The sequence below is a fragment of the Parasteatoda tepidariorum genome, chromosome 3 (genome assembly GCF_043381705.1).
Source record: "Parasteatoda tepidariorum isolate YZ-2023 chromosome 3, CAS_Ptep_4.0, whole genome shotgun sequence".
Lineage (NCBI taxonomy): Eukaryota > Metazoa > Arthropoda > Arachnida > Araneae > Theridiidae > Parasteatoda > Parasteatoda tepidariorum.
Window position 1 is genome coordinate 49,875,021 of NC_092206.1, and position 127,930 is coordinate 50,002,950.

The following is a 127,930-nucleotide window of genomic DNA, read 5'->3' on the forward strand; positions in this document are numbered from 1 at the left end:
ACTTCATCAATTGTGGTCCCGCAGTGGACTGATCGTTTAGACACGGTTCCCAGCAGATCCCCGAAGTCAAGTATCACTGACTGCGGTCAGTGTGCGGGTGGGTGACCACTTGGATCAGCCTGCGTAGGGACCGAGGGTGAGCGGTATTGGCCCTCGTTAAACTGTGCTACCGTAAAGTGCTCGACTTCGCGCGCAGGTCGTCGGGCTACCGAAGCAGGGGTGTCATCCCCTCTGCAGAGGATCAAAATTGTGATGGCATGTCTTCGGATCATCCTCAAGGATGTTTCCCAGACCGTCGCCAATAGCCCATTTGTGCAGCTCTAGTGCGACTTAAATGAACTACAACAACATCAATTGTGAAAAGAGTTATTGAAACCTTGAACACGATTGGATCAATTGGGAACGCTAAATACACCGGCCATCCAGTACACGCGTGTTTCAATATGTGTATACAACAGCATGTGGTTTCAACAAGTGCGACACGCCATATAGCCCATGAATCAATCCAGTTACTGTATGAGACATTTGCTGATCGTGTATTCTCTTGTTTTGGTGATCAGAAATGGCCCTCTAGATCATGTAATTTAACCCCTTTGAATATCTTTCTACTAGTTTATTTGGAGTAAAAGGCCCATGCAAACAATTCCACGACCATCCATGCATTGAAGGACGATATTCAGCACTCCATCAACGGAATTTAGTCGCATTTATGCAAAATGGTAACCGAAAATTTCGATAAAAGAGCAAAGCCATGCAGCTCATTTGCCCAATGTTCTATTACATAACCCTCTTCAATGTACTTTAGATTTCAATTTAAAAAATCTCTAATTGGAAAAAAAATAGTGTTATTCATTTAATTCAAATCTTGCGTAAATTTCGGGACAACTTTTATTTTTAAATCCTTCCAAAACGGCACCAAAAAGTATGTCCAATAGGAATTGCAAATTAATATACAAGCAGGACAAAAAGAACAATGGAATTAAATATATCAAAACCTGTTTGATCACGTAAGGAAACAAAAGGGTTGGAAGACGAAATAGGAACAATTTCAAGTTCCAACTGGATTATGATGCTTCTGTACCAGCCGTTATAACAAGTGGTTTGTCATATTTCGATTGCATTTTGATTCTTTTACGCATAATTGTTAGTTTTCGTCCTCCAATGGTTTTTTTTTTTTTTTTTTTTTTTTTTTTTGACGAGAATTTTAAAAATAATTATTAAAGACAGTAATTAGGGGCCGTTCAAAAAGTACGTACACAAAAATGGAGAAATTTCAAACCCCTCCCCCCCCTTCGTACATTACCGTACATAAGGTCTTACTCCCCCCCCTTTAGAGTACGTACATTTTATTAGTCTACCCCCCTTTTTCATAAAAATTAAAATAATTATGTTTTAAATAAAATTAAATATTTACTTAAGGAGTGTGTAGGATAAAGTCAAATTTAAATTTGGTGTATGTTTATAAAGTACGTACTTTGTATAATACCTCCCCCCCTCCCCATCGTACAAAACCGTACATAATAGCAAATCCCCCCCCCCCCCCCTTCGGGATGTACGTACTTTTTGAACGGCCCCTTACGGAAGATCTGATGTATAGATAAACAGCAATTAGTTAATATATTTCTTTGAAGAATTTAAATTTAATAAAAATAAAAAGTTAAGAAACATTAAATATACTTCTTTTTATTAACTGGTATATAAGTTCAAAATTTTCAAAGTTTTTTTAATTAGTGAAAACAAATTTTAAAAAAAATCTAATCCATCACATGATTTTCAGTTTTATGGCTGACGATTTTTTTTAATGCATTAACAACCACATAACGGTTTAACACGAACTATTACCATTTACTTGAAATTTCTTTGCCTGATCATAGACATTTCGGCACAAATGAAAAAGGTGATGACCCTGTGATCTATTTATGACATAATTATGATTATATTTATGGCAATTTCATATAATAAAAAATTAACACAATGTCACGTTAAAGGGATAACATTTCATCTATATGTTGAGCAATCAAGGATTAAATCGTTTGATTCTATCACTATTGCGAAGCAAAATAGATTTTTTTTAAAATTTCTTATTTTTAAACAGTTGATGTTGCTAAAGTATATACAGGGTTATTCATAATTCCCTCCTGGGTTTCGAAGCGTTATAGTAAAAAAATGGCAAAAAAGAACATATGAAATTATTCTGAAAGTATTCAAGTTTTAATTTAAGCTTTCAACCCGCTTGACAAACAAATATTTAATTTTAAATGAAGCACCTCCACAATGCAATTTTTGCAGAGTCTCTTACAGTAAAACATTTTCTGACCCAGTGTATGAAATTTAAATCTAAAAGACGACAGTACTTTAACTGTGACTTTCCAACTTTATCATTTTTACTTGGAGACACACCTCATCCAAATTTAATACTGTACATCAAACATATCGGATTTTACAATTTGATTTAGTTCTAGATATAACCTAGTTGACAAATTTTAAATTAGTTGTTTTAATTTTGAACAAGTTGCTCATTTCAGCCTAATTGTTCTGATTTTAACAAAGTTACAGTAATTTTTACCTAGGTTTGAGCGCGGTATAGCCAAACCATGGCTCTTGCGCCAAAAATTTACATCAATCAATCATTTAATTTAAGCAGTTGCCGGTAGATGGCAGTAACATGTACCACTGAAGCCAGTTGTAGTAAAGAAAAAAGGCGTTTACAGGCGGAGGGAATTATGAATAACCCTGTATAATCATAACGTAAATTTAGAGTTGAGATGGATCTTTTAGTAAATAGTATATATGTGCATACATACTTTTTCTTTAACTATATAAGTCCAGGAAAAACGTTTTATGTGTATAAAACTGTTCGTACTATTTGAAAGAACAGGATTTAAGTTTTTAGATATGGGTGACATTTTTACTCATACAAAATTTCATTCTTCCAAAATTAGAGAGGGAAAGCTCGTACATTTTTGGAAAACACAATAATTTTTAAACCATTTTTTCGATAAATATCCCTATCATTTAATTGTTCGTTAATAATAGGGTAAATTAAGTCTATGCTATAGCGAGTGTGCGTACATAAAATATAAAATAAGTTGTTAATCGTGATATAAATGAAGTTCTACGTTTAGTTAAAATTTAAAATAAAATCAGCAAATAAATTTTATTTGGATGCATCATAGAATTAATAGTTTTGGGCAAGGGAGGGAAATGTCATTCTTAGGAAAAAAAACTTTTTTTTTAATAATAAGATTCATTTACCAAAATTCCAACATTTAATAGCTTAATTTAAAAATAAAAATAGCATAATTTTTTTTCTCCAGAGATACTTAAAACTTAGTTTTAGGGGATAAGGGTGTAGGTATAACGCCACCTCCTGAGAAATGTAACTTTTTTCTTCATTACTAGGATCTATATAGGTTACATTTAATTGCTTAAAAATAAAAATATTATTTTTAAAGAGTTTAACACTTATGAGTTCAGAGGCGAGATGAGGTTATGTACTGAGGTTACTCAAGTAATATTAAATATTTGTTTCATCCCTAGGATTTAGAAAAATTATATTTTAGCGGGAACGGGTGAGAAACGCTCTCTCAGGAAGTGAGTGGGGAGTTTTCCATTGCTAGACCACTCACGAGTCAAGTTTCAAAACTTTATAATTTTTTTTCTCCATTATTTATCAAATTTGAGTGGACTGAAAAACCGTTCCTTTATATGATAAAATATCACCCTCAAATTATTATATAAAAAAAAAAGACGTGGAAAAGTTTATTATCATTTTTCTATGTTAATAATAAAATCACATTAAAAGGACATTTCATTCACTACAGTTGATTCGGAAAAGCTCATTGTTGGCAACGTTCTGTGGATCGACAGCATTAAAATGTGCCAATCCATTTACGTTACTCAGCAAATGAGCTCTGTTAGAGTTGGGTTTGCTTGTTACTATTTTGCATAGGTGTCGAAGTGATGCAGTCAACTGCAATGCCCAACTTTTTTTAAAAAATGCAAATCAAATGCTACCTAAAACATTTAATTTGATTTTTTTAAAAAAATAAAAATTCTAAATAATTAAATCTATATAAATTTTAAATAATTGTGAATGATCATCCACAAGAAGAGAAGAGCTAACATTCTGCCTCAAAACCATCTTCAATGTTAGAAGGAAAAAAAAGGATGGGCAAAATATTTTGACGTTATCCTTAGGAAGTTCATCGGGAAAGCTAAAGCATTGAGTGAAATTTTTAAAGGTAAAGCGTTTCTAAAGGTAAATAAGCATGGCAAAAGGCTATTGGATCACAATTGATCAAACATGGCAAAAAGCTCCTGTATACATTCACGATCATACCCGAGCTTCACCTACAAGATCTCCCAACTTTTACTGGACAAACTCAGGACTAGCTAAAACTAACTTTTAAGAATTATCAAAAAAAGTGGTTTATCTGTAATGTGGATATAAGGAAGGAAGGGCTAGTGGGAACATTTTTTTACAAATACGTCAAAAAACTCTTTTTTAATATTATTTTTAACTCATGTAGTAACTTTTAAGAATAGTTTGGACACATACCCGCATTCTGGTTTATATCTGAAATTACAATGTTGTTTAGTTTTTCCACAATATTTTTTTCAAAAAAGTTTTTTTTTCACACTACATGGGGATAATATGGACTAATTTGATAACTTATTAAGTAATCATTTATTATACTCAGAAAGGTATATCTAAAGCTAAAAAGAAATTAATTTCAATCTCATCCTTATCGGATAAATAAATATTGAAATATCTGATTAAAATACTAATATCTGATTAAAATACTAATTTCTAATTATCATCCTGCTACATTTTGAACGTAAACCAGTACATATGAAAACCGTTTTTTGAATTATGTGAAAGCACAGAACCAAATTTATGTTGAATCAATTTTAATAACAATAGTTTTTATTTCAATAACAATTTTCCAAAATAGGCAACACTGGAACAATGTTTACAAGTCTCAAAAAAGAATATGGGTGGTGCAATGTTCTATTTGAGTTGTTCTATTAATGTACGGCAAAAAAAAAAAATATATATATATATATACATATATAAAAATTTGTTTTCTTCTTTTAACAAATGTGATAAAACATGTTTAAGTCTCACAAACTTTTAAAAATTGGTTAATATAAAGATTTCAAGCTAGTTTTCTTACTTGAGTTTGAAATAACTATTTGGAAAGGTATATCACTCTACAAAATCATTCTTATTTAGAAAATTAATAACATCAGATTTGTTTCATTTGTAACTAATTCATATTTCTTATAATGGAAGTTTTACGGGACATTGTAGACATGTCCACGCTAGCCCTACCTAGTGTCTACACTAGTCACACTTAAACTTATGTAATGTCTAATCCTGGTTAATTAAAACTATACAGAGCAAAATTTAATATCAAAATAGGTTTAAAAAAAACTATATAATTTATAACATATCTCTTTGTTGTTTTATTCTCTTCCATGAAGTTTGAGTACAAGTTAATCCAATCAGTATATCAAAAGTTATCCAGGGTGATTCAGTTTGGAGTTAAGGTATTTTAATTTTTATATTTGTGAAATTCATTATAACTAAATTATTACGAGTTTTTGAAATATCTTAAAATTGAGATATTTCAAAAAGTGGAAGTTAAACAATTTGTGCTGCAAAGGGTTTATATAAAGGTTATTTGCTTTTAAAGATAACTCTTGAAGATTTTGGTATTATTTATTCTTGGACAGTAATATAGCTTTTCCTCAGTGCTGAATCTCAAAAGCTGATTTTTTTAAAAACAAGATAAACATTCTTTATTGATTCATAACATTAAGCATAGAGATTTTAAACTTTTCGTGGCAGGGAGCTACTTACTACTTTGTTAGATAATTTACTGTAGTCACAAAAATTTATAAGCAGGAAGGAGACAACAGTTAATTTGAGTGTAGGTTGTTAAGTTGTGATTGAATTTGTTACATGTTGATATTTTGTTTAAAATTTAAATAAAATTAGGGTTAAATCAATTAAGTTTATCCATTTCTGTTATTTTCCGAAACAAAATATGATTATATTGAGAAGCATATTTACAATTTCCAAAGGGAAAAAATATACATTTCACTCTTAATGTGAAACTCTACATTGTTTTTACTTAACTACAAGCAACAAAGTTTTCTAAGTATCATCCATTTCAGTAAAAATTTAAAAATCTTAATTATACTTATGTAGTTCAGCAACTGGATGATACATATGTTCATTTGATATCCATATTTAGTTTTTTCTCAGAATTGAAAAAAAAAAAAAAAACTCATTTTGAAATTGCATTATTCTACATTTAGTACAAAAATATTTGCTAAGCATCTACTGTTACAAAATCTAATTTTAAGTAAAATATTACATTTGAAATCAGAGTTGCAATTTCTACTGGAAGAAAGTAGAAGAACTGGAAGAAACGCAAGAAATTGAACAAAATGGAAGAAACTAAAAATGACCAACTAGAATAGTTTCACCATAAACATTAAATGAAAATTTAATGTAGTGCAAAAAAATGATTTTTATTTATTATTTTTTATGTTTAATTACTTTCAAAAATAACTATTTTCATATTTATTGCAGTTCAATATAGAATTTTAATATCTCTATAACTTATTAAAGTTAACTAATTTAAATTTGGATATGCACTATTCTAATTTTTCTTAATTAAATATTTGTATGTTTACATCTAGATAAATTATGCGCACTTTTATACTATTTTCAGTCTACGGAATATTCTGTTAAAAGATAGAATTATCGAAAACAAATAAATGTTACATATTAAAATATTAATTAAAAAAATTTTAGTTTAAAAATTATTACTTAGTGAAATTTTGTCCAGTTGATCTAACTTTAAATTGCAAGTTTAATTAGTAATTATCAACTTTAAAAATTAAAAAATTTGATTTTGAAAGAATATACAAACATTAAAGTAAGAAGAAAATATGCATTATAGAAAAGTATTTAATACAGTAATAATAATATACAATTTCTGATGACAAATTCAGAAAACAAAACAATAAGATCCATAAGTTGTAATATAATTTTATGCAGGTGCATAGGCTTTTACAAGACGGTCAAATTCCTGTTCCTAAAATAAAAATTATTATATGAAAAATGCATTACATAATATATTTCAAATATAACTTCAAAATATCAAACACAAAACAATTAATTCACACACACACACAAATTGATATGCCTTACACCCCATTGCTATACTGTCAATTTGCGATAGCTCGATATAGAATAATCCGCATATTCCTATAACTTGAATTTTTCATCAGCCCCCACCCTTTTATACGCAATTCCATGTTGATTTTTTTTAAAATAACCATAGATTTTTTTCTGATAACTCGATTTTTTTTATCAAGATGAAGTTAAAAATTTATACTCTTCCTTTTTAAATTCTTTCACAATAGACTCACAGAATGTTTTAAACAACATCTGCCGAGTTATTGAATACAAAAAGGTAACTTGCTTTCTTTTCTGTGTAATTATTAATTGAAAATTTTAATTACAAGTTATTTTTTAAGTTATACTTCCATTTTTAAGCTTTTTTGTTACTGAGGTTCATAAATCGGAATACTTATTAGTTGTTCAAAAGTACAATTAAATAGTTAAAAAAATGGATATAATTGATCAAAAAATGGAAAACAAAATTTGCACTGAATAACTTTTGATATAATAATCGGTTTTTAGTTGGAACAAAAATCTTTGTAGCATTTTTCTATCAAAAATTAAAAACGGGTCCTTTTCACTTTTATTGAGTATCCAGTTTTTACTTCCTTAAAGTCTATTAAAGTCTTACTTTGGGTTTTGTGAAAACAAATTTTGACTTAAGTTTGTCTCTAAAGTCATAGAGACATCTATTAGTTATTGCAGTTTGATATTCTACACAGATCTTCAAATTGATTCAGTTTCCAAAGTTTAGTTATTAATTCTGAAAAAAAGATATATTCATAGTTTCACTTATTGCAAGCATTAATTTAAGTTTTATCCTCATTTATATTATTACGCAAAAAAAAAAATTTTTTTTTTTACAAAAAAGGAAAAAATCTGATTTTTGTACGAAAATTTTTTGTTTTCAATGATGAGAGTTACTGTAAAACTTTAAAAAAATCTGGTTAGCAAAGAACTTGAATAAAGAAATAATAATGATGAAAGCAAAACAACTTAGAATTAGAAATAAAAAAAGGGGTATTTTCATTTTTCCTTTTCTATGAAAGAAATTTTTTTGCTTTTGTAATTATACAAAATTCTAAAAGATTCTTTGATAAGTTTCCCCAAAAATATAAATGGAAAAAATAGAAATTCAAAAAAATATATTTGAAAAGCACAATTCTAACATACAAATTAAGAGAAGAGAAATTAACAAACACAAATATAATTAGAAGTAGAATAAAAATAGTATTTTATTAAAACTTTTAAACTAACCTTAGTTTTATAATCCTTAATATATGGATGAAGAGCATGAGAATCCTTCAGTTGATTTAAATATCGAACACTAACCTATAAAAAAAAGTATATTGAAGTATATAAATAGTGAGGACAAACAATTTATTTTCTTCACAAAGATAACATACATATTGAAATTAAGCAATGAAAAGTCAGGGGTCTGTCTAGGTTTTTCTGAGAGGTACCTATTTTGTGAAAATTTAGACATAATTTGTGAAAAATGAAAAATTATATTTAAAAAACCATATGGATTTATCATTTCTTAAGGAATACAAAAATAAAATTTTAAGAAAAAGTATTTTGTGAAACTACCGTTTTTCCTAAAATTAAATTTGTGAAACTACCTTTTTTCCTAAAGTTGAATTTGTGAAGGTACCGCTAAACGGTAGTAAATTCGGTCTGGACAGACCCCTGAAAGTGATAATTAGATAATCAATATTGATGTCATTATCAGTTACATTCTCTCTTAAAAGTAAAATGCATTTTTATGGCATTAAGTCTAAACTAACATTTCTGTCAACCTTAAGATATTTTTGCACATGAAAAGCAAAAAGAATACTCTCACATAATACAAAACACTTTCATATAAAATTTAAAAAAATTATAATTAACCCCTTGACGATCGGTTAATTTTCAAGTAAACGGTAATATCACGGGAACGAGAAATAGAGGGCGAAACCTCACCTCGTCATTTTTACGGGAGCCAGAAGGAAGAGGTTAAGAAAAGAAAAATTACTAGGTTAATTATATTTCCAATGGAGGATTTCAGCCAACCATTTTGATTACGTATTAAAATGAAACTGCAAACCAAAATATCTGATAAAAAAACAACAACATATATTTGGATTAGATGCTTTACTCATCCAAAGAATAGTCATTCTTAAATCCAAAACCTTCAAATAAAATTAAACAAACTACAATTAAAACAAGAAACTGCTATTAGATTCTTATCAGGAGGGTTTAAAAAAGTCTATCGAATTTCAGGCTAAAATATAACTGCAAATCAAAGCAACTGTTTCAAATAAAATTGGGATTCAAAATACTTTTGAGTGCTTCATTCAAGTTTGGATCTTCATGTGCCATCCTCATCAATTGGCAGAGCTTTTCAGTAAATGAATTAATAAGTCAGAGCTAACAGTTGATAAAGTGTTATAAAACCAGCATTGAAATTCAGTGCATAAATGTACTTTTTTTAATGGACTGCTTCAAAACCTTTTAGAACCAAATTTAATTTTGTTAGCCTTCATTTTAGTGATAGAAAATGTTTCGCATAGCAATTTTTTTGCTTCAAACTTTTTGCACAGTCTCTAGAGTTCTGTACAAAAATAATGTTAAAGCTTTTGGGTAATTAGATTTATTGTTGGATTAATTGTAGTCTTTCATATAACTGCCCTCAAACTATTACAGTAAAAATTGCTCCTATGATGATCCTTCAAAGAAAAACAAAACAGAAATCCTCTCTCAACTGTATTTATTTTTGATAAGTCATTCAAACCTGTGAAAAGATTTGGACACCTTTGCAGGTCATACTTTTGCCTTGGACCTTTGGCAGGAGAATCTATTTCACTGCATATTGAAAGAAAAGATAGAAAGGAGCATTTTTTCTGGAACAGAAGCGATTCTTTTGCTCTTTAGAGTCCTTATAATAGTGATTGTAATACACTCTATAACAGAAAATCGACGCAGTAAGAAGCAATCATCCGATTACAGTGCCGAGCCAGATTACAGTGGTCCATGGCTCGATCAGGTTGGAATGATGCCGGTTGGAGACGTGTAGTCTTTAGCAACTAATCCCGCTTCCAACTGTGTCCTGACGATCATCGAAGACGAGTTTGGAGACGCACAGGTTAGAGGGGGGATCCTGCCTTCACTATTGCACACCACACCGGCCCTCAACAAGGCATTATGATCTGGGGTGCCATTTCCTTTGACAGTCGGACCCCTTTGGTCGTCATTAGAGGTACACTTACTGCACAGTGGTACGTCGACGACATCCTAAGACCTGCTTTGCTATCGTGCCTTTTGCAGCGCCCTGGGCTGGTTTTTCAGCAGGACAATGCCAGACCACATATGGCACATGTTGCTATGAACTGTCTGCAAGCTTGTCAAACTCTTCCTTGGCCTGCGAGATCACCAAATATCTCTCCCATCGAGCATGTCTGGGATATGATGGGAAGGCGATTGCATCTGGCACGGAATGTTGATGACCTCGTTCGACAATTGGATCGAATTTGGCAGGAAATACCGCAAGAGACCATCCGGGAGCTTTATCGGTCTATGCCACGCCGTGTGGCAGCTTGTATCCAGGCTAGAGGCGGGTCAACACCTTATTGAACTTGTTACTGTAACTCTGCAATAAATTATTCAATTGTTCTGAAATTTTAATCATTTACTATTCTGTACATTGTCTTCCTATCCACCAATTTTCGTTTCAATCGGACAACTCCTTCTTGGGGTGTCGATTTTTTTGTTATAGAGTGTATTTTGAGTCAATGCTATCATTATGTTCTTATTATGGCAATCAAAATTGTAAGTTCATTATAAGTTATTATTTAAAGCTGACAATGTTGCAGTACTTAAAAAGGAAAAAAGCTTAATGAAGCAATAAAAAAATACGGGCCATAAATTTAAAAAATGACAAAGAATGAAGCTAGTGAACAATATTTGATTTAACGAAAAGGTGTAACAGCAACAGTCTTTGGTAAAGTAAATATTTGATCCTGAAGTTAAGCAATTTTTTTTTTTCGAGAGTGTATATGTAATTCAAACTTTGGATAGTTTGAATTTTTTCTCTGGCCCATTTGGAAGCTGTTAACTGGATTAAAAATTTTTGTTTATGCACTTAATTTTGAAAATATGACTAAAAGCATTGAACTTAACTTTCTTATATTGAACGAACAACAATAACAGATACCAAATTTTGGAAGAAACTAATGATAAAATCATTTAAAACACGCATTAGATACTAAACAAGAGCAGTAGCAGTTTCTGAATTCAATGATAAAAATGTACAGAGTTCAATTATTTTAAAGTGAGATAATATAAAATAATGTGATTTTAATATTTCTAGAGCAACAACAAATGAAGAAGTTGTGAATAAATCTAAACAGAGTTTAAGATGCAAAAATAAGCTTTTATAAATTGAACAAAAATTTTAAAATTATAAACTAACCTCTGTATTTTTCCCAATATGCTGAGTTAAAACAATCATGTTGATCAAAGTCTCAGGACAATTTGAATCCTAAAATGAAATGGAAGATAAGAAATGAAAAACAGAAAATTAGAACAAAAATTTTTAGAAGTATAGTGATGTTTTTTTAAACCTTATCTAAAGCTTCTTGCAGTAGGGGCTCAGCTTCATCATATTTTCCTAAAGCTATCAAAGCAGCTGCTTGGCCATTTAATAGCATAGGACTTGAAGAATATTTGTCACTTAATTCTTGGAAAATGTAGTAGGCATCTTGAACTTTTTCTCCATTCTTTAACACACAATAAATAAAAAAAATTATAATTAAAAATAAAATGAAATTATAGATTAATAAATAATAGTAAAATAGATTAATATTAAAATTTTAAGAATATTTATACCATCATATTTAGCTTTTTAACATAAGAGACTGGATCACCTTCATTAGCAGACAAAGTTTTAAAAGAAAATATTTAAAGAAAATTAAATCATTTAGTGTAATTCTTTACTGATCTGATTATAGTTTTACTTTTATAAAACACATAAAAAGTATCTTGAAAAAAAATATGTACATAATTTCTGAAGTTTTTTCAATTTGAGTTTGAAAATAATTTATAAGCATGCTACTAGAAAAATTCTTACTATTTTAAGACAAAGAAATCAAACAAAAGTTCAATTTTTTATTTATTTTAAATCGACAATTATAATTTAAAAAAAAAAAACAGCCACCAGAAAATATGGCTTCCAAATTTTCCCCCCAGAGATTTCATAAGTAGAATGTAAACAGATCAGGTGTAATAAGTAATCAATCATATGTGGACTATTTAAAAATTTAAAACAATATTTATTACAACAAAATATTGATTTATAATTACATATAATTGCTATTTTTTTATATAAATTGTAAATTAAATAAAACATACTTTTGTTAAATACACCCAAGCTTGACAGAGTTGAGTTAGAGTGCAATCTTCATCAATTTCTTTCATGGAGTTAAGTTCTTTTCTGTTTTTATAAAAATAGCATATTAAAATATTTTTAAAAAAAATGCTAAAGCAAACTTGAAAATGAGATGTAGGTTACATAAAATTTTTATATAAAAAAAAAAAACATTTTTTTCATATTTTTTCTCTTTATGATTTGTAATACTTACATAGCTAAGTCGACCCTGTTTATCTTCAAATAAGTTTGTATAGCCAATGCACAACTGCAAAAAGACAAACAAAAAAACATATTGTTACAAATTTATACTAAAACAGGCATAGATTACAATATAATTGTATTTACAAAGTGATAAAAACAACTTTAGTAATTTTAAACATTACCAAACATTAATAAAAAAATATACTTAATTACTTAATTTGCTAGTCTTAGTCATAAAAATAAATAAACTATCAACTCATAAAAGCATATAAAACGTTGTACATAATTTATTTATTTTTTGTTGCTGTAGGTAAAAGTGAAACTTACACAAAGGTTAAATAATATTCTTTTAAAGGCATAAAAAATTAAAACAGAAAATAATTTTTTGAAAAATAATAAAACATGATAAAGCAAACTATAAACTAAACTTTACAGTTTGTGCTAAATAATCCAGCCAAATGCAATTAGAATCTTTCAAGTTAATTGGATGCTTAAAACCAATGAAAAAGTTTAACAATACAACTTAAAATAATTATAAATTTTTAGCTTTTTATAAAGCTATGTAAGTCAAAGAAGAATATTTTAGTATATTATATTGTAGCAATCCAAATGTATTCTTATAAAACACAGAATTCGCACATTAAAAATAAAGTGCAAATCTTAAAAAGAAAAATCTATAAAGTGTAAATCTTAAAAAGATCGAAAATAATTTTGACACATTCATAATTGAAAGAGTAACAACATTGGTAACAACATCACTAAAGGTAAAGATTAAAAAATTATAAACTTTGTTATTTCATTTATTAACAGTTATCATATAGATGGTAAAATAATGTTCAGTATGTTAATTTGTGAAAAACCAACAAATTAAGAAATTTTTCTTTCTCTTCTTTTTTTTTTAAATTTATCTTACATTTCAGATAAAAAAAATTTAATTTGAAATTAAAATGTCTCAGATAAATGCAAGCACATAAAGAATATTAATAATTAATTAAAGCAATCCTTTTAAAATCGTGAAAAAATCCTTCAATACTAAATTTTTCATACAAAATTGCCAAAATTTCAATGAATACATAAATTACTATGATTTTATTTAGGTGGTTTATGTAAAAAAAATCCATTAATAAATATCAAAAGAACTATTTCAAAAAACACAAACAATATATGTAAAGAAATTAATAACTTAAATACAATTTAAATTTAAAAAAATGTACGTAAATCTACCAGCAAATTTAGCAGGATTGAAAAAGAAATAAATGACATGTTTGATTACACATACATCATATGAAATTTAGTTATATTTCTGTGTAATAGCATACTGCTATTCTTGAAAACACTATTTTCCCTGTGGCAGAATTTTTTTTAGGCTTTCTGCAACATATCTCTCTAATACTAGTATTTTTCTGCAAGATACTTCAAAATAACTAATTTAAGATAACAGAATCATTAAATTAAATAAAATAAAGGATCAAATCAAATAATTTTTTCAATTGAATATTCAATATTTTTTTTACTTTTAATATTATGGACGATATTCTTACATTTCGTAGGAAGATAACACACTAATTATTTCCTTTTTTGGCATTTCGTAAATACATCTAAAAACTAAACTAAACTCAGCGGCGCGACGGCCCATAGAGGGCCAAGGCCTACTGTGCCCATCTCAGTTTTCTTGACCTTGGGTTCTGGGGTGCAGGAGCAGATGTTCCGGTCAGGTGGTCAGCCGAACACGGAACCCCCAGTGTTTAGTTCCCAAGCATGCTTGGTACTCATTTATCGACCCACGGAAGGGATGAAAGGCTGAGTGAAAATTGCCCGGCCCGAGGATCGAACCAGGGACCTGTGGCACGACAGAGCGAAGCGCTACCGCTCAGCCACCGGGCGTCTTCGAAATTCATCATCACATTCAAAAATGGTGAAATCTGAAGTAATAACTACCGGAAAAAGAGATCGATGCCAAGCTCACATGAATCGGCCTCTTCAAAAAGGGGTTACTAAATTAGTGTTTTCATTTTGAGATTCAGTTGCTGTAATAAATAATATTGTATTAAAAATATCAGATTTTAAAAGCTACGTGGAAATCAGTAGTAATAAGTGGATGAAAATACAGAACGAAAATTTCTACAGAAAGAAACCTAATTTTTTGCCTTCATTATTCTCAAATTAGAATAGAAAAATCACAAGGATATTTTTTTTTTTACTCTAATGCGAGAGAAATACATCTTTTGAATATAATTCTGAAGCCCCGTGGCAGAAACACGGCGACACAGCGACATTGTCGCAGAAAGCGACTGAGTTCTTGCAGAAAGATTTTTTTTATTTGGGAAATAAAAATTTTTNATTTTAGTAAAAAAAGTACAGTTATTATTTCCCAAAGGAAAAGTCTTTCTGCAACAATGTTGCCACCGGGACTATAAAACATTATTCATACCAGATATAGTTATGCATCATAGCATAGTATTAATACAACAGAGAAAATTCTTGACTGAAGAAAATAGGGTACAAAAAATATCAATAGATGCATAAATCAAGATGCCATTTACTGCACCAGCAAAAATACAAAATAACTTTCAACTTAAAAAAAGGCAATTTTCTTTTATATGTATACACTACCAAAGTACAGTTTATTATAAAGAAAAACACCTTCTCATTACAGGCTTCTTTTATTATTTCACACAAGGTCTATTTTATCTTCATCCCACAAAAATTCCTTAGCATAAAACAGTTATGTTATTAGCCAAAATTTAATTCATTTCAATATATCATCTGTTTTTAAGAATGAATTTTACCTAAATACTTTTTAAAGTATAAATTCGACTTTACAAAAGTTTATATATACAGAAGAACTCCAATTATCCGAACTCCAACTATTCGAATCGCCGATTATCCGAATCGCTTTCAGAATTCCTATGGAACTATTGTAAAAAGATAAGTTTCTCTTTCTTTTTTAATATGAATAAAATAAAATGTTAGTAAAGCCAAGGAAAGATTTATGCAGAGAAAGTTTACAGGATAGGACAAAAATAAATAAAAGGAATAACAAAGGAGGAGGAATCCAGTGACAAAAGAGCACATGGGAGACCGTATGAATAAGGATGTTAGTTGTGGAATGTAATCTTAGGAATGTTGTTTGTAGATAAAGAAATGTGAACGCTGGACCCCCTGGTCAGCTTGCTTGTGCCAATTGGCGCTTGTCAGTTCACCCAGTGGATTGGGGGGGGGGAGAAATCAAGGAAGCAATTAAAATGAGACTTTTTGCAGGTGTGAGAGGGCGATTGTTGGGAAAGTCAAAATTCCTGAGGGGTTGAAGGAAAAATCGATGTTGAACGCAAAACACGCGGATAGTCGGCTTTTTATTGGATGTGGTCCTTCACCAGGTGGGCGGTACAGCCTATTCAACACTGTTTGTTTTGAGTCAGTTTGGTCTGTTATTGCGACTGTGTTGGTATACTCGCACGTTATATGTTGCTTTATTTTTAAGTTCACTGCGGCATTTAGTATGGCTTCTAAACGAAAACGTGTTGTGTTATCCTTAGCGGATAAGCTAAAAATCATGTCAGATAAAGGAGTTACGAGCAAACAGTTGGCTGAGATATATGGTGCTGGACAAGCTACAATCTGTGAAATTGAAAAGAGCAAATCTACTCTAATAAATTTTGTGTCAGTTCTTGAAAATGAGGATGGATGTTCTTCGAGAAAATCAATGAAGGCCGCCACAAACAAAGATTTGGAAAGTGCCGTTTTTATGTGGTTTTTACAGCAACGTTCTTTAGGGAACCCAATTTCAGGTCCCATTCTTTGTGGAAAAGCTAAGATCTTAGCTGAAAAGCTGGGTTATTTATCTTTCAAAGCAAGTAATGGCTGGCTAAGGAATTTTAAGTCTAGGCACTGTATTCATGAACTAGATTTAAGTGGTGAAAAGTTATCTGCAGACTCCAAAGCTGCTCAAGAGTTTATAGAAAAATTTAAATTTATAGCAGCCTCTTACGATTCCGACTTCTTATACAACACCGATGAGACTGGTCTAATATGGAAAGCTTAACCACCACTTTAGCCTCTAAAAGAGAGTGCCGTGCGCCAGGGCATAAAGCTAGTAAAGACCGCGTTACTGTGCTTAACTGCGCGAACTCTACTGGGAGCCATAAAATACCCCTTCTGTTAATAGGGAAGTCAAAACGCCCAAGAGCATTTAAAAATGTCAAAAAACTTCCCCTATTTTATAAAAACCAATGCAAAGCTTGGATGACTGCAGCACTGTTTACAGAGTGGCATGATGAAATTTTCATTCTAGAAGTGAAAAAACGCCAAAAATCTCTTGGAAAAGAAGGAAGTCCTGTGCTTTTGATCGTTGATAATGCACCAACTCAACCCACAGAAGAATTGTTGGAAAGAGGAAATGGCCAATTTAAAACAATCTTTTTGCCACCAAGCGTAACAAGCTTGTTGCAACCAATGGACCAATCTGTTATTGAACCAATGAAGCATCTTTACCGAAGACAACTTTTAAGGAAGCTTTTAGTAGAGGGAAAAGATGAAGAAGGTGTGTTGGATAACCACAAAAAGATAAATTTGAAAGATTGCATGTACATGGTTGCGGAAGCTTGGAATTTGGTTAAAGATGTCTCATTAAGATGTGCATGGAACAAGTTAAAAGGCGTATCAACTAAAGAAGAGAAGGAAAAGGAGAAGGGGAAAAGAAGTTAATGAAGAAAAAAAAGGGAAGAGACAGAAGATGTGGATGCCGTATCTCTTGAGGAATTCAGAAACATATTTTTGAAGATTCCTGTATATTCAGATGTCAGAGCTGAAGATATAGGAGAGTGGATGACGCATGATTAATCAGACTGTGGATTTCAAATTTTGAATGATGATGAACTTATTGAAAGTGTGATGGAGGAAAGTGTCAGTGAAGAAGATGACCCTAATGCTGAAATTGAGGAAGACACAGGGCCGTCAGCTAGTAAAGCATTTGCTGGCCTTGAAACTGCATTGAAGTGGATGGAGCACCAACCCAAGTGTGACCATATGCAACTTCTCACTGTCAAACGGATGCGCGACTTAGCTGCCCGAAAACAGATGAAGACAGTTAAACAGCTTACTTTAACTGAGATGTTTAGCATGTAATAACTTTCATTTACTGCAAGGTATGTACACATTATTCATAAAAAGATCTCTTTCCTTAAAAACAGTTCTTTTCCCTCATTTCCACTATACATACAGTAATTATCTAAAATAAGCATTTTTTTTTTTTTTTAAATCTAATTATCCGAATGGGGTCCGGTCCCAATTGATTCCGATAATTGGAGTTTTACTGTGTGTATATGTATATATATATTCAAGAAATATAGAACCAATTGCTTTGTTTTCTTACCATTCAAGATTATCACTTTTGTGAAGCAAACGAAGAACAGCATCATAATTCTGAAAAAAGGGAAGAAACATAAAAACCAATTACAATATTAAAGAAATATAAACACAGAACAGAGAAAACATTTTTCTCCCAAGAAGATAAAATTGAAATTTTATGTACAACTTATTGATTATCTATCCAATTTCTCAAAATATCAAATCTAAAAAAGGTTTGTTCAATCCTACAGAAAAACCTGACACCAGCTATTGTTCTTATTTATATATATATATATATTAACATATAAATTCTGGATTTTCTTTGTTACTAGCACAGTGTTCATATCCCTTTTGTATATTACTATGACGCAGCTTAAATTATTCTGCAAACAAATGTCTCCCCTTCCTAAAAATATACAATTTATTCATTATTATTAAAAAAAAAAGTTTCATTAAATAATTGGTTTATATTCTTTTTTCCTATAACTTCATAGATAAAAAGAGCCTAAACTTAATGAATAATATAAATAAAGTATTTAAAATTAAAAATTATGCCAGTAAATTAGAAATAAGTTTATTCACATAAAATCATTCCTCCTCAATAAGTTTTTGATTTGATTCAATCTTGAAAATATAAGAGCTTATAAATCTTGTTTTTTAAATTATTTACAGTAATGAAAAAAAAATTATGTTTAATTAAGGGTGCCATATTTGAAGGAATAGTGAATTCATGTCATAATATTCTATCCATGAGATGAAACTTTAAACATCTGTTCTTATAATGGACGAGTTGATGAAATAAAGATACTAGCAAGTTAATGAGAGTTACATTAAAAGATTTTAAAAATAATAATGTTAAACAAAATATTACCTCTTCTAAGTAATAAACTAGTCCACCAACAAGAGGTAAAAATTTATCTTCTGGGTTGATACTTTGAAGTTTTTTTTCCAACTTGTCAACAACACTTTTTCTAGATAGTTGTTTAAAAAAAATTTATAACATTTTAAAATACTAAATGAAAACTATATTTAAAAAATATACATAAAAGGAAAAAAAATTGCTTTTTTTTAATCAGTTCACTTCCAAAAATTTATTACTAAACCATCTAAGCACTTAAATGAAATTTCTTGACATTTAACCTAGTTGCTTTCCCTAATTGTTAAATTTTGCAGATTTTTCATTTTAAATATAAAACTTTGTATTTTTGAATAACTTAAAACGCAACCAAAAAATAAAATCCTGGATAAGGCATCAGGAAAAACTAGTTGTTGTGAGAAATGTTTTCAGCGAAAGTTGCCAATATTTGTGATGACAGGAGAAGAACGGTTAGTCTGATATTAAGAGAACTGTAATCAGGCTGGTTTGGAATTATTGAGCAACACTCATGAAAGAAACAAAGTTTTGGATAAAATGCAGCTTAAATTAAAGATAATTACATTCATATATGCTTTGCTTCAATACTGGCGTGAATCAGCTTGTATGGAAAATATAGTATAATTTGTCAGCACTGGGCAATTAGGATTGAAAACTGGGTGCTAAAATTTATCCAGGTCTGGCAAGTGAAAATTTGTACAAGTAGTTGCTAAACTAAGAAGGTCAATTTTTAAATTTTTTTTTCTTGACCAACAAATTAGAATTTATAACAAATAGAATATTTGAAGTTTCCCAACATTTTTTAACAAAAAAAGAAATATATATAAATATAGGATCACATGGTTTACTTTTTATCTGCATCTCCACTCATGTAAGAAGCCAACAGTTGAATACATTGCAATTCTTGCTGACTGGAAGGCATTATGTCATTTATCACTACTCCATATTTATGTTGTGCAATATAGGCTCTGTACATAAAGATATCTTTTTCAAGCTGATGAGCTGGGTTGTTAAACTAAAAGATATCAGAATTTGTTGAATGGTATTTTTAAAAATAAAATTTTTCGCAAATTATTTGATAAGAAAAATATAATAAAATTTCAAAATAATTGAAAATTAAAAATAAAAAATATTTTTTTGATCAGTAAAGGGTTGTGTCCCCTGTTTACTTTGCAGACCAGGTACTATGAAAGTTCCATCCAAGAAATTCTCAAAAAAACATAAAATAATTCTTACATTAAAAAGGCAACAAAATTTCATGTAACCATGTTAAAAAGAAACATTTTTGATTCTTAAAATGCAATGATAATCAGTAATCACAAATGAACATTATTCTATTTCATTAATGAAAACATTATCTTACAATTATATCGGATAGCTCTTAGGAAAAATTTAATAATTTTTAAAAAGCAAAAGAATTAACCTCTCAGAATTAAATTTCAAAATTTTCACCTCTGGTTCTTTCCCGAAAAAGAAAGTCTGGTTATGCATTTTTTTTTTTTTTTTTACATAAAATTCTCTGTTTTAACAACAAAATTTCACAACCTATCTCTACTGTTCTGATTATCAAGTTTTAAAATATTTTGATGAAATAATCTATACCTCTGGAAAGCAAAACATAGTTTTAATGTTATTTCCTTAAACGGAACTAGGACCAGTGTTGGTTCATTACCTATAAATTAAATGGTCTGTTCTAATTTTATTCATGAAATTAGCTATGACAATTTGACTAAGAACATAAAAAGCAAAATTGCCATTACACTGACCATCCTCTTTTGTACAATACATTCAAAATTGTAGCTACATGTTTTAATTTTGTTAAAAAACATATACCCTGTTCAACGAGAACTGATAGCATAGTAAAGTAAACTAAACATAATACAGAAAAAATTGTAGACTCAGACAAAAAGTTGCAGAAGTAGGCAATGTGGATAGGCATATTTTCGTTTCCACACCTGTTCATGCAAACTACTTTCCCCAAGTGCCAAAATTTTTTAACTGGCAAAATTTAATATATATATGTGTGTGTGTATTGTGGCTTGCTCATGGGTGACTACAAGTTATACCTTACCAGTTGGTCCCCTTCTACTAATTTTTTTTAATAATTACTTTTGTATGTCATGGCCCGGTTGTATTTAATCCTTTATTTTTGTTAGCACTGACATAGAAATTTTTCCTCGACGATAAACAGCAAACCTCTATCATGTTTATTTTTGCTATCAATCTAATATCAAATATGTATAAAAAATAAATTTCTTTTTAAAGTTACATATCAGCAACAGTAACTAAAGGGTCACTAATTAGTTACATAACTGGAGTATTAATTATAAGTTAACCATAATTAACACAACAGTACAATAACCATCACTAACCTTTGTTTTTTGAGCTTCGTTAATGCAATTTTGATAATTTCCAATAAAGAAGGAATTTTTAATTTCAAAGAGAGCATCAGGTGTTGTTTGATTAGACATTTTGGCAATCAAAATCAACAGAACAAATAGTTAAATAAATTACTTGCTGCAAGCAAATTAAATTATCTTATTAGCGGTACTCTAAACAAATATCAAAACTGTTTTTGGTTTTGTATTTACGGATGAGTGTTGCCAGGTTTTTAATAACACGTTGCATTAGTACTGTGAAATCAATGCCATTTCATTTAGATAAACTCTTACAAAATTCTAAAATAATGATTTTTTATGATTATTTACTGAAAAATGAATGAAAATGTTAAATTAGGTTGCTGAACTTGTTTTAAATTGGTCCATTCTTATTTTTAGTTGTGACAGAAATAAAATGTTGCGCAATGAAGTTTTTAAAAAATAAATGGCAACTTCATGAAAATTCGTCAGCTCTCATGCTTAGATAATTTTTTATTTGTAAATAATAAGTTTTGTTTCATGATTAATCGTACAATTTACGGACCATTCACTCGCTTGCATCTATATTATCACCCAGTTTTAAAAACAAAAAAATCACACTCATCTGAAGTGTTAACATGTTACATAAGACAAAAAAAATATCCACAATGGACATCATATTTTGTAAAGTATCGAAATGTAATCAACGATCATTTTAGCCTTTCGCATTTTAATTGGGATGTGGATGGTATAAATTATCATATACTTAGAACAGGGTGTTATCCGTATATTAAATACCACTGTACTAAAAGGCCTTATCACAATTTAGAATTGGAAAACAAGTTTTTTTTGTTATTAAAAGTGTTAAATTTAGGTGGGTATTCATTTTTCTTTTGAACTGTAAACGTATGTATGACATAGACAAAATGTTAAGGGCGTTGACAATAATGTGGATGGGCAAGGATTTGTTCTCCCACTATTCTTTTTATATCCCGTGTTTTGAAAATATATATATATATATATATATATATATGCTCCAAATTTACCGAGAAAAAATAACTGTAATATTTCCGTAACGTGATCTTCGGCAAAATTATCGGAGAGATTTACGTATCATGATCTGTGGCAGAATCAAGTCTTGGAAACTTCCGGGCAGTGACCCGCAAGAAACAAAAATAAAACATCACAGAAAGGGAACAATTCGAAAGGTATAACTCGTAGCCATCCCCGGGCAAACATCTACATGTTGTTGTTTTTTTTTAAAATTCGTAAGTTTAAAATCTATTTGTCACCTTGGCGATTGTAGTTGGCACGACAGATCACGATACGGAAATATCCCCTTATCAAATCATGGCAAAGGGGATATTTCCATATCAGAATCTGTCGTGCCAATTACAATCGAATCTCTGAAATCTCACCAGCCGAATAGATTTTTAACTTGCAATTTTTTATTTATTTAGGATGCTTACGTTTACCCAGGAGTGGCTACAAGTTATATCATTCGAGTTGGTCCCTTTCTATGACATTTTTATTAAAAATCTCTCCCGGGGGGTGGACTTCCCGGAAGTATTCTTCCTTGCATCACGATCAAAACTCCCCTTGGCAAATTGCAAGCAGTGCCCTACAAGAAACTAATAATATAAAACATTACAAAAGGGGTCCAACTCAAAGGGACATAACTTGTAACCTCAGACAAACCTCTACATATTATTTTTTTTAAAAAGTTTGCAATCTTAAACAACAGATAGCGATACGGAAATCTCTCCACAAACTCTATTAATTGATATTTTAAAATATTTTTAATTTAGTTAAATCCCTTTAAGATTTACCCAGTAAAAACCTCTTCCACAGATCCTTTTGCTTTGAGTATATATATATATTTACTAATTGTTATACTGCTGTTTATGTATACTAGTTACATAAATGTCCACGAAATAATGTGAGATGTTATACTAGAGTACCGAATTGAGATAACATCCTTTTGCTGCTAAAGTTAGAAAAGCTTGTTTCATATATGGGCAGTGAAGTGAGAATCAGGTAATCACAGTCCTCAAAGAGTATAACATTTTCATAGGTATTTCTGAACTTAAATGCTCCAGAGATAAACTGAGAGCTAACACTTGAGAATAATAATTTTAGAATAATAAATTATAGACTGGCTGCTGTTGAATCTTGATCCATTGTTCCTGCATTTTTCTTCTCCCGAATATATCAAAATGTTTTAACAGTTCTGTAACAAATGCTATTCTTATCTCAGTAATAGTACTTATTAGATCCCATTTTTAAACTTGCAAATTCCTGTGTCTTGCATTCAAAAATTATACTGATTATAAATATTTAAGTTATTTTGTTTTGGGACATAATACAGTAACCATAGGTTCTACTCTTCAGTCTTGAAAAAGTCAGTTGACTAAATTCCATCAATCTCTCTCTCCCGATTGTTTTTTAAATTAAATTTCCTTAAAAATGGGAGAAATATTTTCTTTTAAAAATAAAATAATAAATTTAAATGAATGGATTTTTTTTTTTTTATATTTATTGCAAAATAATAAAGTCACTCCACATTGAAAGAATAGGATTGATTGAACTTCAACATTTGCTTGTGAGAACAAGATTTATTACAGTTTGGGACATTGTCTCAAAGTATGCGTTTGATGTTTATTCATCGATTCAGGAAAATGTTAAAACTAGTTGTGTTGTAAGTTCCTGAAACCTTTGCTGAAACTCAAAAAGTGATACTGATGAAAACGGTGAAACCACAACCATAGGCAACATTTTCAGAAGGCTTCAAAACAATTAACTTTCTGTGTACTTACAAAAAATTGGAGTAACAATAGTTCAAGGTTTCACTATGGATGAAATTACTGTAAAGAAAAATTGGATTTGTAAAACTGATATTCTAAAATTATTTGAGAATTTTTAATGTGTAATATTTATCGCTACATTACTATTATTATTTAAGCTCAAAAATGAATAGTTTTAAATGGTGTTCTTTAATGCATTTCTTTTTTATGTTGTTTTTTAGTGTATTTTATCAGAATTGAATTTTAATATCTTTTATGTGAAATCTTTTGGCAAAAGTTTTTTTCTCCTATTTTACTCAATTTAATTAAATCAGTTTTCGATCATTAAATCAGTATCAAATAACTTGGCGATTTGAGTATCCTCTATTGTTGCTCCAATTGTAATAAGTTTGTCCTTATGATTTTAAGTCCGAAACTAGTTTTATTACTAAAACTCAATCCAACTTATCCCTGTTTCATTCTTGCAAATGGTTTGGGCCTGTCGGTGAGCTTATTATTTACTCGATTGGATATTTCTTGTATATTGAAAGCTTTTGGACTATTTCATTTCACTTTAATAATCACTATGTTTTCATGTATGGATAAAATGTAACTTTTTTAATACCTTAGTTATAAAATACTTATTTTTGAGGACATTGGCAGCCTGCTTGCATTTTAAAAAACTGCTGCTTCATAGTTGCATAATTTATTGGATCTGATATATATAACATTTTTCTGGTATTTTAAGGTGAAACATAATTTCTATACAATAAAAGACATTTAATTTTCCTCCATTTCTATTAATTTTTACAGCTGTGTTTGATCTATGTAAAATATTTCTTTATCTCATTCTAGGTTTGCCCACATTAGCTTATGGAATAGGAGCATCCATGTTGATTAAACATGAAGAAATAGTTTCTACTTCTTTAGGTGATGTAAAAATATTTTTTTTAATTGAAGAAAAAGCATCCATGTATTGATATATTATATTAATAAACAATTATTATATTCTTTATAACACAATATACAACAATCATAAACTTTTCTAAGTAGACTGCACAAATGTTTTTGCTCTGTCCAAGTGTGAAAAATTAAAAGTTAAATTAAAACTCGATAATTTTTTGTTTAATTTTGATCACATTTCTGTTTTTCTATATGTGTGCTTTTGTTTTTCTTATGTTACAAAATGTCCTTATTTCAGTAACTTAACAAATAGGGGTAACTATTTTTAAATGGTTTTATAACACTAAAAATTTTGAAAACTAGAATTAGAACTTAATGTAATTATAATAAATAATTTTTCTTCCAAGTTATTGTCACAATAAACTTTTTTTCATATTGAAACAATAACTTTATTTCATATTGAAACAATAACTTTATTTCATAAATTAATTTTGCTTTAATGTTTATATTTAATTTTGTGTAATATTTTTGGAAGGTGAACCAGAAATTTTAGAAAGCTTTATCTTTTCTTCAGAATATTTAAAAGAAGCATTGGAGTGAGTAGTTAAATTTATTTAAAAAATTAACGTATTTAAGAAAACAATGGATCTTTAAATATTTTTTTAATTATTCAAAAAGAAAGTTCTTTTTAATATTTTTATTGTATATATCATGGCGGGTAGCGTTTTTAAGAAATGCTTAAAGGTGCTTATTTTCGATTTCTAAAAGTCCTTAAATGTGCTTTTTTCATGGGGTGTTTTTAAAAAGTGCCTAATCTTCCCTTTTTTTTTCTTTCCCATGTTGATTTTTGCCATGAATTATGCAAAAATGTGCTTTTTAAATTGCTCTATTCAACGTTTTCACAATTCATTCAATCACAATCCATTCCAGCGTACTGTTGGTCAACAGCATATGAAAGCACTAATCATTTTACATGTTTGATGACTTCCGAGTCCGCATGTGCACCTACTGAGCTGAGTTTGGTGAGATTCTAGCACTGTCGTGTGCAAATCTGCTGCATTTTGCAAGATATTCTCTATTTCAGGTTTCATTTTCCACCCTCTGAAATCAAACCAAAAAATCTCTATCTCTTTATAGTGGCTAATATAATCAAGAAGAGTTCTTTGTCAGAAACTACAACTGGAGCTAGTTATTTTATCATGTAAAATCTTTGAAAATTATTTTGCATTTTGTTAATGTATATAGTGCTTAAAAAGTACTTAAAAGGTGCTTATTTTTTGTTGAAAGAATTTGCTACGCACCCTGTATAAAGATGCCTTAAACAGTTTATAAAAAGATATTGAAAAATTTATTAAGACATTAACACAAGTATTCAATTAGTAAATGCCACATAATTAAAAAATATTTCTTGCATAACAATTATTTTATATAATTTTAACATTTATTATTTTTTAAGTCAAAAAAAGGTTTAGAACAATTGTTACATAAAATGATAGGAAATTACTTTCTAAAGATCAAAATTACCTAAAAAATAATTTTGAAATCATTTTGTAACATTAAACATTTATGTAAAAAACTTAGATGAATAGATTGTTGCTATACTTTACAAACTTGTTTATTTTAAAGTTAAGGCTTCTTTATAATTTAAAAAAGAGAGAGAGAGACTGGATTCTTATCAGTTTTCAAGAAATTTAATGACTTTCTAAGCAAAACACAATTATTACTAGTTCTGTAATGAAACTATTTAAAACACATTTCGGTCTAACTTTAATTTATTTATCAAAAAGTTAACCAAATATTTCTTAACTCATTGAACTTCACAAACATAACAAACATAGAAGATAACAATAGTTTCTGAATTATGATGATGAGGAGACTTGTACAAAATAGTGCAATTAAATAAGTAGAGGTATCACTCGAGTCCATTTTCTTGAATGCTACAAAGGAAGGGGGAAAAAATCAATAAACCAAGAAAAATGTATTTAGTTTACTAAAAACATTTTAAACAATAAATAAACAAAATAATCTATTATAATTGCACAAGACAGATAAGAATCACTAGTCATTCATTATAAGAAGACAGAATAAATACTTAGGTAGGTCTTATAAACAGAGATATGAAGAGATTTGCCCCTCCCCCCACATATTACTACTTGCATAATTATGACACTTAAGGGTTAGGTTGGGTTGACTATATTACTGTTTCAAAACAAAACCTTCCATAATAAATGCATATACATGAAAATGTTTTTTCCCCCTGAGGACTGTCATATTTTAAAAAAATATGTTTATAAAAAAAATATTAAATACATATTTAATAAAGGAAGAAAACATCACCTCTCCAACTATTACTGATTTTCCATATGCAGAAAATATTTTTCCTAGTGGTTTCCCAAAGGCAATGTCTTTATATTTTAATTAGTGGAATTAAAAGAATTTTGTTCAGTACACAAGTAATTTAAACATATATATATATACTGATCCTGTGCCAAGCATTCGGCGAAACAAATTGTATTTTGACGAAAGTATTAACAAACAATTTTTTCTACCACGAAGAAAATACACATTCCCCTTGATCATGAAAATTACGTCAAAATAAATTTTTATGAACAAATCCTGTATTTATTTTTTATTCAGTTAGAGTAATTTCTGTTAGATACGTTTCATAACCAATTAGAATTATATTAAGTTCAAGCAGTGAAAAATGTAAATTTTAATTAAAGTATCATTCTCTTTATTTTTGAATTAATTATAATAACTAAACAGATTTAATTTTCTGCAAATATGCTACAAAGTTTATTGATTAAAAAAAATGCTTAGAAGACTAATCTTTCCATAAAAACTACCATATTTGCAGCCAACATAAAATATGGGCACCTTTATGGTATGGTATATATAATACTGGTGTGCTCAAATTTTACGTAGATAAATCTACAATGCAAAGAACAAGTTCTTTCAAAATGCATCATTTCAAGTCTCAGCATTTATATTTATAACATTCAATTCTAAATGGAAATCAACCACTTTAGAAAATTAAATCTATTGTAATATAAGACACAAACCTCCTTTCTATCAATGATTGTGCTCTCTGTAACTGATTCAAAGCACCAGTTACTGTAATGGTTCGCTTTTTCGATCCTTCTGGACCCTCTTCAATCTTAATTATTGCTGCTGAATCTTTTCTTATTCTTCGTATTCGTTGTCCACCTTTTCCAATTACAGCTCCTGCAACCTTTTTTAAAAATGTGTAAAATTTTTTTTTTGACAAACACAAACTTTCTGATCATATTAAAAAATAAATTACTGAAACTGAACTTACTTCATTAGATACTGTCATTGTTACTGAATATGTTCCATCACTGTTAGGTATGGGAACATTAAACATTTCTCCAGTATTCTAAGTATAAAATGCAGTAAGTATTGTGATTCTCATTAAGATATTATAACAAATACCAAAACTTTAAAGACACTCAAAATATTTTGAATATTTAAACTTAAGGGGAAAACTTTTGCGACCTAATATGGGGAAAAAATTCGTGTGGCGGATCTTTTAGTAAATAAAGTTCATTTATATTCCTATCAGTTGAATCCCAAGTTTTCATTGTAACCATACTTAACTCTAATAAAAGTATGAAAAGAATCTGAAAATATCATTGACTAAAAAAATATCAATTTAACAGGTAAAAAATTGATTTTTTAATGAGAAATGCTTGACTCAACAAGTTAAGACACTTAGAGAATAAAATAGAAATTTTAAATTGGGTGTTTATTTCCTTAAATATCAATGGAAACTAACATTACATTAATAGAAAAAAGAATGAAAGTTAACTTTTGTAGTTGAGCAAGATATGAAAACGAGACATTACAGTTTCTAAGATTAATTGTAGTCATGAAAATAAGGTTATAGGAGGACCCGAAGGAAAGTAAAGGTTTGACTAGTTTTTAAGTTTTTTCCCTCCAGAATTATGTTGAATTTATCTCACATCTCAAGTTTTCTTTTTTCTACTTCTTAACATACAACACAATTATTGTATAACAGTTCATTAATTTAAATATTCACAATTTGAGTGTCCTTAAAATCTTTACACACTTATTTTCTAAAATACAGTGACCCCATTGTTTTACTTCCTATTTTTAACTCAACCACAGTATTAAGTTCAAAAGTTAATATTTCTTAGGCATCTTTCATCCATAATTAACCTGCTAACTGCATATTAATTTTCACGACAACTGGATAGAGAAACAATAAAAAATTTATGCAGTTAAAATCAAAGAAAAAGCTTAAAATATTTCTAAAAATCACTTATAGAAATATTCCAGATATGTAAATTTTTAAAGATCAGTACTTATTAACTACCATTTTGCCTTAATATATTAAAGAAGTAGCAGATATATTTTAAAAACTTACTTTTAATTCTTAGGTATTTTCTTAGTATGCACATTTGAGTAAAGAATGTTATTCTCTATAAGTGTATGAATAGTTTTTATTAAGTTGTCACTACAAATTTCTTAAAATAGTGTTTTTAATGCTTGAATAATAAAAGCAAAACATTCAGACTTCATAGAGTTAACATGAATATTACTATGTAAAAGAATATTACACTGCAAATTGCAACATTATCTATTTGTGATTGACAACAAAAAAAATCACTCAAAAAATTTATTACGTTAAATTATCAAACCTATACTTGTAGACAATTTCACACAGTTAATCTAACACCAGAAATTTTGAATAAAGGAGAAACTAACAAAATCCAGTATAAGTGGCAGCTATATCTATATTATTTTAATATTCAATTTAGTTACAAGTTTAAAAGAATATATATAGTGAGTTAAACAAAGTTTTCATAACTTTGATTGCTGAGCTATTTGGAAAGCCAAGTATTTGAATTTGTGTTGTACAGTACAGAACCCGTTATCCGGAAATCTGAAAACCAAAAAACCGGAACGAAACATAGAAGATAACAATAGTTTCTGAATTATGATGATGAGGATTCCTGAAACCTTTGCTGAAACNTTTCAGGATTTTTCTTTCTTTTTTGAAAGATGTTAACTTACCATCATTATGGAAATCATCATTAGTGTATTAATTCATTGTTTTATCTTCTTTTTAAGATTATTTCCAAATATTATTGTTTGTTTTTTTTTAGTTGAGTTTGACAATAAAAAAACGGCTTTTTGTAGCGATTCAGAAAACCGGAAAAATCAGTTATCCGGAATAGCGACGGTCCCGATCGTTCCGGATAATCGGTTCCCTACTGTATTTAAAAAGCCAAGGCTAAATATAATGCTGCACAAAAAGAAATTCAAAATTGGGATTTTTATAAATTTCGCACATTTTTTTTTATCAGTTTAAATTTTATTTTAGCATTGATAGTATTAGAAAAGAAAATAATCGTTAAGACATTTTCCCAAAAATCTTTCTTGAAGCACTTACATTATTTTTTCAATTGCATGGCAATATAAGAGCTGAAATGGACCCATCAGATGCGATCAAGTAATTGAAGTATATTATGAATGTAGTTATCCCTACAATTTAGTTATATGAATAATATTCGTTTAATTGGTCACTTTTCCTTTTTTTTTAAAATCAATTTTGTAAAATCTTTTATGACAGTCAGAATTTTTCTTTCTTAATTAAAATGCAAAGTTCTAAATAAGGTCATTTGTTTTCCAAATAATATATGGGAAGATAGTTATTAAGTATGCTTCTTAGATTTCTGCTAAGTCAAATTTTACAGCATGTTAATGAATTAAAATAATTTACAATATTTATAGCTAAAAATTTTGTAATAAAGGGTAAAAAAAAAATTTACATTCTTTAACATAACTTCAATTTATTTTTTTATTTATTATAAATATGAAGACAAGAATTATAATAAACAATTAAAAGGTGAATTTTTGAACATTGATTACTAACATAGATTGTGCATAGATATTTGTCTCATTATCAACTTAATGATAAATCAAGAGAGACTGTCAGGTTTGTACTGCCTTATGTCTTAGTTTTTAATTTGAAAACATTGCAAAATGAAAACAAGTATCAGTCTCACCACTACACCCTAATAAAGTACATAGGTATAATACTATATTTAGTAGGCTAGTAATTGAGTGTTCCCCCACCCAAAAATAAAATTTTAAAACTCTTTACAATAAATTATAAGCATTTTAAACAAGCATATGATGAATGTTTCGTAAATGATGAAATGAATTTTATTCTTGTATTTCCTTGATATTGATTTGATGCCAGCACAAAATTTGGAAGGAAAAAAAAAGACTTTTGTGCTTAGTTGAAAAATTTTTACCATCCAGTAGAAAACAAGCCCTTTTGTCCCTTTTTTTTTTTTAATTTTAAACAAAGGATAATGCACAAAAAAATTTTTATCACAAAATTTAACGTTGTTCAGAGGGAGAACTACACTTAAATTTAAACATGTCCTGCACATATTAAACACAAAAATATAATTTTTGAGAATAAATCTTATCAGTACAGTTCCTTAGAATTAATATATCTGAAAATTTTATCACCTACAACTCATTACCCTTTCCCTATAAAGAAAGATTAATTTCATTTGTATTGAAATTAGTTGAATTCTATAAGTTATTTCTATATATATAAATAAATACAGAGGTCTACAAATAATATTAAAGGCGCTTTAAATAAAATTTGGTAGTGTTTGGTCTATTCTCCATTTCACAGCACACTAACTCCTAGAAATTTATCAGACCCCTGTTAGTAAATATATATATATAGGATTTTATTGATTTTATTTTAGCAAGCATATTTATAGTATACTAAATCCTTAGTAAGTATTTTTTAACAAACAAAAATTTATATATATATATACCTATATTTATTAAATCAACTCTTCCCTGTCAACCTCTATTTCTTTGCACTTCTAAAAGTTTGAGATAAGGCAATATTTCAAGGAGAGAAATGTTAATGTAAATCTTCACAACACTATATTTTCAAGTCACACTTGAAACTAATTAAATTTAAGGAACCGAATTATACAATTTTTTTGTTTTGTTTCTTTAAATATATTTGCTGTTTGAAGACAGATTGCAACTGCTTGCGTGAAGATTCTTATCCCATAGCCAAAAAGTTTATGATACTTTAAGTACATTAGGTTTGTTACTAATTTAACATTTATTCTAGTCTACATTTTATCGAGAGAAAAAATTAACCATGAAATGCAAGCTTACTTACAGGGTTGCCACTCAAATCTGGAAAAAAAATCCCTGTGATTTCCCTGTACATATTATACACAATATACTAAGGGGAAACAACAATTACTGTGCTCTTGTGTGAGCTATATTAGGCTAACTATATTTATTAGTTTAATTGCTGGAAAAACAGCTGAACATACTTAAATAATGCTATAGTAAATAAAATAGTTTAGTTTTAGCTAAAATATCATGGTTAAATATCCCATAGATTACGTTGTGAGTGGTCGCGATTTTTTAAAAAACAAAAATAAGAAACAAATTCCCTGTAATTTCCCAGTTTGTAAAGAAAAAATCAAAATTCCCTGCATTTTGCCTGTTATTTTAGGCGATTTTTAAATTCCCTGTATTTTCCAGATTCTCCCTGTGGAGTGGCAACCCTGACTTAATATATTTTATTATGACAAAATTGCTCAATTAAAAAAAAAAAATTGTTTTTGTAGTGACAAATAAAATTGTAATAAATATGGAATAAAAATGTTGAACTTATAATTTATTTCAAAACCAAATGTACATGAAATATGGTACCCATGGAGTCATAAGAAAGAAACAATATAAATTCATTTGAACTAAATCACAAGACTAAAAATTTAGCGTGATGTTAACAATCATGTCTTCTATACGAATGAAGACTGATATACAAAGTGAAGATGTTTCAATCCAATCGCCACAATATAAGATTCATTATAATACAAGTTTAGAGGGCTGACGTCAAAGAAATTGTCTTAAAATATGATATTATACACTGTAAAACACACAGTCGACATCATTGTAGACTAAATCTTTTCAAAGGAGATTAGATATTTGACATCTCATATAATTCTACCATCTACTTCTGGAATCTGGGGTTGGGGTTGCGGTTCCACTGCAAAGAAATTAACAAGATAAAATCAAATACAAGGGAATCCTGATTAACCGGATTGAAAATAGCAAAAAACTGAAAACTCAAATTTAATGATCTATGACTGCTAAAATAATAAACAAAATTAAAAGCGAAAAAACAAAATCTTTTAAATTTATAGTTTCTTATATCTCCTAAAGACGACTGTGCACAGAGAAAAGTTTAAGAAATATTTATAAAATTAAACTGATCAAAACTTGTGATTTTCATGGGTCTTTAACTCGTATGAAACTGTACGAGAAAGACAGTGGAATAAACAAGTTTTAAATTCTAAAATTTATAATTTGTTTCGGATACAAAATTCGTTTAAGATATTAAATTACAGATCATAAATTTTACAGAAACAATTTTTAATGTTATTTTAAAAAACTTCCAAATTAACTAAAATGATAAAGCTCAAGATATTAAATTTTAAAAAAAAAAACCCTAAAAGATTTAAACTAAAACTTCATTTAATGAAAATTCAATAGTAAAACAAATTATAAAATACCACCAATGTATACTAACATTGTACTTGCTCTAAACGCATTTTAGTAATTTGTTTACTTCCTGTTCAGACTGAATGGGTCCATATAAGCAATAAAAACAGAAACATAATGAAAGAGAATTAACAACCAATAAAAATTAAAAGAAATTAAGAACCTAACTAACTGCAAATGGAATTTTAAAAAAAACTCATTTCCATAAAATGAATGGGAAAAACATTAAGATCATCATTTAATGGATATTTTAAGTGAGAAACCATTAGAAGATTCAGCTCTTTACCATACAATCAACACTTCATTGGGGGAAAAATATAACATAACTAAATTAAAATCTGAGGAAGACGTCCTGTATGGCATTTTCTTCAAAATTATGATACTAATTATTTTCTTCGTTTGCTAAATAAGATGATGATAGGTAGAGATTCATAATATTGACTTTTTATAGCTATCCACCAATTGCTTTAAGCAACATTATATTTATTGTTAAAAAAATGAATATTTGCAAAATAATTTTTAAAGATAAACTAGAAACAGTAAATTTTAATTATAATTTTTCCCTTAAATTTTAAATAGAATTTTTCATTTAGATGAAACTTGGCACAAAACTTAATTGACCTGTGTTGCTCCTGATCAGTATTGAAATGCGATTGAATGAACTTAATATATGTACGTAAAATTTATTCATTGAAATAAATTATTTCTGTAATCTATTTATTACCATTTAACTCAAACTTTTATTTTAATCTGACGCAAAAGTTGAGAAAATAAATACTATTTGTGACTTTTTTAAATCATCTAATTTTATTCATTAGGTATACATTTATAAATAAATAATTTGATACAATATTCCGTTAAACACCGATCCTGATTACACAAATTTTTTCACTAATCAACTAATTCACACACACACACAAAAAAAAAAAATTAACAAACACTCTTAATTGTAGCTTTAACAAAAAAGTTCTGTGTAGTAATTTCAAACAAAAAAGATTTCCTGCGCGTTTCAAGTAGTTAAAAAATACTACAAAAAATCATACACCACATAACATAAGTAAAGCTATACATTTTTATGAGGTTATGTGCAAATGAAGCTAACACAACTGAAGCAAAGACTTAACTCTGGTCAATCTAACAGTAACAAATTAACACTTTTAAATAAGCATAACGAAAACTAACTAAGATTAAGTAAATCAAAGAAATTTAAATATTTAAATCACATAACTAAAACAATAAGTGTCACCTTTTTACAAATAAAAGACTAAAAAGTTATTAAAAGTTATATTACAAATATTCCATAAAAAAAATTTCGTTCCATAAAACAAAGTCAATTAATTCATAATTTATCAATTAATAAATATAATTTATCAATTAATAAATGATCTATCTCTATCAGTGTTCTCCCTAAGCGTCTATAGAAGAGCGGCCTGCGACGCCACGCCTGCTCTTTTATCCCTATAAATGCGACGTTTTTGTAAAAATAAGCTGCCATCCCTTAAAAACAGATTTTTTATTCATATTCCATTTTTTTTAAAAAGTCATTAACTGTTTAAATAATTATTATATACTGGTAAAAATGTTAATAGTTCATAAAAATGTTTGTATTATAAATGTTCATAGGTTCTGATAAGTATTACAAATATTTACTTTGTTAGGATTATTTTCAACTGGTTAAATTTTTATAAGTTAATCTTTGGGGGGGGGGCAGAGGAAGATATATTAAATGCATATTTAAAAGCATATATTTTCCTAATTATCAGTTTAAATTAAAGAAAAACCTCTCATTGATTTCTNTTTTTTTTTTTTTTTTTTTTTTTGTGCAGAGAAACTGAAAAAAAATAAAGGCAGAGCAAGCCTTTATTTTTTTGCATACAAATTTCTCTCCTATTTAATAATGAGTAAGAACTACTCTTTCAAATATACACATAAAATAGTATAAGAGGGTAATTTAAAAAATTATGAGGCTCAAATTAAATTGCATAATATTACACATTTTTATCAATATTTATGGTGTTAAGTGAGAGCCTTTTCAAAACTCAAAATGCTCTTTTCTGTGCGGAAGCACCCTGCCCTTTTTTTAATCCTAAGAAGAACGCTATTTGATAAACAATTTGTGTGTCTATAGAATAGGTTTTCAAACAAAGATTAGCAAGTTGGCAATATAAGAAGTGAAAATTAGCAATGAAAGATTTTCAATTGCTGAGTTACTATAAGCATCTTTTTAGGTTAAAATGAAAACTACTAGGGGTAACTACAATTATAAAAAAATTATCTCATGTTCCATGAATAAATACCCTACTTGTATGAAATTGATAATTAAAACAATTTTTAAAACAAATTCATTACTAAGTATTGCAATATGCTTTCATATATTTTCAATTAATAATAATAATAACAACTTAATTTTTTAATTGATTTTGAAAATAAATTGAAATTTTTTGATATACTGTTTAATTTTCCCCAGGAGATTTTATCAACACATAAAAATAATGATAATTGCATAATGACAACTAAGTTGAAAAATAAAGCTAATTGGACCAATTATAAATAAGGTAGGAAAAATAGAGCTAACTGGACAAACCACGAATATGGTAGAAGCTAACTCAAGAGCAGGGGTTTCCAATTTACATGAGGCCGGGGGCCGCAATTAAAAACACCAGTCAAATGGCAGGCCGCAACTTTATCAAAATTTTATATAGGACTCTTTTATGTTTAAAGGAACATTAAATACAACAGCCAGATTTTTATCAAGTTGTACAAAACAAAAGTATTGAATTACAAATAATAATAAATATTTTTTTTAATGCAAAACCTGCAAAATAAATTTCTTTGCACGGTTGGTATGTTAAATTTCACAGAAACGAAGAAATTAGGGGGGTTTTTTAACGAAAGAAAAGTATTTTAAAACCCATAGATTTCCGCACGAAAATTGCCCGCAAAAAAAAAAAACGTCTAGGGCCGCCAGTTAGAAATCACTGCTTTAGAGGGTATAAAAAATTCTTAGGATTATTTTCTGTTGTAAATAGGATGCCGGACAGAAACACGTTGACGTAGATGTAAATGAATAGTGTAAGTAATTTCCTGCATCTTAAAGCCTGATTTTCATTTTTCTTTTTAGATATTGTTAACAACTTCAAACACTGTATCTAGAAAGGTCACTTTAACTCAGCTATAACCAAAATCTATAGCTATGAATTTAATTTCTTAAAAATTGCATGGCTTGAGATTGATTTATGATGAATTCAGTGGAAAAAATTGTAGCAAGTGTAAAAAAAAGTTAAAAGTTTAAAAGTATACGAGATTCAAAAAAAAAAAAAAAAAAAAAAAAAAAAAAAAAAAAAAAANAACAAATGTTATAAAAAAGATCTATTGTTCAGAAAAAAAAAACAATTTAAACATGTTAAAAACAAGTATTTTAAACTAAATATTTTAAAATAAAAAAAAACCTGGTCACCTTACTTTCAAAATAAAAAGCTTTCAACAATAACTATTAGTAACAAAACTGAGAGGGTCACTGCATCTTAAATAACAATAACTTACTTTAATTAACAATAACTTACTTTAATTAACAATAACTTACTTGGGAAGCTGTGTTGTATCCGCCCTGTTGCTTAGGCTGTCCCCGTGCAGGACCTCCCATATACCTATTAGCAGCTCCTGCAGCTCCAGGACCACCATTTCCTTGATATCCTCCCATGCCACTATTCATCATTGGATTTCGAGGACCACCCATCCCAGGTCCCATAGATTTTTCAGCTGATCCTTGAGCCATGTAACCAGACTGCCCATTAGCAGATCCCATCATACGACCACTGAAACAGCACAGAATTCATTTATGAGGAGCCAAAAATAAATCCTATCAAAATTAATATCAAGAAAAAAATTACCACTTAAATACCTTTTATGAAAACAAAGTTGAACTTTATATAAGTATTTTTCTTTTCTTTTTTAATGTCATTGCCAACTGTTTAGAATTTCAACCATTTCAAGAATGAAATAGAACTAGAGCAAAAACCATATAGAGGACATGCTTACTACCGCAGGTACGCAGCCCCTCTTACACATAACCTTTCTTGACCCACAAAATGCTCTATAGTGAATGCAGGCACTCATTGCAATAAACTTTTTTTTTTAATATTTTGTAAGACAAAAAAATCTTTCCAATCAACTAGTGATTACTGGATATTGGGGATTTTTAAAAACCATGAACTGAAATTAAATAAATACTTTTTTGGGCTATTACTTTCCAAAATAAAACTTAATTTTTAAGGATTTCTAAGGACTATGGATATAAAAAAAAGTCAAAATTATATAAAAATTAAAAAATAAATAAATAAAATTTTGAAAATTTCTGCTAATTACATGTTAAAAATAGGATTTAATCAAAAAATTTCCTGTTAGTTGCAGATTTAATAAAATTTTTCAACTAAATTATTATATATTTACAAGGACAAATATTGACATCTTCAGCAAATTTTCTGTGCTTAAATTTGCAGCATTATTTCTTTTAATGTACCCTATTTTTTAAAAAAATATGGAATGCTCAACAGTCAATCAAAATAAATAGGTTAGAAGCATTTAACTTATAATATTGCTTTTTTCTTAAAAATAATTAAGATAGATCTCATTACTTTAATTTATAATTTATTTTATAACTGAAAAAACTTACTCACCTACTACCATAGCTACTGCCACTGTCAGTAACCCAGCCACCTAAATTTCCACCGGTATTAGATCCTTGATTCCAACGGTTTCCTCCACCCTGGCTTTGATTCATCATACCACGTCCTCCCCCTCGGCCAGAATAACTGTTTCCTCCACCAAATCCACCACGGCTACGGTTGGATCCACTGTCAGGACCCCCAAAACTAAAATTATCTACTACTTCATCACGCCAGGCTGGAGGTGGTGGTCTATTAAAATTTGAACTCCTAAAAATAAAAAATATTTTAGCACATGACAGCAACAGAATACAAAATGTTAGTCTAAATTTTTTGTCCAATTTTGAGACTAATAACGCAACAGAGTACTTTAAGGTCTGTAGATGGCAACAGAAACGAAAAAAATTTGAAGAAAAAAAATCATATATAATATATATTTTACAGTGATTTTTAGGCAAAAGTCACCAATAACATTTCAAAAAACAAATCTAAAGTTAAATTTTCAAAGAGTTTCTTGAATATATTGGTATTCAAAGGTTGAAAGTTTGACAAAGACAGATAAATAATTTTGACATCCCTACTTGTGAAGTAAAGGTACTAATACAAACCTTCCTCCTCTGAAAGAACCACGCCCTCCACGTCCTTTTGAACCAGAATCTTCATAACCACCATAATCATTACAAAACATGGGATTGAAATGATGAGGATCATATTGCTTGTTAGGTCCCTTGATAGGAGCCTAAGAGAAGGAAAATCTTGTTGTACAATCAACATGAAAAGTTCAAGAGGAAAGGAAGAATAGCAAAAAATACTTACCGAGCTGATTATATGGCATATTTCTTTTACACAATTGACAACCACATTTGGATACCCTGAGATCTGCACTATTCTTTCAGTTGAATTTGGACAACAATTAGTAAAAATTTTTATCTGAGAACCAGTTTTCTACAACCAAAATAGATAAAATTAACACTATAACTACTAACTTTACATACACCTTTATTTTAGTTTTAACTACTAAAAGTTTAACATGTAGCGAGTTACATAATTTTAAACATTTTATTATACAGAAGAGCACATAAATTTTTTTACCACAGAGATAAAGTTAAGGTACATTATGTTGATTTTTTTCATTCATAATTATATTTTTTTAAGATATCCTGGAATATTAATTTGACATCAAAGAGAAATTTTGTTTAAATTTAGATAGAACTAAGAACCCCTAAGACATTTCGGCATTTTTATAGAGCTAGTTATAGATACTATTCTTTGCTAAGCAAGGTTTCAGTAATAAAAAAAAATTTTAGTCAGAATTTGCTACATCAGAACAAGTGGTGTTAGAGGTGTCATCAGGAACAAGGATGAGACACAATCCACAATTACCTATTAGGAAATTTTCAAAAAAAAATATGTACCTTTTATGCGACACCTATGCTCATTGGATTTATCACTGTTCAACTTTTTTGTAAGGGTTTGTTAAAGACTCAGCTTTACTCTCTTTGTAGCAGTAGAGCCACAGGAAAAGATCACAAACACTGTCAAAATTTTTGATAGTACAGTACAGAACCCGTTATCCGGAAATCAGAAAACCGGAATACCAAAAAACCGGAACGAAATCCGATGAATTTTCCCACCATTTTTTTAAAAAAAAAAATTTTTCCTCATAAGATTTTACAATTTTTTTTTCTTTTTTGAAAGATGTTTACCATACCATCATTTTAGAAATAATCATTACTGTATTATTTCATCGTTTTTTCTTCTTTTTAAGATTATTTCCTAATATTTTTTTTTAGTTGGGTTTATAACAATAAAAAAAAAACGGCTTTTTGTAGTGATTCAGAAAACAGGAAAAATCTGTTATCCGGAATAGCGATGGTCCCGATCGTTCCGGATAATCGGTTCCCTACTGTACTATGAAGATTTGTCTGGCAGATAATGGAGTTTTGTTTATGTAAGGATTTATATAGTATACTTTATAAGGGCTGTAAAAAAAAACATTTTTTTGTATTTAGGGCAACGTTCTTATATTGCTGTTTTATCTTTGCTAGTTACTAGCTTTGCTATTTAAGCCAGGCGATATGAAACATCTTTGTCTCTTTAGATTTCATAAAAATAGAAAGTTGAAGAAAAATGATCTAAAAAAGAAATTTGGCAGTGCATCTCTCAAATCTTCAACTTTCATATGCGGTTGTTGCAGCTTCAGAAACAATAGCGAAACCACCTTACTCCTAGCGAATGTTAGCATATTGTTTACTTTGTACATATTGTTTTCTTTTATTTGTACTATTTTTTTGCTGTAATTTTAGTTTAATCTGAGCACATTGGAAATAAATAAAAAAATCAATATAAACAAGCATGCCTTTGAAACTAAGAAATAAGATTACTTCAAGCCCATATACTTAAAGCTTTACTAAAAATTAATTGGAACAGAAAAATAATACACACAAAACATTGTTTCAAAAATGTACCTCTCTTAATTCTTTAATTCTAGATCCACCTTTGCCAATCAAGCACCCAGCATGACTTTGATGCAACAACATACGCAACTCACAATCGAATTCCATAGAACGGTTATGAGCATACTGGAAAAATTAATTTTCATTTAAAACAAAGTTTTCAAAAAATATAACGTATTAAAAATAAGTTCATGAGATAAAAAATACTCACATCTTCCAGTTTAGGCAATACATCAAGTAAAATGTCTCCTAATGTTTCAATATCAGCAACAATAGCCAATATCCTAGATTAAAACAAAAAATAGAAATTTTATGTTTGTCACAAACGTAACGAAATAACTAATATTCCAATTACTATTTTCAACAGACCTATGTTATACCTGCCAACTTTTGCCTTTCTAACAATATTTTTCCAAGAGTTATCCAATTAAGATTTGAAAAATAGATTGTTAACAGAAATATTTTTATATTTTGCCAGAACCTTCATATGATAGACACCTATGTTGCCATTCATTTATGAATCGATTCAATTTATTCAATAATAATGTTGGTTAAAGACATTCTGAATAAAATTTAAAAATTTAGGAAACAAAAGAAAAATATCACTTAAAATAAAGACAGTTTCCTGGAAAATTGACAGCTATGTTACAACTTTACAGTACAACTAAGTTTATTTACTGTTTATAATTTCTTTTGTTTTAAATTTTTTTCAGGTTAGGTGATTTCTTTAGGAAAAAACTAAAAAGAAAATGTTTAAAATTCCTAAAAGCTCTAATAATTCAAGAGAAATATCTGAAAAATACTAAATATTGAATCTTATTTTGTACTATAATGGATTACACCTTTTCCTAAATTTATTTTCCAATTTTTTTAAAAAAATATTATAAATTTGTGAATGTTTTTAAAGACATAAGTTTTTTTCCTTCTCTTTTGGGAAATCGACATCTTTTTTCCCTTGCTTTCTCTATATTTTTAACATATATATTTATATATTTTAATAAATTAAACTACAAAAAAAAAATTTATTTTTAAATAAATGTAAATAATTAAAAGTAATTAATTTTCTACAAATATGTTATTAAATTTACTGATATAAAATTTTAGTGCTTAAAACAATGTTTACATAAAAAAATAATTATATTTGCAGCTAACATGACTAAATATGGGTGCAGTCCTTCGCTAATCTACCTGCTGTGCAAGTGGCCCTTCACTGAAATAGGTTGTGCACCCCTATTTCATTCCATGTCTTTTCTAAGTAATATCAGTCACATTCTATATTTTTATTCTAAATAAAACATTTAGAAATTGCATCAATCACCGCAGAATTAGCCCATATACATCAGAGTGATTTATTATCCAAAACCCATATGGACCAGGGATGTTGGAAACAATCATCAATATGAAATTAGAAATTGGCAGTCATTATAAAGGGAAGTAGTGCAGTTATTTTGTATATCACATCTATCGTGCCACCACAAATGAACAAGAAAGTTTGCCTTTTTAATGCTACATCATTAAGTGGTCCGACATTTGATGACATCTATTATGTCAGCAAATGTCTGTTATAGTAGTTTTATATTTCATGAATTCCATAAAAAAAATATTATGTACGTGATTTTCAATTATGGCACATAGTAATAATAGCACAATAATTATGAATAAAACTAAGCTATTCATACCTATGCTAGTTACAAATTATACAGCACAATTGTATTCACTCTTCTTACAGATGAATCATTACCAATCAACAATCACTTTTAATGTTCAAAAAAATTTACATAAACACCCTTCTTGAATATACTTTGTTCTAAATCAAAGTGCCAAATAACTGAATGTTTTAAAAAATTTGAAGTCTGAACAAATGTCATAACATGCTATTTCACATGTCAAAGCTCATTTAGTCCACATTTAAAATACCACATCAATAAAGATAAAGACAAGATATTGCTTACTTGTTAAAATTAATTGTTAGAAGTATTGTTTAATTTTTCAGTTATAAATTAAAGAAATCAATATTAGAAGGGTTTTCTTTTTTAATTTGATTTTTAATGAAAGTTACTAACTTAAGATTTTTATATTCAAAACATTGTATCGACCCAATTACCAGATTCACATAAGCGTAAAAAGCAACAGTTATGAACATTTATGCCTGATAAAATTTATTTCAGTTTTACTTTCATAGTATATATATATATATCTAATATTTCATAATGTAAAATCTACTCATTAAATTTTTTTTACTCTGTTCTTAACTTTTTATATTACTTATTTTTTTTCTTCTTTAATACATTTTAAAATCAATTATAAACAAAATCTATTTCTCTACAATACTTATTAGTTTTTAGAAAAAATCTAAAATTTTCAAAAATGTTCAATAATAAATAACTTATCTTTTAAAAGTGCCTCAAATATTTATTTTTTATTTTAGTGAGCTACAAAACTTGAAGAATACTTTATAATTTGGAATTTAAATACATATGACCTGTTCAATTTGCTTTCTAATGTCAAATCATTTGATTAGTCAAAAATGTAAGAATTTATGTATCTTACATTTCAAAAAATGTTTCAATGAAAGTAATAAAAATAATTTTAGAATGTAAGAAAAAATGTTTAAATGTTAATTTTATCATGGGTTGCCTCAGGTTTTATTATCTTAGACCCATTAATGTGAAAAGTAGAAATTTTTGTGAAAATTTCTTAAAGCATCCAGTTTTAGCAATTACTACATTTTATGTTTAATATCAATATTTCAAAAAAAAAGGGGGGATAAGCAGTAATTTGATAAAGTAAAAGGTTTACATTTCTTACAATGCCTTTGTCTTTATAAATGGTTATTAGTTGGAGTAATTAGTTGCTTACAAGATAGCACATACTTACATCAAAATTTTTTTGACAAAAGTAAAGTGAACATTGTAGGAAAAAGCTCTTCTGCTAACTCTTAACCTTTCACTCGTTCTATTATTTTGTTTGATGAATTGAAATCAAAAACTATAACTATCCTAACATAAGCTTTAACATGTCATGGAATAGAAATCAAAAACTACAACTATCCTAACACAAGCTTTAACATGTCATGGAATAGAAATCAAACTGCAAAGATCCACACAAATACAAAATCTGTTCGTTAAAAATCGAGTGAGCATGATTTGCGACACTTAACTTTTTAATTTGCTTTTTTTCTGATGTTTAACCACAGGTTCAGTTCAAGCCGAAATTTATTAAGTTCCAAGAATCCACCAAGTGTGATCAATTTTATAAAGCGAAACCTTGCGAAGAAGCAGTCTTTATGAAAAGGGAGTGTTTTTACAAATTCAAATTTTGTGAAGGGGGCATTTTTTAAAATTTGAACTTTGTTAAGGGGTCACAAAATGGCCTGAATTTAAGCTGGGGTTGATTTTTTTTTTATTTTTCAACTTTTTTTCTCCTTAATTTCTTTAATTTTCAATGATTTTGGTGAGATGAAAAAAAGGAGTAAAACCAAGGATAAGATATTCTATGTTGTAACCATTCTCTTGTTAGGACCCCATGTTTTCCTGATTATAATTATTCCCCATACAGGGTTGCCAGAAAAAAAATGAACAAAATAGTTGCTTTTAGTAGCCAAAATGCATGAAAATAGTTGCCTAAATACGAACAAAAATATGACTAAAATTTCATTAAATGACTTGTCATATACCATGATTCATTTAGTCAAGTTGGTGGCCAATATAATTTTTATATAAACGTTAGTGATCTAGCACAAAATTTTTGTATCAAAAAAATTTGTATATTTGCAGAAAATTATATACTTTTAATTACTAGAACTTATTGAAAAAACACTTTCATTAAAAAAAGAACATACTTTTTTCTAAAACAAATTTCCCTTTTGTCAATAATTGACTTAGCAAATATATATATATATATAAACTGTGAAATGGTGATTACTCAAATTCGAAATTCACCCATCGTAATAAATTTGTTTTTTGTTTAGTTTTTTAAAGCTAGCAGAATTTTGTAGCAATAACTGTTGAAAAGATGATTGAGAAACAAAATAGACTTGTAATGGAATCTGTGCAAATTGAGCAAATTAAGAAAGTGATGACTGAAATTTGCAATTCAAAATTTTTATTTTTTAAACAAAAAAAAAAAAAAAAAAATGAATGTTTAGAATCTCCTGTGGGCCACAGGTTTTCAACCAAATTTATGCTAGAAAAACATTGCCGGTAGTACAGAAAAGTCTCCCAATACTCTCTTTGCCAGAAAATAGTTCTTTGGCTTTTTCTTTTTTAGCCTTCTCAGGCAGGAAAAAAAAAATTTGCCATAGTCACCTCATGCTGAAAATAGTTGCATTTTAGTCGCCTGTGGCAACCCTGCCCACATTAATAAGGACAAAAATAGGAATTCGTAAAAAAGAGAATTCCACTTAAGAAAATGAATTTAAGATTTCATAATTTCTAAAATTACTTGTATTAATTAGTACATTTGAGGCCTAACCATTGAATGACAATGATTGCATATAAGAACATGAAAATCTGATAAGTTACTCATGTATTCTGGTTTTTCTGCACACCTTTCATTGATTCCCTATAATTACAAAAAGTTATATACAAAGCAAAAATATTTTTTAATTTTTATTATCTCACACATTCTTTTCACTTTATCAACATTAGACATTTCAAATTAATGTAGCATAATAAAATAGCTTTTTTTTCAAACAAATTTTATTCCAACAAAAAAAAAAATCGATATTATGAAAAAATACCTTGAATGACAATTGAACCATAGCTTTAAGAAAACATTAGCGATATTAAAGTATATCGAAAAAATCAGATGTGTTAAAAGTAAATGTGGAAACCTGAAAATTAATCTCATAATAATGAATATATTGCTTTAAGAAATGATAAACTAAAGGAGTATGTAAAAAGATGTTTTTAACTCCAGCTTCAAATAAGGTTGCACCTTGTTTATGTTAATGCATATTTTAAAATAAATGCATTTAAATATGTATTTCATTATAAAAAAGTAAAGGCGTACAAAACAGGCCAGGTGGAACAAAAATACAATAATTTGCCTTATAATTCTTTGTTGCTTCATTTTCTTTAGAGAAATTTTTTAGCTCATAACAGTTATTTCAAATAAAAAATTAAGACATATCTTAGTTAAATTTCTCCACTGTATTTAAACTTTTAATTACCGAAAAAAATAATTATTTTAATTCAAGACAAATTATTTCTAAACTTGTTTGTATAACCTATAATTGCAAAAATGTCTTGTATTACGACTTAAACAAAAAAAAAATCTTTTTATTCTTTTAAAAGCAAGACCTTGTGCAAAGAAATTTTTTTTTTTTACAAAGCAAAGCATGAAATAACTGTCGCTAAATATCAGATTTTGAAAATCATAAAAGTATAGAAAAGTAAAAATGTAAAAGGGGCAAAGTCACAAGAGCATACCGTTCTGGGCCAGGGCAGTCGGGAACTGTAACACTTGCTGAGAACTTCAGGGGTGAGGGACCCATTTCCGCAAGGGCATTCAAAATTGTGGAGAATACAGAACATGATTAGTCATGTTCGAAATGCAGATATCCATATAAGATCAGAATTCCATATTTTTAGGTGGCAATAAATTTTCAAGTAAGATAAAATGTCATCAGCACAGGCAGGGCAAAGGGTGAACCATGTTGAGGACAGGGCATATAAGGGAAAGAAAGGTTAATTCATTAGCCCAAATAATTCACAGGAAAAACATATCTAGAATTAATCTATACAGCATAATGAGTGACAAATATTGAGGTAATTAGCAATATTTTTTATTACTAAATTTCCTAAAGAAATAAGCCCACATGGACAAACTTATGTTTTCAAATCTGTAAACTAAGCAAATATATTATATTAGTCCATCAAAAAGCTGTACAGATTTATAAAAAATATTTAATGCCCCCAAACAAAAGTTATAAAAAATTGATAAGTGAAAATCTAACAATTTGTTCATATTATACTCAACAGTTGACAATTATGGTATTATGCTAATTTTTTATAAAATTTACAAACGATTTGTACTATCTTACTTTAAAATTTCAAATATTGAGCAATAATTCAAAGTAGCTCCCAAACGGTTCAAAATAAAATAAGATCTTGAACTACCTTATCATTTATAACTGAACTTTAAAAGATATAGAAATAGTACGTACTTTTAACAAATATATATATATATATATTCTATGTATATATATATATTCTATTCTATNTAACTATTTATCATATATATATATATATATATATATATATGAATTATGCATAGAATAATTTTCTCAAAATGCTCATTTTATTTTATTTATTCAAAAATCCCTCTATCAAATTATTTAGAATTAGTAATTTTGAAGTGCCTTTTCAACTACAACTTTTTGTTAAGAACTATCGTTGGTTTAAAATAAAATATTCTATGACTATAATGCCAAAAAAAAAAATTTTTTTTTGATGGAATTTAACCAAAAGTTAGTATCCTTTATTCTTTGAAACATAGCTTCCATCATTATAAAATTTAAGTACCATTTAAATTTGGGCTATAAAAAAAAAGTATATAAACTTATGCCTCTTAAAAATTACAGATATACATTAAAACAATTATTAAAAGAAATCTGTTATTTATATCATTATTCAGTTTTATTTCCAAATTTCTACACCAAAGGCCTTTGAGTTTACATAAACTATTAAATTTTTTTAAAAAATATGAACAATAAAATTAATAAAACTTTTTACTTAAATTATTTTAAAAAAATAGTGTTTTTTCTTTAACTCTCTTGTAATAATAAATGTATATTTAAGATTTTGTTTTAAAATAACTCTTCCAAGTAATGTAAATTTTATAGTATCTACTTTTTAAAAACAAAAAAAAAATTATGGGTGTTACAAGCCACCATTGAAGTTTACAGGCCTATTATAACCATGTGATAAGTGTTTCCAGTAATATAAGATCTCAGAATGGCCCGACAAGGTAAAATTCATATAATTCACTGTGCCTGAATTTTTAAACTTTTTGAATCATAAGTCACTTCTGACAGGTACTTAATTTTTAATGTATTATTCTAACTACATTTTAATGTGAAATAGATTCCAATATTAAAGAAATAATCTGAAAAATAATAAAGTATTTAAACAGGGATTTTTCAGATAAACAAATCTTAACTATCAACTATTATGATACATTAACCAATCTAATTTTACTCACATCAGTCCTTAACCTATTTATGTTTGAACCACTTTTTCCAATAATTGCACCAGCATTCTAAAATAAAAATAAACGCTTGTTTCAATTAATAGAATTGAAAACAGTTTCTTCACATTAAGCAGAACACTAATTAAAGCAAAAATGAAAGAACATTCATTCAGGCATTTCAAATCCATTAAGAATTGAACAGTTTAGTGCAACTTGGCACACACTAAAATATTACAATGATGGCTATCTAAATTACATGTGGAGCTTTTTCATAACAAAAAGCGGGAATTTAAGAAAACTTGATATAGTAACAGTTGCACAATGGGTGAAAGAATCATGTATAAGCTTATATACATATATTTTTTGAAATTGTAACTAGTTTTTTTTCTTTCTTAATGTTACATCGGGTGTAAAGACCAACTATTCCGATAACAGGAATTGGCGAATTTTACAGAGAACCTAATCTTGATAAAGGATTTCAATTTTTCTCATTTATGTATTGTCAACCTAGTCATCAACTTAAATTCAGGTAAGCTAGAAGAAAAAATAGTATTCCTTTCAAATTGTCATTTCAATGTGTTTCTTTTTTTTTTTTTAATTTTTATATTTAAACTTTAAACATTTCATTTTCAACTACTACGAACTCCCAATAATCCGGTAGCAGATCATCAGAACTTTTTTTTTAATGAACAGCATAACATTTAAAATTCGAAATAAATAAATTCATACACATAGAACTACTTTAAGAGTTTAGAGAACAAATGCTAGTTAAAATTTATTTTCATAGTCCAGGCATTCACAATTGATCAAATTATGATTCAATATTTAAACATTGCAGCTTAAAGTGCAATGCCCAGGTAAAAGTCACCCTGTCAGATATTAAGCACTATTGGTAGAAAAGTTCATAGCCTATTGGAGAATATTAACGCTCTATGATACAAATAACTTAAAAATTTTGAATATAAATAACTAAACTAGAGGAATTAACAATTGAAGCAAGTAATAGTGTAGAAAATAAGTATTAATAAATAAATGAACAAGGAAATCTTTTGGAAAACTTTTTAAGAAAACTTTCAAATTAGGTAAATTTTAATGAAAGTTGGAAAAAAATTTTACCTTCTGAAATTATACAAGCTTTACAGTATTCAAAATAGTATAAACAATATAACTATCTGACAATTGATTAAAAACAAGAACTACGAATACACTTACTTTACTTTGTACTAAAAATCGAACGTCAACTGCACGACCACCGCTCCTAGGACGTTTAGGTGGACCTTCACTATCACCCATGTCTTGAGATGCTTCACGCTTAATTGATGTTTTGTAAGGACCTACTAAGACAAAGAATCAATTAAGAAAAGAACCAAATACTATAAAACACACTTTAAAGAAAAATTCAGTTACTCACCAATATCAGTCATCCTAATAAAAATAAAATTCTAATGGAATGGGAAAGGTAAAAAAAAAGTGACACAGTAAATCTTCACCTGAAAAAAATAATTCAAATATTAATATGTTTGGAGAATATAAAATCTATGTTAAAAGAACATTAAATCCAATCTTTAAACATTTTAATAATGATAATTAAAATGTGAAGGCATGCAAAAAAAGTGATTTATAAAGCTGACTATATATTCAGTAAATGAGATTTTTAAAAAAAATTTTAAACAGTAATCAAAATTGTTTATAAATAAGATTAATTCGACATATAAATTTAAAAGAGACATTTTTAGGTAGGTACTTCGAGGAAAGAATCTAAGATATGCTTATATTTCATTTTGTGTACCAAAAGCTTTTTTTACAAAACTAAACCTGCAAACTAAGATTGTTACGTACGAGGTAAATTAAAAAAGTGGTCTTAAGAGAAACTATAATCAAGAACTCAAATCGCCATTTTCAAAATGTCGGCACAGCTGGAAGCTACAAAATGTTCATTAATTAATTATACTGTTTATATTTTAAAGTATCTACTCATACTTACTAAAAAATATATTCAAACATTAAATAACATTAGAAAATTAAAGCATTCGGAACAGTTTGTAGTTCACTTAGGAAATCGTGAAAAAGAACACCGATAATATGCTACATCAAGAAAACATAAAAATACTTCTCATAAAAGCAAGATATTTACAAGTAGGTACTTACTTAAATCTTATCAAATAAGATATACTCAGTTTTATTTCTACTTTACAACTAAAGCCTAAAAAATTCAACAGTAAATTTTCCGGCGTTTATCTTTATAATTGTCTGTGAAATGCAAAGAATAATAAAAAAATAATTTATGATTAGATTGAACTTCGATTACGATTCCCATATCACAAAAAAAGAAAGGTCCTATTCTCACTGCATACAAAAACTTTGAAAAAAGAATTCAGTCATGTAATTCGGAACCTGATTGGTTTGACACGAAATTTAATCACGAAAAATTGGAATTAGTAAATTTCTTATATACAGTGCGAATAGCTCCTAAAATTTGGCAGTAATTTTATTGCTTCTGCGTCATCTGGCGGGGAAATAAAAAAGCTTTAAAAGAGATCTTAAAGCTTGATTCAGAGTAAGCAGATTATGTTCTTAAATATTTTTAAATACCTAGGCACCGAAAGTAAAAGTTTATTCTTTTTTAAATTTGCTCATGCACACTTCTCTAAATTATAAAATACTTTACATTTATTTTCACTTTCACTCACAACATCATTATCAATTTTATTTTAAAAATTGTTTTATTCTTTATAAAATCTTTTTCTCAAGAAAAATATTTAGCAAGTAATTCACTTCTTTCTCTTTGAACACTTTACCTTAAACTCGGTCCTTTACATCATAATATTTCCAGCTTTTTTGGGAGGAAAAAAAGGTATTTTTAGTCCTATTTAAATCTTTTAAAATTTATCATGATGCATTTCTGCATCCATGCATTTAAGTTACTAAAATTAATTATCATTAATAGTTATTGGTTATTATAAAAAATTAATTATTAATTTTAATTAGTTAAATAAACTGAATTCCAAAACCATTCATTGGTCACGTTTTTTAAACTTGTTTTAATAAAATTAACTAAGTTGTAAAATTTTTAAGCATTTGAATAAAAATAAAGTAAATAAGTCACTTTCAAGTTAAATAAATCATCTTTTAATATACATATAAAAGAGAGAGAGAGAGAGAGAAATCAGAGATGTTGTTTATGATTTTATATTATTTTTAGAAATATTAGGTATATTAGAAATATATACTATTATATCAATTTGCAATGCAATAGCTATGTATGCTTTGGTAAAAGGAAGACTGAGTTAAGTCTCAAGGGCTTTGTTGGAGGGGGTTGCAGTGGGTACATAACTCCCACAGTAATATGAAATCTTTAAAAGACACACTCAGATAAATTTCTATAAATAATCATCGATTTAAATTCATCAAGGCTAAAGCGAAAAAGAGATAAAATAAAAAGTAATTAATTCTCTTGCAAATATTTAGCAGAAATAAATAAGAATTTTTTCCTTACATATGAAATTTAGAGAGCTATTTGCGGTTGTTTATTTTAATTCTGTCCCTCTTGAAATTGGGTTGCACCATGACTAAATACATCTTAAAATCAAATCTGAGAGTTACATTTTGTAAGTCAACAAAAGAACAACTATATTTCAATATCTCTTTGAATTATTAACAGAAGAAACACATAAACTATACAAATAAATTCATTGTTATATTCAGAATTCTTTAATAAAGTGCTAAATAAAATGAGTGAAAAGAAAATAAAAATTTATAAAAGAAGAGAATGAATTTTAATGACTTGAATAAATTTCTGACCACTTTTAGGCTTCATGCTTAGTTAAGTTGAAGAATAAATCAAACTTTTAGGCAAAATTTAGCAAAGTCGCAGGATCAAAGAAATTTTAAGTTTATTTGAAGGGCACATCAGCCCTTTGATAAGTATTATATTGTATTTTCTTGTCATCGATAAAAAGCGTTTTGTCTTCCTCTTGATAAATAATAGTAATAATAATTTTAATAACATAGCTGCTTCAAACAAATAATATACTGAAAATTAGAAATGCAAATTCTTCCATACGAAACCAAAAATTTAGGAATTTAATAGTCTTCTAGAAAATCATAATATCCCTCAAATACCTATTAGTTTGTTAGCATCCCACTTAAAGTAAACACCAGCCACCAAGGCGACTCATCTCCTGTTAAAAACCTATGCTTTACATGATTACTAACCAGAGTGACCACTCAAATCAGGTTTCAAATTTCCCTGATTTTTCCAAGTAAAAATTTTAAAATTTCCAGGTCAGCTTGTTTTTTTTTTTTTTTTTCTCCCTGAATGGGTACAAGAAAAATGTCAATAGTATAAAGTGTTTTATTTAAAACGTTATTTTTTATACATCATCGTGAAAAAATAATTAGACTAAATTTATTTGAACAATTTGGCAAGATTTTGTTTTTTATTGTTTTGATACAACATTAATTTAAAAAAAAAAAGATATGTGAAGAAAACAGTATGTTTAGCTTGTTATTATATTGTATTTATTGAATAAAATAATTTTAATGCGTTACTTCAAGTAATTCTAGACCCAAGTGCCCGCGATTAACCAAAAAAAAAAAACTTCAAGTAGTTTTTGCTCAAATAAGTAGTTTTGATTACCTACCAAATGGCAAGTACAGAATGACCAAAAAAACCTTGGATAACTATTGCCAAATATATATGTATATTCAGTAAGCAAAAGAAAACCATTCCAGATGATTATACAACAACAAATTTTTATAATTACAGTGGCTCTCAAAAGTGTTTGCTCACTTATAACTTTTATTGAAATAGGGCACTATTCATTAATTAAAATGAATATTTCTGAATGGGTATTTAATAATAAGATGTATAATCTATTCTTAATAAAACTGCGTGGAATATTTAAAAACAAAGGGAAAGTTTTTTCGAGAAATCAATCAAAAAGTAACAAAAATTTTGCCTCAAAAAAATCATCAGACACTTAAATGTTTCGGATTTTCGAATTAAAATTATCGTTTATTGCTTTAATTTTTCTATTCAATTATTTTTCATTTAATAATTTGTTTATTTGCAATTTAGTATGAAACTTATGATAGCAAAATTATATTTTTAATTTTTACTAGCTAACTCCATAATATTTTCTTTTAACATTTAAAAATGGCTTGTAGTTGTAATAAAACAATAGGCAATATTTGACAGTTGATTATTTGTCATCATACCAGGTAAATCAGTATTGAATATTGCTCAATTAGTTTATTGTGTCCTATTCCACAGTGCATTATGAAATAAAATGCTTAAAAGAACGACTTCATACCAGAGATTAAAATTATAAAATTTGGGGAAAAATTCATAAATTCACAACTGAGTGTTGTAAAAGTTTTGTAAAATTTAATAAAAAAAAAAAAATATTTCACTCGAATTTCACCCTGACAAAAAAAAACTAGTTACATTTATTTAAAGACTTTTAAAAGCCATTGTAGATGCGAAAAGAAACTCTACTGAATGCTATTTTAACAAAAAATTAGAATATTTACTGCAGGAGAAAAAATCCTTTGAAAGTATACAATGACTTTTGTGAAATAAAGTTTTTGTTACTTTTTGATGATTGATTCCTTAAAAATAAACTTTTGAGTTTTTTAAATATATTCCATACAATTCAGCTAAGAATAGAATATAGTTTTTATTATTTAATATCCAAGCTGAAATATTCATTTTAATTAATAGATAATCTCATTCAAGGTCGTCTTAATAACACGCAGGGCCCCTAGGCAGAGAAATGTTTTGGGACCTACATAGGTCATACTGCTAAAAATCGAACTAAAAAACTTCACATACACAAAATAAAGCATTTTTAACATATGCAATAATTTGAACAAATTTAAATATTAAACTTAAATTAAATGAACAAATTTTGATTTAAATGTATTTAAATTTATTTTTAGTAGACACAAAAAAACTTAATTCTCATAAAAACTTTATTGGAACGTAGAAAAATAGATTACGCTTGTTTTTTTTTATGTTTCCCTGGTGATAAACTGTTCAAATTATTGTTGTTTGCATGATAATCAATCACTATTTGAAGAAAGAAAAACAAATTACACTCTTTATACAATAGAATATATTTATTTAAAAAAAATATATAAGGCAATTTTGTTTATTTTTAGTCTTTTTTTAAATACAATTTATAAAAAGTGAGATTCTTAGGGGTCCCCTGAGTGATTGGGGCCCTTGAGCACTGCCTGGTGGTGCCCATGCGTGAAGACAGTACTGGTCTTATTTCATTGAAAGTCATAAGTGTATGAACACTTTTGTGAGTCACTGTATTTACATTTCAATATAAAGCCATTTTATACTGTATTTTATCTAAACAGAGCTTCTTATAAAATTCATTGATCATATTTTCTTTAAACAAATGTCCAATAAACCAATAAGTCAAATTTTTAAATAGTAATATTGTTTTTAACATATTATTTTAAGAGATTCAGTATACAAAAATGAACGTCACTAATGCAAAATTGTCTCATTTCTTGTTGCATACTTAATGGAAAAAACACATGGTTAATAAACACATGGTTTTTTAATTTAGCGTAGCTAATTGTTTATGTTTTTACAACTAGAAACTTGCACCTGTTCCGTGTCGAACATGAAAACAAAGTATTGCTTTCCTTCTTCCTAATAAACACATATGAATGGGAAAAAAATATATTTTACGTTTATACATCATTTAATATGTTTCCCATACATGCCTTAGTCGTTGTTAGCTTTTTAGGGTAAAAGTAGAAATAGTTTTGAAAATATCATCCCTGGAATACAAGCAACATTTTTAAACTTTCGATCTTGTGAATTTCATTATTATACAATTCGAATTTTGAATCAAATATTTAACAACAAAACAGTAAATTTAAATATTAATATATAATTAGTTCTTAAAATTTTTAAAAAAAATTTAAATATGTTATAAAAGGTTCAAACGAAATCGTGAAAATTAGCAATTATGAAACAATTTGTCGACATACATTGCTGTTAGCGATTCTAAGAAAATGTGTGATTGGTTGGCTCGGCTGAGAAAAAATAATTCAAAAATTCTTTTGGATGGGAGTACAATAGAGTTAAAAAAATTGAAGAAAAAATTCCCAGCTTTTCTTTAAAATTTCCTGATTTTTATTAAAATTTTCCTGATTCTTCCAGTATAAAAAAATTCTCTGATAATTCCAGGTGGGTGTCCACCCTGCTAACCACCTTAAATTTCAGATTGAGTCAGTGCATATCTATGTTAATCTAAATTTATCAATGACGTAATGTGATTTATAAAAAACATTTTTTATAGAGATTTTTACATTTTCAAATACGAAAGGGCCTCCCTAGCAGAGCGATTTTGAGTTTTTTGCTTCTTAAAATGGAGGCATAGTACAGTGGAGGCAATATAAATTATATTTCATTTCATAGTATAAAGAAACTCAATTTGTTAATATCTTGTGTGAAAAAACTTATTTCAATTTGGGTTTTTCTAGAATATCTTTCTATTTCAGATATTTCATCTCACAATCGAGAAATAACCGTGTTTTAGAAAAATACAAATCCTTAATATAAATGAGCATTACAGAAAAAAATTTAATTTTTTGACACTAAAGTTAAAATGAGAATTTTATTGCTAATAATAGCATACAAAATAATGAGCAATGTTTGAAACAAAATGACAGATATGAGGATTTATTTAATAATGAAAAATCTTTAAACAATGAAAAAAAAATATATACAAAATCAATATTTCTTTAAAAGAAAAAAGAAAATAAATAAATGAAAAGGAATAATGGACATGATGAAACAATAATATCTTTCATAGGATGGTACTTCGATCAATATGATGATATGCTTCAAATTCTCCAATTTTTTTTCCATCTTCATCATAATTAAAGCTAAAAAAACAGGACTTGCAAAAATAAAATGGTGTTTCAGGAACACGCTGGTTATTGAAAACTATCCACCTGAAAAATGCAAATAGAAAAATTTTATCAAGCTTCAAATGTTCACACAACATGGAATTAAATCTTCAAAAATTAGGATTTAAAATCCATCTTATCTTAGCTAATTTGTCAGGAATTTTTTGGTAAAATTTTCAATTATCAGAATTCTATGTAGTCATATAAGATGTATAGTAAGTTGGTTAGTTTTAAAGTAGTATCTTCAATTTTTTTAAAAAAAATATTATTTCACTTTTTAATAAACAGAAGAAAATTGATATTATATAGATATAATAGGGACAAATAGAAATAATTAATGAGTTAGCAATTAAATCATAAATTATATAAGAAAATTATTGATTGAAGTGAAATGCATGACTAGTTTTATTTTCAAAAAATACAATATCTGATAATATTACTTTAAAAAATAATTCAAATTCAAATTTATTTTAAACAGCGTTTTAAATCGTAAATTATTTTCCTTCTTTTTAAGTAGAAAAATTTATTTACCAGGGTGGCCACTCTCCAGACCAAAAAAAATTCCCTGAGTTTTCCAGACTTTCCAGAGTAAATTTCTAAAATTCCAGATACCACAACGCAACATTAACGAGACTTCATAAATTTATTAGATACACAGTAAATAAAAAAAAATTATATATACAGCTGTGATGCATTTAAAATGTGTTGTATGAATTTCTTTTACAAATGTGGATACACTTTACAAGATCTGATGACACATTGGAATGAGGAAAAAAGTGTAAATGTTCTCTGATAAAACAGGTGTAAAAAGTTAGGCATTTCCAGCACCAAAAAATATATATTAATACACATATTTCTGCTAAAAATATAGATTATTGAAATAGCAGTCATAAAATTTACATATAAAAAAATAACTGCTGTATATTCAACCATAAAAATAAACTTAAAAATTAATAATAGTTTATAAAGATTATAAAAATAAAAATCTACATTTCAAGGAATTTTAAAAACTTTATTTTGTATAAAATAAAAAGTTGTTATATAGTTGTTATAAATTGATCAACTCCATCAAACTAAAAATTTAGAATTGAGATCGAAATTACTTGTGAAATAAATTATCAATAAATGAAAAGCCAAAAATATAATGTTTATAATGTTGTTCATTTATATTATCTGGGAAACTCATTTTAAATACAAATATAAAAAATATACCTATATATATAATAATATATTCTTTGACACTTAAGTTTAAGATGTTTTAAAAAGTGGAGTTAATCAAATTGTACAGTATAAATAGCTCAACAAGTGAATAATTGAAAACTTTTAAAAATTAATTTCTTATAGCATTTAATTGTTCATCAATTAAAGAAGTTTCTAAATAAAAATCAGCCGTAAATTTTTGTTTTTTAGCGTGCAATTCTTTTTTTAATTTTTCATTTTGCCTCCTTCCTTTTTTCTAATACTTCGATATAACGTGTGTGAGACTGTTTTCCATAGTTTATCATGGATTTCGTCACAGTTATATTGTCAGCATCACCAGCATCCATAACACCATCATGAATTTGCCTTAGAGCAACTAAACTATCTTCATGTTGATTTTCTATTAAACAATCTGAATTAATAGAAAAGCCTCTTTCTATAAAAGCACTTCCGTGTGACAATATGAGGAGAAACTTAACAAAGGAACATAAATTTTCTGGTGCATTGCAAACTTCAAATAGAGAGAAGAAAACATTATCCAGTCGTTTTTCCCTCTTCTCAAATTGCTCTATTTCTTTCTTAACTAGAGGATTCCGAATGAAAGTTTTGTAACTATCTTTCACACTGTCAGCCTTGATACCTGATATCCAATATCTAGATACCAACATTGAAAGGCAAGATGAAAGCCGTTTTTCAGCAATAGATGTATTTAAAATTACACCAGGATCAAGACAAGATAGCCCCCTTGTTAACTGGAATTTAAAAGGTGATCTTTCTGAAATCTTTTAACAGAATTTTTTATAAGCAATTGCACATTTTTTCCTAAATGAAAAGTCTTCAGAAGGTGAAGAATCTTTTATTTTCCTTATTTCAACCTTAACTTCAAAACTGAGAGCAACTTTGTTGATTGGAAGCAGATTATCTGCCAATGACAAATCTATTTTACCTAATTTTGAAGAGTTCTCCACTAAAATATCGGGTTTTATAAATTTATCAAGAAGAGATCTTAAAATTGATGTTAAATTAGAGAAAAGTAAAGGAGCTAATGGAGCATCACTCTGAAATTCTGTGAGAAATGTTTCAATAAAAGCAGCTAATGATTGGAAAAATGAGAATTTTGCAGCAAAGAAACTGTCCTTGATACACTCCGAGAGTACACTGAAATATTTTGAGCCAACATAGATTTTTTTCTCCTTCTTTGCTGCTTTCACAAATTCGAAAATATGAGGCAACATTTCTAATGCCCTCTCAGCAACTTCTACATTTTGAACCCATTGGATTGCACAAAATTTCCTTGGAAATTTTTCACATCCAGTGAAACATACGAAATCAGCTCTACGTGATGGTACATCTTTAAAAATGTAGTATAGCGTCCGTTAAAAGTCCACTACATTCCACCCTGTAGACTTTATTGCATGTTTAAATCCACAATGGATTGTATGCAGTCCACAGCTACCTATATCTAACAGCACAGGATCTTGCGGCATTTCCTCAAGTTCTTTTTTAAGATCATTACGAAATTTATGGTTGACATTAGGTCCATTCATAGATATTTGAATTATTTTATTTTTATTGATGGAAAATTGGGTAAGGGTTTCTTTGAAATTATCCAACAAATCCTTGGCTGTTGAATGACCAAAAAATACTGATGTCAAATATCGTGTCTGGACTTTATTTGTATCTTTATTCCAAAGTCGAACACTTACGTCCATTTGTTGTTTCTGAGCGATTTTATTTAGACTTTCATCAAAGCCCATAACTAAATAATCACAACTAGCTATGGTTTTTTGTAATTACTCCCTATAATCAGGCATGAAAGTGGACAAAAATAAAAAAAGCTGAACTTTTACAACGCAGATCACTGGGAGGAGGGGGGGAGGGAGTGCTCTATATGATACTGAGATTTATAAAAGCAACTTTTAACTATGCTGGGAGATTTTTATTCAATATTTAAAGTGGCAGAAGCATTTAGACAGTTAACTTTAAATTTTTCTTAAATATAATTTTAAAATTTTGACCACTAATATATTAAAAAAAATTAAGCAATTATAGGAAGGCACGACTATTAAATTACTTACTAATGAAAAATATATCACATCTTTGCAGTAACTAACTCAAGAGAAAACTTACTTCTACTTCTTTCAAGAAACTTGATATTAGATTTTAAAATCGCATGAATATGAATCGTGCTGTTGGATTTTAAAATTGCGCGAATATGAATCGTGCAGTTGGATTTTAAAAACACGAAAATACAAATCACGATATTGGATTTTAAAATCTCGTGAATAGGAATCGCGATTTTGGATTTTAAAATCGCGTGAATATGAATCACGATATTGGATTTTAAAATCGCGTGATTATGAATCGTGCGGTTGGATTTTAAAATCGCGTGAATATGAATCGCGATTTTGGATTTTAAAATCCCGTGAATATGAATCGAGCTGTTGGATTTTTAAAAACACGAAAGTACAAATTGCGATATTGAATTTTTAAATCGCGTAAATAGGAATCACGATGCATAATTTTTAGATCACGTGATTACGAATCGCAGTGAGTAATTTTTAAATAGCCTACAAATACGAAAAACGATATCTGATATTCAACTGCGTGATAACGAATTGCAAAATTGGATTTAAATATGCGTGAATTCGAATCGCGACGTTGGATTTTAAACTCACGAGAATACAANAATCGCAATGAGTAATTTTTAAATAGCGTACAAATACGAAAAACGATATCTGATATTCAACTGCGTGATAACGAATCGCAAAATTGGATTTAAATATGCGTGAATTCGAATCGCGACGTTGGATTTTAAACTCACGAGAATACAAATCGCAATATTGGGTTTTAAAAACGCTTAAATACAAATCGCGATATTGGGTGAATAGGAATTGCTAGTACGATTTTTAAATCGCGTAAAAAAATTGCAACACGTAAGTTTTAAATCCGTTAAATACGAAAATCGATGATTGATATTACAATCGTCTGATTAAAAATCGCGATTTTAGCAGATTCCGGTGCAGTTCCTAATATTTAAAATTCCGAAAATCAGCCAAACAAAAAAAAAGAAACAAAAAATCTAATATTGGCGGTCGAAACGAAATGCTTAGACTCTTTTCCACTCTATAGCGGAATTCGCAGTAATCCGACTATCGTTCGGGCGGCTTGGGTTTCTCCAATAGGAGTTCCCAAAAAATTTTAGTTTTTGGAACACGGTCGGAAATTTTAAAAATTAGGGGGGGAAAAACCGGATCTCCGCTTTTTCGCGGGGACACGAAGCGTTCATTGGAGGATAATCACGTGATGCTTGATCGCGATGAAGCAGATGCGTTTCGCTCCGAAAAACTAAACATAACGGAATGGGAAGAAAAGAGCGGCGACGCGCAACAAAATTATTTTCCAGAATCGACGTGAAATTCCCTGAGAATTCCCGGTTTTCTAGTCGTATTTCAAAATTCCCTGAGAATTCCCGGTTTCCAGAGTGAGTGGCCACCCTGTTTACAGTCACAAAATCAAAAAATCATTCATTTGAAATTATATACATTTATATGCAACTAGCGGAATATCCGTTCTTCAGGGTGAATAAAAAGAAGAAAAGAATCAATACTGAAAAACACAACACAATGATGCTAAAAACTGAAAGGCATATACCGACAAAATTAAAGAGCATGATGGAAAAACCAGGAGAATGACATTTTTAAGGGAATTAATGAAATAAAGAAAATAACATAAAGTGGTGGCGTCAATATGGTTTGTTTAATGTAACAGAACTGTTTTTGCTTTTACTTTTATCTTAACATAACTAATCCATATTAGTTTTTAATATGTTTGCATGATTTTTATTTTAAATTAGGCAATGGTAAATAAAATAAAGCAAACAGTTGTAGTCCCACCTTCTAATAAATTGGTAAAGAAATAATTCGGATACATGTGTTCTTTTTTCTTTCTGAAAATGTCACTTCCTGGTTTTGCCATTAAGTTTTTCAATATAGCTAAAATAATTTAAATTTTTTAATATAATGTTATATGTCGTAATCTTCGGTGTCTTTACATTATTGTAGTATAAGTAAAGCTCGTTGTTTGTAATTCATACCATTGGAATTAAGATAAAATGTATTTAGCATCACCTGACATGATGATATTACTCACGCCAATTCATGATAGCTAAAATGTAATGTGTGTTTCTCAGGTGCATATCCCTTTTGTGGGGCCGTAAAACGCTTAATTCCAAAGTATCGGCATTAGAACTGATTGGTGCTGTTTTAATAATCACCAAATATTGTTTTTATACCTACATTTATACCTATATTAGTATATTTGGTACACAACCCTTTAACATTTGAGTGAGTGGCAGCCAACTAAAGTAGAATTTTTTTTAAAAAAATATTAGAACTTCATAAGGATTTTGGAGCATGATCATTTCTCTATCTGGCCTTCAATTTACGGTTAAAATATTTTAAGTAGTGGTAGAAAAAGTTCTTTTAATTTTAATTCATTAAAATATTAATACACTATCTTAGTTACCACTGGAAAAAATATTTTCAGAAACTATGGAAAATATGTTGTTGAAGTTTTATCAAAACCAATTTGCCAATTACCATAATACCTGTACTACATATTACTGTCAGTGATACATATGAATTAAGCTTCATCAGTGACTGGCGATTTTTTTATGGTTTTCTTAAATGAATTTTCCATTAACCTTTCCTCCATGAGCTTGGCTTTTTAGCACTTAGCTTATTTTATTTTATTTCAATTAATACACATTATCAATTTTAGTTAAGATAAGAGTCAATAATAATATGTAGATATTTTACAGTTACCCAAAATGCGAATAAGTACCTTTTCTACTTATTTTTACTTTTTAGTTTAGAAGTAATTTTTTTTAATTTCAATTACTAATATATATTACCAACATTAATTAAGCATCATTTTCGTCAATGATAGTTTGACTATTTCTTACAGTTCTTCTAGACAAATAAATATCTTTACTCCATTTCTTTTGCTTTCTAGTACATAGCTTATTTCTTTTATTTCAATATGCATAGGTTACCTTAATTAATTAAGCCTCATTGGCATCAATTCTTGATGTTTCTGCTCAACAAATTAGTACCCCTTTCACATTAATTTTGCTTTTGAATACACAAATATTTACATTCTATTCCATTACCGCTGATTTTAAATAAGTAATTTTTTAGAAACACATTTAAAAGAATTAATATAATTCAAATAAAAGCATGTAGTATCAGACAAAGTAGAAATTTGGTGACGTAGACCACATAGTGTTCATTAAATTTATCTGACATAGTGAAAATAAAATAACTAAATATTTAAATACATGCAATAAACTATTTTTTGATAAAATAAAGCTATAAGCTAAAAATTATCAATGATAATATCTTTAAAACACGTGAAAAATTGAATCGTTAAATTTAAAATAATGGTTAACTCTTAAGCAGACAGAAAATTCCATTTCGCTTTTCGCTCATCCCACTCGGACGGTGCGACTTAAAATATTCTAATGTCGATGGTAACCTTTCTCGAGCCTTGAACTATCTGTATGCTAAACTTCATAGCTTTCCATCGGATGGTTTAGGAGTCTATAAAAGACACACACACATACATTCATTTTTATATATATTGAATTAAAGGAATGTTATATAATGCAAACTTTGACTAGAGCAGACACAGACAAAAAGTGCTCTCTTTAGATAGTCTTCAAAAATGAGAGGCTACTGTATAAACGCTTAGTTAAACTTTAATGTCAAAAATTCTAACGGAACAAAAGAATTTATGATACTAAAATATTTTCTGAGATTGAAAAAATGCAAAATTATTGGAGTTCAAAATAGTAAATGTAAGGATATATACACCATTTTGAACTCTAGTTATTTGAAGCCATACAGTTTTTATCCTAGACTCATTATGTTGATGACTGTTTAGTTCTATTGGATGAACCTCAATTAGAAATTAAGGAAACTCTCATGATTCTAAAGACACATGCATTTAATCTATAGTTGAAAGAAAGCCTAACAATAATATTCCTTTTTCAGACGTTCTTGTAACCAGTTTTCAAACCACTGTTTAACATAAAACCACCATAAAAAAATTGAAACATTTAACGCCTGAAATAATTTGGTATCTAGAAAAATGTACATCAAGTACATTTTAGAGAAGAAAAAAAATTTTATATGAATAATTTTACTATAAAAAATTTTTCATCTATTTTCTCATCAAGACACTTGATTCTATTCCAGGATTTATCAAAATATTGTTGTATCCAGATTTCCGAAATTACATTACATTTATCATTAATTCTTTCCAAAATTAATTAGAAAGAATTAATTCAATTAGAATCCAAAACACCTAAATAAATTTGGTTAGGTGCTCATAAAATTACAATTTCTGTGACATATTTACTTCTCAAATTCTTAACTTCATTCATCAGTTCTGCTTCTGCTTCTCATATTTTTTAATCATAAAATATTTGGAATTCATTTCGCAATAATTATTTGGAGTTGATTACTAAGTTGATATGTGTTCGAAATAGAGATGGACTCACAATAAATAATAAAAGCTAAAATAAAATTGCAATTGTTTCATTGGTTTTAGAAATTGAAGAGAAAAACATGTATATTCACAGAAATTAATTAAAGAAAAAAATACTTAAATAATATAGTGTCACAGTTTACTTACGCAGCAATATGAATGTGACAGACCATACACACAACACATTTTTTTGGCTTTGGTACAGTATACAGGGGATATTCGTTCCTGTTATTGTTATGATGGGAACCAAACAACCTAAATAAAATTTTAAAAATTATAATTTACATAAAATCTAGAAAAATTGAAATAATGTACAAAATTGAAAAATATAGAAGAAGAAAAAAGCACAAAGAGGAAAAATTATGCAACTTACATCAAATCACTGAATACGATGAAATGCTCACAGTTTCCTTGATGAACATATACATAAGGATATCCAAGTTGTAAGTTTAAATCTATAAATTTTGTTTTTTCCATCAACCTCTTCTGAAAAGGCCCAATACCACGTTGGGCACTTTCAGACCATTTCATAATTATACTGAAAAAAATTACATTTATAATTAACAACTAAATAAATAAATAAGTCAAACAGAATTAAAAACTATAAGGAAAAAAATAAAGAATTAAGTAAATATAAGTGAAAAAATGATGCTGATCTATAAACAGAAGGGGGGGGGATCTATATTGTTATATATAGCAGGTTAACACCAGAAACTAATCTAAAAAATAAGCTTAAAAAATCCTTTTGAAAATTTTAAACTGATATAACTTAGAAAGCTTTGTTTCCATCCTCACTATTTCTATACATCTAGCATAAAACTAATAGTTTGCTTACAAGAAAGCATGTGGGTAGTCAAGCCATTTTCTTTGTGCAAGTCCAGAAAGGGAAAAACAGTTCATAATCAAAGTAGATCAGAAAAATAATTTAAATTTTACATATAATTAAAAAGGTAACAAAAGATCAAAAGGACATTACATTTTTTTATAGATTTTGAGAATGTTATGACAATAAAAAGTGCTGGAAAGGTGTTACAAAAGAAGTGGCATTAGAAAGACATTATTAGTAAAACAAAAAAATAAATCAATTAATAGTAAGAAAACACAAAAATTGTCATCTTTCAAAAAGGATAAAAAAAATTTATAAATTAGAGTTAGTTCCTTAACTATACATAAAATAATGTCTTTAAAATCTGTAAATAGCACAAAAAAGTTCACCTGTGAAGACTCTTAATTTCTAAGTGTCCCCCTAATGATCTTTTCAGAAAAAAAAGATAGATTTTTATAGAAAAAGAAAATCAAAGAGCATTGATAGATTCAGTACTACCTTTCTTGCTTAATGCTGTTAAATATGGAAGAGCAAAGAGATGAGTAAAAGAGTATTATTCACATGTACACAAAAGTAAAGAGTTCACAATGACCATAATGTAAGGAAAAATTGGAAAAAAAAATTTATTAAGTTTAAACAAGATTGAAACGTTTCGTTTACAGTGAAATAAACTACCCAGATAAAAAATAGACGAAACTGTTTTTCATATAAAACTGGATGTTTAATTCAATTTATAGAACAAAAAATAAATATTCAATTTCGTTTTAATAAGAAATTTTATTTGGTTTTTAAGATAAGAAGATTTCATTTTAGTGTTTAACAATATGTGGTACATAAAAAAATAAATGCAAATTGGCGATGAGCATCAAAATGCTTGAATCAATTGATGAGATCAAGTGGATCTTTCCCACATTATTCATGGCCTAATGATACTGGTGTTAGCTGTGTGGATTTCAAACTTTAATCCCATTATTTTTGAATCTTTCGTTTTCCCATATGCATTGTCTTGTTTTAATGGTCTCTTCACACATATGTCATTCTTATAATGTTAATAATATTTGTTTAGATTGTTTTTGAAACTATCAGATTCTCACATATATCAGTGATTGCACCAATCGTTCAGTTATTTAATATCATTTAGCAATTCTAGCAACATTTTAAAAAAAATTTAAGCAATTACATTCTGAAAAGAAAAACTCTAAAGCTAATGATTGAGAAGAACATGAGGATTTTTTACAGTTGATGAAAAATGTTTCAAACATCACATGATGTGATGTTTGAAATGTTTATGCATTAGTTGATGAAAATGTTGAAACTCATGGTGTTGTATGCTCAAGAAACGGTTGTACGGGCCGGGGATAAAGACGGCAGAATGAAATCTCAATCAAGGCCAACATTTACAAAAGGCCTTGAAGCCTTTGAAATAATGAAAAATTTTCTGTATTCACACAAACTTTCAAAAAATAAATAGCAATCTGTTACTAATGTTGAAAATTTATTCTTTGCACTGAGAAAAAAAAGTGTGTGTTTAAACTAAAATTTGCAACTATTTAAAATAAATAAATCAGGGGTCTGTCTGGGTTTTTTGGAGAGATACCTATTTTGTAAAAATTTAGACATAGTTTGTGAAAATAAAAAATTATATTAAAAAATCAACACAAAAATATGTTAAAACTATGAATTTATCGTTTCTTACGGGATACAAAAATAAAATTTAAAGAAAAAGTATTTTGTGAAACAACCGTTTTTCCTAAATTTGAACTTGTGAAGGTACCGCTAAGTGGTAGTAAATTTGGCCTGGACAGACTCCTGTAAATAAACATATTTCTTTTTCCATTTTAAATATTTTTGCAGTTAATTCATAGTTTTTCAAATAAAATTTCCATAATTATTGTGAAATTAACCAATTTTCAAGTTAATAATTATTTATAACTTTTCATCAATTTTCAAGTCATTATGTGATATTTTACCTCAATCTGCATTTATCATTTTCACATATCATTCACAATGAATGGTCACATGAACAATGATCGATTGAGGTCCTACTGAATTACTATAATAATATTTAGTCGCATCATTATAACTGTTGAATAAAGGAATATACCTACTCGCTATAATCTCGACAATCAGGATGTCTCATATCATTATAGAAAATCCCATCAATATAAAAGAAACCAGATTTATGCAAGTCCTTTATAAAAATTTCAAAAAATAAAGTTAGAAAGAAAAACAAACATTACAAATTTTGATAAAAACAAACAGTACCAAAAGAGAGAGATATAATATGAACAAACTGTTTTGTTCGAAGTAATATGTAACCATATTAGTGAAAGAAATATAATTGTTTGTAGATAATATATTAAAATAATGTAGTTAAAAATTGCAATTTCTTAAATAAGTAATTACAGAAAAATAAATTCCATAATATTAAGGGATTGTATCCTACTTTTAATTGTTCTAAACTTTAAATATATAAATAAATATCAAATCACAGGAAAAATTTCTGTAGATAAATAATAGTTAATAATAACAAAAATAAATAACAATTTAAATTCTCCGTGATTTTTTTTTCCAAAGCATAAATCATAATAGTTTTTGAAAAAGTTTGAATCTAGAATGAAAGGTTCACTGTAATGTAGTTAGGGGGCTAAATGATCCCTTTAATTGGATACAGGTTTTTTATAGTGCATTCAACAGTTTGTTAGAAAAAGAAAAAATTTTAAAAGAAGTTTACAACTTCACAGTCAACATGCTTCCAAATTAGTATACATTCCCCCCCCCTTTTTTTATGAGGGGAAAAAAAAAGCATTATCTATAAATCATAATCTAAGTACTTAGTTTAAAAATAAGCTGATGTTTCATCATGTAACTTAAATTGGTTTTTCTTTTGATTTTATTTTTCACTACACAAATATCTTAAAATTCTAAAAAAAAAATATTAAAAATAGCATATAAAAGTAAAAAAATTTGAAATAAATGGTAATGGGTATCCACTACGCTGGACCCAACCTAAATTAAAATTATTTTAGGCAAGAATGGATTGGATAAACATGGAAATAAAGACGTACAAACACACATTCCAAGTAAATTACACGTATAAATTTAAAAAATTTTGAAAATATTTTCAGCTTCAATAAATTGCTTACATTTTTCATAAATGGGATTACTCTAATAGTAAATTAGCTGAAATTTCTGAATTAGCTGAAGTAGCCACAAACATTAAAAAAAAAAAACTTTTTTTGTGCCTTTTTCTTTGCTTTTTCTAGACAGATTATATCAAATTACCCAAATTTTTGCAATCAGTGTCATAAAATTTATAATTAATTTTTCAAATATACCTTATTCTTATACATACAATACATAAAACTTGCCTTTAAAATTGCTAACAAACAATTTCAAAAAATTTATTATAAAACTATCTTTTTATGTATACCTCCAACTCAAATTAATTGTTTCTCTCTCTCTCTATTTTTATAATTTTTTTTTTAAATCTATAATTTTTTTTCAAGGTTTTGAGCAAAAGCACTATGCCAAGCGATACCGAATACAACTAATTTATTACGATGGGATGAACAACTAATAAAAAAGCATTTTTTTTTAAAAATCTAATAATGTTAAAGTCATTACCAAGGGCAAAAAATAATAATAAATAAAATAATTGAAATTATTTTTGCTCTATTAATTTTGTTTGTATGTGAATTTCAGTTTTGTGAATTTTTTTCTTTTTTTTTTGTGATGTTCGACACTGATTTGATGGCTGTTTACTTTTCTTTGCTTGATACAAAACGGGTATTCAGTTAGTTTAAAAATATTTTTAAAATCATGATTTCTTTTTATCTTTAAGAAAAGATTACTGAGAAAACTCTAACAAATGTTATTATTAGTAAGTTCTAATAATAAAAACAACTCTTTTTCCTGGCTTTAAATAATCAAAACCACGAAAATAATCAAACTTTTATAATAAAAAATATATAAAAAAAATTCTTGTATACTTCTAAATAAAATACAAATTTATTTTTGACCTATAAGTCTTTTTACTATTTTTTTTCTTATTTTTTTGGTACTTATAGTGAATATTTTACATATGAAGATTATCAAATATATGAGTAATTACTACAACCATATAAGTAAAATTTTATAAATCACAAAAGATTAAGTCACAATTATGAAAACTATTAATTCATAAAACAATTTTTACAAAATTAGAGAGTGTAAAACAAATTTACAATAAGTTACCTCTTCTCTACTAAGAGGAGCAAATTATTAATAATTAACTTAGCTTATTTCTAAAGGAATAAAAAAATATCAGAAATAAAGACACTAAGAAATAAAGATATTACACAATAAAGAAAATTTTATTAACCAGGAAAGCTCTTATGCATTTGATTAAATACACTACAAGCATAAGCAAAATGAAATTTAACTCATTAAAGAAATAAAAATGAAACAATTTAGATAGTTAGAAGTTATATAAGTATTATTGCAATAAAATTCCAAACTTATTTTATTTCAAAATTTTACATCACCTTACAAGTAATTTCAATATTTTGAAAAGGATTTTCACTGTAATCTCCTGGAATTGCCTTGTCAGAAACACATTGTATTCGATCTCGTAATTCTGTCAAATACTGAGATCCAAGTATTAAAAATTCTTGATCAACCTAAAAGGTTTTAAAACATATTATTCTTTAAAAGCCATGTTATTATTACATTAACATGATAAATGCATTATTTTGATAAAATAAAATAATTTATTTTTAAAATTAATACATACACTTTAAACATTTGGATTATGATTAATAATCAAAAGTGTGAAAAAACTTTCAAGAAAACTTTTCATAATTTTAATATTATGAGAAAATACTTTTATTTTTAATGGAAAATCTTCTGATTTCGAATTACGTTTGCATAAACAGAGGTGCTAATTTTAAGTTTCAACCAGATTTTTCTCGTAATAGTTGCAATTAAACATCAATAAAGTTTAACAGAAATTTTAAAATTTTGTTAGCTTTTAAAAATATCACATGTTTATCACAGTTTTTAATCTGAATATTTGAATTACTCATACATCTGGATGGTCACAATTACTTTATAACAAATCAACATCAAATTTTAAAGAATACATTTATTACCACTGAACTCACGAACTGAACCCACTCACAAACTAAACAACTCTAAAGTAAATTATCCTCCAAGTATTTCATGAAAAATTTAAAGCAATGTCAAAAAGTGTCTCTTTAATTATTGCAGGGTAATGCATGATTACAATAATTTTTAACCCCCTTTCTTCTGTGAGAGAAGAATCTTGCAATCATAACTTGAACTATTTTTTAACAGAAATCTTTTTTACTTATTGGAAATCTAGAGTGCTAAACTTTAACTGGAGCTCTGATCTGAATGAAAAAACAAGTTGTAATTGTTTATTTTCTTTTACCATTACAAGCAGAATTTATGTAGATATTTTATTAATATCAATTAAAATCTTGACCACTTTTTCGACTAGCTACAGTGCTAAAAACTCAAATAAAACTTAGTACTTAATGTAAAGGGCTGGTTATCACTGCTTTATTAATGGTGCAATTAAAATTTATAGCCATTTGCATCCCAATGACCACTTTGTCACCTTTTGGAGATATATAAAATAGCAGACAATAACTAGAAATAGGAACAAATTAAAAAAATTTAATAAAAATTTTCTTACACTAAAACAAAAACCATAAAATACAATAAAATTATAATCAGGTACTATTATAACTCAAAATTTTCCTTTCTTCTTTTATACTTGATGTGCCCTACATTTTATGTCTTGGTGACAAAATTATAATTATTTTCTCATTTTTTGCTCCCTTGAAAATGTAAATTTTTTTTTTAAAATTTTGTTAAAAAGTAAAGAATTTATTTTGGTACCACATATTTAAAATAGTACTTACATGAAATATAGGAAACCTGGCATATGCATTTTTAGTATGGCTTGAATATCGCTTTTCGGGACGAAATATTTGGACAGTTAAGACAACATCTGGCTCTTTGACAGGAACAAAATCAAACTTTTCCGAATTACTTGTACCCCTGGAGTTCTGTCATATTTTAAAAATAAGTGATATCATAACAAATATGAAAATAAAACAAAAGTAACTTTTATTCACAAAAATCTATTTAATTACCATTTCTTTTATCAGAAACATAAGTTTAGTACATAGAGCAAAAATATTCTTGCAAAAGAGCAAAAAAGATTATTTATCAGAAAAAAGAATAAGTTTTAAAGCCAATATCGTAACAAGGAGAACCAACTTTTCTGCATAATTTAGTTCAGACAAATTTTCCATTTTCAAAAATATCATTTCTAGAAGCTTAAGTCCTAATCTTTACTCAACCAATGAACCAGTCATAATCTGTATGAATTCAAATTACTAGTTGAGTGTATTTTAAAATATTAAACTTTAATGTTTAAAACTCTTTAAAAAAATTCAATATATTAAAAAAATTACTATTACAGATTAATATATAACACATTTTAAATGTTGTGTTAAGTAAAAAATTTTTTCATAAAGTAATGATTCGTAGTAAGATTAGTATGAAGTCTTTTTGAATAGAAAAGGGAAACATTAAACAAATATTTACATCAATTGAAAAATTACACACACACAAATAAAACTATAAAATTCTAACAAAAATCTTCTAAAATTGAAAACTAATTATTTTATTCAATTCAAATATCATTCAAATTCATTTATTTTGATCTAAAAACTATTTTTCTCCTAAAATAAAATTCAAATTGAAATTACTAAGTCTTATAGTCNAAAAAAAAAAAAAAACACATTTAGAGACTTATCAATCTGTATGAATTATTCTGGGGAAAAAAAAACTACTAATTATTTTATTCAATTCAAATATGTTGACATATTCATTTATTTTGATCTAAAAACTATTTTTCTCCTAAAATAAAATTCAAATTGAAATTACTAAGTCTTATAGTCAATTGACTAATTATTAAACTGGAATTAACTTTCAAAAAAAATTTTTAAAAAAAAGCACATTTAGAGACTTAACAATCTGTATGAATTATTCTGGGAAATAAGAAGTAATTCAGCACTACTATTTAATAATCATTTTAAACAATCAAAACAAATGTTTCTTAACAATCAAAAAAATTTCTTTTCTTAGCACAGTAACAAAATTTTCTCAAATTGAGCCTTAGTACACAACTTCATTTTTTCATTTATTATTATTTATTTATTTATATTAATAATCGTTGCTTATTATAAAAATAAATAAATAAATATTTCAAAATACAATTGAGTGATAAATTGAGTATTTATTTCTGTCTTGGAATACACCAAAAATAAGGATATTTATACTTTTCAGTCATTTTTAAAGTATATAAATATGATTTGTCTTGATTACAATTCTAAGAATACTATAAATGTAATGCATTGTGTATAGGTAATTAAAATGCAAAATATTACAGTTATGGAGAAAAAAAAGTTCCAAAAATTATAACCAGCAGGTGGAAGAGCTACGTTTTTTGGGGCATTGTTACTTTAAAAGGGTTTGCATAATTTAACATAATCATGTGGAAATTAAGTAATTTAAACTTCAGGTTGAGCATTCTTCTGAAAGAAACATATTTTTTTCAAGACAATAGGGAAGAAATTGAAGAACAATATAAAATACATGAAATTTCTAAAAACTAGCTATAAATTATGCTAATATATAAGTAAATGTACTAAGTTATATAATTTTATAAATATAATTTAAACGTTAAAATCTAATTTTTGAATTGAAATTTATTGTTTAATTAGATTAAATCTAAAATAAATTTACCATCCATATAACATTTTTATACAAAATGAATTTGTTCGTTTTTAAATCTTAGTATAAAATTTCTTTTAAAATCAGTTTTCACATAATCTTTTCTGCATTGGTTGCATTTCTTTAAAGATAATTTTATTTTAAAAATTCAGAAATATTTTTTACCTATCACTAAGAAGATTATTAATGAAAAGACATTAATGGGTAATTTTTCTACCTATGAACATATAGCTAGAAAAGTTCAGATTTTTCTAACAAAACATAATTAAAGCTTCAAGTAGTTACATATCAAGTTAGCTTTGATTTTCCAATAATGCTATGATTAAAAAAGTATTAGTTACTATTTGAAAACTATTCCTAGAATTTCATAAAAATATAGTAAAGCAATACCTGATAAAGAGGATAATTGTGAAATCTTATAGAATTATAAGCAATAGCGTCATACTGTGGGTCATTTTTTCGTCTTGTTAACTCTTCTTGTTGAAGTCTATAAAAAATACAAATGGCATAAAAAAAGATAGAGTAAAACAATAAAATTTACTGCCAATTGTACAACAATAGCTGATAGAATTTTACTGTCAGCAAATATTTAAAAAACATTTTAACCAACATTTATATTTTTGCTCAATTTTATACTTTAAATAGTTTGAATTTATATCGATTGTAATTAAAATAACAATTTAAAATCAGTTGTATCTATAAACAATTCTAAGTTTTGATCAGTAACAAAAATAAGGGCAGGGTCAAATTTGAAATCAAATTTTCTTCTTAAAGATTTTTTTTTCTAAAAATTTTATGAGCATTATGATCTATAATAAGCCACATAACAAAAAATTTTACCATTAGTGAACAATTAATATGTATTTAAATGGATGTATTAACAATTAAAAAAAAAAACAAGTGCATTATTATCAATGCCACTTGTTAGTTATTAGTTTGTTAGTTTTTTAATTCTTAAAAAATAAAATAAGGTTTGTTTTGTTAAAATTAGTCTAATGTTTTTAGCCATGAATAAATAATAATATTTACTACATCTTTGTATGTTTATGCTATAATAACTTCATATAATAGTGCCTATTTTTCCTTGGATAACCCATTATATTGAGCATTGAATGTAGAAATTTACCAAATTTAGGAATTCATCAAAAGCAGCATTTTCAAAGTTGTTATTTTGAATTCAGTAAAATAAACATCATTATTTTCTCTTTCACTTTCTTCTTTTCTTTATTGTTTAGCCGTAACTTTCTGGAGCTTTGTTCCAAAATTTATTATTTTTTTAAAACTAGAACAGGTTTCAGCTAAGCTGAATATTGCATCTTTTTCCATGTTAGATTTTCCAAATTTTATAAATTTTTTTAATGTAACTTTTTAACGCATTCAATTGCCCTTTAATGCATGGGTTTTAATGACAATGAATGGGCGTCAGTTACTATAATTTGTATGTTGGGTAAAATGAGATCTACTACATATTTCTTCCACAGGCTACATCCCTGCTGCAGAATTTTTTCGGGCTTTCTGCGATATACCTCTCTAATACTAATATCTTTCTGGAAGATGCTTTTAAAACTTACAAATATACATGTTACTAATTTAAAGTAACAGAAGCATCAAGTTCAAAGAAGAAAAAAACTTTTTTAATTGAATGTGTAATATTTTTTTATTCTAATATTATTGCAATTTGTATGGGGAAAAGACAAAAAAAAAATTTTTTTCGTCTTTTGTAAATCATCATCACATTAAAAAAAATTGTGAAATCCGCAGCAGTAACTAATGAAAAAAAAAAAAAAGATTGACGGCAAAATCATGTAAATTGGACTCTTCAAAAAGGGGTTACTAAGTGCGTCTTTTTATTTTCAGATTCAGTTGTTGAAATAAATAATACAGTGTTAAAAATATCTGATTTTAAAAGCTATGAGGAAATCAATAGTAATAATTGCATTAAAAAAATAGAATGAAAATTTCTGCAGAAAAGAAAAACCCAAACTGTTTACTTTATTACTCTTTATTTTTCATTATTCTCAAATGAGAACAGAAAAATCACAAGCATTTTTTTCCCACTCTGATGAGAGGGAAAAAAAAAACAGTTTTTGAATATAACTCTGAAGAAAAGAAAAAAATTTCGAAAATCTCTGCAGAAAAGAAACTAAAGTTCTTTACTTCCTAAAGGAAAAATCTTTCAGCAAGAACTCAGTATCGTTTGGCGACAATGTCGCTGTGTCGCCACGATTCAGTCACAGGGGACTACAAGGAATGCAAACATCCTTTGATAACTTTTTTTGCATGACACTGATTATATTATAATTATATATTATAATACAGGGTTTATATATTATAATATATATATTATAATACAGGGCTATATTATAATACAGAAATATTTAGTAAATTACAAAGTTACTGAACTAGTAATTGAGAAATATAGATGAAGCCTTGTAACTATTATTGAAATGAGAAACATATAAAAAAATTTTTTATTGTTTTTGGAAACTTTTTTTTTTACTATTAAGCTTCTTATGGAGAAGAATTTTTTTTTTTGTAAAAGATGATATTAAATTACACAAAACTGATTGCACTAAATACAAAGCGATTCAAAATATTGCTAGCTAGAACTTCTCGCTATCTTTCTGGTCACATATGCATTTTGCATTAAAACAACACCTGATTACTAAAGGTAAGCTAAAAACCAATTTTTTATATTCCTCTGACAAAAGAAATTGCTACTCATGCAAGCCTTAAATCCTTAATTTAAAAAAAAGAAGAAAAAAAAAAGATAATTGAGAGAAGCAATATCTGGTAGTGAATATCTAAAAATACTCAATATTCAATTTGAGTATTTTCGCGTAATTTTCAATTGGCACTATAAATCTTTTTCTTTGCTTTGATTTTGGATTTAAAATTTTTTGCCCCTGGATCATTCCCATGACTGTTGAAGCATAATGATAATATTTTTTGAATCTTGCTTTTTAATTGAAATCTTTTGGCATGTGACTTGTTCTCTCGGCATTTGTCAAATCCAATAATGAATTTTGCATTATTAAACAGTTTTTGTCCATCCTTTGCATTCCCAACCTTTTAAATAAAATCTCTACATTTGAACCATCAAGCTTAATAAAATGTGTACAACATTCGTTGATCTACAGTATATTTCTTGAAAATGATAGAAAAATAAATCTTTATGCAACTGGCATTTCAATTACACACTATGTCATATTCATTTTGACTTTTAAAAAAGTAAGACTAACTAATCATGATAAATGTAAAGAGATTAGATTAAAGATGCGATTTGGTATTAGTAAAACGTTGCCAGTAAAATCATTTAAAGTGAACATGGAAACTCAATAGTATTTAAAGCAAAATAAGTCTCTTGTAATGAAAAATATGGAGTCAAAATGAAAAATATGGCGAAAAAAATATGGCCTAATTTATTACAAAATCGAAAAACCACTTATGTTGCCCTTAAATATGTTTGAGCAATCAATAATATTTCTTTCTTTCTTTTTGTTAAGCAAACTTTAATAGAGTATGGCATCAGAATGGAACAAATACAAATAATGATACTCTTTGCTGTAAAATAGCATTCTCTGCAGCTTGAACTATTTAACCTAAAAAGGTAAATCAAAGTTGTATATCACTTATAAACATCTGAAAAATTAATAAAAACTGAGCATTAACTTGAAAATTTCTATGTGTGCCTTTCCGAACTAAATGCACTCAATCACTACAACCATGTCAAATAGATTAGATGAGTTAACGACTAATTTACATATGTATCCAAATTTAAGATAATTTAGTAATCAAAATATTAATAACTAATTACCTTACTGTTTCCAGATCAACATCATCAGGTACAGTAAAGTCTGCTGAGCACAATTCTATAACATGCTGATTTGGACACTTCATGGCAGCAGTACTAAACAAGAAAAGTTATAAAATATAAAGTTTTATTATAATGACATCTGCATTTTTAAGCATATTTTGCATTTTTGGACACTTTTTTTAAAATGTTTAAGGCATTTTTTTTTAATTTTTGGTCATTTTTGTATTTTTTAAAGATTTTGGGGTATTTTTTTTTTCTATTATTTTATTACTATGTGTAAGAATCCATATATCCAGGCCAAATTTACTACCGTTTAGTGGTACGTTCACAAATTCGACTTTAGGAAAAACAATAGTTTCACAAAATACTTTTTCTTAAAAAAAAATTTTATCCCATAAAAAACAATAAATACATATTTTTGTTTTCATTTTTTAATATTATTTTTATTTTTCACAAATTATGTGTAAATTTTCACGAAATAGGTACCTCTCAGAAAAACCTAGACAGATCCCTGCAATTATTCTGCCATAGATCACAATACAGAAATCTCTCCAAATTTTGTTTTTGTTTCCCCATAAAAAATGATAAATCCTGTTTCTTAGGCATTCTGAGTTGCAATTATAGCAATGGAACCTTCCCGCAGATTGCTATTATGACATAGTAGGAGAATTCCCTTCCCACCAGGTTTGTAAGAAGAGAGTTTTTCCTCCCTATGCCTGGCTGAGAGCATGCCGGGATCCCGAAACACTCAGGGAGAAAGGGAGCGTCAGCAGCTCCATTTCTTAATTGAAATAGAGGAAAAGGCGCTAGTAGGTACTATCAGTGTTTTCACTACAGCGCGAGAACGCGAGAATCTCGCATATTTTTTTCTTTTCTCGCATTAAAAAATGATAACCGCGAGAAATTCGCGCATTCTATAAACCAATTTCAAAATTCGCGAATTTCTCGCATTTTGAAAAAAATTTCTCATTTGCGCCATTTAGAATAAAATCCGTTTCACTTTTCTTCCTGGATCTTTTATTATTTTCAACATCTGCCCCATTATCTAGCTTCCCTATTTACCAGTATTGTTCAGAACCTTTAAGAACAACAGAACACCATCCTTCCGAACCACGGAACCTCTTTCAGAACGCATTTCTCTGCAACCACGTGTTTACCGTAGGTAAGGTTTCTTCATGTAAGACGTTCAAATTTTTTGCTCGTTAATGTAAGATGGACAAATACCTTGTAAAGCCAATATCTTCTACTCCGAAACGGACAAATGAAAATGAAACAAATGTGGGTAGAAACGATCAAAACGAAACAAATACGCATTTGAGTTACCTAATGAGAATAGCTGATGAAAAAGTAGATATAGAACATTTTCCATATGATGATGCAGCAAAAATATTCAATGCTTTAAAAATTAGAAGATATTAAAAATGTATTATAATTAAAGAAATGATTTTTTTCATGTCTCTTTATGTTTTTGTTTTTTAATTTTTAGAAATCTCACTTAACTTTTTGAAATCTCACCCTGTTTTTGAGAAAGGGGGAGAAATTCTCACCCATTTTTTTTCTGAGATGAAAACACTGGTACTATGCAAACGCTTTTCACATCTTTGGTGAGATAGTGTGGTGTGGTAAACCTAACTGGTCACTTAAGCCCTATTATAGCGAGCTTTTTTCTGATGAGTTTTTTTTTAAATGAAAGGACGGCTCTTCCTCTCTAATCTTTACAGAAGTTGAAATTGGTACTATTATCTCAACATTATTATTAAACATTACTTTAAATTTATTCTAAAAGACCTTTATTGTCTTATAAATTTTTTTTCTCTGTGAAACTTTTTTTATGACCCAGTCGAAAATATTCTCATAAATTTAAGTGGTAGTACCAGTGTTACTGTTTTCACTACAGCGCGAGAATCTCGCATATTTTTTTCTTTTCTCGCATTAAAAAGTGATTACCGCGAGAAATTCGCGCATTCTATAAACCAATTTCATAATTCGCGAATTTCTCGCATTTTGAAAAAAATTTCTCATTGCGCCATTTAGAATAAAATCCGTTTCACTTTTCTTCCTGGATCTTTCATTATTTTCAACATCTGCCCCATTATCTAGCTTCCCTGTTTACCAGTATTGTTCAGAATCTTTAAGAACTACAGAACACCATCCCTCCGAACCTCTTTCAGAACGCATTTCTCTGCAACCACGTGTTTACTGTAGGTAAGGTTTCTTCATGTAAGACGTTCAAATTTTTTGCGCATTAATGCAAGATGGACAAATACCTTGTAAAGGCAATATCTTCTACTCCGAAACGGACAAATGAAAATGAAACAAATGTGGGTAGAAACGATCAAAACGAAACAAATACGCATTTGAGCTACCTAATGAGAATAGCTGATGAAAAAGTAGATATAGAACATTTTCCATATGTTGATGCAGCAAAAATATTCAATGCTTTAAAAATTAGAAGAAGAAGAACAGCTAAACCTGATACTGTGATAATAGATCCATATGAATATGAACCAGACTTACGTTATTTCAGTAATTAAGAAACAATTACAGAAGAGTAGTTAAATAACTTTATAATCTTATACCTGCATTCTTGTTCAACTTTAGAAAACTCTTCTTCACTCATAATACTTTTTAACTCGGGGAAGTTTTCGGTTTCGGAATTTAAAATTTCCATCCAATCTGTCAAAAATTTTTGCACGCTTAGTGGTTTTGAAATCCATGGACGTGTGGCAGTTTTATGTACATTTTCCATTTTGGAAAATGAAAAAACTTGAAAATGATGAGAGATAAATTTCAGAGTAGAATTATATTAACGAGAAATTTCGTTCTCGCAATTAAAATTTATGAGTCTGGGGATTTTGACTTCCTATTTCTGCTTCATTGTAAATATACTGAAAAAACACGTAAAGCAAAATAGTACCCATTTGATAATGCGCACCAATGATGCGCACCAAAATCCAAAAACGTATGGATAGTGTACTACGAATCTTTTTGAGTTATGTTTGTTCTTCATTTACGAATGAACTTTTTAAGATTGAGCTCTTTTTTTTTTTCATTTTCAAATTTTAAAATCAATTCAAAGTTAGTTTATTTATAAGTCCTAATCAGATACAGAATGATGAAAAATCTCTGTTAGCAGTATATTATATAGACCAGTTTATTTCATAAAGGTTATAAGAAAATTTTTACAGTAATTTTGAATAAAAATAAAGGTTTTCAACTATAATTATCTTAACTAATAACGGGGATATTTCTAATAATTCAATTTTGCTTCAAAATCTGATGAAATAATTTATTCTAGGAAACTATATATATTATTTGTAAACATAGGATTTAATACAAATTTTAGTTTGTACGCATATTTTTTTATTTTGTTCATAATCCAATTCACTTAATGTAAACTACTCAGATATTTTGGTATCATGATCTGTCTCACCAGCTACATTTGCTAAGGAGCCAAGTAGATATTTAACTTACAAATTGTTTAAAAATAGAGTTTTTTTATAGTGTCTATAAATTATACTCTTTGAAATCCCCTTCTGTAATGTTCTTTTTAATTCTTGTGTGCTGGTGGCTGTTATTTACCAAGATTTAGTAATCATTCTGCTGCAGATAAAGATTGAGAAATATTCTCGGAGAACCTCAGCACAGGCTTTTTATTATGTGAACCTTCGTATAATACTGTTGCTAAGGTCTCAAAATTACCAAATGTACTATTTTGAAACATTAAAATATAATGTTTGCAATACATCACTTATTGAATATCAAAGTAAAAATAATGATCATTATTAACAGCACATTTTTTGTGTTTCTGTAATATGACAAAAGGGATTTGAGAATATAAATCTAATTTTTGGCTTTAAAAAAAGGTACAAACCTAAAAGGAACTTTTCTTATTTAGGAACTTATTATCTATTACTTGTCTCCTATTTAGGAATTAAGGGAATATTTCAATATCGACACGTGCTTCAAAATGATCTCTATCTCTTGGTTTTGATGACTTTCGGAGTTACAAGAAATCTATCTAAACCATCACAGAAGATAACTAACTTTAAAGGTAAGCTCATTGCTACTCTTGGGCAAACTTCTACATAATTTTTTTTCTCCACATTTTTATGTTCAAAATCACTTTGGCAATTATTATAAACGCAGATAGTTACTGTTATGAAAATGTCTCCTAAAACAATAAAAAATAAATTCTCCAAACTAACTATGATATTAAATATGAAATAAAATTTTATGTATTACACTCGTAAAGTCAAGATAAATTTGAATATTTGTTTTTATAATTCAGATCATTGCCACTGTAACACAGAATTATTTAAATGCAGTTTATCTATGAATTATTTTTTTTATTATTATTATTACTTATTGCACCATGCCTCAAAATCCTTAATATTAATTGAAAAATAAGTAAGATTTTTCTTAATTGTGCCAAAATAGTCTTCATCTTTACTATATCTGGGCAGTTCCATGTGAATTTTAAAAATAATAGCATGGAAAGGCTTTTATTGGAACAATATAATTCATAGTCATTGGTACCCATTTGTGCTAATTAAAATTACCAAGACACCAAAAGGTTTTTAAACTTGCAAAAATTAAAATATTATATTTATATATGTAATGATCTTCAAAAGTTGGCTGTGAGTTATACCCTTCAAGATAGTTCTATGATATATATATATTTATATTTTAAGTGTCTTACTGACCACTGCTCATAATCACCAAAACTTGAAAATTATTTTGACACAGATACCGAAATAGAAATCTCTCCTTTTGCCACATCCAAGCAAGCTTATTTATTTTTAAAATTATGTCATATTGTATTACTAAAGTTATGTTGTGATGAAATTTTATAGTACCTATATATTATTATATATTACTGTTTAACCAAATTGCTACAAATTTTTCATTTTCTATATTTCTTGTACAAAAAGGAAATTTCCTTCAAAAAATAAATTTTCATATTAATGAACTAGAATTTATATTACTAGCTGAATGATATTCATTAAAAAACTTAATCTTTTAAATAATGAGTTTTTTCTATAATCGATTTTAAATTGTCTTTTGTTTTTTTAGCAACAATATGTTTCACGAGCTCTTAATGGCCCTGAGTGGCTTTCCTGGTACAATTTTCTATCATTCATCCAAGGAACAAAATATTACGGTAAGCAAGAAACTAGTCGATTAGTATCAGTCAATATTAATAAAAAGTCAACATTACATTGAAATAATTTGTAAATGTTTAAGTATACTGTTTTAATGTTATAAATAATTTTAATGTGAGGTAGAGGAGAAGCAACTTTTCAAGACTTTTTTTCTAAACTTAATTTGTCGAAACATGTGAAGCGGTGGGGAGTTTTCACTGCATTTTTAGTTGTAACTTTATGCTAGAAGAAGAAGCTAACAGAGATTGGGATTGCAAAAGATTCACGGGCAAGTTCCTTTGGAGATATTTCCGCATTGTGATCTGTCGTGCCAAATACAATCGGCAAGGTGCCAAATAGATTTTAAACTTGTAAATGTTTGTAAAAAAACATGTAAATGTGTGTCCAGGGATAGCTACAAGCTATACCTTTCTGTGCTGTTTTTTTCGTTTCTCACAAGCCGCTGCCCGGAATTTGCCAAAATTTGGCGATTATTCTGCCACAGATCACTATATGAAAATCTCCCCATTGCTTTATCCCGTAGGTGATTTAGGGGTTAGACAGCAAAATTAAATGTTGCTACAGGGTTTGTTGATTTAAATCGCGATTAAAATCGTGATTTAAATCAAATTATTATTTTTTTTAAATCAACTGATGTTTTTATTTATATATATTGATTTAAAAAGTTAAAAAACTGTGTTTTAAATTATTGATACTTTTATTATTTTCTTTTCTTAGTTTGAAAATTTATTTTAAATAAATTGCTGCATTAATAAATTTTAGGTAACGAAATTACTTTCTTTCCTGGTGTGTGTTGAATTCCAACACATTTGAAATTACACTTTTAAAAATCTTTTGATTCTTCAGATTGAAAGTGCAGATTAAAGTAAACATTTAATGCCCTCTTAATATAGACTTGCATAGCTGTAAAAATCCATTAATATTTCTAAAGCTTGAGGTTATCTTAAAAAGAAATCACCCTAATATGCCAAAAATAGGATTTAAATTTTCTATTTCATCTACTCTTTAAATTTCAATCATGCATTTGTTTCAAAAAGGTTACTATGCATTCAAATCTATGTATTATAATAAAAATTGTTTTAGGTAGTTAGAGCTTCTAAAATATTGTTTTAATATAGTTTTAATAACTTAATTTTGATCAAACACTTTTAAAGTTGTTTGAATCATAAATCAAATTTCTTACAGTTTATTTGAATAAAAATTTAAAAAATCTGATTTAAATCAAAAAAATCCGATTTAAATAAAAAAAATCCAATTTAAATAAAAAAAATCCAATTTAAATCAAAAAAAATCAAGAACCCTTGCTAACAGACACAGATTGACTAATTATAACAAATGGCGATTAAAAATTATAAGCTAATCTCCACTTGAGCACAATTAAGCATGAATAAACATTGATTGTATTGTTTTTCATTGTTCATTGGTTGTTTGTTATGTACTAATGTAGTGAACGCAGTGCATTTACTACATTAGTACATAATAAAGGAGATTAGTACATTAATAAAGGAGAAAAATTCTTGTCAGACATATTAAGCATTATCTGCCATTGCATGTTCTTCAATCTGCTTATTTCCTTTCGTGTAAAACAACCAATATTGAAATGTGACTGATGAATTTAAATTTAAAAATTGTTCAGCAAACTTTTTTTCATGAAAATTGACATGATTAGTAGAGTAAAAAAAAGAATAGACTAGCTTTGGTAGAAATATTATTTTGATGAATTTCCGTAACATTTAGGTCTTATGAAAATAAAATCTTTTGATAATGCTTGTATGCAGAGAGGTGTAGTTTGTGGGGGGCAAAAGGGTGCACCTCTATACCTGGGAACTGCCTTAAGCACCAAATAGTGACTACAATTGAATTCGGGAATAAAATGTATTTAAACATACATGTCCTTTTCCATCTCATACGTTACAGTATTCAGAAACTCCCTTTTGCTTATGAATCTATAATACATTTCTTTCAATTTAATTTTTTTTATAAATAAGTGGTAGATGTAAATAATCTTTATCTATTTTTATTTATTTATTTTTTTGGAAGAGGAATATGATATAAATACTGTGATTTAATTTGTTTTTGATATTTTATTGAATCTTTTGATAATTATATATTTTGTTAATAATATGTGTTTATATATATATATGTTTAATTATATAATTACAGGTTTCATCATGTGTTCCAAATTTACACCCTGGTGAGAGAAATATTCTGGATCGTCTATGTTTGATTGCAACAAAATACAGACGTTTACATGATTTTGGGAAAGTACATAAATTTTCTGCAGATTTATCTGGAGGTAATTATTTAAAATCCATTTAGGCGCGCATCCCCATATATAATTTTCAATTAGCCGTAGGGAGTGTTAGCTGCGTAAATTACCACAAAATTTCTGACTTTTTTTATTATTAAACTGAATAAAAAAAAACAGTGATATAGTTTTAAAAAAATTTAAATCAATTGCAATTTTAATTTTTGCATAAATGTATAATGCAAGAAGCTGCATTTTTATATATATGTAGCTTCTTACTTTCAGTGAAACTATGCTGCTGTTAATAAGTGGCAAAATTATGTTAGTTTTTTTCATACTTAAATTTGATGGGTCCATTTTGCCGTAAATTTTACTCAGAATCTGCAATAGGTAAAAGCTAAATCATTTATATAGTTTCTTTTGTTTTTAAATTAAAATCCTTCTAACCAAATAATTATTAATCATTCATCAATGTTTTTTTCTTTTAAAATAAGGATTACATATACAGTAGAACCTTGCTTATCCAAGTTAATTGGAACCTATAGTACCTTGGATATCGGAAATTTTGGTTAATAGAAACTGTATAAAAACTCGCCTTGCTCCCAAATTTAACATCTTTTGAAATAAAAAGCAATAGAACTCTTTTTTGAATAATAAAAATAAACATATATAAAGTTATGTTTCACAGCTCCAGAAATTTAAAAAGGAAATCAACTACTAGTAATAAATTTTAAAAAGCAAATAGAAATTCGTTTACTATTTTTAATAGTAAACTAAAAGATGCATTTTCAAATACCACAGAAATCTCAAAAATGATTGTATTTTTTGAATTTAATATACATTAATTTGTTAAATTTATATTGCTATATCTTGAAATATCCAGTTGCAATTCGTTGCAAAAGTACATTGTTAGGAAAGTACAGTCGGATTGCACCTGGTGTTCAATGAACCACACGGCCACTAGAAACAAAAGCATTGTTCACCGCTGTTGACTTCTCAGAGTCAATATTTCTTGGAAGTTGAGTGTTTTCAGGGCTCATTCAGGAAAGAAAAAATATACAGACTTCTTTATCGGCTCAATTAACTTCGGTTAATCGAGGTTCTACTGCACTTAGAGAAAAAATTATGTTAACTATTAGTGTGTTTAATGAAATTCATTTGGGAAAATAATTATTCGTATGAATTTGAGGGTAAAAAGTAATAACCAATATTTTTAACTGTAGAAATAAAAAACATAAGTTATTGCCACAAGCATCTTTGGATATAGACTTATACTTAACTTGGGCAGAATTAAAGCTCTTGCTGGGTATACATAGTCCAGTCACATTAATGTGACCTTCACCTTCTTTTGACATCAACATGAAATAACTAATCAAAGAAGGCAGGTGTCAGTGCAGTGTGTATGAAAGGTATCTAAAGGAATCAGGAACATTGCAGATGACATAATGTAGAAATGGAGGAATTTTTCCGGCTTCCAAAAAGGCATACTCGTTGACTTTAAAGCCAAGGGGGGAAGCATTTTGCAAAAGGCTAATTTTGTAAACTGTTCATGTGCAGACATGGAAAAAGTATAGCGTGTTTGACAAATAACACTTTCCAAAATTAGAGACATTGAAATATGGTTCATCACAAGCCATGTGTGACAAAGATGAACATTGGCTGCGGATATGCATTTGGACAAATAGACATGCAATCGTTCAGCACTTTCTTCTCAATGATGGTTCCATGAAAGTTGCTGTGCATGGGTCACTGCTGACTGCTGTTCATTGGCGAAGAAGGCTGGGATTTCCGCGTCAGTACCGTAATTGGATATCCCCTGAGTAGCAACAAAGGAATTTTTCTGACTACTGTACTGTGTAATTATTGACTATAAGGAAGTGACATTTTGAAAAAATATGTGTTATCACTTTTTACTCAAAACTTTTTCACGTGTAAGAGCACTGTATGCAAAGTTTTATTTTAATTTCCCATAATGTACAGTGCATAAAAAAAAATGGAACTCCCTGAATAACTTTTAATCTAAAGATTGGATTTTCGCTTACTAACACTCAATCTTAATGGCTCGAGGGCCTAACTTTAAATCTGCTAATTAATTTGTGCAAGCAATGTTTAAAGTTACGAACTCTAAAGAAACATACTTTTTTTAATAAAATAAAAATCCAGAATCAAATCATTTATTCAAAAAGTCTTTTGATTTTATCTTTACTTTGTGATAATAACTTTGCCAACTGTAGGTTTGGGGTCATCAGAAATTTTTGTTTATTAATTTTTTGCATTTTTTATTTAATTGTATTTCTTCTGTAATTCAAATTAATTATATCAAAAGGTTTGTTACATATGTCTTTATCTCTAATGTTTTTAGATCCTTACGAAGTCAAAGGTCTTTATTTAAAGTCATTTTGTTGTGGTTTAGAAACAGTTCTCAACATGTATCAACAAGAACTTGTTGAAATTGAGCAAGAGTTGTTAAAAGATCCTTTTCTGCCTCTGACCCACTTTCTAAAGCTAGAAAAGGTAGTATGTAATATATACATTTTTATGAGTAGCAAAATCATAATCTAGTTAAAGTATTAAAATTTTAATACTATTTTATAAAATAGTTTAAATATCTTTCGTATCAAATTTACGCAATTAAATTTCCACTGCCTTAAAAAGCATTTCTCAGGAAAACTCTTAATATCTCAAAGTATACTAATTACCTTTCAATTTTCCTGCAAAATTTAATATATTTAAGTTTGCCTCAAATTGTTTCCTTTCAAAACTGCTATGTTTTAAACTTTACTCTACTTTCTTAATATTATGAAAAGTGTTGGAAAAGGTTTAATTAAAATCATTTTCCTTCCATCATTTTACAATGTATGTACATATACATATGTGTGTGTGTAATATATTCAATATAAAGCCATAAATGTGTTTACTGTTCCAATTAAAAGATTATTTTCAGAGTTAATGTAAAAATTTCGTGAAATGCATAATCATTAAGGAAATTCTAAAAAAATTCTTTTCGAGTCCATATGGCGTCATTTTTTTGAACAAATCAGTTTTTACAATATTCCTTTTGATTTGTTGAACAGTTTTGGTACTTTTCGGTTTGCTGAGCACAAGAAAATTCAGCTACTTTTTTTTTTTTTTTAAAAAAAAGGTAAGAAGTTAGTGGAGGTCTATATTTTTAGGTTAATTTTTTTGCTTGTGCCAAGCTAACTGAAAAGTACCAAAACTGTTTTATGTGTAGATACAATGTTAAACGATCATCACACTTGGTGAGAGAGCAGGGGGCTAAACCCCCATATCTTTCAATTTTTACTTTCCGCTCATATAGCAGAACTTTATTTTATAATTGGATTACGATTATTATAATTATAAATAACATTACTGATTTTCATTACCAAATGCTATTAAGTATGAATAATAAAACAAGATTGCTAAAGGTATTTATCACTAATTTTTTTTTAATGTAGATTTTATTTTTACAATCTATTCATAAAATCGTAAGCTAGTTACAATTTTAAAATTAACTTAAGAATTTTTAATGGTAAATTTTTACCCAGAAATAACTGAATTTTCATTTTTAAATTAATAAATGATTTTTCACAATTTTAAAAAATCTGATTAAGTGGTAAACAGTTTTGGAGCTTTTTTAATATTTGGGCTGAAAATTGTAAATTTTTTCATGATTTTCATCTCAAATATTAAAATAGTTTTAAAGTATTAAATTTTTATTGTTATACATAAGATATTAACATTTAAGTGCGAAATTACCCTACATACTAAAGAGTAATGTCTTGACAAGTTTATTTATTTATTTCTACATTCTTTCAATTTTCATTTTGTTTATTCTCATTTTATTGTTCTAATGTTTTTCCTTTAGACTTTTATTCATATATATTTTCGGCATTAACAAACACTTAATCTGCATGTATTTAGTCCTCGCTAAACTGTGCTACCGTAAAGTGCTCGACTTCGCGCGCAGGTCGTCAAGCTACCGAAGCGAGGGTGCCATCCCCTCTGCAGAGGATCAAAATTGTGATGGCATGTCTTCGGATCATCCTCCGGGATGTTTCCCAGACCGTGGCCAAAGCCCATTGTGCAGCTCTAGTGCGACGTAAATTAACAACAACAGCATGTATTTAGTTTCTTCTAAGCTATACTGTATGTTGAAAAGAAGCCTTTAAAACTCTCAATGTCAGTTTATTTATAAGAGCTGACAAATTATGTATTTTATTTTATTATTGATAAATATCTAATCCATATACATTTTAAATATTATTGTATGTGCAGAAATTTTTGATATGATTAGAATTAGAAGATCATTGCATTGCTATGTCATTTAAAACTAATCTCCGAAAACAGAAGAACTTATTTAAGAAATTTTATTATCAATTGTTTAATAAAATTTCATTTATCATACACTCAATAGTGACTTATATGCATATATACGTAAAAACTTTATAAGCATATTTTTTTTAAATAAATTAATACTTGTTTTTAAAGTGGGATCCTCTCTTTGAAGTACTATGCAGTATAGTGAAAGAAATTCAAGATGAACAGAAAATGGTAGCTATAAAAAGTCATAATTTCTTGTTACAAATCTGAATATTAATTTTGTATATTTATTACTCAAGCTTACCCTTATTTATTTTTTAGAAAAGTAATAGAAAATTTTTAAATGATTTTTAATGTATTTAATGAATTCATTTTAAATACAAAAACAATTCTTTTTATTTTAAGCATAGATATTAAATGACTTCTTTCAAAAATGCTTCAATATCTTTCAGTGTCTAGTATATGTTTCTAAAATAATACCTACTGTGAAATTTAATGCTGTCTAAAATCTGTGCGTTAAAGAAAGCTCCTAAGTTGTATTTTCTCTCTGAAACCCACCATTTTTTTTTAAGTTAGCAGAAGTATGTGTAAAAATCTGATGTCAATTAGCATTTTTTGAAAAAAAATCCATTTTTGCTGTTTTTATTTATTATAAAGCGAGACTTTAAAAATTCATTTAGGTGTTATTTTGCAATCGACGAAAAACAGCATAGTTTTTAGTCATCTGCAAAATAATTTCCGACTTGAGATTAACTTACAAGTGTTTGCAATAATTAAGGGATGGCTGTTAACGCAAAAATCATTACATTCAAATCAGCAAATTTTACCGAGGCCAAAAACCGACAATTATTTCTTCTGGACTCCTATGGCATGTGTTTTAGATCACAAACAAACTGTGCTCTCTACCTTACTACATTCTAAATGGAAATTCTTTTGTGATCTTGTCTCCCAGGAGGATTTCCCAGAGTCACATTAAAATCAGAACATGGGAAAGTAGAAAACATAGTTTGTTGGTTTTGACGAATGTGAGGGGATGTGCTAAAATGGAAAAGTTGTTGGCTCTCAGTATTAGTTAAAAAGAAAAGAATAGTCTATGGTTGCTCAGATATCAAAATTTTTGTTCCAAGAGTATAATTAAATTGCCTTATCAATATTTTTTTAGATCTCGAAATAAGCCATAGTTTTTTCTATTCACTCTGTATAACTTTATTAATGAGATGACCTAATTATCATTCCATTCCTCTTTAATTTTATATTGCATTATAACGCTTTTCTAACAATGTCTTTCCATATGAAAAGTTTTGAACAGCAAACTTTCACTGCTAATTTTTTCTTACAATTTTATAAACAATACGGTTGATAATTATGTTAAAGTTTATTTTTTTTATTAGTTTAATATGGAGCTCAATTCTCAAGTCTAAGTAGGCTTATGATTGTGACTAAGTTATGATTGTGAGCAAACTGATAAATTTTATTTAACATATAAATATGCATTAAATTCAGTTTTTAATTAACAATGTTCTCACTGATCTCTATGCTTGATATAACTTTTCAGACCCATGGTTGTAGAATTTTAGAGCTACTCTTCAAACATTCTGTATCTGGTGTTCCTCTCATTGAAGTTGCCATTAATAAGTAAATAATTTTTTATCAAACATTTTTTGCTGTTTTTCCTAAAAGTCTGTTAATGTTTACTACAACATATGTTCTTTTCTAATGTTTCTTTTTTTTTTTCAAATAAATATCAAATTGTTCAATTCAAAATAGAGTAAAGGTGTAAAAAAGCAAAAAATATATGACAAAAATTGCTAAATCCTATATTCAAAAAATTCATTAACATAAAGATAATTGCATACAATATATCTTAATTATATTTAGTGTATTCATTATATCTTAGTTATCTTCTTCTTAAAATTTTGATATGCATAATGTAATATGACCATATAAAACTTCTCTATTAAATAAGACTGGATTTCAAATAAATATTTTTTTTAAAAATCTTGCATCCTCTAACACCCTCTGGCAGTAATGTTTTCAGGCTTTCTGTGACAAACTTCCCTAGCACTAATATTTTGCTTTAAGATACCTTTAATTATAACAATTACTAATTTAAAGTAACGGAAACGTTGTGTTTACAGAAGAAAGTATGGAATAAAAATTTTAAATTTAAAAGTAATATTTTTTAATTCTAATATTATAGGCGATATTTTCACATTTTGTAGGTGGAAAAATGCACTAATTATTTCCTCTTTTGAATTTTGTAAATCATTACACAAATTAAAATTCTTAAATAAATTAAACAATAATAAATCCCAATTCTTACATAAATTAAAAATCGTAAAATCCCTGCAGTATCTCCCAAAATAAAGACATGAATGGAACTCTTTAAAAAAGAGATTCTTAAATAAGTGTATGTAAAATATGGTGTTCTTTACAGAAAAATAAATGAAAGAACATTTCTAGAGCGAACTATCTTTTTAACTTACTCTATTTCTGAATTTTTCATTTTATATAATTTATTTGAAATTCTAGTTGAAGCCAGTCATTACCGATTTTTAAAAAAATCTCAAATGAGAATAGAAAAATCATGATTATTCTTCTCTCTGATGCGCAAGAAAGACATGTTTGAAAAAAATTTCTGCAGAGAAAAAAAACGTTTTTCAAAAAATTATGCAGAGAAAAGAAAACGATATTTTCCTCTTCCCAAGTGAAAAATCTTTCTGTGAAAACACTGTAACGTTCTGCAACAATGTCGCTGTGTCACCGCAATTCTGCCACGAGGCTCTAACATTTCCAAATTCCCTTGAAGATTTCAATCAGATGTTACATATAAGCAATTGAACTGATATCACTCTCACTTCTTTTGTATTTCAATTTCAACTTTTTATTATTTTTTTGTACATAGTAAAAGAAACATTAATTAAAAAAAAGTAAAAGCTGGGGAATAATTGAAAAAATTTAATTTATTTATTTATTTATTTATTTATTTTTTTTTTTTTGAAATTTCTGTTGTAATCAAAATTTTGAAGAGGTGCTTTTACAGTATCTAAAGGTATAGCTAATTAAATATTTACTTGCTTGGCTGGGGAAATTGGACAATATAATTTTCGTTTTAATATTATATATAGTTATTATATTATACATTTCATTTTAAAAACATGAATTGTTTAAATATAATATATTTGCTGTTATATTTATATGTTGAAGACTATCTTTTACTGTCTTTAGTTTTATTTTTATCGCTCCTCAATGTGTAAGGCTTCTTGTTGACTTATAACCGAGAGGTCTGATGCAGGAGCATGTTAAAAAATTATATAAAATATTCCTTTATTACAAAACTGTATCAGCAGCTATTTAACACATTTAAATTTTATTCTGTTTTTTATTTTTTTCCCCCCAGAATTCTTCAAAGTTGCCATTCTGTTATGTATCGACAAGTTTTTTCTTTAATGATGAATGGAAGTGTTGAAGATCCATTTAGGGAATTTTTTATTCAGCAAGATACATCTGCAAAAAGACCACAAGGCAACAGTAACTTTGCTTCTGATAAGGATAATGTAATAAAATATTTAATTTTATAATTGTTTTGACATTCAGTCAAATTTTTTTCTTATAACTTAAGATTTTATTACTGATGAAGTTGTTTCAAATAGGTAAAATACATTATAGAACCTACACTTCTTCCCTCGTATATACCATCTAACTTAGCAGCAAAAGTTCAATTTGTTGGTGAATATGTTTCTATTTTGGGAGCAACTGAAAATTCAGATTCTTGTAAGTATTTTTTTAAATTATATACCCGACGTCTCAGAAATTTTCTATCTAGTAATCAAAAATTGGGTTTTGATTTATACACTGGGATATATTTTTGTAATATTCAGCTTATAAATATTTAAAGAAAAATGTTTTTTCTCCTAATTAATACCATAATGGTATTGCTCGAAATAAATTATTTTTAAAATAAGCTTTAAGACTTTTTAAAATAGGCTTTTTTAATTGGCAAAAAAGTATTTTAAACCGTCATTAATTTCAATAACATTGATAAAAAAAAAATTTAAAAACATTTTTATGGTGTAGTCTAGTATTCATATAACAAATTCAGTTTAGGACATTTAAAAAATAATAAAATATTACATAGGAAGATTAAATAATTATTTTATTTGTTAATTGATTCAAAATAGTTTCATAGTACTTAGTTATATTATTTGGGACAATATACATAGTGAAATTTTGCTTTGGAACAATTTTTTTTTTTTCGTATCTAAGAAATAAAAAAATATGGAGCTTGAAAAAAAAAACTGATTAATTTTTGCTAATTGAAAAGATAAATAAATAACAATTAAATCAAAAGAAAAAAAAATAAGACATATGTTCCCAGATCTGGGCTGAAGAGCATCTGATAAACTAAAATAGTTGATCTTAACAAAAATAAAGCTATCTTAAGAAAATATGATATTTTGAATCAACCAGTAAGATAAAAATTCCGGCTTACATTTATAGAGAAATCTACAATCAATCTTTTCTGATATGTAGATTTAATATCAAATATTCAAAAATAGTCAAATTTTATTTTATAAGTTTCCACAAACAAATAATCTATAATAATAACAATGACTTAGATTTATTCCCAAAAACAAATAAAGTTTTTCTTTCTCTGGCTAACGTAGTACATTTTTTACTGTAAAAAAAAGAAGAATGTTGTTATTAATATTTGGGGCAATTTAGAACACTACATTTAAATCAAATTAAAAGAAGAAAAAAACATCTCTGTAATGAATGCTTTATTAGGTATTTTATTCATTGCATATTTGTTAAAACTGTTAATACAGCAACAGAAAATTTTTTATATAATACTTTTGTAATCTTATTTTTATTTAAAGAGATTTTACTGAATATTTCGTTTTTTACAGACTCCTTGTTTTTAAAAAAAGAACGGGTTTTTGCTAAGAAATTTGAGAAACTAATTGAGAAGCCATCATTTTCTCTACTTAATTTTGAAACAACGGTTGATGATATTCGAAAGTGTGCATCTGAGGTCTGTATTTTTGAGCTAAAAATTAGGTTTTTTCTGTGCTATGACTGTTTAGTTTTCAAATAAATGAATCGGTAAACTTGTTTAGCTTATTAAAATATTCAATTATAGAAAGAGTAGAGAAAGAATATAAGTAATTAATAGTAATAACAGCATAATTTTATTGCAGCTTTTTTCTTTTAAATTGATTTTTCAAGGCTTAATTTTCAGAGTTCAACTTAATTTTGACCAACTTTCAAAACTTAAATTTGACCTAAATTGTTCTCTAAATTTTATGAACTTTCAAACTTCATAAAAAGAAATTTGTTTGTATAATATTAAATTACAAGTGCATATTAGCATTAAAAATTGTGCTTGAAATTGATTCTTTTATCGTTACATTAAACTTTTAATTGTGTTCAGTACATTATTATCCTCTATTATTCAAATATATTTGTAAAATAAAATCAAGATTGTTGAAAACTTATAATATCCTATTAAAGATACCATTCAATTTTTAATAATTTTAAGCCTGAAGTAAAAAAAAAAATTTGAAATTTTTATATTGTTTATGTTATATAGGTTATTCAGTTAAAAAGTTACTTTGTTTGCTTTGTAAGTAAAATGCTAATAAATTGGTTTAAAATTTTTTGCTTTGTTCTCCTTGAGTTTCATGAAGTAATATAAAAATGGAAAAAAAATGTTCTGTAACTTTTATAACTGATGAAGCAAAATTTTTATTCATATGATAGTTATAATGTAGATTAAACAAATATAAATACAGTTGAGTTGGTATCATGAATGACACCCCTGTCATTTATGCAGAAAGGTTTTAGATACTTTTGCAATCATTTATTGCAAAATTATGCTTCGAAATTTCTCTAAATCAGCTGAATTAATTAGTATTATACATTATCTAAACTAAGTAAGAAATTTAATACAAAATTGTTAATTTCAAACTTTTCATTGTTATTGTATTAAAAAAAATTATACTCATTTATTTATTGTTAAACCCAATAGTTACTCATGTTCCTTTTCCTAAATCTTTAGCAGTGGCTTGCAAAAATTATTTTTGACAAAAATTTAACCTATTCATTTTATTAGTATTTTCTATACAATTTTACGGACATTAGCATTTATTAAACATGATAATGTAACCTTTTTTATTTTCCTACTCAAAAGTAATTTTTCTCAATGTTCAGAAGAAAATCATTTTTTTTTATGAATTTATTTATTTGTATTTTGAAAATATTTTAGTTGATACAATTTAGATGCAATTTTTTTATTGGAATCTTGGCTAGTTTTAGAACCAGAAAGTTTTTTTTAACACTATGAATTATTTCGTAAAATTGTATAGTTTTTTTTTTTTTTAATCTTAGAAATGAAAATCAAATGAAGAAACTAAGAAATGTCTTCTGTTTATTTAATTATTTATTATTTGTAAGAATTTTTCTGTTGATTTTGAAATGTTTAAATTTATAAACAAGTTATTGTAAAAATTTGAATATAGTTAATAAATTAAATTTTGAAACAAAGCTAACAATGACTATCTTAATATTAATAATAAAGTAGGTGCTTTTCAGATCGATGGATGCAAGTTTACCTTAACATATTATAAATACTTGTACAAAAATGTAAATATTACATGACAGCATATGTACAAATATACAATATTTCCAGTTTTTTAAATATATGACTTGTTGTGAAGCAATTTTAAATTCATTTTGTATTATTCATATACTCTGAATGAAAACTTTATTATGACCACCTAACAGTTTCATCAAATGAATTTTTTCATCTTAGTATTGTTTTTAGGTGGCTAATGTTGAGCTTAAGGTCGGGATTTAATGTGCATGGTAGTCTGAAAATAAGACATTGTACAACTAAACATCATTGTTTACTAAATACATCCTGTAATGCTCATGATTTATCGCAATGAGGAAGGAGGATACTTTAGCAAAGATAATCCTTCTTACTATGTAGCTATTATTGTGAAGGATTGCTTTCAAAAATATAATGGAGACTTTAGTTTGTTGCATAAGCCCCCCCCCCCCACAATCTCCATATCTCGATATTAATGTGCATATGTTTGATGCAGTTGAAAGATTCCTTTATCATCTAGATTCACAACTATTCAGTCTCGTACTGTTGCAAAGTGTCACGAACATACCAAAAACTACTTTTCAACATCTCTTAGAGTCCATGTCAAGAAAAATCAAAAATATATTAAACAGGAAAGAAATAGCTAAATGAAATATTGAAGGGGTGGTCATAAAAAAGTGGCTGTTCAGTGTCTATTTTCTGAAGTGCAGAAAATCAATTAGAATTTCCCATTATGTAAGATTGTTAACCAGATTAAATAAAACGATAATTTATATTATATAAAAGTTAAAATATTTCTCTTTAATTTTAGTATTTATGGGATGTGATTGTTAAGCAATGTAATGTGAAAAATCATTTTAAAATCCTCAAAGATTTTTACCTTTTGGGAAATGGAGAGCTATTCCTCAACTTCATTTGTGAAGCTAACCAACTGTTAAGAATGCCAATGACTTTATCTGCAGAAACAGGTTTTTGTAAAATTTTGTTTTTATTAATGTTATTATTATGTTTAATTTAAGTGTATAAGTCAGTAAAGAATATTCTTCAGAATATTCAAATTATTAACCAATGAATATTCTTCAAAAAAGTTGTTTTAATTTACAGTTATGTCACAGTTATAGTTTAATTTACTTTGAGGTATGATCATAACATTTAAAAGAACAAAATTCTTACTAATACTTCAAAAGTTAATACAGGTTTTGTTTAGGTACTTTATCTATTCTTACTTTTTGTATTTACTACTTTATTTAATGTTAGAAATCCATGGTATAATATTTAAAACTATAATTTTTTTATTTATTTATGTTTTATTTCATTTTCTTACAGAATAAAATATCTTTTGACTACTACTCACAGTACTAAAAATAATTTTTAAAAAATTTGGTTTCAAATCTATTTTGTACTATAATATAAAGTAGATGGCATTTTTATTTAAAATGCGCATTTAAATTTATTTGCTAAAGAAAGCTGTTTTTCTGTCTAAATATCAGCATACCTATGAAATCATATTTCCCTATATGTATGTATATCTTCTTCCCTAGCTTAAAAAAATAAATTATGGGAGTATGGTTCTTTAGTGTTATTCATATTTTGTGAACTATCAGAAATATTAAATGATATTATGGCATTGGGAGATATATAAGAAGATTAGATAAGAAAATAGAATTTTAGCAAAATGTAAAATAAAATGAAAAACCAAACATTTTGACATTATTTGAAGTAAATACGTGTTATACAATTTTTTAAATGTGAGTATTGTATTTAGCTTGACAAAGCAATGCTCATATATGATACAAACAAAGCAAAGGAATCACTTGTCAGCAGGGTCGTTTTGACAAAATTTCATTTTGTCTGCAGGGTAATTTTGTCAATTCGGTCACTTTGTCAACTATGTCATTTCTTGGGCAAATCATTTCTTCCACTGGTCATTTTATCAGTAGGCTTGAAGAAGAGAAAAATGAATGTTAAAGATAAGAAAATATGGACAAAACATTTGATCGGTGTAAACATTAAACAAGTTATTAGATTTTCTAATATGTAAAAATAACATTTTTCAAAATCTTCAGAACAGTATGAGATTAATAATTACTTAACTATTTATTTTTGTTTACATATCAGGGATGCATCGTTAATTGGGACCTGGGTACATTGTTTTATTTTATTTAGTATATTATTACATTATTTTTAAAATTTCGATTTCTTTGTGATTTCTTGATATATTTGAACTGTAAATACAGTACAAAACCAGTTATCCGGAAATCAGAAAACCGGAAAACCAAAAGACCGGAATGAAATTTGATAAATTTTCCCATAATTTTTTTTTAAAAAAAAAACGTTTTTTTTTCTCATAAGAGATTTTAGGATTTTTCTTTCTTTTTTGAAAGATGTTTATCTTACCATCATTTTGGAAATAATCGTTAGTGTTCATCTTTTTTTCTTCTTTTTAAGATTATTTCCAAATATTTGTTTGTTTTTTTTAGTTGGGTTTAACAATAAAAAAAACGGCTTTTTGTAGCGATTCAGAAAACCGGAAAAATCAGTTATCCGGAATAGCGATGGTTCCGATCGTTCCGGATAATCGGTTCCCTACTGTACCAAAAAAATAAAGCATTCATGATATCACAACTTTAAAAAATTTTCATAAGTTAATAATGCTTCTTAATTTTTTAACTGTGTTATTAAATGTGATTTTCGTAATGGGTGTAAAAATTCCTCCCCCTCCCCATAATTACCAATTTGTCACTTTAGTATCTTTTAATTACTTTTAATTCTCACAATAAATATCCTTTGTTTAATAATGTCACACTAGAGCCTCAATGACATCGGTTAAGGAATCATGCTTAGTAATTATTTGAGGACAATCTTTGCGCATTGCTCTATTGCAATTTGGATATTAAAAAAACAAATGTTGGTACATCACCGATTCCGGTTAAATTTTCGCAGACTAACTATCAATTTATTTTTTTTTAAAAACTAAATTAAAAAACAATTTGTAATTCTGAAATTATTTCAAAATTAAGCAATATCGGATTCAATATAGAATTTCGTTGAAAAGAAAAATGACTTAAAATGAAAAATTCAGTCTCTTCTTTTGTTCCACCTGTACTTTTCTGCTTTCTTTCACTTGCTATATCAAGAATCATTTACAGTAATTATAGTAAGTTCTTTGCTGTGCTAATTTATTATGTATAATTTATAATCTTCAAAAGATTAACATTAACGAACAATCTTAGCAAGAAATGCAAATAAAGTACCTCTAAAACTCCAATTGAGCAAAGGCTCAATCTTTGCAATGTTACATAGTAAGTACAACATAAAGAGTAAGCAATTTTAAAAAAAAAAATTTCTCTTCTGACAATTGCAGTATATGACACAAAGGCAAGTTTGTTTAAGTTGTTTTAGGCAAGTTTAAAAAAATTTAGTCACTTAAAAATATACCAAATTTCAGAGACATGCAGATGACATAACGACCCTGAGCATGAAATGACCCTATCAAGGAAATAGTTTATCGATTAAATTACCAGGTTGATAAAATTATCTGTAGACGAAGTGGTGTTGATAAAACGGCTTGCCAGTTAAGTGATTGTCAATGAAATTGACAGCCAAAATAGCTGCTAAAATGTCATTGCAACTAAATATTAACTTTCATTAAAACAGAAACAAAGTATCCATGGTAAAGTATTTATTTAAAAACATGTTAAACCTAAAAATACTCAGACACATAAGTTTTCAACTGAAGTTTAAATTATCTCATACTACAGATAAGGAATCATGTCAACAGCAAATGAAAATAAAAATACCATGACGGATGTCACTGACATAAGTTGAATGCATGAGAACGCTACGTCACCAAAAACAGGTTTCATAAAACTGAAGAGATCTAAACTTTATTATAATCGATCAAAATATCATTTTTAAAAAAACTTTTAGCATTTATTTATCTAATTGAAATGAACCAGACCCCTCAATGTTTGATGTTGCAAAATTTTTAGTGTCACCCTTCGAGTTGACTAATCAAAGGTTGACTGTACAATGTATAATGGGTTTTTTCTGCCATTATTGAAGAATTTTAGTAATATAAAGTTTTTTAGCTTTCAAATATTTTGCTACATTTTAATCAGAAGTTTATTTCATTTTTAGATGCAAGTAAATTATTTACTTCTGTTGTCCGAAGAATTTATCCTGATGATGAATTGATAACTGAAAAGTTCCGTATTGAATTTCAAGAAAAAAGGAAGAGTTAGTATATTGGTTTGATTTGCTTAGATGAATTTTTTGATGTTATGTGTGAAATAAAGTTTTAAAAATAAAATTAATGTGATAAAATTGAGGCAAAGTAGTTAAAGTTTGGGTAATTTGCATTACTTTAATAAATTCTTTCTATAAATATTTTAGAATTTTGTATTACTTTAGCCAAATTATTTTTATCATGTACCCAAGATTTCTACAGTGAAAAGAGAAATCTTGTATTTTCGGGGAATAATGCATTTTTTAACTAAAACCTGCAACAACAAAAAATGTTACAAACTTGGAAGAATAAACCATTTTTAAAATTTTCTGTAACAATGAATAGCCAATGATTTTCAAAGTAAATATTTTTTATACTTCAAAAAATTCTGCTTAAAAAAGGTTACATTATCTTAGATTTATTAAGATATTGATTTATACAAAATACTCTTTGTTTAAGAATTTATTCTTTCAATTTTTTTTTGCTTTTATATCCATATTTAAATTTTAATAATACTATTTATTACACTGATAATAATTGTTTAAAAAAATTTAGCATTCTAAATACTTTGATTTTAAGAGATTTTACTTCTATTACAAGTAAGATATTCATAGCTATATGACATGTTACTCCAATAATAAACTATATTATATTAAGTTTTTACTTTTTTCTGGTTCTTGTGCAAAATATGGTCTCTGTCTGTAATTTATATGCTTGTGTATTTTAAAATCTACATTTAAACCTTAACCTATCTAAACCTTCACCTCTATCTGTAATTTATATGCGATAACCTAGCGATATTTAATTTTTTACAAAATAAAATATTTAACATCGAAAATTAAGTTTCATTCTTCTGTAAATGAACCATTTTGTACCTTCTCTGCAAAACGGACACTCCCGCTACCAGATGCGGACAATCATTTATACCCTGAAACATTATTTTCTATCTCTACAAACCAGTAACAATTTTTCTAAATTTGAAAAAAAATATATCTGTTTTAAAATTTTAAGGAAAAAAACATGCAACTTTCCATCATTTTTAAGGCATGTAATTTTTTTTACCTTGCACACAACTGAAAATATTAAGCTATTTCACTACTAAAAAATCAAGCTTTCTCCTTTCACCTTTCTTTATCTTTGCAGAGAAAAGAAAGAAAATGATACTGCTCATGTGACATATTTCAGACAGTAGCATCTTTTTATCTGGACTAAACTGGTTATGTTTATGGATTGTAGATTATTTCACTTATTTTTATATCATTGCAATTATTCTAACAACTTGCGGGGTTAAACTCTGTTATTAGTGTTCCCTTCCCGTACACGGACAACTGCCGTAAGCGGGCAATTTTATCGTTCCCAAGAGTGTCCGTTTTATTGAGGTTTCACTGTACTATGTTTATCATAAAATATTTATGAAAACTATATGTACTATTTATAACAAAAACATGGTCTGGAATTTTGTTGTCATTTTCCTTAAAAACAGTCAAAAAATACTGCTATTGTAATTGAGTGAGCATTTATTCTGGTATCTACATAAAAGCCTAACATAAAGATTGGATTGAAAATATTCATATTTGTTAACTGAAAATTAAGATTTTCATATTGATTCCAAAAAATCATATAAGATCACTTCATATATGATTTTTTTTTTTTTTTTTTTTTTTTTTTTTTTTTTTTTTTACTGCTTAGAATCATTGCACATTCTATGTTTTACATTTTTACTTTTGAAAACTATATTTGTTTTAGATTAATAATATTTTTAAGAAAAATTAAAATTTACGTTTTAACCTAAAAAAGTTAGACTTTTGACTTATTCCAGGAGATCTTAATGTGCTTAAACCTGACCGGAAAAAGAAAGTGACAACTTATAATCAACTTGAAGTTTTGAATTTAGAAAAAAGTTTTTATTGCTACACCCTACTGTATATTAACACCCTACTGTATCATGGCTTAATATACATTGTAATATTAAGAGTATTTTACCTTTCAGATATTGAAGACATAGACAAAGGTACCTTATCTAAAGCAAAACTCGAAACTGGATGGTCTGCTATAAGTTTGCACTATGATGTACTTTCACCTCTTCACATTCTTTTTACTCCTAATGTTATTGATCAGTATGTATTTTCTATTGCAGTATAAGTATTTTTTTAAAACAGTTTCTATAAATTTAATATAATTAAACTAATATATTTTTCCTTTATTATATTATATTCTCTTACTATTGCTGGCTCTCACGTGAGATCATTTTTTGTACTTATTATTTTGAGTCCACTTTTGATGATTGTTATTTAAATGATTAAATATGCATAAATTTCATGCAAAAAAAAATCCTTGATGGAAAGATAATTTTTTCTCGTTTTTCAAAAGAAAATAAATTGAATGAAATTTTATGTGTTAAAAAAACTATTTCAAGCAGCTTATAATAAACATATATATTTTTTACTAAAGCATTTTAATTTATTGCATAAAATATTATAGCCTAAAGAAACCAAAAATATTTTTGAGTATACCCATTTGCTTACATTTATATAACACTGTGCTATTTTTATGCCCTAGGTACAATATGGTGTTCAGATTCTTGTTATCACTTCGTAGAGCACAAATGGAACTGCATCAGTGTTGGGCCTCACAAATGCAAAATAAAAGAAATTGCCTTGATTCCTCATTAATACCTTTTTGGACCTTAAGATCTCACATGTCTTTTCTGATTGATAACTTTCAGTATTATGTGTTGGTATGTCTCATGAATATTTGTTCTAGTTGTTAACTTCATAATTTTTTTTAGTTGATTTGTCATAAATTTTCTATATGCTAAGTAAAAAATGAAACACCCTGCATAACTTTTAATCAAATGATCGGACCAAGACTCAGAATGGTTTAACATCAAATATGCTAACAATTTGTTCTGTCTATATTTTAAGTTATGAAATCAGGCACAAAAATGTACTTTCTCTGAATAAGCATACTTTTTTTTCTGATTCAGATTTTTGTTCTTCAAAATATGGTAGGCAGCTGCAATCTGGAAAATTTAGTCCCAATAGTTTGAACCTCTCAAACCATTAAGATTGAGTCTAATCATTAGATTATTAGTTATTTAGTGTTCTGTTCTTTTTTATTATTATTATTTTGCTCACTGTAGTGCATGTAAATTCATGTGCCAAATTCACTTTTTAGGTTGATGTTTTAGAATCTCGTTTCTGCAAACTAATCTCTAAAATGGAAAATGTGAAAGATTATGAAGAATTACAACAGTCTCATGAACAGTTTTTGACTGATGTAATTTCACGATGCTTCTTGGAACTAAAAACGGTAGAAAGACATTTATGATTTTATTAATTATCGCTTCTTTTTTTTTATTTAAACTTATATTTTTAAAAAAAACTTATTCAATATTTAATTTCAAATTACACAAATTGTTTACTAATTTTAAGTTGTTCTTGAAACTTCTTTCCATAACCAGCAAAATAGAATATTTCTGCCAATTTATAAAATTTAAGTTAATGTAAATTGTAGTAGGACTGTTGAAGATGTTATAGTACTTTTTTTTCATTTCAACAAGAAAAAAATTGCACAAAAATTAAAATTTTTAAATGGTTTTAAAAAATTACTATTTTCTTCTTGAAATTTTGGTTTTTACCTTTCTAAGTATATGATACATTATTTTTTTAAAAATTTTATATATTGTGCTCTTAATTCTTTGTTAATTTTGGTTTTTCTTTTTCACTTAAAAAAAAGTTTGTCCCAATTTTTGTTTTATAGAAATATTATTTTATGTAACATGCATGACAACTTAGTTGTAACAATTTGGTGTGGAGAAAAAAGAAACTTATTTGTAGAAAATATATCTCTGGAGTTCATATCGCAGGTTTCCATTCTATTGAATATTAAGTTTTTCTAAACAGCCTTGCTGCATGCACAAATGTAATGTGAATTGTAAAAAAAACTTACAAAGATTTTAATTGGAATGAGAAGGGAGAAAAAAATTTCTTTTCTACCTGGGATTTCAACTCAACTTCAATGGTTATCTTATGTGACGTCATGGTCACATGTTAATTTAATTTCGAAGAAGATTTATTTACTTTGATTTTTCTTATGCTGTTAGTTTACTAATTTAGTAATTCAATATTTGATTGTCATGTTCTGTTGCACATTGTTATAGTGAAAGAAAAATGGAATTTCAAATTATTCTTTAGATTAATTTTGGCTAATTAAATACTTTTTAATCATTACTGTTACTAAAACTTGCTGTTTTCATCAAAAAATTAAAAGAAAATTGATTCTGAAAAATGTATGAAAATAAGTCTTAATCTATGAAGTATAATCTATCTTATGGTTTGGATTTGAGAAAAAATCATTTATTCTCAGCCTCCAGGAATAATTCTCAATATATATTTTCAGTGTATATTTAAGTGTATATTTAAGTTGATATATATTCAAACAATATATATTCAAATTAAAAAAACTGAATTTAACTGAACTTGTGTAGTATAGCTTTTATATAGATTTTTAAAAAAATTCATTTTAAAGCAAAATTTAACTAAGATTGGTAATTAATTTTTAATTTGAAGATTAAAAATTTTCAACGATGCTTTTCACATTTTAGGAATAGAATTAAATTTAAACTAATTCGTTACATAAAAATTGCTTAAGAATTTGGAAATATTAATCTTGTTAAAAGCCAAAAAACTACATATGCAATTAGAAAAATTATAATTATGTTCACTCTATACATTTAACTTTTAGTCAAAAAAAAGTTTTTTTTTATTGCAAATATTTCAATATCTTATTTTTTTCTAATTTCTCTCATTAAAATAATAAAATCCAAATTTTTTCTAGTTTTAGTTCAAAGTATATGTTGCTATGAATCTATGTTATTCTACTTGCTACATTAAAAAGTAAAAACTGTAAAATATTTTTTCATAATGCAAAATATGAGATTTATATATAGTCTACTATTCTTAGAGCAATTCTGAGAAAAGCTAAACACCTTTTAAAAACTCTTACTTTTCTATTTTTTATGACATATTTTATTATTATAAAATTCTAATTTTTAAAACATGCGCTTAAACATTATGATAAGGAGTTATGTGTTTTTTAATGAAATGATCATAAATTCTAATGATGCATAAAACAATATATTTTACACTATTATGAAATAATTATTTACTTTTTTTAGAGGATTTTAAAATATATCACTAATCTTATACATAATTTTAAATATTACATAACTAGTAGTTGTAAAGTACTAATAAATTTTTAAATGCTTTTCTTTTCTATTTAAATGTTGCTAATCATCATTTGAGCCATTTGTTATTATTTTTTGATATTATATTTACATATCCATAAAAAATATTTGTATTCCACAATTATAAACCTCTAACATTATTAAAAAAATTATTTTCTTAATTTCTTATTCTCATTTATGCAAACTATGTGTCGCTTTTCTATCTTCCTTTTTAAAAAAAAAAAAAATCTATTTAAAAAAAATATATTTTTAAATTACTCATTTAACAAATTGTAGACAAGAGAATTGTTATTAAATGTAATTTTAAGAAAGACATATTCTCGTAATCAAACAATACACTTTGTATCAGCTATGAAATGTTTTCCTAGAAAAAAAAAAATTTTTTTTTTCAAGTGTAAAAACAATTACTTATGATTTGGAAAATATTAGTTCATGATGACAAACTGTATTTTTGTTTCGTTAAGAAGTATTTGCTTAATAAAATAAGTTGATAAGTTTATTAGCAAAATCATTTAGTGAATGACAAACACAATCAAAATAACCCAATTAAAATAGATAATAGAATATGCACTATATCATGGGAAAGCAAGACTCTTTTATGCCAGCATTTACACTTCTCTCAAATAGATACTAATCTAGCCCCCTTTTGCTGCCTATTTTGCTTACGTAGGAAGGGGTTTCAACTTTAACCCGGCATTTGGAAATAAAATTTACAATATTTTATACATTGCAATATTTTGGTTTATTATAATGTTTAAGCAGGATGTGTAAATGTTTTTTTTTTTTTCATACTTTTTCCTTTAGGTGCATTTGTCTCTTAATGAAATTTTAGAGTTGTGTTCATCCTTTTGTAACCTTATGAGTAGATTAAGTTCAACTCGAAGTCAAAAAGAAATAGCCCAGTTTGAAAATCTGAAGCTTGTATGTATATTATTGTTTTATGTCAATTGTGTTGTTTATATCTGTCGTGGAACAAATACTTTTTTTTTCTTTTCTTTTTTTGCACTGAACATAACTGGATCAGCCGAATTTTAGAATTCTATTTGCTTATTATTCAACTGTTAAATTAAATGTTAATATTTTTTTATCATTTCTTTTATATTACTTAAATTATTTCCGAGACTATAAATTATAGTATAAAATCCAAAAACATGCTAAAACTTTATAATATTAAAATAGAATCTTCTTAAAATAGTTATTTAGGATTAATCAAATCAGGTTAAAAGCTCAGATTATGCAAGTTTCCCTCTCATAAAATGATGCAATATGTTCAAAAATTTACAGCAGTTCTGTTACATGCATTGCATTGTTAAATAACAGGGGAAAAAATTTATGAAGATTATAATGAATGAAAAGCCTGTTATTTTTTTTATTTTTAAGTTATATTAATAGGTGTGAATAATCTCCTTAGTTAGTGCAGACGATATTTTAAGTTATGAAATCAGACACAAGAATGTACCACAGATTTTTGTAAAATGCATACAATTTATATCATTTGCCTATCTTTTACATCCCTTGCTTTTCTATGAAACAGCAGCAAAAATCTTCCATTTAGTTTGTTCCTTAACAAAGAATGTTATTAGTAATTACTTGCTACTGGATAACTTTATCTGAAACTATAATGTGGATTACACATTTATTTCATTAATTACTTGAAATTAACGTCTGGTAGTGTGCATATATTTAAATTTCTTCATTGTTTGTTAAATGCATTAATAATTTACAACAAAAAAAAAAACATTAATTTACATATTTTGTTTGAAAATTTTTCAATAAATTATTTTAATACAAGGAATTTCAAAATTATTTTTAAAATTATTCAAATCAATCTTATTTTCTAAAAATAGTAACTTTTTTTCCTGTCTTAACTGTAACCTTTCTAATTTTTATTTTGCATTTTTATAAGAATCAAACCATTTTGATTACAATCATACTTTCACTGTATTTTCTTCATTCTCTGATATGCTGACTATCAATGTTTACATCCGACACAATAATAAAAAATTCTATTAGTTCATTTTTTAATATGGTGATAAGTTTTTATGCATTCCCTACATGCCTTTTCATTTAATAAACTGTCACATATTTTAATCATGATGAGCTACTGGAGAAATCAATATTTTAAGCAACATTATGTAGTTTCATATAACTTTTTAAAATAAATTATTTAAGACATTTGTACTATTTATTCAGTTATGTATTGGGACGAATTGTGAAACTTTATTAAATATTTCCTATGTTATGTAATTGTGTTAAATACTCAAAAGTGTTTTGAATATATGAAACATGTTTGCAATTTTGTCACTCGTTTCTTTTCCNATGGTCAAAGGTAAAATCGTCTACGTTATCACGATCGTGGAGAAAGATGATACCGCTTGATGAACAATCCTCATCAGATGTTCAAGAAAACTATGATAACAGTATTCTCGAACAAGCAAAAGTAAATCTAAGGTTTGGAAATTCTTTATGAAGAAAATTTAGAAGATTGATTTCAAAGTGATGCGTGTGAGCCTGGCTTCCAGTATTTGACTGATGTAGACATCGTTATGTTGTTAAATCAAATAGTGATGATAGTAACTGATGCCAAAGATGTAGTAAATGAATGAAATACAATTTCTCATTCTGCTGCTCTGTGGAATCTTTATTAGATAATATGGGAGGATTTAATTACGGTGACATTACTGCGGTTCGTAAAATATGTGTATCGATATATGGCGAAGACGCATTACACATTTTTTAAAAAGGAAAATTCCTAGTTTGATGTTATGCATGCAAATGTCAGTAATTTTTTTATATTTTGTACTGATATTGAATTTTTCTTTAATAAAAGGAGTTTTTGGATTATCCGTGTTTTTCGATTGTCCGTGCGACCTATCCCGGTGATTAACCCGGATAATCGGGAGTGCACTGTAGTTTTGTTATATGGCATGTATTTCTGACACAATGCAAAATTACAATTTACTACATTAATCTTAAATCATATTAAGGTAACTCTTTGTGAAACAAATGGAATAAAAAGGTTTGGTAATAACAATTTGCTTTTTTAGCTTATGTACTGTTTTTATTCACTTATTTATAGGTGGCTGACCTTTTTTTTATGCATATCACCCATCATTATTTGATTAGAAAATTGACTAAGGATTAAGAAAGATTTAGGAATACTGGATGTTAAAAATTTTCACATTATTTGGTTGCAATTTTAAACTACATTTTTTAAAACTACATTCACTTCCATTTTAGGATATTGGTAAATCTGCAAATTATTTAAATTTTTTATAAAAATATTTATACAAAGTGTATATAAAGTTTTGACCTTGCATTTTTTCCTCCATCTCAAAAAACGTTTTAAATAATGTATTTTATTTGTTGGGGCATAAATTTAAAGTTTCTGAAGAATAACTATAGTACTAATTAAAAATTTAGATTAGTCATAACCCATAATCTGCATAGGTTAGAGAGACCAGACAAACAGGTAAGAGAGACAAGTTAGCTTAGAGGAAATCAATAAGAAAAAATAGAGTTTTTCACTTTATATCACTCATATTATAAAAAGTGATAAAGTTTTGTTACAAATCTAGACAATTATATTGATTTTGAAAGAAATGTGATGGGAGTTAAGAAAAAAAATATTCCATTTTATGTTTATGAGGAATATTATACTTTTCCTAATTGTCTAGTTAATTACTCATAAATGGCTTCTGTGCTAAAGTTGTAATAATTAAAAGATTTATGTAAGTTATAGTCAATAATTTGCTGTTGGTGGATTTTTGACCAGTTACAAAAAATTAAATCAATTCTCAAAATTTCTAACTGTTAATGAAGTCAAATGATTAAGTAATACATATTATCCCCCTGTTTTTTACTTTCAACAATGATATTCAGCACAATTTCCTCTCTTTTCAACAGTGATAAAGTTTTGCCCATGATTTGAAAAGTAATATTAATTTATAATAATTGACTATATAATTAGAGAAGGAATGTAATATTCCTTTTATATTACTATAGAGAATTTTCTTTTTTCTATATCCATTCCATTCTTTTATTTACTTACATTTGTATATATTTTTATCAAATGCTTTCAATAATATTTTATAGTTCTTAAACTAGCTTTAAATAATTTTAATATAACCTAATTTTTAATAACCTCAGAAAAGTTTGTTTCATTTCTTTATGTATATTGGTGCATTTCAGTAAAAAATGTACAGTTACAAAAGCATAATACTTCTATACCTTACTAGCTGAATAACTGTTCTTTGTATGGGGTGAAAAATGTAAATTAATCAGTATATGTTAATCAGTATTAATCAACATTACAAAATCAAGCACAAAACTAAAAGGCTTATCCATGCAATTAATAAAGCATAAATAATTTCCGTTTTTTTATTAGTTACCTTTTCTGAAGGCTTTTACATTAGTAGATCAAGCAAAACACATCTTTAGAAGTTCATCTCATCAAAATAACAATTAACTATATTCAGTATCATTTGTAATGATCTTGTTGCTCAAAGCCAACTGATGAGAGCCGAAATTTACCACAATCAAGCACTTTTTTCTGGTACATATCCCTACTCTGGGGTAGTAAAACACTATTACTACAGTACCTATTGTAAGTACTTAAATATATATTAGAATGTTTGGTACCTAATAAAACAGCACAAATTAACATAACGCCAGTAGTATCTGTTATCAAAATTAAATAATTAGCATTTAGTATTATAAAAACACATTTTAAAAGCATGACTCTAACCAAAATAAACATGTGGTTTTAGAAATATTAATTCAGTGACAATCCTCACATGCTATTCACATTAATCATGGACAGAGCCTGAGTAGGTCTGGGGTATACAGGGCAGTTGCCCTCCCCACATTAGAGGGGGACCCCAAATGAAATAGAAAGTTTGTTTTAAATTTCCTTCTTTAATGAACTTTTTTAAACAAAATAGAAGTACAGTCCGCAAAAAAAAAAAGATATCACCCTGAATAACTTTCGTTCTAATGATCCGATTTTCACGAACTAAGTGTCAATCTTAATGGTTCCTGGGGGTGACCTCAAATATGCTAATTAATTAGTGCTAACTATTAATTAAGTTACGAAATCAGACACAAAAACGTACTNAAGCATAAATAATTTCTATTTTTTATTAGTTACCTTTTCTGAAGGCTTTTACATTAGTAGATCAAGCAAAACACGTTTTTAGAAGTTCATCTCATCAAAATAACAATTAACTATATTCAGTATCATTTGACATGATCTTGTTGCTCAAAGCCAACTGATGATAGCCGAAATGTACCACAATCAAGCAATTTTTTCTGGTACATATCCCTACTCTGGGGTAGTAAAACACTATTACTACAGTACCTATTGTAAGTACTTAGGTATATATTAGAATGTTTCGTACCTAGTAAAACAGCACAAATTAACATAACGCCAGTAGCATCTGTTATCAAAATTAAATAATTAGCATTTAGTATTATAAAAACACATTTTAAAAGCATGACTCTAACCAAAATAAACATGTGGTTTCAGAAATATTAATTCAGTGGCAACCCTCACATGCTATTCACATTAATCATTGACAGAGCCTGACTAGGTCTGGGGTATATGGGGCAGTTGTCCTCCCCACATTAGAGGGGGGGCCAAATCGAATAGAAAGTTTGTTTCAAATTTCCTTCTTTAATGAACTTTTTTAAACAAAATAGAAGTACAATGTAAAATCCATCAGTTTTATGTTAGCTTCTTCATTAATCTATCATATGATCACAATCTATATTTCGTAAATCCGTGGCTTTCTAGGGCGGAATGCAGCTAAATTTTCACAATTACGATAGATAAATATGGCTAATCAAAAGCCTGTATTTTTACATATCGCAAACTGCGATGTTTTAAAAAATACAGGCTTCTGATTGGCTTAATTAAGTCATCGTAATTGCAAAAATTTAGCTGAACTCATCTCTAATGTCAGCAAGGATATGAAATTTTAGCAGCTAGATGACTGCATTAATAATCAAAGAACTGTATTGGCATAGTGGACATAGTATTGTCTGAAAATCAATCAAATGGATAGAACGATATTTCCTCTGACCATTGGAGAGGTGGGGGATTTTATGGCTATTTTCAGTTCCAGTCAATTTTCTTCTTATCTATAATGAGGTGAAAATTTTAAATACCTCCATAAAGTTCAGTTCTTCATTACTGAAGCAGACAGGGGGCACCAAAGAAGTTTTTGCCCCAGGCCCCAATTAGGCTAAGTCTGGCACTGATCATTGAGCTTACATGACATAACAAATAAAAAATAATTAGATCTTGAAAAGCTTTCCAAAAAACTCTTTTTTTTTAATTAGAGTTATGGACTAGCAAACATCCCTATGTTGTCTTTTAAATAATCGAAGAAAAAAAGTTATAACAATGCCTAGTATTAAATGTATAAAAAATTTCATCTTTCAAAAATTCCTCTAGAAAGAACTAAGTAAAAATTTTTAATTAATATGATTATTGGCTAAAATTTCCCTTTATTCGTGGTGTCCAAATTTCAAGATCATAGCACTAACAGTTCAGCACATATAAGAGAGAGGCACACGAGCATGCAAACTCTTTGTTTTATTAATTCAGACAGATAATTTCAGAAGACTTATAAAAAAATAATTAGTTGATAAAAGTTTATTATAACAAAACCGTGTTTAAAAAAGAAATTATTTGATGGGAAAATACAAAAACAATATTTATCAATCCTGATTTTAAAAAAATCCTTTCTATCATAAATTATTGTAGTTTCAATACATTGAATTGTTTTAATTCATCAAACATCATGATTTAATATTGTTGGTGTTTTTTAAATTGTTTACATTTCTTTTTCTTCCTAACTTATTTTTGTAATTTTTACTTGCCTTTTCACATAGGTAGTATGCATATTATTTAATATAATTTTTTTTCTTCCTTTTCAGGATCAAGTGAAAAAATGTGCTTTAAACATCAGTTCTAATATGTTGTTTTCATTTCCTCATTTGTAATATATTGTTCATTTATTGTAAAATATCTGCTTGTACTATCTTGTTATGCATTAAAGTGTTTTACAGAATGTTTATCGTTCATTAAATTTTGTTAAGGCAATGTTGAATAGGGAAAATTTTGAATTTGTTTAAAACAATTATAAAACTCATTATTTTTTATAAAATATGTATTGTAGTGTTATTTGTCAGATTACCTTCTTGCATATTGGTTGACAGAAATGATCATTATCGTTAGATGTTTTCAAATCAGGAAAACCGTTAGTAAGGAAAATCTAGCTCTCTAGGAATTGAAAAAAAAATTTATATTTTATTTGTGACAAATCTTTATTTAAATCTTATATATTCTATATGATTTTATATTCAACATGCATTTTTCAAAATCTTAAGCTTTCAAATTTTGTAAATTGTTGTTTACTTAAATTGTATGCATAACTTTAAAATATGTAATATCTCAGAGCTTTGTTTATTTATATAAAGTTATCTTTTTAACCAAATATTTCAGATTTTTTTTTAAAGTTTTACTCAAAATTTAGACGCTTTTCTTTTTTATTAAACTTGTTTAAAGGAGTATCAGTTGTCTCCTTTCATTATTTAAATTCTTGAAACAGTTCCAGTTTAGCATAACTTTGAAACATCATTAGATTTAAATCTCTGTATTTCTCTATATTTTTTTTCCTTTTAACCGAAATATTTTTCTTTGAATTTAGTAATTCTGACTGAATAAAACCTATGCAGTAGCCTCTTATTACATCATGAATTCTACAGAATTACTCTTTTTTAAAATCTCGAAATAGAACAAATACAATCACTTGAATGTTTTAAACTCTAGAATTTCTGACTAACAGTAGCAACATGAAAAGTTTCACTAAAAAGGTAGAATTTTATCAAATAATTTTAATAGATGTTAGAATTATTTAAATCTAATCTCAATAACCAATTACTGTTATCCACATTTTAAGACTGGTTATTTCCCAGTCATGATTTAGTACATTCCAGGCTGTCCTTTTTCCATGAATTAAGACTTTTCAAATAGTCTGAAGAAAGATTTGAATTTTTAATCTAAAATTTTTTATTTTAATTATGCTTGTAATTTAGGCAAAGTCTAATTCTTTCAGCCACAGGATTCACTGTTTCAAACTATTTTAGAGATTCAGTAATTTTATGAAAAAATAAATAATCTTACTTTATCAAATTATGTTGATGAATTCAGGAGTTATACTCATAATTTTTAATAAATGCAGTAACAAATCTTGTAATCAAAAATTTTACTTTCAAGATTTTAAAAAATGGATACTTTTAATGCATTAAATTTAAAATGTTTCATTATAATATTAGATACTGCTAAATATTTGTTGAACTTATAAGAGAGTTGAAGGAAAAACCTATAATTTATTATTAATAAAATTTGCTTTAAATTTTTAAAAAATTAAAGTTTTAATTTTTTTAGATTCAGCTACTCAGTACATTCCTTTCCTTAGATTTACAAAATTCAGTCATAAAATTCTTTTTATTATTATAATATTGGGATCAGTAGAGTTGCCTTACAATGGTTTCTACATATACGCCTTTCATAGCTCAGAAAAAATTGTTAACATTTGCAAATAATTTTCAAGCATCGTAGCACTTGGTTCCAATGCCTCAACTGCAAATCCTATCAAAATGTTCTTTGGGATGCAAATTTTTAACATAACTTTGAAAAGCAGATTTAATTCTTTTACATCTACCATATGTATTAGTCACTGTATGCTAAACAAATTTTTTTTTTTTACTAACTCTGATGTATGAGAAACCTAAATAATCTATGCTTAAGCTTCTTGGAACTCTGACAGTTAGCTAAATTATTTTGCTATAAATTATGGAAAAATATTAGAAGATAAGGAAAAAGAACAAGAGTGACAAAACCATGTTTTATTGTAATACAAATTGTTAACACATTAAAATGATGTACTTCACTAAACAATATTTAAAAATGTACAGTCTGAAAAAATAATGTAGGGATTTGCTAATTCAATCAAACAACTTTCAGAGTCAATTCAAAAATTCAGACAATAAATACAATTTTTTTTAATTCTCCAATTTAAAGAAGTAAAGGGATTTTAATAAATTAAAAATTTGGAATTAACTATAGAGGTAGATTTATTCAACCAGCTTGAAGTATACAATAGAAAAATGTTTCTGCATCTTTTTTTTAAACGAAACAAAAGAATTTAAAATGGAAAATATGTACAGATGCAACCACGTAAGCAGATGGCAAAGTGGATGAATTAGTGAAGAGATAAACCCTGAAAANCATTATTTAAATTCTTGAAACAGTTCCAGTTTAGCATAACTTTGAAACATCATTAGATTTAAATCTCTGTATTTCTCTATATTTTTTTTCCTTTTAACCGAAATATTTTTCTTTGAATTTAGTAATTCTGACTGAATAAAACCTATGCAGTAGCCTCTTGTTACATCATGAATTCTACAGAATTACTCTTTTTTAAAATCTCGAAATAGAACAAATACAATCACTTGAATGTTTTAAACTCTAGAATTTCTGACTAACTGAATCCCCCCCCCCCAAGTGAAAACAAAATAATGAATTCCTCCTTTATGAATTCACTACAATTAAGTATACAAGTTTCCTCGTAACATGACTTCCTTATTAATAAATCTTTAACAATAATTGCGTGTAGCAATGCAAGAGAATAATAATTCATAAAATTTAGGATGTTTTAAATAAAAAAATTGAGAAAAATATAGGACGAAACACAGATCATATGTAAACCCTTTGATGTAAAATTTTTATTAAACATTTCTGATACTTTTTTTATTATTTTGTATTAATTTAGGTAAAAACATAAAGTGAAAAATATTATATTTAGCTTTTGAATAACTTACGATTATAAAATACAGCGTGAAACACTAGTCTTATTTCTGCATAAAGTTTGCAAAAGGCTAACTAGATAAGCTTCCGAACAATTTTTCAAATTAGCAGCTATTTAGATCTAGTAGAAAGTTTTTCATCATTGAAATTTCTTCTATTTACCATATCAATCATTTAAAAAATTTTGAATGTAAATGAACAAAAAATTTTATTCTTTTTTTGGATTTTGTTTTAGTACAAAAATTCCTATAATCAAACAATAGATTTTTTAGTAACAATTAGGCATTTATTTATAACTAAAAAATTCCAAAATTTATCTTTTGCTTGTAATTAGTGTCAGAAGAAAACTTTATAAGGACATCGATGTCCCATCTACGTCAAAGGGTTGTCAATTTTAATATCAATAAACTGGTAACTATTTTCTCACCTCCAAATGATGGACAAATAGAGTACATACCTTATTATTGCTGCACTTTTTAGTTACAGGAATCACATTTTTTCTGAAGAGAAATGTCTTGTTCTGGTATTCTTGATTAATTTTTTAAAAAATTCCCAGGAATTTTTTTTTCTTTCCCAGATAAATTTTATTGAAAATCCATACTAAGCTATTTTTCATCTGAAAACTTTGAATTCTTTTATTTGTAATATATTATATTTTGTGAGCAAAAACAGAAGAATAGCAACATGAAAAGTTTCACTAAAAAGGTAGAATTTTATCAAATAATTTTAATAGATGTTAGAATTATTTAAATCTAATCTCAATAATCAATTACTGTTATCCACATTTTAAGACTGGTTATTTCCCAATCATGATTTAGAAATTTTCCCAATTACATTCCAGGCTGTCCTTTTTCCATGAATTAAGACTTTTAAAATAGTCTGAAGAAAGATTTAAATTTTTAATCTAAAATTTTTTATTTTAATTATGCTTGTAATTTAGGCTAAGTCTACTAATTGTTTCAGCCACAGGATTCACTGTTTCAAACAATTTTAGGGATTCAGTAATTTTATGAAAAAATAATCTTACTCTATCAAATTATGTTGACGAATTCAGCAACAAATCTTGTAATCAAAAATTTTACTTTCACGATTTTAAAAATTGGATACTTTTAATGCATTAAATTTAAAATGTTTCATTATATTATTAGATACTGCTAAATATTTGTTGAACTTATAAGAGAGTTGAAGGAAAAGTAGTACCTATAATTTATTATTAATAAAATTTGCTTTAAATTTTTAAAAAATTAAAGTTTTAATTTTTTTTAGATTCAGCATTTGCAAATTATTTTCAAGCATCATAGCACTTGGTTCCAATGCCTCAACTGCAAATCCTATCAAAATGTTCTTTGGGATGCAAATTTTTAACATAACTTTGAAAAGCAGATTTAATTCTTTTACATCTACCATATGTATTAGTCACTGTATGCTAAACAAATTTTTTTTTTTTACTAACTCTGATGTATGAGAAACCTAAATAATCTATGCTTAAGCTTCTTGGAACTCTGACAGTTAGCTAAATTATTTTGCTATAAATTATGGAAAAATATTAGAAGATAAGGAAAAAGAACAAGAGTGACAAAACCATGTTTTATTGTAATACAAATTGTTAACACATTAAAATGATGTACTTCACTAAACAATATTTAAAAATGTACAGTCTGAAAAAATAATGTAGGGATTTGCTAATTCAATCAAACAACTTTCAGAGTCAATTCAAAAATTCAGACAATAAATACAATTTTTTTTAATTCTCCAATTTAAAGAAGTAAAGGGATTTTAATAAATTAAAAATTTGGAATTAACTATAGAGGTAGATTTATTCAACCAGCTTGAAGTATACAATAGAAAAATGTTTCTGCATCTTTTTTTTAAACGAAACAAAAGAATTTAAAATGGAAAATATGTACAGATGCAACCACGTAAGCAGATGGCAAAGTGGATGAATTAGTGAAGAGATAAACCCTGAAAATTGTGTTTAGCCAGTTTGGTAGATGAAGTTATTACATAAGTACATCAAAATGAAAAGAAATATGAATAATGAGGATGACCGTTGAATGTCAGAAGAGCAAACCTACATTCAAGCTGATAAAGATTTTTTTTCTTTTTTTTTCAATAAATTTTAATGCCAAAGGAATGATGTCAACAGCAAGCATGTAGTTGCTTTTCTGAGCCGAGACAATGATGCACAAATAACACACCTATTCCATAAACCCCTACATTGAAAATGCTATTAACAAGTTTACTAAGACAGATCTGAATTGCTGTCTAAATGATGGGTGAGGTATATATTGATCATTCATCATCTTCATCTTCCTCCTCTTCGTCATCTTCTCCTTCAGCTTCTTCTGGTTCTTCTTCCTCCTCCTCTTCCTCACCAGATTCATCATCAGACTCTGCCTTCTTTTTACCCTTAGCAGGTGCCTTCTTGGCCTTCTTTCCACCGCCGCCGCCACCACCTGCACTTACGCCAGTGTTTTTGTATGCGGTTACTTCCTGCAATACAAAATAATAATTTAACATAAAAAAGATACTTAAATATAATTTTGTTTTCCAAAAATAACATGTTTTTAAATATATATTGATGTTAATAAATAAAATTATATCTAATCAAATACCTAACTAACCATACCCTACTAATGACTCATGTCAACTCTAAAGAAGATCATTTTCAACATTACATAATCTATTAATCATAAAGTTATTGTAATTAATGCATCGTTAAACAAAACTTATCAAGCCTAATTAATGTTTTTAACAATGGCAAAGTACAATTGCCCTAAATTTTATTTATATATTAATAAGATAGGATACATTAACTTATGGCAAGTATGATTTAAAAAAGTAAAGCACATGAACTTGAGAAATGCATCTTATCTTAAAAAACAATTAAAACTTAGATTATACAGTGCAGAACCCGTTATCCGGAAATCAAAAAACCGGAATGAAATTCGATGAATTTTCCTGCCATTTTCAAAAAAAAAATTATTTTTTTTCCTCATAAGATTTTAGGATTTTTCTTTCTTTTTTGAAAGATTTTTACCTTACCTTCATTTTGGAAATAATCATTAGTGTATTACTTCATCGTTTTTTCTTCTTTTTAAGATTATTTCTAAATTTAATTTTTTTTAGTTGGGTTTAACAATAAATAAAAAAAAAACGCATTTTATAGCGATTCAGAAAACCGGAAAAATCAGTTATCCGGCAAAGCGATGGTCCCAATTGTTCCGGATAATCGGTTCCCTACTGGATTGCAATAAATATAATTTTCTGGTACTTACATTTTTCAAATGAGAGGGGGGAAATGAGAAATGCATAAAAAAAATTATATCAATTACTAGTGCATGATCAAATCAGTAAGCATTTCTATCAAAAATTTTTGACAGCATGGTTATCTTACACAAACGGTAAAATTGTGAGGAAAAGAAATTTAAAGCATGAAAATGGAAAATCTCATTCTTAAGTAATGCTAACGACATAAAAATTTTACTTACTTTCATGTATCTGGCTTTATCCTTAGCAGCTAAAGCTTCATATTTAGCTCTGGTTTCTTGAGAAACTTCATTCCATCGTCGACCAAGCTCCTTAGCAATATCTCCAACTGTTGAATCTGGCATAGACTCTTTCACTTTAGGACGTTCATCATTTGAAAACCAGAAGAAAGCAGACCTGTAAGAGTAAAAATACTTATGCAAAAGGAAATCTTTAAAATAACCTAGATATTCTCTACCAAAATAAACACTATGAACTTACAAGGATCGCTTGGGGGCATTTGGGTCCTTTGTGCGCTTCCTTTTCTTACCACCCTTTTCATTCTTTGAAGGTTTGTAGTTTGCCATTTCAGATTCATATCGCTTCTTATCTTTTTCTGCCATCTGTTGAAACCTGGTTTTTTCTTTATCATTCATGGTCTAAAAAATAAATACAATTTTTAATGGTTATACTTTTTAAGAATACTAATTGAAGATTGAATTTTAACTTATTATATTACAAGACAGTATTTATTCTTTGGGCAGAGCTGTGTCACAATTATCAATAAAGCAAAGCAAGTAATATTTTTTGCTCAATGATATTTTATATATAAGTGTTCTATGACTGATACTATCTTGAAGAAAAGTAGATAATCAAAAGCACTATTCTTGTATGTTATAGAAAGTCTAACAAAAAAGTTTTGAACTAGATTAGCAATTAATTAATTTGAATAAAATGGGATTAATCAACAGAAAGGAATATTTGAGATATTTCCATGTTGGCATCAGTTTTTGCCAACCACAATTGTCAAAGCACCAAAAGAATTTTAAACTTATAATTTAATCTTAAGGTTTTCCGAGTGTCTATAAGGCTCGAGTTTGCTCTTTTCTGGGATATTTTTTTTAAGTTTCCTACCGACTACTGCTCTTAAGTCACCAAAATCACTTGGTGCCGATAATGACGCAAAAATCTTCCAAACCTTTTTGAAAAGGAAAAAATTGTTTGCTTTCAGTATTCTTTAGAATACAAGCAAAGCTAATTAGTCTTAAAAAGGAATGAATAGTAAACTAGCTGACAAATTCAACAAATAAAGAACAGAAAATAAAAAATATGTTTTCTGGAATTCATAGTCTTAGTCTATTCACAGAGGTCTGTCCAGACATTTTGTGACAGGTCCGTTTTTTGTAAAATTGTGAAAAAATTACTCGTACTATGTGAATATAAAATACACGTTAAGTCACATTCTTTTAACCAGAGCCCTGCTTTTATGAATTTGTGCAAATAGGGTCGTTATTGCAAAAACAATTTCAAGGAGTTTTTAAATTGAAAAGAAATATGAAATTATGCTCAGCACTGTAAAATTATAATAAAAAAAATTAAATTTTAAAAAATAAACAGCAATTGCTGCTTTTAAATTAGAGATGCAACATGCAAATATTTGGTATTTAGCTTTTACTGCTGAAAGCAGAATATTCATTTCGTACGTATAGTGGAAGAAGCGTCTGCCGAAGACAAAATTCGTTCGTTTACATCCATCTTTTTTGTTTTCTGAACTGAGAAGGGCTTGTTCAATTAACAAAACAATAATGAAGATAAACAAATTTGTGAAGGGAACGAATAAAGGAAAAATCTTTTTTTGAAGGGTTCACTAACGGACCCAAATTTCTTCTAAACAGACTCCTGATTTTGAAGAGATTTATTAGTTCTTGCATATTACTGTCTGGTCTAAGTACAAATATGGAAATTTCAAAATTATTTTTCTTAAGTGAACCACTGAAATTAATGTGACCATGAAAGTACACAAGATGCAAGATTGTTGATTGCAACTGCTGAATGGTACAATTTTTAAAGTTATAGATTTTCTGGGTATAGAATATAGAAAATGGACCAAAAAATATTTTATCCAAGATTTAAGACAAGGGATAAGAGTACATTCTTGAAGATCATGCTTAATATCTTGTTTGAAAGAAACCTATTTTGGAATAAAAAAAGAAATTGGATGAAATTGAAAAATCTATTAATAATCTAATAGAATTGCTTAGCTGTAAGTACATAAGTATAAGATATTGATATAAAATGAACATAGCATCAGTGTATTTTTCACAAATGCTCTTTAAAAAAAAATAACTTTTCAAATTTAAAAATTAATAAGCTATTTTGAATTTTTATTATTGAGCACTGTTTTAGTATGTAAATTTAGAAGCACCAAAAAATTAAATTTAATTTCTCAGAAACTATTTCTATAATGGAACTTGATTTTGCACAAATTTTGTATTTTGCCATGTAAAATTACATACTTTAAAATTATGCAAAAATTAGTATGCCTTACAATTCAAAATTTTTCAACCATTATTAAATAAAATTAAAAAATTAATATTTACTAAAAGTTTTTTGCATGGAGTTATTTTATGATAAACTAATTTTATAATTATGTGCAAATTTTTTTAAATTAGCTTAAAAAGTTTGAGATATAGCAAAGTACACAAAAGTAAAATTAACACTAGGGTCCTAACTATTGGGACCATATTTCACAGATTGTGATTAATCCATATAAATTGAGGGGTAAAAAATCCTAATCTGTCGAAAAACTATGTTTTTTTCAGAGTATGTACATTTTTGTGTTTAATTGCATAACTTAAAAAATATTGCCTGCACTTAATCAGCTTATTTGAGGTCACCCCCTCAAGCTATTAAGATAAAATCCTAGAAGGTGAAGATATCTGAAGTTATCAGGTTGGTCTTTTTATTTTACACACTGTATACCTATGAATATATCTTTATTTTAAAATGTTACTGTAATTTTGTTTTCTATAACTCTAACCATCTCAGAACTTGTAGAAAAATGTAAGGAAATAAAAATAGAAAATTCAACAAGATTGGATAGTAGTTACATCCAAATTAGCTAAAACTGGTAATAAAAAATTTTTCTCCATGGATTTACTGATTAGTGTTTTTTTTTTTAAATTCTCAATTCAATTTCAAAATAGTAAATTGTAATTGAGTTTCCATGCAAAATAAATACTTTATTATAAAACTTCATATCCACTATGTAGTATCGCAATTCAAAAAGTTTAGCCCAACATGCATTCAGTTTTTAGTTTAATTCAATTTAATTGATATGGTTCAATATAAAAAGTGATTTTTGCATACCTAAACGATGGAGTATTTTATATAAATTTTTTGATCCCAAAAACCAGTAACTTAAGCTTAATCAAAGAAAAAGATGCCATAGAAAATTTTTAATGCTAACTTGAACAAACGTTTAACAACTAAATGAGAAATTTTTAGTAAGTTCATCCTACATAACACATTCTCAACACTATATAGATTTCAGGTCCCATTATTAATACTTAATTTTTAAAAAGAAAATCCTATTTAGAGAAATACTTAACCTAAAAATTTTGAAGCGAACAAAAAAATTGTCAAACATAAGTATGTACCAAAAAATTTAAAGTTTAAATCACAGTTGAAAGAGATATCTATATAAAAATCAATCGTCAAAATTCATGCAAAAGAACTAAATCTTACCTTCCAGCGGTCAGCACATCTCTTCGAAAATTCTGAGAAAACTACACTCTCATCAGGATGCTTTTTCTTGTGTTCTTCTCGGCAGGTCTGCACAAAAAATGCATATGCAGACATCCGACCACGAGGTTTATTATCTCCCTTGCCCATTATAATCAGTATATCTATTTTAAAAAAATCATAGCAAATTAAAAAAATTACAGCAAATTAAAAAAGTTTAAAAAAAAAATTCTAAGACAAATTTTTACTTTACATATCCTAAAACCTTATTAATATGATGTTGAGTTTTATCAATAAAAGCCATGCAGGTGTATTTATATTTTTAAAATATAGATAACTTATTCATTGCAAAAAAAAAATTCTAATTAAAACCATATCAAATATTAGAAAACAGGCCTTTTAAAAACATTGAATAATTATTATTTAATATATTCAAGGTTAATTTTAAATATAGGAAATAATACATAAATTTTCAACTAATAAGGCAAAACTAATAACTGAATATAGAATTTCTAATTTTAAAAAAAATCTAAATCTATTTCAAGTTAAGATTCGAGATAAAAATTTTCAAACTTAATAAATATTTCATTTCTCTAATGCTGTAAATTTTATTAAGTGTTTAAAAAATATTTCTTTAATTTATTTGTTAAGTAACAACAGCATACTTAGAAAACGTCATCACAAAAGCAAGAAATAAGATTAAGTAATTAAAATGCAGCATAAAAATGTAGAAATAAATTCTAATTTATTTTTTAATTTACTTACATAAGTAAAATATTAAAATTTTATGTTTTTACCTTACTTCTCAAAAGCGCATTAACTCCAATATAATTCTATAGTAAGCTGTATTATTCATTTTTTTATATCTCCAGACCATGTTTCTATTAGTGAAAACCCCGTTGAATTCAGCTTTTGAGAACATAAAATGGCTACCTATCCTCCAACAATGATGACGAATCAGATAAGTAATTAATTAAAAATCATTTTTCCAATACTACATGAAGCTACCATTGCAACTCTATGTCCGATCCTATCCATAGAGTTAACATTGCTATTGAGGTATAACGTTAGCGAATACCCTACACAGCTTTTACTACGAAGAATATAACTAAAGCCGCACAGCAACCATTTGGGATACCATTTTGAAAAATCAATATCTCTTAAATAAAGAAATTTCGAAAGAAAACTTGAATTGAAAACTTTTTATTTAAGATCTTATCTTCAATTCTCCTTCATTAGAAAATTTATTTTAACTTTACTTACACTATAATTCGATTTTCAAAAACACCTTCAAATACGATTCCCCCAATACAAAAGTATGGCGTCTGTAGCCTCCTTTATGTCTATGGAGAGGCTTCACTTCAATAAATATCGAATAATTATTAAACTAAAATTATTTCAGAAAAACTATTATTAGAGAATCAAAGTTAACAGTATGGAGAAATTAAATACGAATTTTTAATCAATTTTCGAACACTTAATATATTTTTAAGATTCTATTTAAATACTTACGATAGAATTTTCCAAGCTTAGCCCGTACGAATAGCGTTATACAGAACTACTTGATTTCCTACATAGGATTTTCTCACGCCGCCGCTTCAAGAGCGCTCCAAGTGAGGTTCTCTGTAGGTAGCGTCGGGAGCAGTTGCCATTGGATAATTTCATATATGCCGCACAAAATCATCCAATGGTATCGAAGAATCTTTTTAACTGACAAGAATCCCTCCGCATATTTCGACCAATTACTGAGCGGAAACAAGCAAGATTGGAAGAATTATATAAAAAAAAGAAGATCGGCAGAACTTTAGGGAATATATTTTTTTCGTGATAAATACGATCTCAAGTTCAGGCCCATTTAAAACAAGATACAATACCTTATATTATTTGTTGATTCTTTGGTTTGTAGGATGAGAGTGAAATAAATAGGAATTAATCTTTACAAATTTATTTTTTCTTAAACGATAATAAACTAGAACAATTTATTCGTATTCTTCATAAATATAAACCATTATTTTTTCGTATTCTTCATCAGAGATTTTTCTTTTTGAAAATGTGCTTTTTTTTAATGATTGTAATAAGTGAAAAAAAATAGAGTACCTTATTTTCTTTCAGTGAACCCCAACAAATAAGTTGAACAATTATATACTTGGAAAAATATTTTGAAAATAAATACTCTCTTCACTCGGAGTCTTCAAAGAATATTAATCAAAGAACTAAGATTTTTTATTTATTTGATGTTATTCTTTAAATATTTACTATTTTTATTAACCATTTACTGAAGAATGTTTCAAAAATGGCACATGATTTTTTTTAATTTAATTTTTAGTTGTACTTTAAATTTAAACATTTTCTTGCTATTAAACCATCGCAAAATCTGTAAACATTTTATGTTTCCTTTTGTTTTATTTAAAAAGAAGTTCTTTGTTTAAGTCTTCATTTTTTTGATTTTGTAAAGCTTTTCTATTTGTTGTTACTTTTTCTTGTGTTCGAAGCCGCTCGTTGAATTTTCTCGAGTGCAAAGCTTCATTAAAATATCAAAAAATTTCATAGTTCTCAAAAATATATATGAGTAAGTAATCAAGATACTAAACCAAAATTTTTTAATAAAAATTTTATACATTTTAAGAACTTTAAAGTAGAAAAAAATTAATGAAAGCTGATTTTTTTAAATTCAAATATGGTGTGAGCACAGAAGAAAAACAAATAATTCTATTTTTTTTTATTTCCTTATTTTTTTTAACCTTTAATTAAGCAAATAAACATTAGTTAAGCATGAAATTAAAAAAAATAATTAGATTCAAAAGCAAAATATAATTTTTAATTTAATGAATTTGCAAAAGGGCGCAAGTATACCTTGACCCCTCTCCAGCGAGTGACCATGTATAGATATTAATTCCCCCAAAATCTGCAAATTTAATCGGACGTTTTAATTGTTTTAAAATGAGGATAAGAGAAATCCAACCTAAAGTTTGTAGTGCTTAAAATACAACTCTTAATGATAAATAATATATGGGTTGATATCACAATTCAATATTACAGAATTCAACTATTATGTTTGCTCTAAAGGAAATATAGATTTAAGATATGCATATTATATTATATTGTACATATAGTTGCTGACAAGGGAGATGGCGGTATGGGCAATGCTTATGTAAAGCACTGCTCTATGGTCAAAAATTTCTTATAAATTGTAAAAATTAGTATACTTCGAAAACAAAATTCGAAATAAGTAAGGTAACGATTTTATTTATTTATTTTTTATCTCTGACAGAGATGAGTGGATCTAAAACCTCTTCCTAATGTGTTCAATAGTATTTATTTAAACCATCCTTAATCATAAATATAAAATGAGCTTCTTTTTGGTATTCAGCTAGCATTTGAGAAGGGGATTTTATTTTTTTTATTATTATAAGAAAATGTGTATTTAACATTGTTATTTACCATTCTTTATTTTTGATATTATTATGCGTAAAGAAAAAAGCTCTACTTAGTTCTGAAGATTTATGCGATTTGAAGAGGGTGAGGTGACGGATTGTTCTATTAAGTTTTTTTATTTTTTTTTTATTTTTCATGACGATCAAAAATAACACATTAGCAAATCATTTGCAAATATAGGCACTACGGCAAAAGCATTTATGGAAAATATCAGAAATTTTCTTGGGTTAATTTTTCAAAGTTAAAGCTAAAAAAGAACTGTTTTTTATTAGTTAAAAAACTAATGATTTTTTTAATGGGACGGCTTAATATAATTTAATTAAAAATTTCATGAGTATCTCAATCTCATGATTATTTTTTGAAAGAATATTTTTTTGAAATTATTATTATTTTTTTTTAATTTTTATTATTTTTATTTTTTTTTTATTTTATTTTTTTTTAATTTTTATTATTTCTGTTTAAACAAAAAGAAAATATGTGAGGGTGCATTTAGTACTTTAAAAATCCTTTTTATGATTATACTTGACATCATAAAAATCATTTAATAAGATTTTATTTTATTTTTTTCTTCAGTTTGAATTTGACCATTTCAAAGAATAAAATTTAAAATTAAATTATGGTTTAGTATCTCTGCATCTAGAACTGGAAAGTTTGTTTTTCTGTTCACTAATAACTCGGAAAAGGGATTCGTAAATTCCCAATTTTTCTTTTTCACGTTTGTTTATTATTCTGCTACAGTTTGCTACAATTAATTTTTACGTGGTTCTACAACGTATAATTTTTTATCTACCTGAAAAACCATTCGCATCCAATAGTTAAAGAGAAACGCTCACACACGTTATAAAAGTTGGTAATAAAGACTGACGAACATTAATTTTAAACAATACAAGGAAGAACTTATTAAAAGTTATTTTGGACGATCGATTCGGTTCTGCGTCTGATTCGTACCCATACCGTTCAATGCTCACACAAAATTTTTCTAGTGATTGATGGTTAATGGGTTAGTGTTTAAATCGCGGGAGGTATTCGTAGTTTTCCTCACCATGAAACACGAATTCAGGTTTGTTTCATTTAAAAAAATCTTTCGCAAAAGCGAGTTTTCGTATTCTATGAACGAGAAGCTCGCTTGTCTTCCAGGTTTAGTTTAAAGTAATAAAATTTAAAGTATTAAACGCACTTTTCAAAATAAAACAAACAGGTTTAACAGATTCTCTCTCATTCACGCACAAAGTAAATCTTTTGGGGAAAAAACGTTCAAAACGACAAAAATAAATTATGATTCATATTTTAGAAATAAAATCAATATAAAGACCTTTTCTAAAATTCCCCTTGTTGATATTGAGAGCACTTGGAAGAAAAAAGTTTTTGAATCAAAAATCTTGATGTAACATTGTAAGAGAATGTATCTGATTTAAAAGTAAAAATATGCCAATCAAAAATAAAACTATTTGCAATCTTTCTTTTTGTTTTTTTATTTTTTTTGTATGCTATTGCTATATTGATTATATGTTCCTACAATCCGTAAAATGTAATAAACTTAATATAAGCTTTTCCTAGCTTAAAAATTTACACCATCCTTAATTGTACATTTAACAATACTTTACCAATATTACCAATATTTTTTGAAACAATATTAATTAGGTTTTAAGAAATTGCCTGGCTCTACCTTCAATTAACTGCAAATCCCGTCATAGAATACCTTCTACAAATCGAGTTATCACAACAGCCCGCAGTTTCTAGCAAAATCTCTCTACTAAAACACTTTGCCTCCTCACCTAAAGTGTCATCATAAATTAATACTACTAAATGCATGAATATAATACATAATAATATTCGCTGAAATATTTATAGCTTTAGACTATGTGGTTTAGATACCTAACTCTATTAGCTCCCTTTCAAACTGTACAGAGGAGTTTGTTATCATTACCTTTAAGTTCTATTTTTAGAATTCATGTCAAAAATTAAGTCGAAAAGACAAACGTTAACAAATTAATATATAAATAAGGAAAAAACAAAAGTATTATCAAATTACTTTTCCCAGGAGATGCGATTTGAAACATCCAAACCCGTTTGATTGACTGAATGAAATTTAAAATGTTTATAATAATCACTTTTCAGCTCCTTTTAATATCAAGCGACGGTCCAAAGTAGATAGATATTTTTTTTTTCCTCCAGCTTTTACTAGGTTTCCAAAATTGTATATAAAGGGCGGAATTTACTAAACGCAACTCCATTTATAATAGCTAATTCATTTTAATTATTCAAGGCGGGCATCGAATGTTTAAATATATGTGTCTGCGATACTTTAAACGTATCAATTTACAATTTGGTGCAAATTGCAGACAAAATCACACATAAATACTCCAGTTATTAATCATTCAGTGAAAAAGCTTCCTTAAAACTAGTGTGAGTGTTAATGAAAAGTTAAGAAACTAACACATTTTCACTGATATAAAAGGAGAAAAAAACTTAAACAAATTATATGAAATTGTGTATGAAAATACACCAAGGCATGAGAAAATAAAGAATTCAAGAAACAGATTATATAAGGAATTCAAGGGTTAAAATCCATTCTTACGGAATGCGATTTTTTTTTCAAACGGATTTTTCGCTTGAGAATGTGAACTTCATTGCAGGTTTTGCACTAGTTCTTCGCATGTGATTTTTTTTTCTTTTCTTGTGCGTGCGGGAAAAAAATTGCAGGCAGAGAGAATGGTCTTTTGATACGCTCAGATCAAGGTAGTCCAAGACTGATGTAGCAAAATTTCCACTTTTGATAGTTAAATGTGAACTATGACTTCCACAATACGATTCGCACAATGAACTTTGTTTAGGAGACTGATAAATGTTTCGAGATGATAAAATGATTTCGGTGCTATAAACTCCGCTTCTCCGTAAAAGAAATTCCAAGTTGCAATAAGGTTCAGAGAGAGTGATGGTGAGCTTCGATTGCTCTATACCCAACTCGCTCTAAGACATGCTCGATAGAATTAAGATCTGGAGATCAAGCTGGCCACTTCTTCCTCTGAACATCTTCCGCGTCAAGGTATACCTCTGTCAGAACAGCCAAGAATGGACGTGTATTGTCATATCTATAATAATGAACTGCACAATTTTACATAGGGCTCTAAGATCTTACCCTATACATAAAATAATCAGGATGCCTCTTTGGGAGACGTGTAAGTTTGCAGGATAACGCCAAAACAACTGGACCTCCATGGTGACCCTCTTTAATGATGTACCTTTATGTGCGCGCGAGTGTTTAGTAATGTAAGAATAGTAGGTGAATTAGTTGCAAAAAGAAACGCCCTTACATACTCTCTGATAATAAATTGTAGCAGCTTATTACATAAAGTGCATGCATGTCCTTATGTTGAATTCCACACCATTACCACTAACTTCCTTTTATTAGTTTATCACTCAATCGAAATAAAATATCTTTAGTAAGACATACTCTTTACTTATGCATGATCAGGGCTCCAATGAATTTCAAAAGTGTTGGTATTGGTAACCAGCAAAAATTTCTGGTCACAAATAAAAATATTAGCGCTTCCCCCTTTTCTAGTTTTTTTTCTTTCTTTTTTTTTTCCCTTTTTGAAATTTTGCTTAAATACATCCATGCATAAAATCAAGTAATTAGAGAAATTGCAACAAAA

General features: G+C 27.4%; 5 protein-coding genes and 1 long non-coding RNA gene across 25 annotated transcripts; 2 read left to right on the plus strand and 4 right to left on the minus strand.

Annotated features, from left to right (window-relative positions):
* Nucleotides 1-6,970: 6,970 nt before the first annotated feature.
* Nucleotides 6,971-21,675, minus strand: epsilonCO (coatomer subunit epsilon). Of its 3 annotated transcripts, none has more exons than XM_016072953.3 (10): nucleotides 21,405-21,675; nucleotides 19,881-20,047; nucleotides 19,030-19,129; nucleotides 18,184-18,233; nucleotides 12,823-12,876; nucleotides 12,593-12,674; nucleotides 11,806-11,961; nucleotides 11,655-11,723; nucleotides 8,462-8,536; nucleotides 6,971-7,115 (listed from the first exon to the last, which is right to left on the minus strand). In XM_016072953.3, exons 1-10 carry the CDS (start codon nucleotides 21,501-21,503, stop codon nucleotides 7,071-7,073), a joined length of 897 nt encoding a protein of 298 aa, XP_015928439.1. In that variant the 5' UTR covers nucleotides 21,504-21,675; the 3' UTR covers nucleotides 6,971-7,070. The 3 variants fall into 3 exon arrangements, with proteins under 3 accessions (XP_015928439.1, XP_042903284.1, XP_042903283.1); XM_043047350.2 differs by having other exon boundaries at nucleotides 21,547-21,639; XM_043047349.1 differs by lacking the exon at nucleotides 21,405-21,675 and adding an exon at nucleotides 20,799-20,876.
* Nucleotides 21,676-26,829: 5,154 nt separating this feature from the next.
* On the minus strand, nucleotides 26,830-50,339 carry LOC107455391 (heterogeneous nuclear ribonucleoprotein K). 12 transcript variants are annotated; one of them, XM_043047352.2, is made up of 14 exons: nucleotides 50,145-50,339; nucleotides 49,408-49,486; nucleotides 49,209-49,330; nucleotides 48,009-48,065; nucleotides 46,235-46,278; nucleotides 41,014-41,086; nucleotides 40,815-40,928; nucleotides 39,163-39,291; nucleotides 38,955-39,085; nucleotides 38,359-38,616; nucleotides 37,266-37,497; nucleotides 28,395-28,472; nucleotides 28,138-28,307; nucleotides 26,830-27,012 (listed from the first exon to the last, which is right to left on the minus strand). In XM_043047352.2, the coding sequence occupies exons 2-14, from the start codon at nucleotides 49,418-49,420 to the stop codon at nucleotides 26,988-26,990; spliced, it is 1,446 nt and encodes a 481-aa protein (XP_042903286.1). In that variant the 5' UTR covers nucleotides 49,421-49,486; nucleotides 50,145-50,339; the 3' UTR covers nucleotides 26,830-26,987. The 12 variants fall into 12 exon arrangements, with proteins under 12 accessions (XP_042903286.1, XP_042903285.1, XP_071034703.1 ...); XM_043047351.2 differs by having other exon boundaries at nucleotides 49,209-49,333; nucleotides 50,145-50,291; XM_071178602.1 differs by having other exon boundaries at nucleotides 49,209-49,333; nucleotides 49,981-50,257.
* Nucleotides 50,340-55,691: 5,352 nt separating this feature from the next.
* Nucleotides 55,692-79,088, minus strand: LOC107455388 (proximal sequence element A Pbp49). The gene is made up of 9 exons (XM_016072933.3): nucleotides 78,724-79,088; nucleotides 76,145-76,237; nucleotides 72,718-72,814; nucleotides 70,446-70,592; nucleotides 69,042-69,176; nucleotides 66,624-66,706; nucleotides 64,063-64,227; nucleotides 63,837-63,944; nucleotides 55,692-55,982 (listed from the first exon to the last, which is right to left on the minus strand). The coding sequence occupies exons 1-9, from the start codon at nucleotides 78,891-78,893 to the stop codon at nucleotides 55,835-55,837; spliced, it is 1,146 nt and encodes a 381-aa protein (XP_015928419.1). The 5' UTR covers nucleotides 78,894-79,088; the 3' UTR covers nucleotides 55,692-55,834.
* A 34-nt stretch (nucleotides 79,089-79,122) lies between these two features.
* LOC107455387 (gamma-tubulin complex component 4) lies at nucleotides 79,123-105,019 on the plus strand. 5 transcript variants are annotated; one of them, XM_016072929.3, is made up of 16 exons: nucleotides 79,123-79,311; nucleotides 80,076-80,198; nucleotides 81,221-81,308; nucleotides 83,473-83,605; nucleotides 85,920-86,071; nucleotides 88,049-88,111; nucleotides 89,436-89,515; nucleotides 91,281-91,437; nucleotides 91,534-91,654; nucleotides 92,791-92,915; nucleotides 95,305-95,461; nucleotides 98,634-98,732; nucleotides 100,712-100,838; nucleotides 101,281-101,458; nucleotides 101,899-102,033; nucleotides 104,774-105,019. In XM_016072929.3, exons 3-16 carry the CDS (start codon nucleotides 81,228-81,230, stop codon nucleotides 105,002-105,004), a joined length of 1,839 nt encoding a protein of 612 aa, XP_015928415.2. In that variant the 5' UTR covers nucleotides 79,123-79,311; nucleotides 80,076-80,198; nucleotides 81,221-81,227; the 3' UTR covers nucleotides 105,005-105,019. The 5 variants fall into 5 exon arrangements, with proteins under 5 accessions (XP_015928415.2, XP_015928418.2, XP_042903293.1 ...); XM_043047357.2 differs by lacking the exon at nucleotides 79,123-79,311 and adding an exon at nucleotides 79,608-79,833; XM_043047358.2 differs by lacking the exon at nucleotides 79,123-79,311 and adding an exon at nucleotides 79,886-79,910.
* A 1,293-nt stretch (nucleotides 105,020-106,312) lies between these two features.
* Nucleotides 106,313-111,046, plus strand: LOC122270347 (uncharacterized). Its single transcript, XR_006225745.2, has 2 exons — nucleotides 106,313-107,903; nucleotides 110,912-111,046. It is a non-coding gene; the product is annotated as an uncharacterized lncRNA (long non-coding RNA).
* Nucleotides 111,047-115,419: 4,373 nt separating this feature from the next.
* Nucleotides 115,420-122,534, minus strand: LOC107455393 (Dorsal switch protein 1). 3 transcript variants are annotated; one of them, XM_016072940.4, is made up of 5 exons: nucleotides 122,352-122,534; nucleotides 120,843-121,003; nucleotides 117,597-117,754; nucleotides 117,338-117,512; nucleotides 115,420-116,339 (listed from the first exon to the last, which is right to left on the minus strand). In XM_016072940.4, the coding sequence occupies exons 2-5, from the start codon at nucleotides 120,987-120,989 to the stop codon at nucleotides 116,139-116,141; spliced, it is 681 nt and encodes a 226-aa protein (XP_015928426.1). In that variant the 5' UTR covers nucleotides 120,990-121,003; nucleotides 122,352-122,534; the 3' UTR covers nucleotides 115,420-116,138. The 3 variants fall into 3 exon arrangements, with proteins under 3 accessions (XP_015928426.1, XP_015928427.1, XP_015928428.1); XM_016072941.4 differs by having other exon boundaries at nucleotides 122,103-122,415; XM_016072942.4 differs by having other exon boundaries at nucleotides 121,637-122,368.
* Nucleotides 122,535-127,930: the final 5,396 nt, after the last annotated feature.

Coding starts and splice junctions, on each gene's coding strand:
- epsilonCO (XM_016072953.3), bottom strand. CDS start 21,503: ATGTCTAATCAAACAACACCTGATGCTCTCTTTGAAATTAAAAATTCC. Junction 18,234..19,029: donor TAGTTTATTACTTAGAAGAG/GTAATATTTTGT, acceptor CCCTTTTTTCAG/AATTATGATGCTGTTCTTCG. Junction 11,724..11,805: donor TGCAAGAAGCTTTAGATAAG/GTTTAAAAAAAC, acceptor ATTTCATTTTAG/GATTCAAATTGTCCTGAGAC.
- LOC107455391 (XM_043047351.2), bottom strand. Junction 39,086..39,162: donor TATGCCATATAATCAGCTCG/GTAAGTATTTTT, acceptor TCCTTCTCTTAG/GCTCCTATCAAGGGACCTAA. Junction 27,013..28,137: donor CAATCATTGATAGAAAGGAG/GTTTGTGTCTTA, acceptor CTTCCTTTGTAG/CATTCAAGAAAATGGACTCG.
- LOC107455388 (XM_016072933.3), bottom strand. CDS start 78,893: ATGGAAAATGTACATAAAACTGCCACACGTCCATGGATTTCAAAACCA. Junction 76,238..78,723: donor AAAGTTGAACAAGAATGCAG/GTATAAGATTAT, acceptor TTTCTTGTTTAG/TACTGCTGCCATGAAGTGTC. Junction 63,945..64,062: donor ATCGTATTCAGTGATTTGAT/GTAAGTTGCATA, acceptor AATTTTATTTAG/GTTGTTTGGTTCCCATCATA.
- LOC107455387 (XM_016072929.3), top strand. CDS start 81,228: ATGTTTCACGAGCTCTTAATGGCCCTGAGTGGCTTTCCTGGTACAATT. Junction 88,112..89,435: donor TTCAAGATGAACAGAAAATG/GTAGCTATAAAA, acceptor ATAACTTTTCAG/ACCCATGGTTGTAGAATTTT. Junction 95,462..98,633: donor GACTTTATCTGCAGAAACAG/GTTTTTGTAAAA, acceptor TTTCATTTTTAG/ATGCAAGTAAATTATTTACT.
- LOC107455393 (XM_016072940.4), bottom strand. CDS start 120,989: ATGGGCAAGGGAGATAATAAACCTCGTGGTCGGATGTCTGCATATGCA. Junction 117,513..117,596: donor AATGCCCCCAAGCGATCCTT/GTAAGTTCATAG, acceptor TTACTCTTACAG/GTCTGCTTTCTTCTGGTTTT. Junction 116,340..117,337: donor ATAAAGCCAGATACATGAAA/GTAAGTAAAATT, acceptor TTTGTATTGCAG/GAAGTAACCGCATACAAAAA.